The sequence below is a fragment of the Colius striatus genome, chromosome 19 (genome assembly GCF_028858725.1).
Source record: "Colius striatus isolate bColStr4 chromosome 19, bColStr4.1.hap1, whole genome shotgun sequence".
Lineage (NCBI taxonomy): Eukaryota > Metazoa > Chordata > Aves > Coliiformes > Coliidae > Colius > Colius striatus.
The window spans coordinates 393,763-537,941 of NC_084777.1; the positions used below are offsets into that span (position 1 = coordinate 393,763).

Below are 144,179 nucleotides of genomic sequence, written 5' to 3' on the forward strand. Positions count from 1 at the left end.
CTGTTCATGTAGCACTAAGGTGTAGAGAAAGATCAAGGGAATGCACCCTGAGAGCAGTTCTGAGCAGTGCTTATCAGCAGCTCCCTATCGATGTTAATCTGACAACACAGGTGTGAGGGAATGCCCCAGCTGGGATAGATGTCTGGTAATCAGATCAGGAGTAACTCATTGTGTTCTGCTGGACACCAGTTTACTTGTTACCAGTTGAATAAAGGAGCAAATTAAGCAAGCCTGATTAACAAGGGAGGTGTGGTAGAGAGAGAGCTGCATGTCTTGGCCGTCTGTGGGTGTGCAGCTAATAACCATTACACAACACCCACAGACTCAGTCCCTCGGGGGTAGAGAGCATGGTAATTATAGAATGGGTGTTTAGAAGGAAAAGGCATTTCATATCCCATGTTCCTCTTTTTAATACTACAGGTTGCTGCGTTATGAAACATTTTCCTCAGAAAAGCATTTAAATTCTGTGAGCCATGTGCTTGCTGCAGCAGCAGGTCACTGGCTGAGACACAGACTGAAGTGAGGACTATGAAATGCTTGTCATTAAAAAATGTTTTATCTGCCTATCTTCCAAAATAATTTTTCCTTCAGATAGCATCTGACTATGCATGGGTTTAATGCAACCCTCACCTTTACTGGGAATGGCTCTTGTGTTCACTAGTTGTTCATCAGTGGCTAGCTGGCACAAGTGATGGGCAGGAAGATTTCTGAGTAAGCAATAGTCATGGTAGTCCCATGCAAAGTTCCTTCTGGCCAAACCATCCCAAAGACATGCAAAACTATCAGTCCATTTCCCCTTTTAGTCTAGACAGAATGTCATGCCCTTTTCTCAACTAAAGGCAACATGATTATCAGTTAATGTAAATCCAGAGAGCAGATGAGTGAAAAGGTAAATCCAGAGGGTAGATCAGAGCAAGTAAAATGTGCATTGCTGTAATTCACATCCCATTCTACAAACTTCTCCTCCTAGTATGATTTTTCTTTCCTCCACAGTTTGGGCTGCAACTCAGGTCACATCTAGTATCATGTCTTGCTCACCGTGTGATACTCTAGATCCTGTGATCTGCAGCAGCAGTGAAGCCAAAGCCCTGGGGCTTGGCACAGTGCACTGCTGTGCTGGAAAGGACAACCCCTCACCAGTGGGAACTGCCGAGCCCAAGTGAGGAGCTGCAGGCCAAGGAGATGGATATGAGCAGATCATTTCTCAATTTAAGGTCTTCCATAGGTACAACTGACAGTGTGCTTTCACTTCATCTAAGTAATCAATATTTAGTGTTCAACGTATGAGGAAAAAACAGTTTGAGAATGCAAATGGTGGCTGTTGCTTTGATAAATACTATAAGCCAAATTCATTAGTGGGCTTTCAGAGAGAATTGTTTTGTTTTCCCATCCTAAGTAAAAAAAGAAATAGCATTCTCTATCATCTCTCTCATTTCAGAATGTACCTGCTGGTTCTAGTGCTAATTACCATGTTCCTTCTGTGATGGAAAATAGCCCCACAGCATCTTAACTGCAGAATCTGGTTTTCAGGAAAGAACAGTTTTCTGAAAATGTAAAAATATGTTTCATTCTTACTAATTTCTTTTATATTTGAATATAAATAAATGAGAAGCAAGTACACTATTTATTTAATGGCATTTAATGCACTATTTTATACAGTGGGGGTATACTCATAATGTTTCCTTTATGTTATTAAAAATATTGATAAACCACTAGACATTCATTAGTTACAACATTTCCAAGTGCACAGGAGGATGAACAAATGTGTTTTCATTATAAGAGGTAATAATAATTAAGAGTGACAGCACCTTATCCTCAGGATCTGCCTCCCAGCAGCAGTTTGGCTGATAAAAAACCAGAAGTTAAGATAAGGCAGCAATTATTAAGACAAATCTTTTGAAGGGCTGTTTGAACTCCCGTGTCCAGCAGATAATCTGATTTTACAAGGTGCTGCAAGGAGGGGGTAGACTGCATGAGAAGGAGTACCCAGGTGCAGGCCTTTAGCCCTTTGCACCGGCATTTTTACCTCTAGCCATTTCCCTGGTTGCTGCTGCTTTTGTTTGCTACAGCTGTGGCATATAAATCAGTCTTCATTCTGTCTCTCTGACAGCAAAGAGAAACACAGCACAAACAATGCAGAACACCAAGCCCCAAATGTATTAATCATCTTCCCCCCCCCATTTTTGCTGATCTCTTTCACCTGTCTTTTTTGGGAGATTCAGAAATGGCTATAGGCAACTCAGTAATTCTTCCATCATAAATATTAGATGCACACAGAGCATGAATATTTGAGTAGCTAACTCTGACTTAGGTGAAACCAATTGCTAATGGCAATTCATTTTTCCTTGGTGACATTCCACCAATAACAAGCATGAGGGGGACGGGATGATGCAATTTGGAGCTGGATAGCATAAGGCAAAGAAGGTGCTGACTAGGAACAAAGATGCTTTATTGATCGGGCCTGCAGGTCGAACTCAGGGCTATGTATCCTCCCTCCCTTACCTTGCAGAGAGTTTTAGCAGAGGCCCAGGCTCAGCAGTTCTGTGCATGTCCTTAGGAACTAAATATTGGGGAAAAAAAACCTTTTAAACACTTATGACCGATTTTTATTATGTCTTTGAGTTACTGCCTCTTGATGTTTTGTGCCTTGTGTGATGCAGCACACATGATGTGCAAACTGCAGTGGGAGAGGCCAGGTGATTCTCTGACAGCCTTCACCTGGGGAGCATCACATCCCCACTGGTGAAACGGTGGCTTATGTGAGGAAGGGCAGTTGGGGGTTCCTTCAGCCTGGCTCCAGGTCCCCAGTGCACTCCCTTTCTCTCATTGACTCTTGCAGCCCTGTGCTTATAGCACAAGTCAGATTAAGCAGCTGTTCCAGGAGAAATGCTGCCATTTTAGTCCTTAATGGACTGTTTTTTTCAAGCCAGATGAACTCACCCTGCTGCACAAGTGTGGCCAAGGGAAAAAATGGTGTGAGCAGCAGCAGGAGGTGGACATGGGGCTCGTCCTTTTGGTGATATCGTTAGCCATAAAACTGAATGCTCTAATCTTTAATCAAAAATATAAATTGGGACTTTATGCCTGAGGCATAGAACTGTGATGTCTCTGGACGTGGGGAATGGCAATGAGTAATCAGATGTGACCAGATCAAACCTCATCTGAAGTTCATGTTTACATGGCCCAGGAGACATCAGCATGTATCTATCATTTTATATTGGTCTCAATTTGCCATTACTAGATGAATACTTTATAATGCATTGATAATACTTATGCACATTTGGCTATTTTAGCATGCAGCTTCCCCCTGCACGCATTTTGCCTCAGGAAAAAAAATCCTGTTGTCTCTCCAAAATCACCACAGCCACCACATGCCATTTTGCCAGGGCTTCTGCCATGCTGGCCTGTGCTGGGGCAGTGCTGGTGGCAGTTCGGACAGAGCAGATGCTCTGAGCTCACAATGAGGCCCAGCAGCCCCTTCTACCAGCCTGTGGCCTGCAGCAGTGCCTGGCAAGCGCCTGGACTGGCCTGCTGGCCCGCAGAGCCCGTGCTTGGCCAGACACAGGCCAGCCATTGGCTCCAGCACAGGGCCCCGCTTCTCGTATGACTGTGGTTCAGACACTGGGAATACCAAGTGTAGCTTCAGCAGGATCCTGTACAGCAGCACAACGAGAGGGTCACACAAATACAACACGTGCCTCTGGACAATGTCACTGAGTCCAGGCATGCTGGCCACGCTCCTGCTGCCCATCCCAGTGAGGCCCCTGCCTGCACTGACCTGCTGGCCATGCGGGGCGCTCAGGGGCTGGCAGGGATGTGTGGTCCTTGGTCAGGGCTCTTGTGCTGGTCCCTGTGTGCTCCTTGCACATGCCACAAACACCTGGCAGCAAAGAGGACTTTGTGAGCCTGAACACCAGGATACTAGCACTCTGTTTTCCCATATGAACCGTCCATGGCAGGGGTCGGCAGAGCAGCAGAGTTCATCTGCCAAGGCAGGCTGTTTGGCTTGGCTCCTTGTCCCCAGGCACAGCCAGCCTGAGTTGCAGCAAGATGGATGGCTGGGCTTCCTCATTCCCCTGCAGCCCTGCGCCTCTCTCCTTGTGCTGCTTCTCCAAATCACAGTACTGCTGGCTTTTCACTTCAGGATAAATTGCATTGCTTAAGATAATACAATAATAACCACATGGCTACTTCTCTGTCACTTAAGCAGAGAAACAGTGGTGGTTAAAAAACCTTGGCCCAGGTTATCTGGCTGCATAGTTCTGGAGCTAGTTCACTGTCCTCATCCCTACCCCCATGGCCTGCTCCCAACCTCCAGAGGCCAAAGAACAGTGTGAGTGGAAGCCCTGCCTTTGTCCTTGCTGTGTCTCCCCTTGTAAGAAAGAAGGGCACCCACTGAGTAGCCTGAGCTGCTGTTCCATAACATTAAGAACATCACTGCAGTGCTCAGCTGTCACAGTCCCCTAGTCTTCCTGCCCAAGAGAACAGTGGTGCCATCCACAGTACACAGAGAACATGTTTTCAGTCTGCAAAAGCAAAGAAGAAAAACTGCACACTGAAAGAAAATCCTGCTTTGTTTACAGGTGGCTTTTATTTACAAATATACTGAAGTGTAATCTCTCTCTTTTTTTTCTGTGTATGTGCACGCAAGTGCATATGGGAAGGAGCATAATGTGTGAGAAACTCATGTAGCTTAGCTGCCAGGCAATGGTGGCAGGAAAAAAATTACAGTGAAATGAAATTTAAAAACACTAATAAATAATTTAACAAAGACAAGTAATTAAATTAAAAAAAATCCAATCTACATACATTATGGTGGTTTGTTACCAACACAGAGAGAAAGGAGCAGAGAATCTACGGTGAAAGGCAGCTGGTTAAGTATGAGAGAGCATAGTCATATTTTTTACAAGTTAAACAAATTGTAACAGACAGCTACAAAATACTACATTTCGATAACATAAATACAGAATATATAAATATACAAGTAATACAGCCATACACAGCTAAAAAATAGGGTGTTCACTTAAAAACAGAGTTCCCAATGCAAAGTATCTGGCAGTCCCTTCACAGTCACGGCTGAGCAGAAATCAGGTGTGCAGAACCAAGGGGACCCAGCTGCATCCTCAAGGAGGGCAAATAGTTGTCAGTTTATTCAGATAGGCCTCAAACGAGCAAGACTGTGCTTAAGTCCCACCAAACCCGAGAGACTTCAGGTGCACGCTGAGAGCTAAGCAAGCACCCAAGCAGCCCCTAACTGGAGCAAACTGAGGCCTGAAGCCCTGGCCATGCAGCTGTGGGCACAACTGGCCTGTGCCACCGCGCCGAGGAAGGTGGGCTGGAGATGGACTCGCACGCACGGGAGCAGCTGCCATTCAAAATGCATGACGGGGCATGGGATGTTGTAAAGCACTAACCTGAGCACTTGAGATTTTAGCTCCAGCTCCCAAGGCTTTGATGTGCTTCAGTAGCCTCTCTGTCCTTTCACTGTCGTGAGCAAGCTCCAGGCTTTTAAAAACCCTTCTCTTCCTTCTGGATTCTGCTGTTAGTTTTTAGTGACTTTTGGGGACAACCAGAATTATTATGACATGGTTCAAAGAGGTGCTCTCTCAAACCCCAGCTTGCAGCATCCCTAGCAGCATCACAGAGCTGGGGTCCCTGGGACACCTGAGGCGGTGGCTTGGGATACACTTCTGATCCTTAAGGAAACTGGGAGTCCTGAGCACAATAGGAAGAGGTAAGTGGGTTCACATCATCCCTGGAAGGTTTGCTGGCATAAAGGACCTTCCCCACGCAATGATGGCGCAGCGAGGTGGCTGAGTTGCTGCTGACAGAGTAGCAATGACCTCATCAAAGAACCTGGTAATAGTCATCTGACTTGTGCAGGGTAGGTCCGAAAAAATCCACTCGGCAGCCATCGTGAGACTAATGTGAGTCACATCTCAGGCACGGTTAGCAGCAACTGAGCCAAGTGATCTGGATGTTTCTGATGACAGAGTTTAAAGAAGAAACAGAGATCAAAATGCCTAGGAGAGTGTTTCAATCTTAGTGATTCCAACCACCACACTTTACTTAAATAACTGTCTTCTGTATTGTGACTGTGAAACACATTTACCACCAGCCTCTAACTGCTCACAATACAGGGTGTAATCCATAGTGCTGTGGTAAATGGGGGCTGAGAACAGCAGTGCATGGTAGGAATCATCCCCTCAACAGTCAACCATGCAATGTGCTGCTGCCTGGCCAAGAGCCCAGTAGCAGAACCAAGGACCACACTACTCAGGAACCATTTTGAGTGCAGGAAATCTCATTGTGCCACCATTACAGATCTGGTAATGGTGCAATAAAGACCCCTGAGGAAGACAGTATCTAGCATGTTCATTCTGATCTCACAACCATATTTTTAAACATTATTGAGCAAACACTGAAACCTACTCAATCATATTTTACTTAATTGCATCTTGTCACCACTTTAGCTCAACACGTATTCCTTGCTTAGCCAAAACAACAATGATTGAAACACCATGAAGAGCTCACTTGATGCATTTAGAGAGGGGTTAATTTCCTAGGGAAAATGATCACTGTAAGGTGCATGTAATAAACTGCTGTCATGACCTCTAGCCTTCTAGCTCCCATATGTGCGATCATTGTGGTTTTCACGGAAGTGCCAGATGCTAAGAATTTTTGGCAAGAGTTTATCAATTTGATTCAGTGTAAGATATTACTGTGATATGGCCCATTAAACATTTTACTTTCACCTGATTGGTGACATTCTCTTGACAATAGAAGAGCAAAGCAGAAATCAAAAAGGTCAGAGGTTGCTACATAACCTTTTACTGCAGGTCTCAGGTTAAAACCACAATGATCACACTCCAGTAGGGTAATTCATTCCATGAAAAAAAGTTACATTTATTTTGCTTTAATGAACTTTGGCCTTTGCCAGATATAATGGGTCCACTGGAAATCATCGGCTATGCATTCCTTCCTTGGACCAGCAGCAATTGACAGTGGCATCGGAAACGTGGTGCATGCCAGAGGGCTTGACTGTTGTGTGCATGGCACCAGAGATAGTAGAATATGAGGGAACAAACAGCTAAGGCATCATCATACAACACACCAAGGGAAAAGTAGATGGTATGTACAAGCAATGAGAAGAAAAAGGAAAAAAGAAAGTGGCAGTCATCCAAAAAAATCAGCAAAAGGTTTTGATTACTTCAGCTAAAAACCGGGATATCTGATTCTTTCATTGGAAATTGTGTTTTCAACATCCAGCCCAGAAGCAGAGGTAGAGTTGGGACAAGGCAGTTCTCCAAACTGTAGGCCACATTACAGTTCTCATTTAAGTCCCTGTAAACACTAAAAAATGCCATTTTGATCCTGCCAGTAATGAGGGATGAAGCAAGGCTGAGCCTATGTATAGAGTCTATAATGTTTGAGATGGTGAAGATGCTTTTCTATGACTCACAGCACAAGGGGAGGGGAGAAAATGTGATGAATCCATTGATCAGTGTTGACAAAGGTTTATAATGGACCATATGAAATCTGCTTGCCTTCTGCCCTGCAAGCAGTGAGGATCACCTGAGTTCTTTATAGATGTTTGCTATCATGCAGAAAGGAAATTGTTATCTATTTTGATACACAAGGAAAGAGAAAAATAACTCAGGGGTATGGGTAAGAAAAGAAAATTCTTCTAATTTCAAAAACATATTCAGGGGGTCACAACCTTCAACTGAAACCCCACATCCCTATCAGAAAGTGAGCGTATGGTCACCAGCAAGCTTCAGGGTGCGAGTGCCCCCTGTCCTGGGCAGGCCAGGCCTGGCCCAGCCTGGCCACGGGAGAGGAGCGGCACCCAACAGGACTCTGCACTGCACACACATGGGCTTCCCCCTGGGCTTTCCTCACCTCCATTAGAGTGAAAGCACATGCACTCATCTTGCAGATTTTTCTTTCTCAAGAAACCTCTAACACTCAGTCTATGCTTCCACGCTGAGGGGAAACATGAGCTTATTTTTTCCCTTGGACCTAACACCTGCTCCTCACCCTCCACCCCTCTGGGACGCAAGCAGGACCTCTGCACCAGGGAAGGGATGGGCAGCTCTTCACAGGGCTCCCTGAAGGATCCTTTGCCAAGGCCATGGAGGTCCCAGGCTCAGGGAGCTGCTCAGGCTGTGGGCCCCCTCCCCATGAAGGGAGACCCAGACAGGGCTGTGCTCCTGTAGAAGGTGCCCTGCCCCACAGGAGACCTGCGGCACTGACCTGGTACCAGTCAGATTAACCAGCGCTTTGGACTTGTTTTCAGCTATTATGGTCAATATATTAAAGGTATTTACTTAAGAAAGTGCCTATCCTGCCAATCTTTCCCCATGAGCTCTATTTTGAACACACCCTATAATTACTGATATTACCCTGGCAAATTTTCCCCATGAAGTTTTCTCCACTAAGAGCCATGACCATACTTGTCTGCCTCTCCACATTATAATTATCACCAGGCAATATTTATAACTATCCTATTATTATTTATGATATTTTATGCCCTATGAAAGCCTATATGACATATGCTCAAACTTCGGCAGCTGAGACATGCAGAGGTCAGCTGGGACATTCTTGCCAATTTGTATACTTGTTCTTCTACATTTGCACTAATAGATTAGTTGGGAGTATTTATTGTAAATGCAGGAGTACTCTTGGTGTGAAACCTGCAGGATGTGGGTTGGAGTCCAGCTCAACATATCTAAACCTTCTGTTGTCATCTCTTTCATACTTTTTCTTTCCCTAGTTGGTGCACACTTCAGGACTTCTGATGATTCAGGCTAGAAGTGTATCAGAGATTCTTGCTGAGGCAAGATAATTAACTAAAGGAGTGCTTAATTATTCCAGATGCACAATGGAGCGTAGCACATTTATGCCTTATGCAAAACATAAATAAACAGAACAGAATGAACAACACATGTTTGTCAATCATTGTCTAGACTCAAAATTTGGCACTGCGATACTTACAAACAAATGTAAATGTTTTATTCTCACACTTCAACAAAAAGTTAAATTAAAATCTCCTGTAAGCACCTTTAGTTTTAATTATTTAGGATCAGTACTAACCTAAATGCCTCTGTCCCTAACATGCATCTCCTTCTCCAGTGTCACACACCATTCTTACTGTGAAATCACTGACATTCTCCACAAATACTACTCTTAACCAGTTTCCTCAGCATCATATGCATAAGGGCTATAAACTAATGAGCAGATCTAGGTTATGCAGAAAAAGTGTAGAAAGGAAACAAATGTTGAACGTCACATTTACATTAACTTCTCACAGTTCAAATGGCAATTTATCCACAACATAGTATGAATCATGCAGTAAGAAAAGGGAGGGATCTCCAGTTTCTGTGATTTATTTGTCATATGGTCAACTGATGTCAGTATCAGCGGCTTAAAAAAAAAAAGTTAAAGCATCCAAAAGAAAGGAAGAGAAAAAGGAGGAAAAAGGATAGCTTTCCACAAAATCCATTTCCTTTATGATGAGTTCAAACCAAACCAAAGGCTGCTGATGAGCAGGGTCTTCTGTTCCTTCCGTGCTTGTCTTGTGGTCTGGTGCAAGCTGGGAATCAAGGGTATGGGACTGGTGGATGTGTTTTTTTAATATATATATGTATGTATGTAGGTAGGTATTAATATATATATACACATACATACACATATATGCACACAGATACAGTCTTCCTAAAAATGCTCTTTGCAGTCCAGAGGCAGCAGGAGTCACTGTGAAGGAAGAGCTGGGCAACATATGGCTGTAGAGTCTGCACTGGAAAAAGTCACTGGCTAAATATACGCCGGCTGTTTGTTTTCTTTTATTTTCATGAGGCGAAATATGAGCTCTGCATAGAGTACAGCCTGTCAATGGGGTTTCCTACTCTAGCCTGCATGGAGTTAACTTCAGAAGAGGCAAGAAAACAGTCGCTCAAGCTAGTTAAAGAGGTATCACTGTCGATATCATGAAAAATGGAGTCGTTTCCTGCAAATGAAACGTATATGTTAAGCTGGATTCTGTGGAGCTGGAGGAGGACACAGTAGACATGGCTGCCCGTGTGTGATGCACTGCAGCAAAAGGGAATGCTCCTGCTTTTGTTTTTACACATTAACGTGATTTCACTCTGAGGCTCTGACCCACAAAGAGGAAGGGTAGTGACCAATTTGCTGAGCTGAACTGGCAGCAGTGCCACCCAAATCTGCAAAGATTTAATTCATACCTGAGTCCGCAGCACAAGAGAAAGTCTTGGCTGACACGGGGCCAGACACTGGGTGTCCGTGGCAGGGAGCAGTGGCCCGAGAACCACAGCCAGCAACAGTCTTCATTTACACATAAAAGACAGATCTACGAATGTGACAGGGACCCAGGAGGAGACCCAGCTTCCCTGGCCTCAAGTGAGCTACAGCTATAAACATGCTTTCATTTCAAAACATTCCACGCTTTTGGGGCTGGTTTGGAACAGCACCTTTTATTTCCCTTAGCAACTAAGATTTCAGCTTACTTCTACCCTTAAGGTAGCAAAGAAAGCTCTGGCTCAAGTCCTGTGAGCACTAAGAAGGTGTTAGTCCAGCTCTTCTTCCTGATGCACTAATCTGAAATGTCTTTCTGCCATCTCCTGCACTTGTTTTGGAGCACAGAACCTGCCTCTCAAGGAGTTTTGTTAGAAAGCCGAGCAAATTGTTACCAACAAAATCATATGCTCATTGGCACTTAAATATCCTCAGCTCTTTACAGCATTTACCAAATTGCCTGCTGTTTACCATGGACTTGTCTCAGTGGGAAAAGCAATAACACAGACTCAAAGCACATTTCTGGTTAGCCTGTGCATGCCATGCTCATAAAAGTGGAAGTGCTGTGCAAGGAAGTGCTCCTGGTCAGCAGAAACGAGTCTGACGTAACAGCCCCTGTGGGCTACAGCAAGGCCAATAATCACAGCCTGAGAAATCCTCTTAAATTTTATTTAAATGCCATACTGCAACTGTCCAGAATAAATTATTAGGCATTTAATGCTTGTGATGCATTTGATGTGCCTGTCCACTCGACAGTGTGTGGTCAGGGAATCATGAAAGGAAACCATCATCTTGACTTTGGGCAGAGAACAAGATTATGCAGGAGAAATGTCCTGCAGTGACACAACTCTTAGTAGCTCGGGAACTGTTCATTGACAAATCCATGCTTCCAATCTGAGGGATCTTACAGGGGTGCTTATTAATTTTGGAACGAATAGATTACTTCTCTTTATTGAAAGAACTTTTTTCCCAAGGCTTCTGAGAAAAAGGAGAAACTTATTAGGGAGATGGAATTTGGTAGTTTATTTTTTCAATGTCTTGGACAGTGGTTTAAAAAAGCGGAGCTGGACAGGTGATGCTTGGTTTATCATTTTTCGGAATTATACTGTGAAATAGTTCTGAAGGGCATCCAGAGCCTGGGATGAGTTCTGTTCTACCCTCATGTGTGTACATGAAAATATACACACAAAGCTGAGTGGTACAAATTCCCTATTACAAATCCCAGCAAAGATATTATATAAGCAAGTAACTCTGCTGAACCCTGGGTGTGTAAACCAGCATAGGAACCTGCTATTTGTGATGTGTTAGAAGGATGCATGCCTTACCATAAGGGTTCATGTGGTCGCCTGGCATTTGTGGAGGAGTCAGACCCTGCTGAAACGGGTCTGTGCCATAACTGCTTTGATCCATTGCTACAATCTGCTGCTGCGGTGGTGCAAGTGGTGTGTAAGATGTCATCATCCCTTCCATTCGGTTGGACATTACTTCTGCAAAGCAAACAGGAGAGCACAGTCACTACTTAGGAAAAAAGGGACAGCAGACAGCAGCATCAGTGGCAATAGTAAACCCAAGTGCAGAGTGAAGGCAGATAGCTGTGTCCTGTCATCCACAGCAGCTTTCCAAATTTTGTCTGAGAGTACAGGCCTGAGTAGTGAGTTGAAAGACTTCTGACTTCATCATCTCTGGAGCTCCTGGGTGCTGGACAGTCTCTTCCCAAAGTCTGCCCTGTGTGTGATAAGCCCTGTTATTCTCTAACTTCTGTTGGTATCAGTTTCTTCTGGCTCTGCATAAAGAGGAGGATTTGAGGCTGCAAGGCCTTGGGATAGTTGGGGAACCTCAAGAGCATCCATGGAGCAGCAGGCCAAGCCTTGGTGCCTCTGGAGGGGCACCCTGTACTGCAGCTGTGGCCACGGTGATGCAGATGCCCAGCTGAGCATGGTGTCAGGAGAAAACAAACAAGAATGTATTTGGAGTGACCCTCCTGGAGATTTCCTCCACTTAAGCACCTCTGCACTGAACATTTCTTCTAGAAAGGAGACAACAGCTTCTGGTTTGGCCCCAGGGGTAACCTGGGGTGGGCACTCAGACACAGCACCTCTGTATGTTTCCACTGATGATGGCACACATTATCCCCAGACTTGTCTATACCCTGTATCAGCTATGCTTAGGCATTACGTGGGAATCTTATAGATTCTTTTCCCCTTGCTTTGTCTTCATCACAAATCCCCTACCTTGTCCTAGTCGCTGTGAGTTCTGTTGCTCCTGCTGCTGCTGATGCCTTCGTGCTAGTTTTTTCATCTGAATAAAAGAAGAACAGAACAATCTCATTTCTCTAAATGCAACAGTTTTGTTTCCTTACAAAACTCTCTGCAAATATTGAATCAATTAATATGGTCCAACTATATTCATGCACACATTGCTGTGGGTTCAGTTTCATCTCTAAGCTCAAGCATTACAGTTTCCAGTTCATATCTGCATGCAAAATTTACTCCCAATCTCATGCTGCTTTGAGCACACAAACTTAAAGTCTGTGTTTGAGAGCTGCCTTTCTTGTATGGATGCAGACAGTAGTGCATGCAAACCAGGTACAGTTGAGTCCCTGGGATCTCTGTGCCATGTGCTGTACTACATCTGCTGGAAGGGGAAATCTGTCCTGGAGGACAATTTGTGTTTTACCTTTGTGAACTTGACAAACAACCTACCTTTGCTCTTTGGTTTTGAAACCAGACCTGAACAACTCGCACACTAAGTCCTGTTTCAGCTGCTAGTGTTTCTCTGACCTACAGGAGGAAATGTTTAACAATGTAATTTTTACAATTTTTAAAAACCTAATAAGTTACATTAAAAGGAAAGCCTGTACTTGCAGTAAAAACTGTGCATACAGATTTCCTGTTGTAATTCCTCATATTTTGTAAAGCTTGTTGAAGTTCTGCCCTTCGTGTCACTGTCAGTTTCATAAGCACTGAATAAACAGTTTGAGCTGTGTGAAATTACACTAAATCATATCATAATTTTTATTTTAGCCATAAAAGTGCTCTGTGCAAAAAGATGCAAATCTGGCTGTGCACCATTTTCATATTGTTGAGGTACAATTTCACAGTCTAAAATGGCAAAAAGACACATTGCACTGGCCTAAAAGACATACTTCATAGATCAACAGGAGATTGTTGCTTTTGGATTCTAAAGCCTTTTTTCCAATCGAAATGAGGAAGAAGCAGTCACTTAGGCCACTTTTTGAAAAGACTTGATTTTCACCATCTTTATGGGTGAAGCAACACATAAACAGGCTAGGGTTAAGTTGCATAAAAAAGCAAGACTGGAAGGACAAGTAGTGGGGGCCAAAGCTGAGCACCCAACTCACCACACAGTGACTCCCTCTGTGGCAAAAGCCATGTGTTCACCTGGGTTCTGAGAGTTAAGGCCTTTTTCCTCTTTTATAAGTACCAAATATTGCTGTTCAGCAGGAATCAGTCATACTGCTGCTCTGCATACTGTGGGTAAATGTCCAGAAGTAACAGTGAGGTGGTTCATCCTGAGCTGTTGATCACTCTGTGCTGAGGCAGTGTTTGGGTGACCATTATCCCATGCTGGCCTGGTCTCTGTATTCACCCCAAGGCATCTGCTGCAGCAGCACTTACCTTCCTACAGGGCTTGGAAGACACTTCAAAGGATGCTTTGAATGCTCGTCTCTGCTGGGTAGTAAGTATCGTCCTTGGTCGTTTAGGTCTTCTGGGATCCTTCCCATCATCACTTCCTTTCCCTTGGGATACTTGTCCTTTGGCAGGCTTAACATCTCCATCTTCATCATCGCTTTTAACTGGTGAAAAATACGAAATTGTACACGTTCCACCAAGGTAACAGGGTGTTTGGGAACTGCTCTGCAGCTGCCAAACTAGCCTACAGGTACAACTGTTACTCCATGTTTGTTTGAATACCTAAAGCAACTGTGGGCAGGGAGTATCTCAGATTTGTGTGCACTGCCAAAATCTAATGCCACAAAAGCAGCCAAAATCAAATGCCACGAAAGCATAAAAATGTGTTTAATTTTTAATTGAGAGCATAGGACTGATTGGGGATGGATATTCAGAGCAACCAATCAGATGATTTGTATCTTCTGTAGTTAAATTCCAAATATTCGTCCACTCTGTTGATCTTGCCCGTGTTAGTACATTGCACTGGGAAACCTCAGCCCCAGTGGCAAAGGTTGAAAAAAACACAGACTGTGTTGTGAAAAACAACTTTTCAACTCAGCATATTTTTTTTCACCAGACTACTGATTTTTCTTCCAGAAAACACGCATATACTATTATAGGCACTTCAACATGAAGAAACACACTGCAATTTTTATAGACTCAAAGATTATGTTTTGGGAATTAACAAATTAGACTTTAATTCATTTTAGGTTCTAATTATTATGCACCTAGCAATCTAATCACCTTTTACTTTAATAAGCATCTTTTGCCTAATGATTAAAGAGAAGTTCAGTCACTTTAATAACCATGCCATTATTAACTTTCCAGCATGCCATTTCTAAGGAAAGGTTTGTGAGGATTAAGATTGGTCATTGGAGAGTTACTTTTGTGTCCAGTGGATAAATATTTGATTGGAGAAGGACATGTTCTCAGCCAGAGGTATGTGCAATCATTTGCTCTCACACAGGCATTTGGGAGACCTGTGTTTCCAATGTATTAGACAATGGGAGACAAAGCATCCCATTTAATTTGTCAACTTGTTTTTCAGGTTTGGGTTTGGCTAACAGAATAATGAGGGGAAAAAACCCAAACCAAACCAAAACAAAAAAGGAATCTCTGGGAGTAAGAAACTGTCCTTTGTGCCAAGGGGAAATGAAATCGAAAGCCAGGCCCTTTTGTGCCATTCTGGTAGCTCACTGCTGGTCACAAAGCAGAAAATCGGGCCCTGAAGAAGAGCCCATCCATGCCAAGAGCGTCTGTCCGGCAAACAGCAGCCACGAGTGCCCACATGGAGGGTGAGGAGGGCAGAGAGGAGAGTCCTCATGCCCACTGCTGCAGCATGGGACCGTCCTGCACACGCGGCTTTCCACAGGCGTTTTTTGGGGCAAAGACAGGCAGACAGCAGGATGCTGGAGCTGACAATGAGAATGATGTGCTGAAGGGCAAGTGGGAAACTCACGTGCCTTGGACAAATTCACAAAAAGCCCAAGCCCAGTGATGTGAGATTTACAGAGCAGAGCATTCAAAGTCCTGCAAATACAGCATGGCAATAAACAGCATGCTGCTCCAAGGAAGGAGCCAGTCCCACATGGGCTGCTGAGTCAGCAGCCACCTTTGTCTTGCAGCATTCCTGACATGAAAATATAAATTCTGGCAACGTGGATATGGCACTGAGATAATCAGTATAATTACTGTTCCTAGCTAAACTGGAATAATGCATTTGCCCATAAACCTGAGGCAAACGTTCCTGTCATTTGTACACTTAATTCAATGGTAACTGCTGACTTTCTTACACATTTTCTTAGGAAACATGCATGCAGTCATGATGGCTGGCAGTCATCTGTGTGCCTCACTTCTGTGCCTTATATACCATATGAACCATAGTGCAGCTTTCCTTGAGACAACACATAGGTGTACGTCGTAGGCTGACACCAGAATGGGGTTCAGACACAAAACAGCAGGTAGGCAACACAGATGATCAGAAACTAGAGCCTCAGCAGCTGAGAAGAGATGTACTGACAGGGAGAAGTCAGGAGTGCCAAGCATTGTAGTTGACTTGAATGCATCCAGAAACAGATTCCCCTAAGGTCCTCACTCAAGCTATTGCTTTCTGTTTTTCTTTTTGTGTGAGTCCTCTTGCCCACCTGAATGGACGTAGACATGCAGGCAGCCTCACCAAGCAGGCAGCTTGGTCTTATGGAAAAAGAAATGATGAAAACAAAAAGTTTTTGTCCTTTACCGAGCAGCAAGTTAAGGAAGAGACTCAAGTTAGGGAGAACAGACTGCAAGTAGGTTTTTTAACCAGCTAATTATCATGGGTGGCATGTCCGCATAGATAAAGTGGATGTGAAAACAGAGACATTTTTCTATAAGAAAGTTCTATAAACCCTTGTGGCTTTTCAAGTTGGAGCATGTGTGGGAAAGTCTCACCTGAGTCTGAGTCGTCTGGGCTGACTGAGCTCAACAAGTCTTTCTCTTTTTCATAGTCACTTTTGCAGAGCAACTGCCCTTCCTTAAGAACAAATTCGTCCCCTTTCCTCAGCTGTCGTTCACAAACACAGCAGCAGAAGCAGCTTAAGTGGTAAACACACTCCAGGGCTCTCATCACGAATTCTGTCGGGGCGATCTTTTCCATGCAGCCACTGCACTTAGCAGCAAACAGCCTGTAAGAAAGAGAGGCAGTAAAGTCAAAGGGAATGTCAGGTCATACACTGCATGAATTTAAATATAGTAACTACAGATCAGCTCAGCACATGTTTTTGCACACTGCAAGACTTTCATCCTTGGTCTTGAAAACATCACATATATGCACTTTATTCAAATCAATTTTTTTAGTCTAGAGATTCCCAAATCACCTTTGCTGGATAGAAAATATACTAAGATTTGTCCTTATCTCACTGTTTTGCTCCTCTTCAAAATGAGAAAAAAACTGCTGTCAGAGTTTGGATAACTGGTTCAAAACCAAATTTATTTGAATTCACCTTCTAGAGGAAGAGCCAATTCATGCTTTGCTGTACACAGCCTCTCTGGTTTCAGCATTTAAACTCTACTCTGATTAGATTTAATGACTTCCCATTTTTGGTATTCCCTGTCTCTGAGAAGGCTGACAAAATGAACAGAGAAACGAGTATGAAAACTTAGTGCTATTGCTGAGGAAAAGACGCACACATACGCAATGGCACACGTGCAATTGTTAGAGAGGAGTGAAATAACACGCCTTTTCTTTGGATGTTGTGTGTGTTAAATGGTGTGAAACATCCTTTGGCAGAAATAGGCAGTGATACAATCTGCTGAATTACCCCCGTAATCACAAGTTCTAGAATATACACTGTATTCCAGACTAGTTCTTACTAAACTCTTAGAAGCCCCCTCTTTCATCCATCATTAATTTTCTAAGATAAAGTTAGAACAATTTAGATTAATTTTATTTTGCTTTTCTAATGGCAACTGGGAATCTCCCTAAATGGGCTTCACAAAGAGGACTGCTTCAAATAAAGATGAATAGCTAAGTTACATCCCTGTATCACACAGTGAGCTTGGTGATTTGAAATTCAGTCTTTTAAGGCAATACATCAAAGTGCAAGGTGCATTAACATTAACATTTCAGCAAAGAAATTAACAAAACTCCACCCAACTGTTCACAGGGGAAAAAGGAGATTTCACCTTTTAGGATGGGATATGTCAATTTTTTTTGTTTTTTAATTTCCAAAATTAGCACCTTTTAACAGCAAAAGGCAATTATCTTCAATTTTAGAAGGAACAGGCTTGAGAGTTACTCATTCCTCCAAAGCCTCCATTTTGTCTGAGCTCAGAAGTACAGCAAAATGGCAGTCACTGTCTCCTCAGCAAAATGATGGAGTCACCATCAGGGAAAAGAAAACATAAAAACATTTTCATACAGCATTCAAAGAAAAGCTGAGTGTCCAAGAACTTGTGGGTTTCCTCTACCTGTATCTTTCAATCTACTAAGAGATCTACGCCATCAATCTTGCTGGCTCGGTCCATACCTTTGCACGACCACAGCCAGAAGGGAACAGCCGTACATCACACAAACCACGCAAGGTGGACTACGTGGCTCTTTTTTGGGTACATAATGAATCTAATCTATTAAAAGGAAACTGATGCCATACTGGGCCCACAGGCATTGCTAGTAAATAGACCACTTTGTTTCACGCAGCCTGTTGACTTGTCTACAAGGTTTTTCTTACAGTGCTTTAGCTAGTAAATTCTTGAGCAGGAAATATTTTTATCTACACACAATAACATATCTGAAAGGATTAAAACACAAGGGGGGAAAAAAAGAGCAAACAGATTTTAAGCACTTAAAAAAGTTGTTTCTATTTAACTGCTTAAACCTATTTGACTCGGCTTAATTAAGCTCGTATCTTTTGTCTGAAGACTGTTGTTATGATGGAGCACGCTTAAAGACTCTGAAGATTAGTAAATCTGCTGTGAAGGCATCCGGCTCCCTCAACTGGCATCAGTTCATTTATACCCCTGTGACAGCAAACCTGTGCACGCTCCAGTAAAATTCAATCGCCGTCTGTCAGGAGGAACCGCGCGGCCCCGATGTGCGGCCCCGGCTCTGCGGGTGCAGAGGGGACAGCCAGGGCGCGAGAGGCGGCGGCCGCTTCTGCAGCCCCGGGCCCCTCCTTGCGGCACTGCAAACCGGGGCTGCCACTCCGCCAAACCCTTAAAAACCGACCTCAGAGAGCGACCGCGATCCCGCCGCTGCCTAAAAACCGGTGCCGACGGGGCCCCGGCACGGTGCTCGCGTTCAGGCGAAGGACGCAGCCGTGTCCCGGCGCGGAGCCGGCGAGAGCCGCGCGCGGTCCCGCCGAGCCGGGGCGGACGCGCAGAGCCGCGCAGCTCCGCACCGCCGGCGCGGGATGGCGGCGGCCCCGCAGGGGGAAGCGGGGGCGAAGGCCGCCGGGTGCCGCCCGTTTTCTTCCAAGCAAACCACAAAGCAAGCGTATGTGCAGTGAAAGTGAACGCACAAACGTAACAAGATCTATAAATGGTTTTAAGCAGGAAACGCCGACCCCGCCACAACTGGGACATAAAAATGTACTTTCCTCTAAGCCTCGTGCTGTGGAGTGTCCCGTCCCCCTGAGCAGCACCCTTTGCCGCTGAGCTGCTTCGTGGAGCATTTGGGGCTTCCCCCCCCCCCCCCTTTCTTCAAAGTAAAAGATGTCTAACAGATAGACAGAAGATATTTTGTTATTTATTGGCAATTGACTATCGCCAGAAAGATGGTGCTTTCCCAGCAATGTTTCCAAACGCATTATTTTAGTTGTAACGAATCACCTTGTCATCAATGCAGTATTAACTCATTCAAACTAGAATTACATTTGCCTGATAATACTGCATGGACTTCACCTCTTCAATTTGTCCGCTGTCAACAGAATACAACTCCACACTCTGTTCTCAGGTATTCTGCATTACAACGAGCACTCACACAAACACACGCACATGCATACTGCATTGTGTCGGACTTAACTCTGAGATGATAAAATATTCATTAAATCTATCTGAAAAGGTATTTATAGGTACATTTCTTCAAGTTTCACTGAGTAACCCACGGTTACACCCTTTTTTTTTTTTTTTTACACAGGGAAATCTCACAACAGGAAACTAATCTTGACAAATGACCAGACTTTGGTATCTGTGATCTAAAACACTGCTCATTAGACTGTTCATTTTATAAACGAATGGTAATAAAGCTGTTAAGAACTGTAGGATACCAGGAATACTTTACAGATCACCCCTTTACAGATTTCAATCAAAGCCATAAATTTGAAGGGGAGCACACAGATACTCTGTGCTGAGACAAAGACTGTCCCACACCAACCACATTTAAAGTGGTATTCCTTCTGCTTTCTATACATTGTACAAATAATTTACATAACTGACTTTTTACACTCATGGCTGATTATCTCCATCTCTCTCAATGTCAAACCTCAAAATCCTTGGACTTGTTCAAGTATGTGGAGAGTTGAAATCAAATGCCTTTATTAGAAGCCCCAGGAAATCTCCAACTCCTAAGCACAACGAAAACATTCCAAAGAAAATTGTTCAAAGAGGACAAAGGAGAAAAGCAGAACAAGAAAACCTTGTTTTGAATCAACGATTGCAAGAGTTTTATAAATAAATTCTGTTGCCTGGATAATTTTGAAAGACAACTCAATAGGTTCAGGAGTTTTTAAGTGTGTTTGCCGCTATGCCTGAAACACTTAAGGGATTCAGCTGAGCTAAAGCTTGGAACAATGGCCTGTCTGTCCATCTGAGTACTTGTCATAAATGCTGTGAAGCGACTTTGCAGTGCTAAAGAGTCAAAAAAATCTTCACCAGCTAAAACTGGGTGAACTTAAATTAATTTTGCATATATATTAAGGGCAATGAAAACACCAAGACACGTGGTCCTGAATTTAAACAGTAGATGAAAATGTTCACCAGCGGAAGAGACCATAAAGATTTTATTTGTTAGGATATCCCTGTGAAGTTCAGGCTGAATCAGTAATCCTTAGAAACAACCACAGTTACATGATCCATTGTGCCTTCCTGCAATGGGCACAACCATCTGGTGTTTAATACATACTACTGATTTATTATCTCTCGTGCAGTTATCTTGCAGTAAGTTTGACCCTGCTATGCTCACGGCTTTGCTGTTTACTCTTCTGATGTCCTGACAACCCATCCTTTACCTTCCTATTGCTCACTCAGGTTCTTCATTTCCTCCTGTCTGTGGGCAAATAGATTTTAATTGCTTTATTATAACCAATTTAATCTGTGCTGAGAGATCTACAGTGCAAAATTTGCTGTTCATATTAAGTGTGGTTCAAGAGGTTTGCTGTACAGGACAGAGATATAAAAACAGACTAATTCAGTTGGGCTGTTTATTTACTGCAGTTCTGCTGTGAAGCAGTAAATAGGAAGTTATTAAGCTGTGTTTGATATATGCAAGAGGACAGATGCTGCCGTCTACCTATCAGAGACATTAAATCATTTTCTTTTCTGTGTTATTCTGACATTCTGTGTGTCAAGAAAACACAGCAGATACTTGGCTTTTCTTAATTTAATAAGTATGCAAAGATGGTGGTCACAAGCTTTTGTAAATACTGCAGGTACAGTCTCTAACTCTGATGCTTTCCTTCCTGATAACAGCCTGTATATGACATCCCTATTGTGCCTGCATCACCCACTGGGATTTCACACAGTTGGCACTCATATAGTACAAAATATGCTAGAGCTAAAGTAAAATATATTGTGCTTTTCACACAACTGTGTTTTATTAAGAGAATAAATTAAATTACTAATGAATGATATCTGCTACTTGTTCTTTGGGAGAAATTTTGGTACTTTCATCTTCTTTAGATGACATAGAACATGTAAAAGACTGTGTGTCGGGCTTTTCTTCCAGTGTAGGACATGAACATTTTTGTAGCATCTTACAGCTCATGGGTGCTTATAAAAAAGAAGAGCTGTTGCTTGGTTACACTGAATTCTGAACATTCAAAACATCTCAAATGCACTAAAGCAAAATAGAAATATTATAATTTTATTATTTGAAAGAAAAGGAAACTCTAAAAAAGAAACAATCAATTTTTAAATATTTTCCATGCAGAAAAAATAATTACATAGTATATTAAAGCCAATTTCATAGCTGAAACTTCAGTAAAAGAAAGCTAATTCCCTTTCATTGGGTAGTAATAAAATGAGCAAAAATTAAAAGTTTCTGGGAAAAAAAAGTAATATTTAGAGAGAAAGTAAAACAAAGAAACCTTTTTCTTCTTCAGGGAGAACGGAAGAAAATGTTTTTTAACCCTCTATCTACAGGTGCTGTAGTAAGAATACCAGCTCTTGGTGAAAGCTTACATTTACAACTTGCACTTCACAATGTGGGTTTGGATTTACAGATTAAAATAGGTGTTGAGTTACTTTCTCTTCTCGTGCACATTTTACCTGTATTTTCACGAGAACTGGTGTAGTGACAAAGGGATAAAATGACAGAGATCGCATTATCCCATGCTCAGTAAAAACCTTGCTCTGAAGCTGCTGGATATTTAATTGTGCCTGGTGTCAGAGCCACAAGCTCATGTAACCACTCTGTCCACCAAACACAGGCCTCAGGTGGTATCACACATGGCCATACACAGAGGATGGCTTGTATCAACCATATCCACAAAATATTACCCTTCATTTGATTTTCTTTCCACTGGAATAAGAGACAAAAGTCCCCTTTGCCTCAATAGAAGCAGGATTTGGTTAATTTCAGACTCTGCTTTGTGGCAGGGCTGGCAGCACTGCATGTACCTCTATGCCACGTGGCAGTCCTGGACAGACCACCATCACTGGTCTCTATCACCACAGAAATGATAACTGCCAAAAAGTCTCCTGCCCTGTCTTAATTTTCTCTCTTGACATAGGTTCAACAAAGGAAAAAAGTAATCAGTGCACAGCAAGCTGCCATCCCCTCTTGCACAGAGCTCAGGACCCTGCGGGATGCCCACAGATGCTCCCCACAACGAGGGCCAGCGCAGAGGGCCCTTCATGCTGACCAGCCCTTCCAGTTCCCTCCCAACACACCAAGGCACATGCTGGCTGCCACCTGCTCCGATGGGGTGGGCGTTTGGCAGGGGAATGGACTGGGACAGCCACCCCTGCAGGTGGTGACAGGTAGACTTCTCGGCACCTCCACAAGAAGTCCTCAGGCAACCGGGCACAGGACTCCCCAGCACTCACTAGCTGACCACAGCTCCTGCAGCTAAAATATTCTCACAATCTCTTCCATGGGCAGACCCAGTATTCACTGACCATGCCAAAGCTCTGTGTACGGCTGGCTCCAGGGTCAGAGCCATGACACTGAGACAAGTGGAAAAGACCCAATGAATGGATTCACTAAAATACATAAAACCACATTGAATTAAAAACTGCCATCCTCATGTAACTTGCTCAATTGAGGCTAGAATGACCTAAAAAGTTACATCTTTCTTAGTCATAAAGTACAACATAAAATGCAAAGAGCAGAGGAGTTTCTTGCTTCAAGCAGAATGTAACAATAGATTCTTCTCTTTGCTTAATTTTCATCCTCTAATTGACCACTTTTTTAAGCTGTCTTCCATCACTGCCATGCAGTTCTATTTTACAGCATTTTTTCTTACAACACATTGATGGAAAAATTTATGAAGAATCGAATTATTGCTGTTAGAAGAGAATTAAAACAATTTTTCATTTACAAAGTCACCGATATTGCTCTACTGTGTTTCACCTTTGGGAATCCAATTGCTCTTCTCTGCTACTCCCATTCCTCTTTATAGCACAGCAATTGCACTGTACAGATTATGGTTGCAATTTTCTCCTAATCTGTTCTGTAGAATAGAAACTGTTATAAAAGTTAAGGGCGCCAATTGAATTGATAAAGCCAGGGTTGCAATTAAGAAACCTAATGGATTAACAAAATATGATGTTTTTGTTAGAATTATATTCTTAGGCAATGCAAACATCTGGGAAATAATGTGGGTTTTTTTATATGAGTTTTAAGGAGGCTAAACAGGCTTCTGTTGTTGTGCTTTTAGTATTGCTTCAAATTATACTGAAGTGCTATAAAAGCAAAGGACGTTTTCAGGAGTTTGTACTTCTGCTGGGACTCTGCTGAGCCAGGTCATTACCTAAACCCAACTCTCTGTTCGTTTTTCTTCCTTTGGATTTGTATTCAGTTATTTACACATATTGAACGAAATCTATCTGTATTTCCTACCTGTACAACCCCCAGCCTCACCCATCTCCAGCTCTGCGTGGAGAGGGGTCTCATTTTGCAGCCCAGCTCTGCTCAGGGGTAGCCTGTCTCCAGCACACTGAATATCCACTGGCCTGACGAGATGTCTGATCATTCTTGTTCACTAAGTGGCACACTGAATTTACAGTTGCCTTTGAATTTACATTGCCAACAACACAGAGAAATTATTCTAATATAATTTTTATATGAAAATTCACCCTAAAGGCCCTATAAGCAGGGAAATTGTGCTGTTGGTGATTCACTGCCCTGGCCTTCACTTTTACAGAAAAAAAATAATCATGTGTCAAAGTAATTCAAATGTAATTTCTAAGTTATTTCTTGGCTGGCAAGAATGACTTAGGGAAAGAATTTACACAGGGTCTTTCCTCTCAACTAAGAACATTAAGAGGAAGAAACGTTATTTGCCAGTATAAAACAAAATAACTTCCTGTGCCTGCTGCACTGATTCTGTAGAAGAGCTTGTGCCCAAACCCATCAGCACAGCCAATTTAGCAACTGATTTGCAAGGGAAAGATACCTTAGTCCTGTGGTGTTAATGTCTTTACAGTGGGGGGTCTATTGCCAGCTTCTACAAACTCATCAACACAATCTATTATTAATACCCAGAAAGGCTTTATAGTATCTTTATAGCACAAGGCAATGAAAGCTCTGTGGTGTAATCTGTTATCTATATTGCAAAAACATGTGAAATAAAACAAAACATAGACACTTCATAAACAAAATGTTTCATCTGTTACTTCTCTCTGCCTCTCCTATACATAAAGCAGTAGGGTGCAGGAAAGGCATTTTAGAGAGATTTGCTGTTAGATGCAAGACTGGCTTATTTTTAAATTTTATTTGTAATGTGACAAACTTTAAACTGAATGAAAATTTCTGTGTCTTTCACAGAGATTAAAATCTTTGGACCTTTGCAAAATTAGGTTGCATTTGATTTGTAGAGCAAAGGAGTTTAGGAGCAAAATATAGCCTCTAAACATCCTGAAGGTAAACTCTTCATGATGTAGTGATGAGCTGATCAACACAGGCAAGGACCCAACTGTGGTGGGCTGAGGAGGGAGGCGTGGGCTCTGTGCTCCCACAGCGGCTGAGCGGTGCCCAGCCAGGGGCAGGGACAGGTACTTATGTGAGGGGCATTGCCATGGTAAGAGCTGAAGAATTTGTCTGGAGTAAACAGCAGCAAACCCAAGTGCCCACTGGTGTTTTCCTTGAGGCAGTCATTTCACTGGAAAGCATTCAAGAGCAGAACTTCAGCAAAGTTGATCTACGTGTCAATTTTTATGCAAAAGCCCAGAATTCCACTACGCTTAGTCCCAAGGAACAGACATGATTAGAAACACCATTTAATAGTCAGGGAGTAAACATCCAGTTCAAAACCCAGTAAGAATTTGGTTTGAACAGACAGGTTGTGACAAAGATAAGACTGAGAAGGGGATATTGAGGAAGTTTTTTATGTTTGGTGCATATGTGTTTGCAGTAAGAATGAGAAAAGCTCAACACAGGCCTGTGTCTTATTTCCCTGATGCCTTTCTATTTTCTTTGCCTGTTGAAAATAAATTGTTCTTTTGTAGTGTTTCTCTTTTCAGTCCAACTGTCAGCTATTATTTTTCTATTTCCTCTTTTTGTCACTTTGCATTATTTTTGGTGCTGTAATTCCCATTTGTTCCCACTCCTATCTTCCTGTGTCCCATTGTTCTATTTTTTAATCCCCAGTTTTACTCTTCTTCGGCTCTTTTTTGGCCCATTCTCAGTAGGGTTTGAGAGAATACCCAGGCGTGACTCCTGCTATAGCAACCACACCTCCCCAGGAAAGCCACAACAATCTCTTCGGGAGGAGGAAAGTCTTTCACAAGCTGGCAGCAAAAGTAAATCCTTCTTCAAGGAACAAGAAGGATTAGCAGAGAGCAGTGGGCTGCAGACTTAACCCTACCCCTCATTTCTTTAGAGCACCAGTCACTCAGAACCCTGCTGTGATGTACAATTAAACAAAACCCAAAAAAATCCTGAATGACACAAGAGCCGGATTGTGTAAAGGTTTAATTCCACTTTAATACCTTTCCAAGTTCAGAACTCAAAGATAGCAATTTAACCCAAGAATCCCCATCTGAGCATGAAAAGTTGTTGCTTGTCTTACAAAAGTCGCTGCTATATTCTGCTCTAACTCATGGTCTATTAGCATGACCTTTAATGTATGAAAATTTTCTCCCCCAGTCATCTCACACAGCTTCTCTGTCCTTTCACAAACTTTGTTCTTCTGATAAGACAGTATTACACAGACAGCACAGAGCTTTGAGAAGATCTGTAAAAAGCACCAATGAAAGAGGAAAAGCAACACTAAACCCAACAAACTAAAATTCAAAACCTCAAGCAATTGAAAGTCTGTCCTGTAACGTCTAGAAATAATAATTTATTCTTGTAATGTGGAGTCACATTTATTATCATGTCAATTACTTATTACTAATATTATGATGGAAAATAAATAACTCTCAATACAGGCTTTTTTGAAGACTCCAAACACCTGATTCATCTTTCTTACCCTAATGAACAGACATCTGAGTCATGGCTTTTAAGTTAATGAACAAACTAGCCTAGTTATTCTAGCACAGACAATTACTACAGTTGCTCTATAAACTGATTTTTTTCAATTAACACAGAACTACTACAATCTCCTAGCTTCTGTAGGGCCAACTATGGTTGATAGAGTTCTAATGACTTAGCTATCAGCATCTGTGTTTGTATTCAGGCTTTGCTAAACTAGACTCTCTAAAACCCATACAAAAAGATGTATCAATAAGCAAGGCCCTCCAGCATGCCCAGACCCTCCTTTTAGCACAGGTTTTAAGTTATTCCAGCACTTAACCATATATCACACAGGACACTTCCACATGTGTGAAAATGAAATCCCATTAGACACCAACAACATTATTAGGCATGCAAAGAGGATTATTGCCTTAAGCTCACAAGACTGAAAGGTTTGTCTAAACATTTTATTAACTTTCTCAGATTTTTTTTTTTATTAAATGAAAACTTTTAAGCAGGTCAAAGCTGGAAAATACCACTTAACTTTTGGTTATGTGTGTGTATATATATTATACACATACACACATACAGAGAGAAAAAGTAGAGATGCCTGTTAGAAAGTTACAAGATTCCCACCACATCACGTCAGTACAGCATTCCTTTCTTCTGGCAAAAACAAAATTGTATGGCTTGGAATTGTTCTATAAAAACACAGAAATATCCTGTGATTTTCATGAGGGTTCCATAAATCTTTCCAAAAATTAGGTGCTTTGTTGAATATGTCTGGAAAAAAACCCAAACCTGCTCTGTACTGTCCTTTCGGGAAAACTGACAAAGCACTTTTTTTTTTTCCTTTCTTTCTCCACAGAATGTTTGCTGAAATCAAACAAAGTTTGCTCACTGTAATTCTGGGGTTTTTAAGATCATCTGCTATGGATAAATAAAGGAGGAGAAGCTGTCTCAGCTTTTGCTTCAAGTGAAATCAATAACCCCTCTGACACCATCAGGAAGAGGATTGAGTCCTCATTCACAGGTAAGATGACTTTGAAAATGCTCCATTGAGAGTTTGGTCCTAAATCTATTTTCTACTACTCACTTACAGAACCCCCAGCTTTGACATTAAAGTGTTGTTAGCAGCGTCTCAATTTATTGTCGGAAGGAAAAAGATTCCCTTTTTTTTTGGACCTTACATCAAGACATCACAATCCACAAAGTAGCTTGCCCTGTAAGCTTTGGAACACGAGGGGCAATGCACACGTCTGTGCTACCTGCTGGTGGCAATGGAAGCGTCAGATGGGCACCAGGGGCACAGCTGATCTGCACCGTTTCTCTTGTTCTCATTTCACTGACAAGAGGCATTAAAATATTTAAAATTTGCTTCTAGCACTGCACCAAGCAGGCAGGAAATGTAGAAGCTTGGATGTAGAAGTTAATGAAATATGGGTGAGTGAACATAAGCTCTCCGTTTAGACAATAACAGTTACGGCAGTTTCTTTGTAGCCACTTTATGAAAGTCATAAACTCTCCAAAGAAGAGCAAGAGCTATTTACCCTGACGGTCTTTGACTCCCTCTCACTACCTGCTGGTGCAGTTAGAAAGTATGAACTGCCTTTGAACAGATTAGGACCAAGTTAAAGTGTGACAACATCTTAAGCTTTCTCCACATGTTGCCAATGATTTCCAACTAAAGATGTTACTCTCATCACTTCTGCCACAATGATAAGAATCTATGGTCCACTCACTTGAGGAGATAAAAGCAGTTTAGCTGGAAGTATAAAGTACTCTGACTTGCTAAGCTGAGTGACTGGCTGTCCCAACCTAGCTGAATTTTTTTCTCTACAAAGCACAAAATTCTTATCATTAGGGACTTAAGCTGCTTTTTATTCTGAGACAAAAAGAATACTGTTTATTGGCATCCAACTCAAACCAGCTGTAAACAGTTGCTTTGATGAAGCAGCAGCTACAACTTCGGTATGCCTGAAGGCACATACCCACTGAGTGTCAATCATTAAAGGAAGAATGTAAGGTGTATACAGGGTCAAAAGAAGGCCAAGAGACATTTAAGACCTCAGGGATTCTGGATAGCCCGGTTTTCCTTTAGAACCAGAAGAGGGTTTTAAGCCATTCTGCTGTATTACTTTTATCTCAAGAGGCAGCTCTTTGGCTAGGCTCAGCTCTGAGGTTACCCACAGGAACAGCGGACTTGGCAGCATCAGGCTCTTCTCCCCAGCATGACAGTGGAAGAAACATGGTGAACTCTGATTTCACAGAGCCTAAATATCTCCAGAACACTATTCCTCGTTACAAACTCAGGACCCACACAAAAGACTTTGAGAGCAAAAGTCCTGTTGGTTTCTATAGGTATTTGAATCACAGATGTGCAGGGCACTCTAAGTAATTTTAATTCTTGCATTGACCCTTTTCATAATTAATTAATTTAATCAAAAATCACTTTACTGGCTTCAACAGCTATATAAGTTACAGACATCCCACCCACCAACCATTTTGGTGTGAGAAGTATAAACTGCTGTAGAACTAAAGATGAAATGGAAGAAAGATTAAAAAAACAATAAAAAGTAATTCTAAGAACCAACAGCAATAGCTTTGTTATGAAACATGTCTCTACAACTATACATCCTCTTGTAATCAGATGCATAGAGCAAAAAGTCCAAACCTGAGGATAACTGTATCAACAGTGCCTGAGCAATTCACAGCTTCTGTTTGGAAAACAGTTGTTCTTGAATGTGGACTTGGAAGGGGTTTATAATCACCAGGAGAAAGCAAAATAGTCCTCATTTTGTCACACAGTTCATGCTCAAAGTGCCAGCTCTTTACTGTTTTCTGGAGTGGGCTAGTTCCTACTGTCCATCAGAGTTAGATTAGGTCTGAAGAAAAGAAATGCAAAAATAATGTGGATTTCTTAGATATCCTTGCTTGTTCATGTTATAGTTTAATGTCTTTATTTGTACAGTAGTACCTACTAAACACTTCCTAACCACTGAGAAAATATGCAAATCCTGGCCCCAGAAATTTAAGAGAAATGGTCGTGTTTTGAGAGGTGAAATGGGTCAGTTTGTTGTGGGGCCCTTGATTTCTGAGTTCCAAAGTTCAACACAGTGGGAAAAAGAAGCTACTTCTTACAGTTGGTGCTGTCTCCACTAACATCATTACCTGACACAGATAATTTTAAAAGGGTAATTAATGGGACAGTACCAAGGTGCTGTACAGCCTGACACCAGGGCTGGCTTCAGGTCCTCCACAGCATCCTTCATACCTGCACGTGGCAGGAGCTGTGGGGCGGAGGCTCCTGCAGAACCCACCTCACAGCTGCAGCGTGGCTGCTGCCTCTGGAGCACCCTCCATGACCACCATCCCCACAGCAGTGCCCATCCAAAGCACAGACACCTTCCTGGCCCCACGTCCAGACATCACCTCACAGCAGCAGCATTAACCCACAAATGCTGTATGAAACACACAGCAAAAGAGCAGAGACACATTTACTGCTCTGCAGGATTTGGGGAACTGGTGCTGCCAAGTGCCCAGCAGCATCTAGGGAGGGATGCAGTGCCTGCAGCCCCACCACCATCTTCAGGGTGGCCCAGGGTGAGCCTCACACTCCTCGCGGCACCATCCATGAGTCAGCTGGGTGAAGCTACAGCAACTCATCAGTACACTTCATGAGGAATTAAATATTGAGGCCAAACCTCAGATTCCTTCATGGAAAACTCCTTCTTACACTCCCAAGGGACACTTTAATAACACTTAAGTAGAAAGACATTTATCTGCTACTCCAGTCCAATGATGAAACTGTTTGTAAACTCGTGTCACATTTCAGGCTCAACCTCCTCAGCAAGGCACCATGTATGAGAAGCACATCCCTTTCCAACAGGAAATATTGGACTCAAGAAATCTGCAGGTGTAGCTGAGGAGGAGCATAAGAGAGCACCATTGGCAGCACTAACAGCTGGGGAGGGATCTACAGAGTAAAGACAGCCTGGGGGTTGGTCTGCAGGATTCCAGACCCAGGAGAACATTAGAGCATGGACAAACCCAGCACACCCAGTGCAGGCACTGTGGCATAGCTAGGACAGACAGCACTTCGGGCAGTTAGTACCTCACTTCTGCATCCATGGAACACTACTTGAGTTCCCTAATGTGGCTCCACTTGCAACTTGAAGAACTTTTTCACTGAGAGAGTTATTAGACCCTGGCATGGGCTGCCCAGGGAAGTGGTGGAGTTCCCACCCCTGGAGATACTGAAAAGCTGTGGACCTGAGAGCCATGGGTTAGTGATGGGCTTGGCAGTGCACAGTGAGTGGATGGACTCGATAATCTTAAAGGTCATTTCCAACCAAAACAATTCTATGACTTCCTGCCCACATCCTCTGAGATACCACAAACAGATACCTTTGTTTTGGGGACTCAGTTCAAAATTGCTGCCTGTGCTTGGAGGCCTCTCCTGGGCTCTTACCAATCTCCTAGCCTCATTATGGCTATGTCTGTACCCACAGCACCATCCCACTGCCCACTCACAGGGCTAAGCCAGGAGCAAGACATTCTTTCTGCTGCTCCCCTCACCCTTTCACAGACCACCACAAAAACTCCTCTGTCTCTTCCTGCACTGGCAGCTGCCTGGCATTCAGCTTCTGAATGTCCACGTGGTGCAGCCACTCCTCCCAGGTACACCTTTCACTCCTGGAATTGCAATGTACTATTTTGGGCTTGTGTGACAGGCAAAAGACAGGATAAAGTTTGTGGTACTGTTAGATTATACAACATTACATACATAGTATAAAAATATCTGTCTTTCCAAGTTATTCTGTTCAGAAATTTTCCTGCATAAAATCTCATAAAATCTTTTTAAAGAGAGACACTAGTTCATCTTTATTGCCACACTGATATTTTTATAAACTTACTCTAGTGATCTACAGGAAAAGCAAACCAGACAGCTCTGTATTTATGGGCATATTTAAAAAGCCTCTTATATTTAACAACTGCATTTAGCTGTGTTAACTGCAAGTTGCAGTAATAAAGGCTCTGTGCACTCTGATGCTAAATTAAAAAAAAAAAGTTATGCTGTTCAATAATACATAGATGCTGTTTTTTTTCATTACTCTTTAATATCATTTCCATTTAGTTTATAAATAATTGTAGCTAGCTAATGAAACGAAATAAAACCTGCCTCCAACCCATTCCCTAGAGCAAACTAAACTCTTCTTTTTAAAGCTTCTTAATCACCGCCCAGTTCTTACAAAATTAGCATAGTAATGGGCTTTAAATTGAGCCTCTTTGTTTTTTAATTAAGCTCCCAGCAGGTAAAAATAAAACAGATTATTGAAGAATATGCCAACACTAATAGCCTGAAACTCTTTTGACAATTAAAAAGATCCCATGTTAACCCTTTTGAGGAGTCCTGCATGCTAATTAGTCACTCCGAGGCCCAGATCCATCAATATTCCATCTAGACACCTTGTAAAGTTGAGATAGTGAAGCCGATCTGTGTCAGTACCCGGTACCGCTTCCCACAGAAAGGCGAAGCGCAAGCTCTGTGCGGCAGCAGGACGCGGCGGGCAGCAGCCGCGACCTCGCCGGCGCCCCTCGGGGGCTGTGCGGGACACGGGCGCCTCGCAAGGACCCGCATCCGCCCGACACGGGACACGACGGGCCGAGCCGGACCGGGCAGCGGGCGAGGGGGCGACGCGCGGGTACGGCTGGAGCCTGAGCCCGCGGTGCCCGCAGCTCCGCGCCAGCAGCACCCGGCCCGGCCCCGGGCCTCCGCCTCGAGCCCCCGGCTCTCTCACAGCTCGCTCTGGTGCTTAAAGAGTCCTTCTCTTACTCTTTAACTCCAGCACTCACTGTTTGGCGATGCCTCTATAGAGCCTCTGACACATTTTGTACAAAAAAGTTACGTGGACGCCAGAGGTAGCGGCCGCGGACGGCCCCGGGCGCATCCCAAGCCCCCGCCTCGCAGCGCCCGGGCGCATCCCAAGCCCCCGCCTCGCAGCGCCCGGGCTCATCCCAAGCCCCCGCCTCGCAGCGCCCGGGCTCATCCCAAGCCCCCGCCTCGCAGCGCCCGGGCTCATCCCAAGCCCCCGCCTCGCAGCGCCCGGGCTCATCCCAAGCCCCCGCCTCGCAGCGCCCGGGCTCATCCCAAGCCCCCGCCTCGCAGCGCCCGGGCGCATCCCAAGCCCCCGCCTCGCAGCGCCCGGGCGCATCCCAAGCCCCCGCCTCGCAGCGCCCGGGCTCATCCCAAGCCCCCGCCTCGCAGCGCCCGGGCTCATCCCAAGCCCCCGCCTCGCAGCGCCCGGGCGCATCCCAAGCCCCTGCCTAGCAGCGCCCGGGCGCATCCCAAGCCCCTGCCTAGCAGCGCCCAGCCCCAAACACGCTGCACACACAAATACTTCTTTTTTTGCTTAGCAACATCAAACTGACCTAAGAGGCAAAGGTAAATCTTAAACAGAACAAGGAGGTTAAGAAAGAGCAACGTCGGAGCCACGTCGGACAGCAGCGATTCTCTGGGAAAATTTAATAGATACTGCTGTTAGCCCATAAACAGGAACAGCACTAAGTTTCACTGGTAGTTCTCCATCAAATATTTGGAAAGCTCTTTCAAAGTCCCACACTTTTTTTTCTGTGCCTGATTCAGGCGCCAGTGTGAAGGGCCGGCTGGCCTCCGCTCACCGACTGCCAGGACTATTAATCCCTCGCTTTCGGGCGTGCTGTGTCCATACCCAGAAATGAAATCAACAACATGAAAAGCCCATTCATTTCCAAGAACGCTGATCACTCGGCATCCTTCAGAGACTCTCAATAAATGGTACCGAATGCTCTTGTGTACTGAGTAAAACCCTGTCAGGTCTTAGGCAGCTGCAGTAACTACTGTCAGTTGCTGCTTTATATTACACCTTATACCGCAAGGGTCACCATGATGGAATTAGGGGCCAGCAGAGAACGTGATTGGATTTAAGGACAGACTCAAGCCATGAATATATGCTGCCTTCTTTCACTGAAGCATTTGGGAGCCTCTGACATGTGTTCTAATGTTTCATTTTCAAAGATAAATGACATTTCTTGTGTTGCTTAACTGATAACAGATAATTTGGAGAAAGCAGGATGCACTTTGCTTATAAAGGAATATAAATTCATTAGGCTAAGACCTCCATTCACCCTCTGTGCAGGAACAAGCATTACCAACTTCACTAGGCACCTGTGGACCGTGCCCTGTCACAAATAAATATCACCAGCAGAATCATTCAAAACAATGTAAATCCATCACAAGTGAATTAGTTTCCCCTGAACTACTCTGGAGTAGATCACATATAATTTATATAAGAACCAGAGAGGTTGGACTGCAAGATGGTGAAGATGACTTTGGGTTTCTCAGATGTGATCCTCAGGCTCACAGCCCCTTTTCCTCACTGCCTCTGCTGAGCCTGACAGAGACACATCTTGTGTACAGAAATGCTAATTCCTCCTGGGACCACTTCAGTTTTGGGGACCTCTCCAGGAATATATTTTCTTTACAGCAAAAAGCCACAATGTTGAGAACAAGCTTGCAACATTTTCGGCACATCTGGTTGCAAACAGCTGGAGAGGCTGTTCAGTACACACTTTTTTATCCCTGTGCTTGAGGTTTGTCAGCTATTGGTGGGGCTCCAGGGGGCTGGAGGAGAGAGCAGCAAGTTGTGAGGGAGGCGTTTCTCAAATTCCCACAGAACTGACTGTAGAGAGTGCAGAATCCACTGCAGCAAACAATCAAACTCCAACCGTTTCATACTGAACACTTCCCAACAAACTGAGGATAACAATTCTCTATGCCTACATAATTTATACTACAGATACAAAGCTGGAAAGCACGCATAGGGACATTTTCCATTACATACCTTGTGCCATGTCACATTAAATAAGCTATCCTACGAAACTCTGCTGGCATAACCATTTTGAAGACTGGCATTCATCCCAATGCACCTCAAGAACATAGAAACACAAGAGGAGATCGGCACAATGGTGCATTTAAAAAGACTTCTGCCTTTTTTGAAAGCTTTTGCCAGAGACATTCTTTACAGCATAAATAATCCCCTTCCCATCACAGAATCAGTCAAAACGTAAGAAAGTTTTTTCCATGTCTAATCCTGATTGGTTTTCCATTGTGTCTGCAGATGGAACTTCAATGAACTACCAACTTCTGCTCTGTGTGCACTGGCTCTTATCTCCACTAGCATCTGACCTTTTGCAAATATGATCCAAGCTGACCTTTTGCTATTATTGCAGCAGTAAATGCAGTTTTTCAAGGAATTCTCACTGGAGCATGTTTTACATTAGTAGTTGGAATGCATCAGAAAAACCACCTTCTCTGCTGTGTAGGGTTTATTAACACAGCTATCTCCACAGAGATGTATGATTTTATATGAACCTTGTATGAAACTGGCATTATTATCACCAAGCCGCTATCAAGCAGCACCTTTCAATGGGCAATGCAGCTGTCCAAACAGTGCCTGTTGTACCTGTGAAGCATATAGCTACTTGTTTACTCTCTTCCACCAGAATACACAGAGGTAATTCTTCTAGATTTCATCACTGTCCCTTGTTTTATGCTTTATATTCAACCTCTCAGGAAATCAGAGCAGGTATTATTTCCTAACAAAAATATCTGTCATCTGATCATGGCTGGCAGCTTCCATCCCCCACCCCACCAAATGATTGCTTTTGTTTAACATCTCCTTGGCAGGAGTGTGTTTTATATTGGCAAAGTGTAATACAGTTTATTCTGGACAAAGAATATCCAGCTACTGCTTGTTGAAAGCTCACACCATCCTCTGCCTCATAATGAAGCTGGACTTACTGGTTGCTCACTATCAAAAAAAAAAAACAAAACCAAAACCCCATAAAACTACACATGGATTTTTTTATTGGAAAACTTGTTTAGTTTTGGTTACCAAACCCAAATAACAACAATAATATGAAAAGAACAGAGTTGGGATCTCACTGGGCTTTTAAGAGTTCATGTATTGGGAAAATCATATCTGCAAAAGACCAAGATCAGAAATCAAACAGCAGTGCCACAGAATTCAGGTTTTCACCACAACCTCCTTCCTGCACCCTCCTGGTTCACTAAAAAAATTGCACAGCCTTGTCTTTGCTAATCCACATACTCAAAAACAGGCATAGAATTTTTTGCTTCTTGATACACTTTTTTAATCACTCCAAGCCAATGTCTGAAAAGCCTTGTGGGACCCCAGAAGTCCCCCGCAGCTTCTGCTTCACTTCTGCCCTACCGGCGTCTCTGATGTGAGCTGACAGTGACAAAAGCTGTTTCACCCACCACTTGGGGACAACTGTATTTCCCAGGGGTCTGGAGGGCCTTTGAAGAACAGTTTCCAGGCATGTGCCGTCAGGTGCTGCTGCACACAGTAGAAGAGAGAGAGACCCTAAACCTTCAGCAACTCCAGCTCATGCTTCCTCACCAAGAAATAAATGAAACTTCACAGAGCATGGGAACAGATAGGTCCGGGGTGGCTTTGAGCTGGCTGCATTTGTTGCTGCTGGTCTACACCGAGAGCTCTGTGTACTGGCACTGGTTCTCTCCTCATCTGAGTGCACGGTGATAATACCTCTCCTGCTCTGGCCCATGTACAATCTATGCTTAATGGAGGAGGAAAACAAAACTCTGAGAAAGGCTCAGCAATTTCTGGTGAGGATGACACCAGCATCCTGGCTATAAGAGCCACCTCCCCACAGATGCACATCAAAAGCAGTGAAGACAGGGACCTGGGAGGAGACAGTTGGCAATATTGTGACAGACTGAGGTGGGGGCTACACAAGAAAACAGTTACTGGCAAGCTGGAGGTATCTGTGTGAGGACAAGTGAGGCTGATGATTTAAAGACCCCCTGTGCATTTACTTTGCCCCAAGAAAGGGCAGCTGCCGAAGGCATCGCTCTCCGCTTTGAACACGTTTGAGTGAACCTCCATCCAACTCCTCATCTTGAGGACATTTCCCAGTAAAATACAGGCATTTCCAAGGAATGTTTGCATTTCCTGAAAAGGTGCAATTCTTCTGGCCAGAAAGACATTGTCTCACAGCAGCACTATGAAAACTTGTGTTTGCATATGAGTAAATTGAAACAATTTTTAAAAATTGTCATTAAAATGCTAATAAACCCAATCAGCCACTCTTCCATACTCTTTGAGACACGTTTCTAAGTGAGATGGCAGACCTATTGAACCACTAGAGTCCTAATCTCATTTGGAAAATAAACGTGCATTTTTATTTCCACATTCTGTGAAAACTGGGAGAACAACTGTGCAGGTTTGGTACTTAACAGCAGGGCACAAGGTTCTGAAAAGAAGTTGAAACACTGAAAGACTGCGATAGCTAGCTGTAAGGAACTCAGGGATTGGTCAAGAAAATGTCATATCCCATTGTAAGTCCCTACCAAGGGTGATGACAGCTGACATCGAAGTGAAACAACATGGAGAGAGAGTATCTACACAGCAGTGACTTACATTCCCACATTAGAAAGAGGTAGTGACTTAGTCTAGAAATATTAAGAGAGAATAAATAGGAAAGTGAAATTTTGGTCAGTTCAGGAGGAGGAATAAGGGGCAGACCATTTTACACCAAATTTTACGGTACCTACACAGGATTCAGAGATGCACATCCACACTGTGTTTAACTGTGCACTTTTGCAGACTATGCAGATCTACAAGTTTTGAGGCATTTATGTGTGTGCACAATATCCAAAATAAAATGCACTTCTTTCTGAGTTCTGTGATGGTAAGGGTACAGAACAGCACAGAACTCCCAGGTCTGCAGCACTCTGCAGTGGTGCCCACGGGCTCACCAGCACAGACTGTACTGCATGTAAGCTAGAGACCAGGGATCATTCTGCACCTCTGTCATTAACTGCTTGCAAAAGATGTTTCTTTACTGCCCTTTATGTAAGGGTCATCTGCCACATCCCAGGCAGGCATGAGGGTAAAGCTGTAACTTTTCAAATTCTGACTATTTATCAAAAGAAATCTTTAACTCCTTATTGCCATCTCATACTTTCTCATCCCATCATTGTGTTCTCATTCTTCCTTTTCTACTTGTGCTCCACCCCACAGGGCACTGTGACTAATACAGCATATACTTCCTGTTCTCTGCACACTCTTTGCTTTTCCACGCATTCTCAAAGCTCTTTGCAATGGTGACTTTTTACTTTGTTGAGCAGTAAGGTGCTGAGCACAGCAAGCTAGATCGCTTTAGTAATAACCATGACCAGCAGCACTGATTTAACCTACATTGCTGTGGAATACTCAAGCCGAGGAAGCAGAGCTGCTGCCCCTGTGTTGCAGAGGAAGGGCTGTGCAGGAGTCTGTGCAGGAGCTGGGCTTCCCCTGGGCCACAGTTGTGCCCCGCTGGCAGTCACACAGAGAACAGGGTTAACAGCTCTAATATTTTTTCTTGCTTATTATATAAGCTGACTCCAGCCATCAGTTGCCAAATGGCATAAAGAGAACAGAGTAAATGTACATGGAGCCAAACACCAAGCCCAGAAGTGTCATTTAGTCCTGTGGTTTCTGTTGCTCCCACACATACTTCAGTATTTGACATTTCACAGAATGTATCAGTCAAAACTATCACCTAATTGCAGTAACGATCTCTTGGTTAAGAGCAAACTCTTGGCAAAGTTTCAAGCCCTAATCATTTCAATTGCAACAAAATAAATACCTTTAAAGCTGTCACTTCTTATAGCATGACTGTTACTGCCACCCCATGAAGCATACATGCCACATCCTCTAAGTCCATCCTCTATCTTATCCATATCAGCTCTCAGAATTCCAGTGCTTTTGTGATTCCCATTAAAAAGACCAATCTCGGGACAGTTTTGTGCATGTCTCCTGTGCTCAATACGTTGTCTTCAATTTTTCTCTTGTATTTGTTAAGAAACACTTTCCAATTTCTTTTTTGTCTATCTCAGATTATCTGAAAGTGAGATAAGCAACCCATGAATATTTTATTAGTCTTAGCATTATTAGAGAAGTTTGGACTTAACCATAAATTAGCTCTCAGCCCCCCAGAGGACTCCTCACATGATTTCCCAGCTACTAAACACTGACCCTCAGCACTCTTCTGCTCTGGAAGAGCTGAACACAAACCCTGACTTGACTCTGTACAGACAGAGTGAGATAGGTGAGGGCTCTAAGAGCCAGCCTGGAAAGCAGGCCTCCTCTGGCTGCTGATGGCTGCATAATTGTTTTTAAAAAAACCTTTCAATGCAAGTGACATACAGAAAAGAGGTATTAGCACTATTTATATGATTTCCACATTCTGAAACAGTGATTTTGATTGGACTTATAGCACTATAGCTCTCTGCTTCAGCAATTCTGCCCTTTCATCTCACAAACTTACAGAGAAAATCCGTAATTAAAGGCAGACTGAAATGCTGAATTCAAAGTGTCCTTACTTGCCTGTTTCTCTCCTGCAATGTATGAACACGGATTAAAAAACCTAAGTGCACTGCACTAACCATCCAGATACAAAGCAAAAGAAACAAAAACGTATTTCTTAGGGAACTCTTAAAATGATTATTACTTACAGTGGGCAGTTTATTTGCAACTACCAAACACTTCAGGCTGGATGAATCTCTAAGCTCTTCTTTTTGTTACCCACGTGAATTAGAAGTGTGATATGCTTAATTTAAGCCATATTTCTCAAATCTCTAAGTGGTTTAACAAGAGCTGAATAGCTTGTCACTCTGTAGAAAACAATTTTTGCCATTTTTTTTTCTATAAAAAATTCACAATCTCTAACAAGCAAATTGAAAAAATAAACCATGGTTGTGCTCTTCCCAACACATACATTCCTCCTTTAACACACGTTTTCTTGAGCTCATGGCAGTCTTTCTATAGAGCACATTACAGCACAGCAAGATGCATTTGGTACAGGTATGTAACTTAAAACTGTTTGTAAGAAACATCCTAAACATGTCCCTTGCTGTAAATGTGACATCTTTACAGCATATGCTTAGTAAATGAAAGCCCTGGGAAAAGGAGGAAAGTCAGGATACCTCCCATATAACTGATTGTAAATTCTTGGGCACCAGGTTTATATTCTTAATAACCTACTAGTTAAGACTTAGTGTGTCTGTTCCATCTAAGTCAATTTAAATGAGGTGTACCAGATACAGTACATAAAGTGTTTCATACTTGTGGAGATATGTTTAACTATTGTTTCTTTAGGAAAATCTAATAGCTAGCTCCATTTAATCACTGTCAGATGTTCTGCATGTTGCAAGTGGTAACTTCCTTGACACAAACTGCTTTTAATCAGAAATCTCCAACATATCTTGCATACATCTCAGACTGACTTTTGTGACACATTAAAAAGTTTTTATAGTATTTATTTTTTGTTCCTGTTACCCTGCTTTACTTTTTGCTTTACTGGGTACTTAGGAAAAACCCTCCAAAGTAACTTCTTCCTTCTCGGGAAAACGCCACGAATTCCACGGGGTTTCATAAAAATTAAAACATAAATGCAACACCCTCCACCTCCCCTTCCCACAAGCTCTCACCACACTTATTTGGAGTCTGAGTTAATACAATCAATCCTGTCAGACCAGTGCAAAGCCTGGCCTCAGACTCAGTGCAGTGTTACTGTTCTCCCCATCTCAACAACTGTTTGTAAACACATCTCGCTGAGAGCACGCGGGTGGAGCACTGATAATAAGAGCCTTCAAACTATGTTCTTTAACTTCTCTGACTCTAAAAAGGCAATCAAGGCCACCCCCCAATGTGTGATTAAATATACGCAGGGGATAATCTCGCCTCCGAAAAGCTGGAGAAAAGGTGGTGTCGAGACTGGTTTGAAGTGGCCTCCTTAATAGAAAAGGACGGTCCCTTTCTGTGTACATCATGATTTGCTTTGGGATTTCTGTTGTGCCCCGTAAGCCTACAGGATATTACAGCAGCTTTTGTGTCGCTGGTGACCCAGCTGTTCATTATTGAAAAATTCCACTGCTTGATGCTGAGGGCAGGAAGGCTGACCCCTCATCTTATGGACGTTACTATCTTTCAAAAGATACAGGATTAAAGGGCCGAGCAAAATCTGGAGGAAAGCTATGTCTGGTTTTCTGTGTTTTCGTTGTCTTTCACTATATTGGCCCAGAGAGGGATGTTTGTACAGGATTTAATTAGTTGGAATCAGGCTGAGATTATTGTTGAGACTATTTACTCAGCAAATCTCCAGTCTGAGCCGGAGCTCGAAATGAGTCTGAATAAGAAAATCTAGGGGTTCTCAGTCTTACTGCTCATATTCCTGTAACGAGCAGCGAGACACCAACGTGAAAGGTCTGATCACGTGAGGTGCTGAATGCCCTTCGTTCTCACTGGGATCAATATAGCATGGGGGGAACTATCATTATATCGCATGATTAAGCCTTAATCAGCTATAAATAGCAAGTGAGAAGACCACAAAAGCCCCTGAGGTTGAAGAACTTTCACTGCATTCTCTCGGGGAAGGTGCTATAACACTAGTGTATGAGCCAGCACAAAAAGCAGTAACAGGCATGCTCTTATCACTACTAGAGGTGTGGGGAACCAGTCATTCCAAATAGATCAACTTCAATATTTCATATATACATATATATTCATTTCTTAAATCAAAGCATCAAGATTCTGACATGAGACACTGTATCCATCAGCTTCAGTGTGAAGAATGTGTTGCATCTTCAAGACACAAGTAAGGAAGCTAGAAGTGGAAGCTGAAGGGGCAATCGGTGTGAGAGAAAACAAAGGATACACTTCTGCAGTGGGACATGAGAATCTCTGAGAACACAGCACACTCAGTGTTGGGCCTCCCCTGCTTCAGGGAAGGAAGAGACACTGGTAGGAGATTCACATCTTAAACTCCTCAAGAATTCAAGGCTCTGAGCTCTCTGCATTTCAAGGGGAGGGTATTACAAAAGGTTTGTAAAGGTCAATCAGCTGCTGCTCTTTGTACAGTACCACAGGTGCTTCAGGCACCATGTGCAAACACAGAGACACTGATGTACTCTGAGGCTCTGGAGGGAGCAGAAACAGTCCCTCCATCCACCCTTTCAACAGCGTTCCTCTGTGCAAGCACTCGGAAAGCCACAGCAACACACAGCTATTGGAATACATTTCCTCATAGGAGGACCTCTATCAAAATTATGAATAGCTGCTTGCAGACATGAGTGGTTGTTCTTCAGCGCATTGGAGAAGACATTAAGATTGCTAGAGAGGAGAAAAACATGTTGTGCTAGCTCCTCTTAGCCAGGATCAATCTTCATCAAGAGCTTACTCCCTGTGATTTATTAGGCTCGAAAACTTGATGATGACCTAGAGCTAGCTGCCAGGACCTCAACGTCTTGAACACTAAACAAGCCCAACAGTATTACTGCAGCAACATCCCATCATTAGATGAGAGTGCACAGAAACCAAAAGATTTCTGCCATGTAGAAGGATGTTTTAAGGTGAGGCGGCCGTTGCTTTGGTTGCACTGGTTACTATGGCATGGACCTGGCCCTGCCTGCAAGGGGACTGGAAGCTTTGCAGGCACGTTGGTCTGCAGATGTTACCATTCATGAAGCTGCTCTCTGTGGCAAGGAAAAGCCCTTTCTGGACGCACAAGGCCCCTTGTTGCCTGGCTGCACTATTTCAGTCCAAATAATATTGTTTTAAAGTCACACTTGTCAGACTGAAGAGTCTGCTACAGAGAAAGCAAACACACAAACTCCAGCAGATCCTCACCAATTCAGACACGAGTGACTGCCTGTTTCAAAAGACAAAGCACACTCTGACCCACGCCTCTAAGCAAAAGGCAGCAGGCATACTGATCATCTCCTCAGATACTGGAAAATTTAAGTAAGGCGAGGAAGTAGAGGTAAATTCAGTGCTGCTTTCAGATCCCAACTCTGACTTTTTACCAGTTTTGAGTGAACTCTTGGCATTGGCTTAAAAGGTTTTTTGTAAGCAAACATGTTGTCAGCATTTTTCCTTTAAAGACATATAACCTAAAATAAAAGAATAAAGCCAGACTGAGATTTGTGCTGCAACTTTCTTTCACTCCCCCTCACCCCCCCATTTTGGAAAATTACTGAAGTTGCTGTATTAGTCAGCTCTGCAAGCTGTGGGCATATGACTTCAAAGACAGAGGTCTACCCTGCCAGGAACGACGATAGGATGGACCTCTCCAGTGCCCAGGGTGTGGATCCCACAGCTGAGCAAGGCAGAAAGGCATCTTGTTTGTAGCTGCTGTGTAGCACTGGGAACTTCCCCAGGCCTTTGCCAACTGTTCTCAACATGCCTGATGGATCACAGGGACTAAAGAAATTATTGCCATGTTTATATTACATGGTTATACTATCTGCTTGCAGAAACCATAGCCCCCTTGTGCACTCAGACTCTTCTCCCTAAAGAAAGGAGAATTTGAATAGAAAAGAGACTGAATAGCAGCAAGATGCAGCAGATAATAAACAGAAAAACTTCTTTCAAATATTTTGCTAGTAATCCTGTATGAACAGACAAGTAGGCATACCTCCCTGAAATGCAGTCTGAGCTTTCATAAAGATTTTTCTGCAATTTAAGATTTTATAAAAGTCAGAGTGTAGAGGCAGAGCTGCACAGTTCATCTGACTGAGAGATCTCCATGCACTGCACAGCTTGCTCCTGGGGTGCTGGACCCAGCTCTGCAGCGCAGCTCTGGCTTCGGAGAGAGGCAGCTTCACTGAATGGCTGCCTGAGCTACTCAGTAAGCACCGACCATGTAACATGTCTTGTAAAAGTAGGTAAACCCTTTACCTCTTCCAAGAGGAAAATTGTATCTATTCATTGAACTGTAAGTTAAGAAATTAACCACGAAGACTCCTTATTTAAGTAGTGGAAAGAGCTAAACAGCATAAAGCTGTGTGAGGACCAGCTCATTTAAAATAACCATGCCACAGAGGTTTACCTATGTCAAAGCTGCAGTGAAACCCAAACCCTTCTGTCTCAAACCTTTGAAGCACAAAGGAGCACTGCAGTAACACAGCACAGGCTGTGAGCACGTCAGCAGCTGATGCTAGGCTGCCAGCACAAGCACTCATGGACACAGAACTCTGGAAAACCAACTGAGAGAGGGTTTGGTGCTGGAATACATGTGGGACATGGGGTTTCACATGTGGGACACAGACAGATCACGGACACACAGTAGTACTCCAAGGGTAAACCATTCAAATCCTTTACTACCAGTGTAAACAAAGATACCACAGAGTACCAGCATCAGGACCCTTGGCAGTTCTGGGCCCTCCTGTCTCACTGGACAGGTTCCCCATGCCCACTCCAGTGCCCATGAGAGGTGGGAAGGATGGGCAGTATAGGCAGATGTCTCACACACCAGCACCCAGAGGGCAGAAGTGCCCTGTGTGGTACCAATGTCCATGCTTGGCACAGCATCCACTGAGGACCGAGGTGCTACGCAGCAGGGACGCAGCAGTCTTGGCTACAGAGGAAAGCACAGGCTGCACATCCAGCATGGTGGCTGCATGGCTACTCCTCAGATAACAATAAAAGCACTGCAGCAAATGCTCATTTGTTTGGCTTTGTGGCCACACTTGCTCTTTTGTTGAGCACGGGAACAGGGTGTAAAATGAGAGCCAAAGGGCCCGGGCTGCCAGCACTGCACTCTGCCTCCTTCACGCCTGCACCACCAGGCAGCCACCAGCCTGTTGCTCACTGGGGGCTAAGGAAAGCCCTCAGCCCTCTTTTTTCCCTCTTTCACTCCTTTCTCTTCCTTTTCACAAATAGTGAATGGATAGTTAAAAAGCCCTGATCTGATAGCTTCGTCTGCTGTTGCACCTTGAGAGAATGAACATCCAAGCTGCTGACAGTGTGATTTCCCTATTGGCTCATCCTCCCATGGAGAGAGACCAGGGCCAACATTTTCCGTGATTTATAAAGAAAACTGTTTTCACAGACAGAACATGAAAGACACAAGCTCTAGATTACCACTAAGATTAGCATGCAAAAATGTATTTGAATTTCTGATCAGCAGGAGGCTTCAAAGGGACCAAGTGCAGATTAGCAGGTGTTACGTGAAAAAAGAGAGAGAGCTTTTGTGCTACAAAGTTGCGCGAGCAAAACAAATATGTCTTTCACTTTGAAGAACTGGGGAGGAATTTGTGGCCATTGCCATGGAAACTCAACAGGCCTTATGCTGCAAAGCCAGATTTTGGAGATAGAACTGCTATTATGTCTGTATGCTGCTGAATACGACACATCTTTATCAGAAGACTGGTGGGGAAAGTTAAATGACAACATGATACTATTGTGACACCTTTGTTTGTTTCATCTGAATTTCCATTATCTGAAAAAGAAAAGAGCACAGCAGGCACTTGCTTTCAGTAACAGACTCCCCCGAAATTACATTAATTTGAAGAAAAATTTAAAGGTTCCAGAGGACCTGGATTATCCCTAGCACCTACCAAATTTTCTGGGCCAACGGGGTCCCACTCAGAAATTGTGTCGGGTCAGTCTTTGGCTATATGTTTTCAATTTTTACGCTTCTTTTTTCAGTCATTCAGTCTCTGCATCAGAACTGAACGGCGCTCATGTGAATCCCTGCGCCGATCAGTCAGCAAGAACCTTCAACCAAACCAAAGCAGCCCGTTGGAGAGCACGCTGCTGCTGTCCCCAGTGCCCTCAGCAGCCATACTCGAGCTGTCGCACCCCGGCCCTCGGAAGGGGGCTTTGCCATGGTGCTGGCAGCAGGCTGGTGGCTGGCACAGCCTCTCAGAGTATCCACACGTGCCCATCCCCAGTGCTCCAAGCAGCTGAAAGGGCCCCAGAAGAGAGAGGAGGTGAGTCGTGCTCTGGGGTAGGAAGCAACAGGAGGCAGGGCAGCAAAGGCAAGAAGTGATGAGAAAGGCCCTCTCTGAGGGGCAGTGACAGGACAATGGGCTCTGGTTCCAGAGCTTCTCCTGCCTAGGCATGTCTGTCTTTGCCTGCCCAGCATACCCAGCCCTGGTTACAGGTATTGTTTTATAAACAGAACACATTGTCAATTAACCAGTTAGTCCACCACCAACTCATCACCATCAGCGTACTTAAAATACACAATTAATTAACTGATGCCAAGATATTACGCTTAAAGGTCACAGTATCATACAGCTTCCTCTACATCGTTCAGCCTTTGCTTACCAAGCAGCCTAGCAGGACTGATGGCAGGTTTTATGACTTGGGAACCTGCTTGCGTTTGACTCCTGTGGTGGGCAACCCAAATTCTAAAGCCGCAGATCTGCAAGGCCACGGTTCTGCCCGTGAAGAGCCACCCCAGAAAGCCTGTGGCTAGGCCAGGTCTCCTGCTCGCTCCAGCCCAGGCGTGGCAGGACACTGCTTCCCCTGAGGACCACGCTGGCTACGGGACATTCCGGGCCCCTCTCTGTCGAGGGCTACGGGCAGCCAGTGCTGCCACACAGGGGCCCATGCTGGCAGCAGGAGGGATGCATGGGCTGATAGTGAGCGCCTGGGAGAAAGGTGCCGTCACTTGTCCGCCACCCCCAGTCCCAGCAAGGGCATTGTGCCAAGGACACCAGCACTCTGCAGATTATGAAGAAAAGACTCTTTTCCCTGTGAAAATATATCCCCCCAGTGTGGCTGAGGTTTGTGGCAAAGCCACAGAGCCTCCTTTCCCAGAAGACATGCAGCAAAGGCCCTGCAACCACTGAAGAAATCATGTCATGCACGTTGGAAAATAGGGAGGGAGAGGCTGTTGATTTTCCACGGGTTTGGATCCTTCCACAGTGAAAGTCTGGCTCTGATACTGATACCTATGACTGCCCTCACAGCTGGAGAGAAGTGAGTGCTCAGGGTACCCAGGAGCGCCTCACATGGGCTGAAAGATATAAAGGTAACAAAAACTACAGATGACTCGAAAAGGAAGGATTCAGAAACCCTCCAGGGTCAGTGGTCCAACACAGTGCTCTGTCTGATATGCTTGTGTTTCCAGAGGCAGAGGATCCTGCCTGCAGATATCTCTCTGAAGTATGTTCAAGATCTTGTGCAATGCTCCTGAAGGATGTTTTACCTCACAGTTTCCTTGGGGACTTTCTGGTTTTAAGAGGCTTGTGGGCGTGAGTTGAGAGCAACAATTACTAGTTTTGCTCTACTTACAACTGGCCTTCCTGGAAAACCCTGGACAGAGGTAAACTGGCACCACCAGACACAAGGCCAGTTCAGAGCACCCTGGTAACACTGAGCAAAGCTGGCTTTCTAGCTCTCAGGAGTGTCAGAAGATACTTCTTAGACACACAGTTTCTTCCTGTTAAAAATCTGAATTGCTATTTTTAAAAAAATAATCTACCAGTGCTTGTGTGAGAGCCTCATAACACCTTAAAATGCCCTACTTCATTAAATTAGGAACATATTCTGTATGAGGTAGAAGCAGATGCACTGTCCAGTCACTAAATACCAACTACCTGTGAAAAGAAAGGAGCATAACAATAGTCATTGGGAGTGCTTGAAACCCAGTACACTTGCTAGAACATGTATTCTCTGCCTTAGATCTCATTTTTGACTTCCACAACGACTTGTATAAGAATACCAACTTCCTTTCCAGCCTGACTTTACCTTAGCCTGCTTCATTCATATTTGCAAGTATGCATTTTGCCCCAAGAAATCTGGCAGAAAACGAAAGTGCTGTCCTCTTCTACTTGTTGGCTACTTATGAAAAGACTTACAGTATAAAAAGCTAAAGAACTGGTTCCACAGAATTCCACAGAGATAAAGCATACAATTTGCTACAGATACCGACCGAATTTCAGTATCATTTGCATTCAGCTAAGAGGGAGCAAAGACTTTTGTTGTTAATCGCTAACTAGTCATATGGCTTTATACACAAAGAGGCAAATAACACTTGCATGTGAAAAAAGATGTATGCTGTAAAATAATAATCCTCGAAGCATATTTCGCACGGGCCCAGCACTTCTAAATTAATTAGTTACACACAGATATTTTTTGAAAGCTAGGAAGGAAATATTTAGATTTTTCTCCATGCCATAAGTTTCTGAAAAACTACTTCTTCAAGTGTAAGCATACAGGAAATATGCAAACATATCGTTCATCTAAGTGAAATAAAAATGTAGTCCTTACATTCACAGCCTGTTTACATTTCTAGTTAAAAATATTCAAATTCCTATTCAATTCTAAGACATACGACATAACAAAGACAGTCAAGTCCAAACAAATGATTATCACTTCAAAGTAGGGGATAGAAATGCCTGAAGATTATACCAAACAAACGGAGAAAGAAATTTTATGGTATAGATCTAGAAGTGGAGGGAATAACTTACAGTCAAATGCCAAGGTTTTACACTGTCAGTTACGTAAAACAGCATAAGACAACGCAGCTGAATTTGTAACTCACAAAACCCTGACAAGTGTGGTCAACCTCCTGAAAGCAATAATTTATTATCAGAAATGTCACGCCTACACAATAGCCTTATTGTTGATTCATTAGGTAATTTCCCTTGAAGACCAGCTGTTTCTAGTGTGGTAGGATGAATAATGAGGAAGATATTCAATGTTCAGGGTACAAATGACAGACATAAGGAGGTTCTAACACCACCAGCGTCCCACCGCCTACGGCACCAGCTCTGTGCTAGAGGGTAAAGGTCCTACACCTCCCACTTACACAGAAAACCGCCCAGGTGTCAGATTTGCTCAGAGGGCAGGTTGCTGTGCAATACCTTCAATAGAATCAGGAGACCCATGTGATATGGCCAAGCAGGCCTTGGGCTCATTGTCACCTTCTATTTCCATTGACATGTCCTGAGGGTAGATACTTTCTCCTCCCAGCAGACTCAATTTATTCCCAGGTGCTGTAGCGAATGTCTCGCCACCAGTACAGCTTGCAGAAGGCAGTCCCGATGGCTGTGCTTCAGGCAAGCTTTTATCCTATTTTCCAGAAGTGCCTCTTTTTTAACCTTAAGCCAAGTACTATCTAGATAATTATTAAACTATAATTTACTACAGCTAGTAGTACTGTCTGCTAGTTGTTTGGTTGTTTGATTTTTTTTTAATTTTGCACAAATACATTATTTGTCCCTCAAACGATCCCTCTGAGGGCTACATCTCCATCACGTTAAGTAACACTGCAATTAAAGTGAGTTAAATTCACCAATAAGCAGACAAGCACCATGTGCTGTATGGTTGGTGTTCATTACACTCAGTACATTAATGCTAACAGTTTGTCAAGTCTTCCCCTGCTACAGCCACCTAAACTGCATTAACCAGGAAAAAAAGGAAAACTTGTCTAAAGCCTGCCATCTGATCAGCCCTTTAAAATGAACCTGGGATGCAAAAATCAGGTGAAACTATTTCTTTGCTATTCAGAATATATCACTTTGGAAACACAAATGCACACTGAGCAGTGCTACACACAGAGGCACGAATACAACGCAGAGCAGGAGCCCATTAGGATCACCACTGCTTTTGTTGTGTTCCTAAAGGCTGCAGCAGGACAGAAGGCTGGACATTGACAATCACATCTATGGCAGAGCCAGTGAACCTAACCACTGTGCTGGTACTCACAGGCTGACAGAAAGCACAACATTTTCATTGACTTTTACTTTTAAGGACAGGATCCCTTCTCTATCTTGCCTAATGATGGCTTAAGCTTTGAGATAATGGAAAAATAATTTGAATTCTAAAGGCCTGTCATTTGCAAGCATCCCTATTTCTGCTACATTTTGCTTTAGGTTGCAATGATATCAACACTTTCAATGTCAGGACTTTATGAAAACCAAGAGGAATCCCAGATACTAAATACTCCTCCAGTATATTTTCTGTGTTAATATGCACCCACACGGTTCTCTGCTACGTGTCATTGTACAGGAACCACGTAATTGTTTTTCAGTGAAAGTGCTCTATAAGATAAATTATTTAATAAATATCTTTGTCTGAAATCTTACTTGTGCTGCAGCTGAGATCAAAACCAAGCTATTGTCCTTACCTACCTACAGGGAGTGGGGGGAAAGGAGTGTAATAAAAGCTCGGATTTACAGTTAATCAGATCTACTGACTTAGTGACTTCTGTATGCATTTTAGAACTGCACCACAGTTGAGGAACTCTGCAACCTTAGACATAAAATAAGTGTTTTCCCTCACCACAACCACAATGTAGTAATTCTGTTGTTTTTAAAGCTTTACCCTTTTATGCTTCAGTTGAATACAAACCAGAATATCTTTAATATCAGAAGAAAAGGTATGCAAAGGTTATTTTTTTCCCCCCAGTAAAGGTAGCACTAGTCCTTAATGCAAGTTCCCCACTCTGGAGCTCTCCACCTCATATCACAGAGAGATGGCCCAACACTTTGGGTATTCTGGACTTACTCGGCAAGACTGAAGAAACATTCCCTCCACATTTGAAGTTTCCAAATTTTAAGAGTGGTTTCTAATTACCATAAAAATATTTGCATAATTCATGGCCTGATCCTGTTCTCCACAGCAGGATTTCAAAGTTTAAATCTCTCCTTGTCTAAATGTAAGTAGAGATGGGAGAGTTGTTTGGAACTTATAAAACCTCACCCTGATACTCCCTTCAGTTAGTTCCTTTAAAACATGACTTTAAATCCTGGTTTACTGAAGTCATAGGGAAAAGGCACAGGTACTCAGGACAGGGTGGCACTGCAGGTCTCTGTGTGCCCCCTGGGCTTGCATACTCACCACCTCTGCTCCAGAGAGGAGAACTTGGTCCTCCAGAAAGGCATTGCAGTGAGGGCCGTGGACATAGGTCACTCTCAGACGCTGCTGTCACAATAAAACCTCACTGCACTTATGATTTAATGATGTGCTTCTTTCTATCAGAGAAAGCACAGCACTGACATCTGTGATTACCAAAAGTCCAGCATTAGGAACCTGTCTGCACTTCCAAGAAGCCTCCCATATACAGAACATCTCTTCTATCTTGTTGCCAGACTCCTTTCCATGAATTATATACTGCATTAAGATCAGTACACTTTAAGAACAACAAAGAGTTGAACTCCCTGGCCACTTGGCTCAGCAGTTCTACTGGGACACAAGCAGTGCTGCAGACTGCTGTCTGACTTCACTGTGTTTCAGAACAAGAGGATCCCCCTTTCCTATATATTTGCCTATTAGACTCTCAAGTCCAAACGTGGGGATATGCTCAGTACAATTCCTCCACAAGGAAATTTATAAACTGTGCCCTACTCCAGAGAGTTCTGTCAGCAGAAGGGGTTTTGCAATTAACAAAATCTTGTCCATAGTTCAGTTTTAGAATCTGATTATTGTTCTACATTTATCTTAAGCAAAGTGGCTGACAAATAACTGCAAAATAATGTGATAAAAGCCATTTATAATGCCAGCTTATTCCAAGTCTTTCTCCCTAACTAGTTATGACAAGGTAATAATGCTGGTTATGCATTTGTCTGACTTTAAATTGGTTACTTATAGCCATGATGGATGAGGGGAAAGATCGCCTTATTCTGAAAAGCAGCTCCTGATTTCTGATCTCATTTTTGCAGGTAATGAATTATATCTAATTAGTAGTTTCCAAATCTAATCAAGAGGTTGAGATGTTGACCCAGAGACAGCAAAAGAGGGTAAAGAGGCCTCCTTTTATGTTTTTGCTTATCTTAAATAAAGAATGCTTCATAAATTACAGTCTTCAGGAGAGCACTGACTACACTGTCTAAAGATGGAATCGATTTTAAAAGTCACTGTTTCAGTTAACGGTTTAATGAAACTCATCTCCACAAATGCATTCTTTCCACTGGGAATGTAAACTCTTTATTCACCATTATGGTCTATTTATTTTATTATTTAGGAAAAGTATGAGAAATTGTTGTTGTAAGCAAATCAGGCTCTGAGTGAAATAAATTATTCTTGATGAAATGAAAAAAATCAGTGAGTTCAAAAATATTTACATCAGAATTCTTGAAAAGCAAACAATTATTTAAAAAAACCAAGGAGCTGGAGTAGAAAAAAATAGCACAAGGGATGGATAAAAATTGGTTTTCAATTTTACCTCATAGTAGCTGCAAAACAAAGAAACAAAGCAACATTTCTAAACACATTCTGCTCTTAAGTGCAATTTTCCCCATTGGAGCCAGAAAGGTGAATATATGAGTACAAAATTTACCCCCAAAATCAGTCCACTAGCTAGTCGTATTTGTTATTCTTTGGCTTTCACGCTAGATCCAAACCTGTTGTTTTACACCCAAAAAGTACCTTTGCAGGGTTAATACCTGTGCCACAGTTGACCATCTCCCTGTAATCTACAATCCTGCATCTCCCAGTGATAAGGCTGCAGGTTTGATGATCGCTATACTAAGCCCTGAAACACCAATGTACTAGCGTGTGGAATAACCTTTTTTCACAGCTTCTTACTTTCCCTTTTTGATTATTTTTAAAATCTATATGAAGACCTTTTAAGGAGTGTTAGTTATAAAGATAAAATGGGTATTTAAAAAAAATATCTTCAGAATTAATAATGAGGACCTGTGCCACACAGTTTATGTTCATGAAAAAGCAATATATTACCACAAGCTCTTGAGATGCTGTAGCTAAAGCTAGCACAAGTCCCTTTTTAAACTGAAGTCATAAATATACCTCAAATTTTCCCAAGTATTCCTAAAACACTGATCCAGTCTGCCTACCTGAAACTTACACAACTCCTAAATGTAGCGAAGTATTAGTCTGAAAAGGACAAAATCCTAATCCCTATTAATAATTTCTGGATCTATCCCTATGCATGGAAAGCTCTAGCTGAACATAACTACAGAGCACCAAGCCCTGCAAACAAGAATCCTGCCCTGAGCAGCCCAGCAGCACATGGGCAAAGGCACATTTGGCAATGGACTCTGCAAGGGGGAAAGCTAACAAAACCAGAAGGGAGGGTCATTTCCAGAAAGTACAATGGCATCAGGAAAGCCTCACTGAGTGTTCATCTGAGCCTGATGCTTTAACGTGAGCTGGTGCATCAGCACCCATAGGCCATGCAGGTTGCCTGTTCTGCAGGCATGGTGCTTCCATGTGCCCCAAGCCACCCATGCAGTTGCTCACCCCAGCTCTGCTCTTCAGGCTGGTCCATCCTTCACCCTGCTCCAAGAGCATGCCTGTATCCACTCCTCCTGCCAGGCATGGAGCAGAAGCTGTGTACATATGGACAGCTTTGGGTGTTCCACTTGGATTCACAGCTGCTGCTGTGCATCCCAGAGAAGGCTTGACTTCAGTCACTCAAGTCTTTCTTGCTTCTCCAAGGGTCTTTTGTTGTGTCCCCCAGAGAAGGATTTTGAGGGCAACAGCCACACTTCTCCAAGCCTGAGGCAAGAGGAGAGAGATAAAAGGGCTAAACACAAATTGCAGCAAAAACAAACGACCAGGGCTGCACTGTACCCACAGTGAATGATTTGGGGTAATAAGACATCAGCTTTCAAAGCTTGCAGGGATCAGAGGATGTGAGACTGGAAAGCTGAGGCAATATCCTTCTGATTCACTACAGTAAAACTTTTCCACAGCAGAGCAGAAATCTTGAGAAATACAGCAAGAGGGCCACAACAAGCTCTGTTTCAGTCTCAAAGCTTCTGTAGGTAGGCAGATTTCATCTCTGCATGGTCCAAGCAGCTGGTTTCCCCAGTGCCCAGAGGTGTCCTGCACAGGCTGTGCTGTGCACACTCACCCACCTACCCAACAGTCTCCCAGTCCTTAGATTTTGTGGCCTGAAGTCAGTTCTAAGCTGGAGCAAGTACATAAGCAAAGGATGGATAATTTTAGAGGATGCAGCGCTGTTTCTGGAGTTGCTACCCTGAAGGTACAGTACTCCCCTGGACTCCTGACCAGCAACGCTTCTGGCCTTCAATCCAGACACTGCTGCTTCAAAGAAATCTGCTCCTCTCTAAGCACGTCCACTTAAAGTGAAAAATCTGCTCTACCTACCTCTGTGATCACCAAGGACAGGCTTGTAAACCATATAGGTGAGAGGAATGGAGTCTTTACATAGGGACAAGGAGGACTCTGAACTTCTTGATATTAGGTGGATAAACAAGTATGTGTAAAAGGCATTGAGCACTGTCACTATGAAGGGTTTTAAAAGAATTTAAATGAAGAAGCATCAGGACAAATTAATTCCAATCACATTGTTGGGAACACTCAAGGGGTTTTGTTTTAAATGAAAAGAGCCAAGTTTTAAACCTCGGACAAGCTGTTTATTTTCTGGAAATACTTATAAGACTTCCCAACATTTACTTCCCAGAACCCAACCACCATGGAAGGGCTGGCCCTGTGCCCTCAGGTGTTCAGTTTGCACAGCTCACCTTGTTACAGGGCACTGCAAACATATATTGTGCAATACCTGTTTAGGAAGAGTAGCGTTTGCTTGCCAGGCAGACTAGTAAAATGAAGAATTCAGAGAACTGTCTTTCATCTAATGAGGTTAAGTGACCAGTTCCAACTGTGCTTGTTTCTCTGGCAATACCAGTTTTAAGAGCTCATTTTTTAAAGCCAGACAAGTCTATTTTGTGTATTTATCTATTTATTTATGCATTTCCAAAGATCACCACAATATTTACTCTGTTATTAACCTCCATGTGTCAGGCACTAATGGCCTGTAATTATCTTTGAAACTGGATTTGATGTTGCAAAGTTACATGGTGTAGACAAGTGTCTTAATGATGAATGTCAATGTCAGGGCTGCTGTTAAGGTTTCATCATGAGAAGCACCATTCTGCTTCTGCAATTTACTTAGAAAACATATCTGCCATGCAGAGCACATGAAAACAGATCAACAACAAGCCTTACTTAAAAACTAAGCCAAACCAAATCCCAAATATCCTAAACCTGTATGTCAATTAATTTCAAAATACCCTGGAAGAATAACACAGCAAAGGTACAGTCACCAATGCTCATGTTTTGCAGCCCTATGTGGAGATACTACTACTGTTTTTTCTACTCAGTGCAATAGTTCACAACACAATGCCAAAAAATAGCGTAAAATCAAATGTTTGAGACTGGTATTTCCTTTGTTCCCCTTGAGTTTGGCTAAAGCAGCATGTTCTATGTCATTCTTTTTGTGAACAAACAGCTGAGAGCTATAGTTGCCAATTCCCCATTATGTCCCTTTGCCCTCACTCATTCTGTCTTCATAGAGAATAGAAACCCCCCAGCAGCAGGAACACACTGCCATTAATTCAGTTACCCAGGGAATTTCACACCTTTGCCAGGCCCTTTACGGTTCTCATTTCAGTGCAACCTAATCTCAAATAGATGCAGAAAGCTGTGAAGAAGGGCAGCTCAAGCTGAAGGCAGCAATTAAATGATAATTAGGGCTTTACTTCATCTTGTGATGGATAGAGGCTTCCTGGGCCCAAACTGCATCTTGTCATCTACTAATAGGCTAGGCAAGATACTTCACTGGCATCTGAAGGATTTTGTCTTATCTCAAGAGAGATAATCTACTCAACAAGTAATCTCCTGCCTGTGGTAAAGTGCCACTGTATATTTACTAGGACAGTATTCTTCACCATTCAGCTCTGAAGAAGCCCTAGGACTTCCTTGGGAGCAGGGAAGCTGGGGCCTTTTTTCCCATTTGCAGGTTTTTGGGTGTCTCTCCTAGTCAAACTGCCAAAAGGGAAATCATTTGCTTTTTCTACATAGTTCCTCACAGCACAGACCCTCACAAGAGCCACCATCTTGGAATCTCAGCAAAAGAAAACTTTTTAACTGCTTTTAATCTTTACTACTCCTGAGAAAGTCAACTATGTTAGGAACATCAGCCCCAGCATCAGCGGCAAGCCAAACAATGTGAGCAGATGCACAGCAGTTGGGAAGCAGGAGCTCATGCACGTGATCTGGGGCTGTAGCTCCTCTGCCTCTAAGCTTGTGTACTCGTCTGTGTCATTTGGGCCTTTGTAGACCCAATTACTTATTATAAACAATTCAGTTTATCTTTATCAGAATCATTATCTAAATTGGCTACATGACACATACTGTTTTCCTAACTGCACTCCTGGGAAAATCTGCTATAAAATCTGTGATTTTGTACTTTGTAATTATCCCTCTATGGGCTATAAAACATTACACTTGTGTTTAAAATAGGTATAGCTAGCATTTTCCACTGCTCAATATGGAACATTTATTCTACCTTAGAAAATAAAATGCAGCAAAATACTTGATGCCATCAACACAGAGAGTTTTTGCAGCAGCCATGTTGTGGCTGCTGATCCGATTCCAAATTCAAAGGAGTTTCTTGTGATGCACTCCATTTTTATAACAGAGTTTTGATCTCTTGCTTGATGTTTCCTTTTCTCTGGGCAAGGCAAAAACGACCTGAGTTAGTGTCAAGTGAAACATGGCCTTAGCTGGCATTTTAGTCTGGAAATGATGAGGTGTCAACAATAACAGCTAACAGGATCATACTCCCAGCGCCATTAATTTTCTCTTTTCAGTATCCTCCACATTTCCTGTTGTAAAAATGCTGGCCAGTTCTTCCCTCTTGCTGACTTTTGTTTTCTTTACTGTTTTGAGAAATTCCTCCTTCCTCAGGATTTCTAAATCTATTTCACACAGTGCCAAGCCAGCAGCTCTCCCCATGATTAAAACAAAACACTTTAGTTCTAAAGAGCAAAGACCTAACCTCCCATCTTGCACAACATGAGGTGTCCCTGGCCTCCCTTTTTAGCTGATTCTGCTTGCTTGACGTACTTTCAGAAGTTCAGTAACTAGCAGTGGAGGGGTCATGTTTGCCCTCAAGTTGCTGCTTTTCATGCTTGACATGTTTTTCTACTGTCCGGTCCCTTAGCTGCAGCAGGGTCATGAGGATGGAGAAAAGGGTGGGGGTTACAGAAAGGGTATTGTATTGCACAAACCCCAAAAGGTTTCGGTTACAGAATGTATATTGTCCATGCCTATTGGGCTTGTGGAGAAGTATCAAGTTCACCACATTCTCATTTGGGGACTTTGATCCTTTCAGTTTAAAAGAAGCTGCTTAGAATTACTCTGCAGAGCAAAGAAATGAATCAGTTGTACTCACTCACCCAGCACTGAGGAATGCCAATATTTCTGTTAGCCAAACCAATCCTAGGGAGATTTACCCAGCTGCAGAGAGGCTGGAAGGGGCTTAAGTCTATCAACACAACCACAGGCTCCCCCTCCCCTTTCAGAACAGCCCATACACCTTTTATGTTGCCTGACTTTCAGTGATGTGGAGACCCTTCACACTGCTCTAGAAGCACGTGCTACACTGGGTTTGAGTATTTTCATCCTCCTTTCAAACTTGAGTATTTTTATGCTACTTCTGTAGCTAAAGCAGCAATAGGAACTACAACCATGTACCTTATCTCCTCTTCCTCGTCTCTATTTCTCTAGGTTGTCCACGATCAGTCAAGTATTGCTACTTAAATAGTTAACCCGGAAGATAAAAATATATCTGGAATCACTGTAACAGTTGATTCTCCTGCTCTAACTTTCCTGTCCCCCCGAGAAAGGCTGGTATGTCTCAATAAACTTTTATTCTCACACAGGAACTGCACTGCACCTGGTTGAGCCTCTTCATTGAGGATGTGGAGGAGAATTTGGGACTATTTGCAGCTTGAAGGGAGATGAGCAATACTGCATTGCTATTGAGGTCTTCATTCTTTAAGCTCTTGCCTTATAGAATCAGGTAGCATTCCTAATGGTAACAACAGTAATAATTTTTATTGCTGCTTGATTTCCACTATTGGATTCAGGTTGGAATCAGTGTCTTTGGCAACGATGAATTCCGTAAAACGTTCAGCAATCTCTCCATTTTACTTACAACTATAATCCTAAAATCACAGACAGCTCACATTGGGAAAGTAAAGGGCAAAGTGCTGTAAAGATAGCTTGGAAAAAAAAAAGAGAGCACTCATCTATTACAGAGAGTTCTGTCTCACTTAAAATTTCATGAATATTAGAAATTACCATCATATATTTGTCACCAGAATATTTCCCAGCTACTACAATAAACTTCATAAATCAAACTACGTGCAGTTTTTCAAAATGAATCCCCAAAATAAAGCCCAACCAAGGTGCTCAGCACACTTTGCACATGCTCCTGAGGAATCTGCCCTGTGCCCTCTGTGGTAGCTGAACTCAGACTGACTTCAGCTACTGCCCAGTAATCGCAGGATATGCCCCTTTGGGTTTACTGTGAGAGAAGGAGCTCTTGCTGCACACAGGATGGTCAGAGACAACATGGCTGTTCTCTGTGCGGTGACTTCATGACCCCTCACAAGCATGCCGACACTGCTGGGGTCTCGAGGATCCCACCCTGCCTGACACCCATGCTGAGATGCTCCTTATCACAAAAGAATCTCTAATTCTGTGAGTAACATAGACTCTGATGCTACTCCTGCCACCAATGGGGAGTCATGAAACAGGAATGACCTGGAGGTCTGGATCCACTTCCAAGACTCTTCACAGAGTCCGTGCCAGCCATTCACCATCTCCTCCCTGAGCCATGCCTCCCTGCTCATGTGGAACAACATTTTTGGGAGAAGGTCAAAGTTTAGGTCTGACAGCTCAGACACAGAGGTTGAGATACAGCCTGGTCACTCCAGATAGGACACCACCAATACTGCCCATGCAGAGAGAGTGCAGCAGTGCTTTGCACCAGGGAAACGCTCCTGCACTTGTTGAGGGCTCCTCCTCCACATGACCCCACAAAGTCTGCATGGGAGCAACCAAGCACAGAAACTGGCCTAGTACCATCAAGGAAGTGAGGGTATGTTTTGGTCAGGACTGAGCTGTATGAACACCTCTAGTTCAGAGTGTTTTATGCTGAAGCATGGAGTTAATCCCCTAGGTGCACTTCCTCTAGCTTCAGAATCCATCCTGCAAGCCTCTATTATAATGCTGAGGAAGCCAAGGTCCCTTACACAGCCGATTGTCTTCTCACAGCAAACTGCTGTGCATTCAATTGCATCTGCTAATATCCTCTGTAATCCAAACTATGTGGGTGAAAGAAATCAGGAAGGCTCAGATTAACCAGCAACAAAGCTTGGTGTTGTTTGTGGGCTGTCCTGTCCTAGATATTTACTCAATACTGCACATTTATAATCTTGGTTTTGATCTCAGTTTCTCCCTAAGAGATAGAACTCCTCTGCACCTAAAGACTGAAAATCCTCTCTATCTTGTCACCTTCTAGAAAACAGCTTAACTACATGGAATTAACCAAAAGTCAGGCTTCCAGTGCAGAGAACCAGAAGGCTGCTTTTTTTTGCTAACACACGGCAATCCCTCACTGAAGGGGCATTTTTAACAGGCAGCCTACCTTTCTCATCAAGATGAGGTTTGAATGAAAGAACACATTAGAAGGAATATAAAAGTAGGTGTATGAATGAAGAAACGATCACTGGGAACATCCACAGATAAAGTAACCCTGAAAATGTCATCATGCACTGTTTGTAGATACAGCTGTACCCATATCTCTAAATTACAAATGATAATGAGGTGTAAAGATTTTATCAGGTACCTAGCCTGCTTGAAAGGCCTTTGTGTGTTGACTGGTGTAGTCTCATATTAGGTGGTAGGAATTTTGTTTTCTTTTCTAAGTGGAACATCAGATTACACAGGTCTTATTTCACTGCTGATTGCAGTCAGCCACTTAACATCTTGACAGATATTCAAGAATGGAGTAAGGCTGGTGGCACTGAGTGAGGTGTACATTCATCCATCATCTGCTAACAGATCACTTGGAGGGCCAGGCCTCACGTCATTAGTCTGTCGCACTCCACAACTTTGTGGCTTGTTTTTTTTCAGATTCCTGCTAACTACGTTTCTCAACAATTTTGTGACAGCCTGTTAGCTTTCATTCCTACAAACAGAAACGTCAACTGAAAACCCCGTGGGCCAGAGCCTGAATAACAGAATACATTTTTTACATTTGCTGTAGGTAACAGCTGTGTGATGTTTTGGCCCACTTCCCATGAGCACTGCCACAGCATAGTCTGGATATTGCCAAGTATGCTTTAAATGCTATATTTTTTCACAGCAGTGGGCCTGCGATGGCCCACTGTACCACCGCCTGTGCTTCCATCCCCTCTGCTGTCCGACGGTCAGGCTGGCAGAACATTAAGTAAGACAGGTCACTTTGGCATTGGCAACGGGCATTGGCTCAGCCATAGGAAGAGTTAACCAGAACCCAGCAGAGCCTCAGGCACTGCATCACAAGGTGCTTGCAGCAGAGCAAGCCCTGGGCAGCACTGTATGCTCAGCAGCATCTATCCCCAACACACCACACAAGGCCCTCTGACTGCTCTCGCCTGTGCTGCAGCTCAGCCAAAGATGCCCAAAGAATAATTGACGTCTGTGATCCAACCCCATTTGATCCCTGACTGGTCTTCCTAAAAAGCAGTTTTCCAGAAGGTCTGGCAGAGGTTTTCCCTGGCTCTGGGTGACCACCATATCACCTCTGCTGGCACAGGCAGCCTGAGTACCCAGCCTTGCTGTGGCCTAACCATGCAGTGCTCTGGTACAGGACAAAACAAGGCCCCCGAAAAGACTTCGGTCCCGAGAAAGGAAACGTGACATTTAACAGTTTCTCCTCTACATGACTGCTACCCCTCTTGCCGTCTAATAAAAAAAAAATCTTCTTTTTCTAAGGAAAATTTATTTGGGAGAAAGAATTGAGATGAGTTACAAATGTAATTGATGTTTGCTGCTGTTGCCAGGTACGGTGCAAAGCATCAGGAGCATCCAAAGCACCACGCTGTGGAGAGGCACCGAGAATCTGTGGGTCAGTATGAATCTCTCCGAGAAAGAAAACTGATCCATTAGTCCAACAGGACTGATGAAATGTTTTGTGAAACACAAGGCTGATTGTTCTATATCCATTCATTAGTACTTTTGGCACCTCATTCAGCCGCCTTTGTGACTTCTTACTTTTGTCGGCTTTTCTACTTGGTTACATTAAAAGAGGAACTCTCTTGAACCTCTTTAATGTTCTTTAACTCATAAACCACAAAGTATGTTCTATTTCTGGCAGCCTGTAAGATTTGTTACACTAACTGGCCTTGTGTTCACACCTCTGCTGAAAGACAGAAACAAACTCTTCAGCATTCAAGAAAGAATTGTTGCTTGTCAACATGCCACTGCATAGTTTGACTTCACTGGACATATGAGGAGAGTAAGGTTTCTCTCTAACACTGTTGCCTGTGAAATAGTCCTTAACAAGAAGTAATGATCACAGAAACTTGAAGCTACCTGTATATGTGAAACAGTTATCTTCCTGCCTGCTTTCATGTAACACTCAGTGGAAAAAAATCACATTTTCTTCTATTTGGGAAACGCTCAGTAAAATCATTAAAAGCCATGGATGAAACCATACAAAATAGATCTGTGTGTCCTTGTTCCAGTATACTTGACATAACAAAGGGCATCTACTTCCTAATGTAAATAGATCACACTTGCACAACACTTTTCTAAATAAATCTGGGGCTAATGTAGTTTATGAGATACACTGAGGAGGTTAAATTGTTTCTGACTAGGTGGTTAATTAAAGGATTTATTTTGCAATTGCAGAGGACCCATAACTCATGAGTTACTGCACAATAAAAGTGTTGTAGATGTGTAAAATAACACCACAATTAACTCCCCCAAGCCACCTAGCCCTACACAGTTCTGCGCACCCCTTCTTTGTGCCAACAGCTCCTATCGAAAATGCAAGAGCTTCTACCAAACTGTTGCTTGGGATTGGGGTTTTTGTTGTTGTTCTTGGGGGTTTTTTTTGGTTTGAGGTTTTTGTGAGATAAGATGCATCCAATGAAGTAAGTGGTTGACTCAGGGATTCTGTCAGCCAGAGGAAAAAATAAAACAGAGGATTAATTACTAAGCAAAAGTGGTCTGGAAAAGGAGAAAGTAACAGACTGATAAGGTTTTTTAATAGATGGTTCTTATTCTGTTTCTCTCTCAAAAGACTCTTGAGGATCTTTGAGCTCTACAATGAGGCCTCCACCAGAAAACACATTGCATTTGTACTTTGTATGGCAAGATCTAGCATTTGTTTTACTATTTCCTCCAAGTAATCTTAATATTTAATGAAGAGTGACAAAGAGGAAGCATAGAAAAAAAATTTAACATGTTTTTCCTTACAGTTAGAAGAGATTGTTTCGGTCCATATTCTAAAAAAATGACTTTCCTATATATTTAGTCCTCTAAAATCCACGCCGCTTGGCTACCAGCATTAATGATGTTAGGGTGAATTATAAAGAGAAATCAAATTTTCCATAGCATTTGAACGCCATTAAAATGCCAAACAATAAACTACCAGACTGCAAATTAGATCAGTGGAAATATCAAACACATTGCGGTATAAAATCCATAATTGCATTTAGCGCTTTGGCTCCCAGGGGACAGGCTGCTAAAGATCATCACCGTGCCACATATGAGAAGCTATTGACAGAACGATAAAAATCGACAGGCTAACCAAATAAACACTGCAGGCTTCATTAAATATTCAGCAACTGAAATTTGACTATCATGCGCCTTTTTTTCCCACTAGATGAGTCCTGCTGCAGCGCTCGGGGTTTCATGGTGACAGCAATACGGGCGCCATGCCCGCGGGATGTGGTCAGCACCGGCAGGTACCCGTGCCATCAATAAACACGCCACAGCCCAGACAGGGTTATTATTCTTCTGAATGCATTATTAGCCTTGGCCCCAGGAATATCTGCCTCCAAAGACTTTAATTAGAGGAAGTGTAACATCTATAGAAGTTTAACACTTCTTCTGTGAGGACAGGGACATCTTGTCCCTAACAAGGCGCTTCCTTCCAGGAAGGAAAGGCACTAAATTGGCTCCTCTCTTCCTCCTTCTGCTGGGTGGCAGGAGGCGGCAACTGCATGGTCATGAACACTGAGAGGGTCAAGTTGTTCCAGGCTAGTCAATGCTCACCTCTGCACATCTTCTGACCACGGGGAAGGGTAGTTTGCTTTACATAGCTCTGGCTGTAAAAATGACACAAAGGGAACGAGTCTCCGTGGCAGAAGACAGGATAGTGCTAATTCTAAATTTTATTAACCAGCACCCCTACTCAACACAGAGAGATAAACTGAGCTACAGAAAAGTCTGGTAGAGGCAGAATGCACAGAGCCATGCCACGTACACGTGGAAGAAAAAGAAACCTAAGAAAAGTCAGCATGTCCGGAGGAGTTCTGTAAGCAGAACAACACTTGCTGCTTGTTGACCTGGCCTGTCCAAAAGGGTGAGAGGCTGAGACTGAAGTGCGAGCTGAGGCACCAAACTGTTCAAAATATTTAAATATACTGGCATATTTATTAAAATTACATTGAATGCTTCAAGTCCTGGAAATGGTTCCCAATATCCTGTCAAGATACATTTTAGCCTGCTTGCATGATCATGCGTGCAGAGTGGCACACTTACTGCTGCAACAGAAAAAACAACAACAAAAAGACTGCACGTTTCCTCCCTCTGTTCCTACAGGCCTTGAGGCTGAAATTAGAACAAATAAAATGTATAATGCATGCTCTGGAAGCACCCAATAGGGTTATAAGCAGCCATTCCCTCTTCATGGAGAAAAAGTTTATGTAAATGACTGATGACAGTGTTATTGTGTGAGGAATATCAATGGAGTAATTACAGTTACATAGCTTGCTGCTGCACTGCTGCTCTAAGCCTGTGTTAATTTTTCACACCACTCCCTTGGGAAAGATCGCAGTGTGCTCCTAAGAGCAGAGCTAATAATCGGAGCTCTGAGCCACTGCCGCTGAAACTAGCCCCAAGGTCTTTCTGAGCAGACTGCTAAACACTGACTGTCTCCCCAGAGAGAAGAGAACAGAGATAAAATGATTAAAAACTGCCAAATTGGACTGGCAATCACTTGGCTATACTGTCAGCTCAAGACAAGACAAATCTCAGTTATTTTTTCTTTTGTGAGCTGGAGAACTAGGATAGCACAAAGCAGCATGGTCACAAACCAAGCAGCGGACTACTCACATTTCAGGTCTTCACAAGTACTGTGTAAACATCTGCAGACACAAATGATGTGTCAGTGATTGTATTTAACACCAACACAAATCAAGAATCTGAGAAAACCAATTTCTATTTCTACTGGGACCCTTATTATTATGAGTCAATTCCACTTGTTTGATCCCAGGAATAATTTCAGGACTGAGCAGATCACAGACTCAATAACTACATCTTACTCTATATGAGCAGTTCCCTGAGGTTAGATACTGTTGATATTGTTTGTCCTAAATTTTAGACAAATGACATAGTCCAATCAGCTCTGTACAATGAAAGGCAGTTCAAGGATTAAGTGACAGAACACATCTTAAACTTTGTGCAGTAAATGTGCTTTTAAAAAGTCAGCTGAGGTATCTCAGCACTTCACCTCTGTCAACACTCTGAGAGAATCCCAAGCCACATCTGATGATCAGTAAAACAAGGTACCACTTCCCACTAAGCTTGAAGAAATACTCTGTATCAAAAGAGTGCCACAATTAGCCTGCCAGCTAGAAAACAACATGCCACAGCAAGCGAGCACACAGTACTGCCATAAACCACTTCAGAAAGGTGTATCAACTCTTTCTGGTGAGGGGATGCAGGATAGCAGCCTCAAATGGCTGCAGACAGTAGCACTGGTCTAAAACATCGCTGGTTTGCAGCCCCTGTGAGAGCTGCATCTCCTGTTCATGTCCTGACAAAAATCAGTCAACACAGCTCCATCTCTGTAAAGGCACAAAAGTGTAACAGCCATAGACCTCTTCCACCTTTCAATCACAGTATTTTTAGCTTGAGGTAATTGTATGAAATAAGTGCAGGTGTCAATAACCTCATTTCCAGGTCCTTTATTGGAGTCTAATTATCAATTGGCTTGTGCATAATAATGGAAAGAAGTTATCCCAGTCCAAAACTGGTGTCATCTCTCCTCTGCCTGCAGAGAGAGTGACACAGAGGCTCTCTGCCCTGGCCCTGTAAGTTTCTCAAACATTTGTTTGTGATTAAAAATACTCCTAGCCCATTCCCTTTTGAAACAGGAGGAAGAAATCTGGCAAGACTGAACACTGGCAGCTGGCTGGGATAAAGCTGGGCCACAGAGAGAAACTTGCTTTGAGAAATCCTCCGGTGTTTCCAGTTTTTGCAAAAAATTCCATTGCCATGTCTACTCCCCAAATATCTAATTTACAGGACAACTACTGGAAGCTTGTGATAAAGTTTCACAGGGACTGAGATAGTGTCTCAGTTCTGACTTTTTCTTTACAGGACTGTACCAGTCCTTCCCTGCACAGGGCTGTCTGGGCACCGCTGCCTGCCTGGGTACTGCAGTCTCCTGGCACCTATGCAGTGTCCACTTCTCCTGCAGTAACAGAGCATATCCTGTACCTGGTAATCTGCCAGCCCTGCAGACCCTGCCCAGAACCACGCACAAAAACAGCTTCTTGTATGAGTAATGGGCAAGAGAGAACAGGTTTGGTCCTTCTGACCCCAAGGAAGATCGGGATAATGGAAACAGGATGATTTGAAAACTTGCACAAGGAGAAGGCAGGAAAGCAAAGCACTCTCAACACGGAAACAAAGTTAAATAAATTCTGTCTCAAAAGAGCCCTATTTTAATGTTTCTGCCCTGTTCTGCATCACGCATGGGGTGACTAGAAGGGAGATTCACAACAGCCAAGCAACTTGCAAGAAGGTCTGTGGCAAGTCTTCCTCTCTCCATCCCAGAGAAGGAAACAGAAACCAGTCCTAGGAGAGCTGTGCCCTGAGGTCTGCCCCAAGGTGAGGGGGGCACACAGGGACATTGAGGGCCTTTGGCTGAACCATGTCCCCTCAAGACATCAGCAAGTGCTGCGGAACTCCCCAATGAAGGCAGTCACTCTACAGGAAAGCTGTGTGCTGGGGCTGGATACTGGATTTCTGAACTAAAACCACATCTAACACAGAGTACACTGCAGTTATCAAATAAGTTATTTCATTGATAGGTTATTTTTAGCTGATTCTTTTTGATCTCAGTGCCTTGTCTGATGTCCTGCAGGTCTACTCCAGTTCGCTCTGGCTGGGTTAGAAAGCACAGTACTGTCCCTCCCTTTTAAGCCATATGGCTTTTGCTTTTCATCAGAAAAAGACAAGCAGAATCCTTTCCACCAAAACTGATCTCACACAAAGAAACATCAGAAACATGACAGAGAGCTCTACAAAGTCCAAATTTATTACCTCCCAGTTATCCATCAGTTAAAGCTAATGTTTCCTGTCTGTAAAAGAAGCCATTAGGCTGAATCTCTAAAATAAATTCTGGAAAGACATAGCCATATCTACAACCCCTTTCCACTCTGCTACACGCACTGATAGATCCACACACAAGCTACTCAATTAAGAGTGTCTGAACAAGCATATATATTTGCAGCCCAGGAAAGCTGAAGTTACTGGAGCCTTCTCTGTAGGGCATTTGTGGAGTAGAAACGTCTCAGGCTGCTGCAGCTCAGATTCAACAAATCTGGTCTGTGTGGATGTGACAGCCCTGCTGCTGGACAGTCCTCATCTCCTGTCTTCAACATAACACAGTCATCTCACCAGCTGACAGTCCTCTTACAGCAGAAACAACATGGGTTTGCTTACTGTGCGTTTTCACATTTCCAACACTAAAAAATCCACTGGAATCTTAATTTTCACACACAAGAATATACCTTTTCCACATACTAAATATATAGCCTATGCACACAAGACACACACTTACCATGTACTTAAAGAACACTATTGTGAGCAGAGGGTCATATTGTAAACAGAAAAATAACTTTCTACTTCAGCTGCTATAGATCCAGATGCTTTCTCTGTTCTGCAACACTCCAGACACATATGATTAAAAAGAACATACCAGGTATTACAACTATTAAACTGTTAGATACAATTTACAATGGCAATAACCCACTTGTCGTTGGTCTTTGCTAAAGTTAACCAGAAGTTTGTCAGATATTTAACAGCCCATGGAGTGAACTGAGTTTGTGACTTGTTTCACAGAAGTTTGTTCAGTTATTTCTCACAGTCACTAGCTTTTGTTTTAACTCAGTTTGCTCAAGAAAAATGTGAGGCTAACTGGTACTGGGCTTTTTGGTTTTGGTCTGTTTATACAAAGTGTTCCACTTCATTTTTATTCAAAGCAGCTCAACTCCTGCTCTGTTCTTGTGGAGGGCTAGGGAATGAACAACTCCCAGGGCAGGCTGGTAAAATCACACTGGAACAGCACCAGAACCTGACAAACACCTCCAGGATTTGTCTCTGTACAAAACCACCCCAAAGCTTTAAGGGCAGTTGCTTCCAACACGTCTGGGCACTGAGGTGCTTGCGGATGGGCCACCAAGTCTCATGTCCCATCCTGTGAATACAGGTGGGGAAGGTCAGCCTCAACAGTCCTCTTAAGAGCTGCTTTAGAAGTGTCCTATGGGATCAGTTCAGAGCCAGAAGCATAGCTCGTAGACCTGTTTCTGGAGCAAAAGTAGGAGAAGGTATCAGGTTGGCCTATCTGGTGCACTTCCCTGGCCCTCCATCAGTGCTGAGAGGTGCACCACACCAGCTCTGGCATGGACAAAGGTAGGCAAGGGTGGTAGGACTGGCCAAAAGGCAGGAGGGAATCAAACATCCAGCAGTGACCATATTTTATGGGAAACTTTATTAATTTTTTTAGAGTTGTATGAACCAGGAAAGCTGCTGGTGCTCATTCAGAGCAGTGTACAAAAAGTCTGAACTTTCTAAATTTGTTTCTGGAGAGCTGATAATTTAGGGCTTGACACCACGTGAAAGTCTTGCCTGAGCAGGAACCCTGCATGGTGTAATCGTTTCCTGCTGTGGGGGCACAGTGTCTGGATCAAGGCTCACAGCCGACACACTTCTGCCTGACATCAGGCTGGCTCAGCTGCTTCTCTGTGCCATCAGCACAATCCCTCAACCATTCCTCATCAGCCAACTTTCTCTTTCAGTGGCACAAGTGTTGTCAGTGTAAGAGATGCTTCTTTTTCTTTTGCTTCAGCTCTCAGGGGAATGAAGTGGGAGGTGCAGATTTTATTATGCTAATGACATAAGAACACAACAGTCCTCTGAAGCATGCAAGCCAGAGTCCAGAGGCAGCACTAAAAACTTCTCCCACAGGAAAAACAGATACAAGGCTGGCTTTGAAAGTGGGCGTCTTCTACACTAACCACCACATTGTCAGAACACCACAGCTGTCCACCACATGAGCAAACTCAAATGCAATTGTGCTGGGGTGTGCAGACAGTACAGTGCCCACAACACTGCGCACACAGGCTGCTCCCCGGCAATGATGGGCAGCTCCTCTGGCTTCTTGTTGCTCTGTGCCCATGGCCTCATAGACCAGCGCCACTGAGAAGAAATAAGGGGGCACAGCACATACCTGGCACAAAGTCAAACTGTACCAGAGAGAGCTTTCATGTTTGTCTTCCTAAAGGTTAGGTGCAAAAGGGCCTCCCTCAACTTTTCTAACACAGGAACCTATACACACATTTCTTTGAGTGTTCTTTAAGTTACAGTTTTTGCTGGTGCATATCTTGCAGCACAGCATCAATGTTAGCCTGCCACAGAAATCTTCATCAGAGAACCCATGCAACGCTGGATGCTGGTCCTGCTGCATGTCTGATCATTTGAGATGCTGTACATAACCCCTCTCTAGGTCAGCAGATTGCCCTGTTATTCTCTTACAGTATATGCAGAACTTGGATCTTCCAGAAGAAGTAAAAAACAACAGACCATTATTAAAATTAGTTTAGTAAACAATAATCATAGGAATAGTTAATAAGCACAGCCTTTCTGTGTTAAGCAGGAAATTAGATCCACTGCCCCATTACTATTTTGAGTGAGAAAGCAATGATGCCTTTAATTATGCATAGTCTGTTTTATTTGAACTGTGTTGGCTGTTGTAAGGGAAATAATCAATGTAAACGCCTCCTGAGGTCGCTCCTGAGGCAGACATGAAATGAACTAAGTGAGCAGAGCAGTGCATATAATCATATCAAGCAAATCCCCAGGTACTAGCCAGAGAATCACACATACATATGATTTATACACTCTCAACAACTCAACACTGACACCCCGAGCCATTTGAACAGCAGAGCTTGCATACTGCTTTGAATCCTTATCTACAGACAAGTCAGATTTTTGAAGCCGGAATTAATTCTGTGCATTTTAAAATTAATATATCCCACACTGAATTCAATGGAAATCCAGCATGATTACAGACCATGGAACTCAACTCCTTCTTAAAATCAGTTCACGTTTCAGGGTTTTTAAGTAGAACTCCCCAAAGAAGTTCTTCAGACTAAAGATTTCTCTGGTAGAAGTTCAACATGAAAAAAGTTTAGAACCAACCCATACTATAGGAAAGGATGCAAGAGTCATTCTGCAGGTATTATCTTTTAGTTTTTCTATTGCTACAGTACTTATCCAATAACAAACTTTCATGTGAATTTGTTTTCAAAGCTCCACAGCTTCTTTTGGTTATTTTTTAAATTTCTGAGCTCAAGCAAATACTTTGAAGAAGAGTGTCTACTGGCAGTGTGAGTAAGCAGAATGTGTGTTAAAAATATGAAGGAGAGAATACATCACCTGAAACAAGGCTTTCTGGGTCAGATTCTTCTAGCAATCATCTTTTATAACCAACATTGTGGCAATGCCATGGCTCACCTTCATGTGCATGTTCCACTGCTGCAGGAAGCCTTACTCAAGCAGCTTACTTGAAAAAAGGAATTGTGTTGTGAGTTAAAGAATCTATTTGGCTGCTACTGCAAGTAGGAAAAACCACAAAATCCAGCCTTGGAATGACCAACGATGTTCTGTCCAGCTCTGCTGGGAAGGAATTTGCTCCAGAACTCAAAATCCAACACGCCTGTGCAGCAGCTCCATCGCTGACACGGTGCAGGGCTTCCCACAGGCCACAGCATCAGGCTCAGGGCCAGCACCAGCAGGGTCTCCAGTCACTCCCCCTGCCACAGCCAGGCCAACAGCCACCGAGCCCCTGGCCCTGCAGCTCCAGCACAGCCTCCAGTACAAATTCACTCACCAACAACTGCAATCACTGAGGGAAGTCAGCAATGGATCAGAAAAGGGCAAATCCTGGCTGATTTACATTCATGTGAACCTAATTGCTTCAGTTTGCACCCCATAAATCATACCTGCCAGTGAAATAATCCTGCCACTCCCTTGTATACAGCCCAAGTCTGTGATGGATTTGGCAACAAGACTCAGGTATCACAAGTCCCAGGTCAACACATCCATCATTTATTGGGGATGGCACAGAAGTACTACACTAAAACATTTTTTACAGCTGCTTGCTACAAGAACTCTTTTCAGTTAACTCTGATGAGTTGTCTTCTCCCAATACACCTGCTGTAGCCATGAAAACATGATGTTGCACCTGTACTATCACCTTCATTGCCATGGTGACAAGCATGTCCTCAGGTATGCAGGAGGCCTTACTGAAATGCAAACGCCTGTAAAGCAGAACACACCCAGAAGGCTGCTCTGTACACAGAGGTTGGATGGGTCTGCCTGGGACCTGGGTCCCACGGGCCCGGACAAGTTCTCCTCAACAGGAAAAGGCCATTTTAGATAAAGTTGGGCCAGTCCAACCTGCTGCAGGGTGCAGGATGGCAGCACAGCCAGTAAGTCAGCACCAACCAGGCTCTCAGCACACACTGTCAGCAGGTATTGCAAGCTGCAGGTGTCTCGGGGAAGACTATGCCCAGTTGTCTGGCAGCAGCGCAAAGCGAGATGTTTTCTGCCCAGTTAAATGTTTTCCTTCTGTGACAACTGCATCCTCACACAGTTCAGAGACTGTGCTGGACTGCGAAGTGTGTAATTTCCCCACTCTCATTCCAGAATAAAGTGTCTGAGCTGTCTCATGCAAGGTCTCCATTCCACAAAGCAGTGGCAAGATTTTTTTTCCCTGCAGGTGAACTACCACAGCACTGGCTCAGCACAGTTTTCTGAAATCTCATCACTACTGGTGAGGGAACCACATCATAAAGAAGTTTCTCAGCATACGTTTGCATGTTTGCGTATGGACATCTGCTCTCCACTCCAAATGCCAAGATTTCTGCAGGTCCTTTATCCATGTGTTAAAGGGAGTTTGATCTTTCACAGAGACATGCATCGGCATGAACTTCACCCTAAGGAGTTAAATCAGCTTTTGCTATGGAAACTCTCCTGATAAAAATAGATCCTCCTGCTCTAAAGGATTTGTACTGTGCATGATTTAAGGAGGCTTATTGAACTATCCTGTGCGGTTTGTTTTGTTGCAGTTATTTGTCAAAAAATTCTTTCTTTCACCAAGATTCATTTGAACAGGCTCTGCTACAGTGGCCATATTATGGGAAAACACTAGTACCTACATTTCAAATGGAAAAGGCAAGTTTATGGTTCTTCACATTTTGGCTAGAAATAAAAGTTTTACAGAGTAAGAGCATACGGTGGTCCATAATTATAATAGGTAATCCTCCAAACTATTCCTAAGCATGTTACCACTATTCAGACTGACTTACTGTTACAGATGGTATCCAGGAATTTAGCAAAGTGGTATTCCTTGTGACTTCAGATTTTTCAAATCTACAAGCAGAACAGCAATCTCCAAAACATGCTGAAAAAAGCCAACAAGAGACCACAGGCTATTATTCGTACTCTTTGCTGCATTTGACTATTCAATGCTTTTAAAATCAAGGTGCTGCAACGGTGATTTTAGAAAAATATAACCAGCCCCTTGTCTTCTGAAAGCTTTCAGGAGCTTATTTTAAGACTGACTGCAGAACTACTGTTGATTTTAGTTTTTGAGAGGGCCATTCCCAGCACCTGAAAATAAATTGCATGTGCAAAGGCACATCAAGTCATCATAGGGTTGTCAGGCCTAGAAAAAAAGTGAGTTCAGAGTGAGGCTCAAGACAATGATCAGACAAACTATCACCTTTCTACCTGCCTAGGTAGGCACCACGTGCTGAGGATATGATCTTTCTGAGTAAGAAGTATAGTATTTCTAATCCTAGCTTCTCACTTTACCTCTGTAACACACACAAGACACAAAAGTATTTTCTCAGCAGTTTATGAACTGTGAGCACCAGTGAAGAGATGCGTCTCGGCACTGCAATGCCTCAGCGTCTGCCAGAAGAGCTGTAACAATGGGCTTTGTCAGCGCGCACAACCACAAAACGCAGAGATGCTCCAGGAGCATTGAATAGGCTCCTATGCCACACACACAGCTGGAATGACCTGAAATTCCTGTCCTTCTCTTGAAATAATACGGGCAGAAGTAAGCAAGGTTTCCAGAACAGGGTACAACCAGGAGGGCAGCCCATCTGTGGGAGGGGGTGTTGCAGGCAGCACCAGCACTCCTCCACCTGTGGGGCTGTACTGCCCCACAGCAGAACATTCCCCGGGGCTTATCCCTCAGGCAGAACTTGGGGGGATCACACAGCCATATACACATGTGCACACAAACACATCTGCACACACTCACATTTTCCAGCCCCTTAAAGAAAATAAATTGTACAAACGTCATGCATATTTTAAGCCAATACCCGGGGGGATTTTCAGACCAAAAATGCCTTAACCAGAAAACTTTGTATTTTTCTTTTTCTCAAAAACTCAGAAGAATTCATATACAAACGATGACAAATACTTCATTCAAGGAGACAGTTACTCCCAGAGCAGAGGGAATAGGGCCAGTTCAAGTAGTTAGAATGGCTGCATGCAGCTAGCCCCTTTGCTTCGAGACCACAGGAATTGTTTATCACTGAGACTCTCCCAGGCTAATTGAAACCAGCCCTGACTTTTGAACCTGCCAGCACTAAAGAAACTATAAGTGTTTTCTCCTACTGAGATTTGGCCTATGGGGACTGCTCATTGCTCACCTCTCAGTCATTTTCAGTTCATTTTATTTCCACCTTGAATGAATCCTTAGTCTAAAAGATGCTTACGCAATTTGCTGGTAAAACACTTCATTTTTAGGACAATGAAGTTTTGAGACCATGTTGCATCCTTCTAAAGGTACTGACACTAAATTCGAACCCACACGTTAAGGATCCCTACTATAAGGCAGTTTCAACAGTATCTTCGTGGTTTATATTTTACAAAGGTAACTTGCTGACAGTTGCAGTGCACAACACGCTCTCACTTAGGACTTTCACAAGCTCATGGAAGCAGAAATTTGTGCAGGGTATTGGAGAGTCCAGACAACCTGAAGCTGGTTTAACATTTCCTAAAACCAACCTGAAAAACATTACCCTCTAAAGGCAGACTTCCCTACCAGTATGTGCTGTAGCAGACAGGTATGCTGGCCTGTCCTACACACAAATGAGGAATGAATTTTTTTTTTCCAGTACTTATGTTCATTTGGATGCCACGATAAGAAGGACACCAACATATAATGCCTTCCTACAAAAAGAGACATGTTGGAAAACATTGGAACCATGATGCTCTACTGCTAACGTGTAATCCACAGCCTTATCATTGATGGAGAAGTCGATACAGGTCACAGCACCAGGTCTTGGCATCCCAAACTCTCTTCCAGCTCTCCTAATCCCCCCAGGACACCGCTCAGTGCAACACAGATTAAGTCAGGACAAGCAGGCAGGCAGCAGCACATTTATCTTCTCTGCAAACATCAGTTCCAAGTGAGATTCCACAGATAAGACAAGTTCATTCAAATTCATTCATCTGAGAATAGAAACCTGAGCCAAAACTAACATGCATTTTATGCTTATTTACAGACCACCAGAGACTAAAGGATTCATCAAGAAATTCACAGGTACCTTCTCTGTAACTGTAATGAAAAGCCACACAGTTGTTCTCCTGGGAGGTTTCACTGCACACCAGCCTGAAGTTCATCTCCTTCCCAAGGCTCTTCTTTGCTTCCACTTGCATCCTCAGTCAGGTTATGAAACAGACCTTTGCCCATGCAACAGTAAGAAGGGCCCTCTATGCCTGTTACTGTCTGGACAGATGACCCACGTTGTTACCACAGGAGCCAACCAACCACAAGCCCTAAGAAATGCTTGCAACTTCATCACAGAAGTAACTATCCTGCACTGAACTGAGCTTATTCACCTGGTTAGAAGCTTGGGGCATCCTGAAGAGCAGCCCCACTCTTGTGCCTACAGACACTCTGGCCCTGCAGCCCCACATATCAATGAGGAACCACCCCAGGGGCAAGTTTTCAAACTTCTGGAGAGCTAAGCAGCACGTGAAGCTAATAACAAGCTATAGACCTCACCTGTGCCTCTCAGGAGAAAAAGAGAAGAGAGGCTCAGGGAAGAGTAATCATTGCTTTAGCTCATTGTCTCCAGATGCTGTGATGATACATTGCTGGATCCCTTGGGTAAAGTCCATACAAAGATCTGCCCCTTCTCTGTATATGATACATGCAGCTAATATTAGTTGTCTCTGTGTATGGAATAGAATTGATGGCTTGAAAAAAAAAGAGAGCAGTCAAAAACTGTGCATGTTGTGTCCAGAGGAACCCAGTGCTCAGACATTGTCAGTTCATAGAGAATCAGTAGCCAAGCTGTGCATAGGTGAATAAGATAGTAGTGATGTTAATGAGCAAGGAAGAAGGAAGTAGGATCAACTTTTATCAGTCAACCAACATCATGAGATAGAAGGACTAATCCAACTCATTATACACCTTGTCCCAATCCTGCCTCTTTCCAATGGTAGCAGTAGTCCAAGAACCTCATCAACAAAGGACACAAACCAGCCATAGCTCTCCTTGTGGGAAAAAGAGGGGAGAGTAAACAGCATGTCACAGATGTTAGTCATAGTGCTTACATATAGCTACATGATGTCTGGGTCTGGAGACTCTAAAGGCTGAGACATTTAACTACAAGAATCAGGAGAGTAAGAGGACTACAGGCCTTAGAGCTCCATGTGCCCTGAACCTCAGCTACTGCAGCACTGAGTGCTGGAGCAGTAGCTGGAGAGACAAAAACGTCCATGAATGTAACGGGACTCCACTGAAAAGGGATACACCAGCTGTACTGCCTGGCTGCACAGAGAGGGCTGAACTGTTACAACACCCATGTGCACAGCCAGGGTCCTGCTCACTGCCCTCACGGACACCAGCACACACCTACAAACAATGAGGCCAAGGGCTGTCCTCTGGTCACATCAGCAGGACCTCTCCTAACAGCGCTAGTGATGCTGGCGTGCACCAGTGGGAGTAACAACTGCCAGGAGCTCTGCAGGCCGTGGCACCAGTATTATCCACACATGCCAATACTTTCAAACTGTAGGTACTCCTTCTTGACTGGATACAGGAATGCTTGGGGGCTTTGGATTAGCTCCTGGAGCTGGAACAGCCGTGTCAGCACGGCACTGTGCCCAGGCTGAGAAAAGTGGGGGCGTAAGACTCAAGTTCACCTGGAAGTGGGACAGGGGGAAAAACAGCTTGGGAAATGCTGACAAAGGCTGGTTGACACTCAACCTGTCTCGAGGAAGCCTCAGGAATGCCTTCGTTCTCAGTATCATGCAGGGATCAGCCTGGCAGGCTCACATGTGCACACCAGTTGTTTCCCTTGGGACTGAAGCAGCAGCAGCAAACATCCAGTCCCCTACAAGTGTGGGAGCAGTCCCAATGCATGTGTTGATGCAAAGCAGAGAGTCACCTCCATCTTGCACAAGGCCAGCCTGGCCTTCACAGCCTCACGTCCTCAGCCTTCATGAAGCTGCTTCTCCACTCTGGGCATCCATGCCCAAGAGTGTCAGAGTGTGCATATGCCATTCCACAATATGTAGCAAAATAACACTTTCCCTACCAAGATGATGTTGCCTTTGTACCAAGCACCGACAGTTCCACCACAGACCTGAGAAGAGAACCATGAAAATGATTGCTCTTGCTCTCATATTGCCACAGACAGCTGAGGTGACCAGAATAAATCACAGAGAGTAGCTTTAGTAGTGGAGTGTGAAGATGTCCTTGCAGGTGCTGAGGCCGTGCAGGATATTGCTGCATCCTTTGTGGGACACACGTTAACATACACTGTTCTACGACAATGCAAAAAGTAATTAGGGCTCAACTGGACAGGACTACGGAGAGGCCTTCACCCACAGGCCGCTAAAACAAGACTGTGGGCTGCAAGTTTGTGCGTTAAGGAAGAAAGAGATGTCAGTTCAACTCTCTCCTCCCCTTGAGGGGGTTCACATGTTTCATGCCCTGGAGAACATCCTCACCTGCAAGCTACAAGGTGTCTGGGGCAGGTGCCATCTCCACCGTCCCGCAGATGGCTCCATCATGCAGAGTAGTCGTCACTGGGTGGGCATCCAGGGATGCTGGTGTGATCTGGGCAGAGAAGTAGAGAAGGCACTCGCCTGGCCAAGGCCATCAGGTGCCAGTCCCCACCCAGGACAGGATGCTGTGAAAGGAGCCAGCTCAGGCTCCTCTGAGCACTGCAGGCTGTTGCAGGAGGCGAGAGAGAGAGAAGCACCACCAGCTCCTTCTCTGGCAGTGCTTTAAGAGAAGGTTTTGGCTGCTGCTGCATTTTGTGCGAAACCCGATCTCGTCAGCATGCGCGGTGTCGCTCTCAGCACGCCTACCGCGGCGAGCCCGCAGGCCCGGGCGGCAGCAGGAGCCTCCTCACCCCAGCGCCAGGGCTGGGTGGGAGCCAGAGCCTTCAAGAGGACAGGCAGCCCCTGCCCCAGCCCCAGGCTCAGCCCCCAGCCCCAGTGTCTGTGCTGCGCCAGGGGAAGGCAGCCCCTCACCTCACACACCACAGAACACATCACTTCCAATACCCTACTTTACACCTTTGTCTTGGTGCTGAGTTGAGCCAAACCACTTGCCTCCAGGAAAGGCTGCACTGGAGTATCTCTGCTGGGTGCTGCCCGGCCATCACAGGGGACTGGACAGGCCCAACGCCCCAATCTCTCCACAGGACCTGGAATGAGCGGCACGAGGTGTCTGTGGCCACAGGTCTGGCCAGGGATGGTCAGTGCGGTGTCATGGGCTGCCCAGCAGCACTGCCACCACCAAAACCACCCCGGCCCCTCAGCCCTGTGCTACAGCAACAACATTTCACCAGGAACGTTATATCAGCAATAGATTTACCCCGAGTACTGCCTGCATATCACAAGGATGAGATGGAAAAAGGAATTTCAATCCAGTGTTTCACATAAATACTTAGATATTGAAACTGTACAGCCCAAAGCTTCTAAAGACTCGCTCCTTCGTGCTCTCCAAGGCTGGGAGAGGTCATGGGCAGCATCCCCCCAAGCATCCTGCCTCACCCTCTTCTTCTGAGCACCTGCCCTGTTCTGACCCTCACAACCCACTCACACTTTTTATGTTCTTCAAGTGAATCAAGTACAACCCCTGCCTCTAAAATGGAAACACAAAACCAGTTTCTATGCATTTAAAACAACCACATACTTTAATTATAGCTATTAAAAGCTACTCTGTATTTATATTTAATAACAGCATCTTTATTGGGGGCTTTAGAGTTCACACTCATCTCATAGCCCTTTTCTGTAAGGTCTGGGCTAGATAAAGTTCCATAAACTTCACACAGGCTTTGCCCTACTTCTGTGAAAGTGCTGTAGATTTAGACTGCTGTGCGACAAAAATCTGGCCGTAAAAATGTGAAATTACAAATCTAACCTCTACAAAATCCCAGCATAACACAAACTGAATTCAAATACCAGGCACAAAATATTTTCTTTTAAAAAATCTTGTGTTTTTAAGCTCGAATTCATTCCAGCCCATGTGACTCTAGCTGGCAGCCAGCTTAGCACTGCTCCCTACTGTCAGTACTACAAACAGGAGAGTACAGCCTTCCCTGCACACACAACCGACACACAGGAAATTACCAAAACCAAGTTGCGTATCTGTTGATTACACCCTTTCTGCAGGTCAGAGGGTTCTCTCTTCATAATGGAAAAGTAGAGTAAACATCCCTCTTTGTAACCTCTCTTCCTTACCAGAATTACTCTGTACCTTCTTTCTGCACATTTTCCGTATTCTAACCCCAGCACAGCACCCTTGCATCCGTGCATTCCTCTAGGTAATCTCTGTTCCCAAACATCATGTCATTATTAAATGCACATTGTGAGATTCATTTTGAAGAATAAACATGAGTTTATTTGTTTTGCTTTCCACAAACACACATACAAGCAAAGCTTAATGGCCAGGTCAGTTCAGAAAGAATATGCAAAAGCATATTGAAAGCAACAGCTTGAAAATAAAAGCCAAGAAAAATGTTTCTCACCGTTCCCTGCTCACGAGAAACACAGTGAGTACTGCCCTAACATCCCTCTGGGAAGGAGCGAGGATAATGTCCCTGCCTTTGGTCACAAGTCTTTCACTTGTCTGGAAGAATGAAGATGATGAGGGAGACGAGAGAGAAAACTGCAGTGATGCAGAATGGCCAAAGAAGTGTGCTCACATCGGCCTGCTGAGCCTCAGTAATACAGAGGATGCACACAGATCCACTCTGGGAGGAAGATTCAAGTATTTCCCACTTCTTGGCACAGCAATGGGCTAAATGTGGCAGTGTCCTGTACCTGTATAACTTCTGCAGGTCAGCTCATGTCAATTATGCACTCTTTAGGCAGGAAACATAGAATCAAGACTTTCTTCCTTTTTCTCATTTTTTTCTTTTCTGCCAAACCACCACAATTCAGGGGTTTTAGCAACATCCCAGCCCCCATTCCCCTACGCAGCCGTCTTGGCAGGAATGCTAGAGCAGCTGAAGCACAGGGCAGCACTGATCCTGAGCTGTAGCTGACCCCTACTCTACAGACCTCTTTTTTTCATGAGGTATCATTAAATAAAAGATTCCACGGATCCACCTAAAGCTCCTTCCTCTCTGAATCTCCTCATGATGCAATCCATTGAAGTTTCAGGATGGACTTTATTACAGCATATGCTGAGGCTTCAAATGTAGAGCAACATTTTGAAAAGTCATCTGTCTCTGCAGGCAGAAAAAAACTTTTGTTGCCATATTGAACTGTTACACATAGCAAGAGATGCAGTTCCAGCAGTAAACTCTTGATCTTCACTCGAAAGTCTCTACTTTCACTTATCAGCCTGACATTTCACAGTGGGGCCACCTGACCAGACTATGGGGCTGGCTCCAGGGCTTGCAGACTGGAACCAGACCCAGGAGGGAAGAGGGGCAGCCGGCAGTGGCCAGCTCCCTGGGACTCTCCAGCACAGTTCAAAGTGACATGTTTCAAACAGTCCTTCCCTTCGTACCCCATTGCCTTCAAAGCACAAACAGCTTTATAGCCTAGAGCATGTAAAGTATTCATTCAGGGATGCACGGCAGTTGCTCCTAGGAGAGGAAAGAGCGTAGCTCCGTAGAGACCTTCTCATCCTACACGCTTCTAGGACTTTTCCTAAAGGAGTTTAAAGCTGATTCCATTCTTTGATTTCAACCATCCCAGTTCTCCCAGATCCTGCCCGTTCTCTGTCAGAGCTCATACACAAAGAATTTCAAGCAGAAATACAGTAACCTCAAAAAACATAAAAAAAAGAAATAAAAGCTCCCCAGCAACTGGACTCTGAAGTTCAAGACAAAACTTCTCTGAAGTAGAAAATGAGTTAACACATAATTAGGGGTTTTCCCAAAGAGACTGAATAATTTATGGAAAGTTACTGACATGTTCCTGACATGTTTAGTCCAGTTACACCTTTGTACAATATTAAGCTGTGACATCACAGTACTAAAAGACAATGTTTTCAAAAGAAAAATCGGTTATTGCAAAGCCAACAGAGTAGAAGCTCCAGAAACAGCTAAACTTAGACCATTTTCCTAAATCACTGTTTTATAAAAGGAAAAGGAAAACATTCCTGGCTGTGTGCAATGTGTGCTGAAGTCACAGGATCCCACTTGTAACAACTTTCCTTCCCCCTGTCACAGCTTAAATTAACTGCGCTCGTGAGGCAAATGAACAGAACCAGAGTGCCCGAAGTTGTTCAGCAATTTGTTACCAAAAATCGGTCCAGCAGCAAGGACACCCTCACCACTGGCCAAAAAGAGTCACTCTAAATCTGAACAGACAAGTTTTCGACATTGATAAATGGATTAATGCAGTGCATATTTTGCAGAGAGCTGCAGGAAAATAACTATCCTTAAACAAAGGGAGAGTGCTTCTTTCTATGTGACGATACAGACACTGTTTATCTAATGGCTGGAAAGTTTACAAGAAAACAGCAAACTTCGTGCTGTGGTTGTAGAACTGAAGTAGTACTTTACTAGAACCAGGTTTTTTCAGTAATTTTGCGGTTGTAACAACTATTTTCTTTACATACTGCTATAGAAAAGGGACTCTTTTTAACTTAATTGAAGACACTATCAAAAGTAAATATACTGGGGCTTTTAATAAAAACAGTATGAGGAGAACATTCAAAGCTAAATAATCAGAAGCAATTTGTGTTCATGAGCAGAATGATGTGTCATTTTTTTTCCCCTGCAATGCTCTGTACTGGATCAGTTTTGAGACTGTGGCAAACTTTAAACCTATCTTAAAATAATGAACAGCAGTGAGGGTTGAAGATAGTTTGAAAAATACACTGGAAAGAGAAAACATATGCCACAGAGTGTGGTGCAAAAGTCGTATTTCATGCATGACTTTAGAGAATGTTAATAAGGATTAGAACCATACTTCAGCAGAATAACAATCAGTCAAAGAAGTGTAATTAATTTTTCTTTAGATCTCTGTTAGACAAAAATACAGGAGAGATAGGGTTGTTGCCTACAGACTCTGCTCCAGTTAATACAGCCCTTAAATACACATCGTAATTGTACACTATAACTGGAGTGTAGTACATGACTCATTTGCTTTATAGTTGTTGGTTTTATAATATTATGAATCCAAAAATATTTTAAACTTCCATTTTTTTTTTGCTTTGGCCAATAAATATGATTAAGATAATACATCCAAAAACATATGTAAGATGTGTATGTGGGACATATGGAAAGCAGATGTGTTCTTAATTTACATATGACCTAAAAAAATCAGCTGATTACCAGAGATGGTACTTTGTAAAACTGTTTTGCACTCAGAAGCATTGTTGCTAGCTCAGCACCATTTTAAAGTAGGCAATTTGCTTCTCTTGTATCTGAAACCCCAAACTCAGTGCTGCAGAAAGACTGTATCCCTGGAACAGCAATCATTTGGCTTCACACAAAATAGCCTAGAATTGGAAAACCAAGATCATTTGTTTCTAAATACAATTGTTATTCAAAAAGTCTCTTTAAGATTTTAAGTGTATGTTCCAGCGTATGCTTACAAAACATCAGTTGTGCCCTTAATAATCCTCTTTCAACTGCAATGTTAATAAAGGCCCTGCTCAGTTCCTATTATAAGCCCAACTCGGAATGCCAAAACCAAAAAGGCAAAGCTGTGTCTGTCTCACTGGTGAGAAATCATGCCGAGGTGAGAGTCTCTTTATTTCAAAATCACAACTGATCAAGGAAGCAGTCTCTTAATTATAACCCCTCGTGACAGAGGTTCCCTGGGGACCATATTCTGGTTTTCATTTTTTTAGCTATATCCATTAATAAAACAGTAACTTACCATCAGAGAGACAAGGCAAAGAAAAGCTTCATTCTGAGGCTCTCTTGGTAGCATATACAGCCAAGAAGGAAAGTTCCTGTGTCAGTATCAGAAGTCAAAACTGGGCTGCAAAGCAGGGCACCAGAAATACGCGGTTCCTAAATCTTTTTAAAGCAAAACAGTTTCTAGACTTTTTCAGAGATGAGGAGGTTCAAATTGCAGGGGAGACTGTCAGAGGGATGAGAGCTTTTCCAAAACATAGGCTAATTGAATGCACCACTGGTAAATAAAGACACATTTTTTCAGGCATGCAGTTGTCACAGTTAGGAAATTCTCACTCTTCTGCCAGGCTCCAGCTTGGCAGCAGCCACGGGAATCACTCCAGAGTCCCCATCACTGAGGTGCCAAGATGCAAACCCACAGCCATGCCTGGAGCCGCGGTGGGGGGGTGAGGAGGTGGGCAGCACCAGGAGTCCTGTCTGGTGCTGAGAGCAGCAGCTCTGGCAGCCTCCGCTGCAGCCCCTTCTTCACCCCCTCCTGCAGCCATCCTCCTCCCAGCGAGAGAGATGCTGGGAAGGCTTTGCCTGGCCTCTGCACTCCCTCAAGCCAACAGATAATATTCATATTTTTAAGCCAACAGTATTTTTAAATTCTTCTCCTCTCTCCTTTCTGCTGACATGTAACTCAGGATCTGCTGATGCAGACCTGGTGAAGCAAGCCCACACCTGGCCCCATTGCTCACCCTGCCCTGGTGGTGCTGCAGGAAATACCGCCTGAGGCTGGGGCCATGGTGCTGGGACCACGGCAGGGAGCCATCCTCCAGCCTCACACAGCCCCCGGGATCAGAGCCCAGCACTAAGACCCGAGTACAGGCAAGGTCTCTGTCTGGCAGAGGCCCCAGAGCACACCAAAGCACAGCAGGACTGCTGCCTGATCTCATGTATTAAACTTTAAACCAGGTACAACTGCGGGTTATTTCACCAACTTGGGCTCTGCAGCCAATGCCATTCTCCTGTTGCTCTTATATTTGTCATGTACATAACGCTGGTACGCTTTTTCATAGCAGAGCTGAGGTAAAATTCATATGACACTCTGGTCCGCCGCTGTGGCGCTGAGAGATGCTTTGCCCCAGCTGCAACACGGGTTCAAACCCTGCCCCAGGAGTGGGCACCAGTCCCAGTCACTGTTCCCACCCGCAGGTTCGGTGCTGCCCTGCAGTTTCTCTCCACTCCTTCCAAGTGCAGAGATGCCGAGATCAACGAGCAGGCACCAGACAGAGTGAGCCAGTGTGACGAGCAGTCAATGCCATGGGCACTCAGCAGACCTATTGCTGAATTAGGATCCTGAATGATTTCTCCTCCCTCTTCCCTCTGCCAGTAATTTTCATTTCTTTTCCTAGAATCTGTCGTCCTTCCAGGAAATTTCTGTTTATATCAGACAAAGCAATGGGATATGCAGTTATTGTTGGACTCTTGTCCAAAACTATTGCTCCTCTGGCTCTGCTGATCTGCAGACAACCCTCCTCTACAGGCTACTGCCAGAGCTTGCAGCACAGCCCAGCCACACCACTGCTGGTCTGGGTGCCCCTTGCCACCACCAACACTCACTGGGCAGAGCTTGTAACAAACTCCCCAGGGAGACATTAAAATCCCACTCTACTTGTCAGTGTTATCTAATACAATAAACACAGAGATCCTTCCATGTTAGATCCTAAAAACTTAATCCTGTGAGATGCAGCATCACTACAGCAGGGAAAACAAAAAAGGGCTGAAGAGAAGAATCCAGCTCATTGGCTGCTGGGAGCATTTTCTCATGATTATCAGAGACCTCATGATCTGAAACATCTGCATTGTCTTACGCTGGTCATCGAGACCCACTGTCCCTCTGAACTCCAAACATTTCCCTTCTCTGCTGTTCTATGCCTCCCTGGGTCACAGGCCCTCGCACACAAATCATTTCAGCCTTAGGAGGGGGCTGAGAGGAAAGCAGGGAAGCTCTGAAATTCAATCCCCAAAGGTTTTGGGGGTTTTTTTTGGTCCAAACAAAAGTTATTTTTGTTTCAGTAAGAATGCTTTAGCATCAAGTGCTGCTAACACAGGAACAGAACCACAGACTCCCAGTGGCTGGATGGCTGTTTCTCCCGTTTACTGACCCTCATGTTCAGAGAAGGGCAGATGTGTCCAGAGGAGCTGGGGAACTGCTGTGCAAAGCTTCAGAGCACACTGTGAGGACAGAGTTTGGTTCCCTCTGGCAGATGCAGAATGCGCTGCACTGCCTCGTCCTTCTGAAACAGATCTGCCCGTTGTTTCTGCAGGATGCCCTACACAGGCACCATGGCCGACAGAGCTTCTGCCTCGACTGCACCCACTGGAGCGCTGAAGAGCCCCAAAGTTTAATCCCACGAGATTAATGGGATCCCAGACTGCTTTCTGAAGCCACCTTTTCTGAACATACAGCCTCGCACCACATCCCTTTGGTTTGCATTTAATATTTCCAATGTGTTAAAACACTCCTGCTCTTGCATTTCAGCCAGGCTTGCTTTGAAAGTCTGACGCTTCAACAACCATTTAGAGTTGTACTGAACCTTGTCCCCAAGTACACTGACATCACACTGTCCACTGCAATTCACCTCTTAGTTAACAGACCTTAAAAGCTTACAGACATTTTACAGACTCCTTCACCAGCCTCACTGATTAGCTGGGCATTCAACTCTGCTTTCAGCTCACTGCCTCCATCCCCATCCCTGCTGCAGAGCCTGCTGCCAAAATGACACCTGATAACGGATGCTGAGATTCAGGCAGAGCTATGTGTTTAAAGCAACACATTCCTCCACTTGCCTGTCTCTTCCTAAAACAAGGTAGTGTGTAGGCTCCCTGCTTGCACTGTGTGACAGCAACCGCTGGTGCTTAAGGTGGAAGAACAAACCCAGGTGAAGCAGCAACAAGCTGCTCTGCACACCCCAGACATGAGAACTTTCCCATCCTGACTCCTGGTGCAGCCCAGTCCTCATAAGACATGGGAAGAGGGAATGGTGTGTCCCAGATTGAGTATGCCCAGGACAAGCCCCAGCCTGCAGCAACCTAGGGCAGGTCGCTCTGCACAGGACTTTGATATCTGCTGGAGGAAGGTGCCACAAGAGATGCACCTCCTGGAGACAGGACGTTGCTCCAAGTAGGGAGCACGAGGTCGCCAGGAGACTGGGTGGGGGGACAGGGAGGAGAAAGGGGAATTCCTGAGAAATAATTTCTGAAAACATTTAATTAGCACTGACTTTTAACGTCTGAAATTACTCCTAAAATGTGCATAGAGATGAAAAATAGCGAGGAGCTGGACACGCCTTCTAAAACTAGTACTGGTGAGCTCACTGAACCAGCTTGTAGCAGACTAGCTGAAGGAAGTTTTCCACAGTATCTCTACCAGTAGTGCCAGGATGGATGAAAGGAAAACAAAGTTTTCCCATTCCCTTGGTTCCGATTGCAGCTTGAAAAAACACTGAACACAAGGAAAAAAACGACGAGTCTCCCCCAGAATGTAGCATTCTTTTAAAATTTCTCAGACTTCTGTTTCAAAAATTAGAGCAACTAGCATAAACTTTGCAAACCCACCAAGGAGGCAACTCTTCAAATACCTGTGGTTTCCCACATTTTCCAAAGAAAACAAAAAGATTTATAGTTTCTCATGTTAAATCTGAGAGGCTAAACTTTGAGAGACATACTTGCCCACCTGCTGTATGTGTATTAGTTCTAGCTGAAAAGAAGTCAATAAAAACGGAGAAAGAAGAATTTGCAGAGCTGGTTAAAGTAATAAGATTTGTTTCAGAGCATCTGATCTTTAGACTAACAGACTTCCAAACAGTTGGACAAGTAAATAAAGCACCACAGGGAACCACTGGTTGAAATAGGTTACCGCAGGGATACGCACAAAGGAATTCCTACAACTAAGAAAGGGCCAGAGCTATGAAACTTATAATACCAGCCACTGGGATGAATTGCTGACTTCTACAACACTTAGGAGCAAATTCTACAGGTACCCACGCTTTGAGGAGGACATAAAACTCTGTTCTGAGCTTCGGGAAGTATTAGACCCAGTAACAATTACCACTAAGCAACAGCAATATTTTGCACCTCACATTGGTCCTGTGCTTATGAAAAGACAGGGGCTCTAATTCCACTCACTCTTTTTTCTGGATGGAAAGTTTGAAGAAGCTTAGTGATACATTTCACTACATGCTCTTATATACACAGTACAAAAGGAAATGTTTCCTTTAAAGGCCTCACTTTCTTTAGAGAAGTAAAAAGAAAAGCCAAACAAAACAAAGTTAGCCTGTGAATCCTCCTACCAGCCCCCTGGGACTTTCTGCACCACATGCACAGCTACCCCTGGGTAGCTGCAGGACAGCAGAGGCACAGCACACAGGGAGGTTCCATCAGGATCCACGAAATCCGTGGAACAGCCCCAGGCCTGGGGAGTGGGGCCGTGCGAGGCCACAGCCAGCAGCTCTGCTCTGACTGAGCGATGTGCAGACAGTGAACAAAGCGGGAGATGTCCCACGTCCATCCAGCGCCGAGGGGGTGGAGGTGACACTGTTGTAACGTTCCATCTGATCAGTACTTCTTTTCTGTCCCTGACATGAATAAGGGGATTAGGATGGCAAGTTTCCGTGAGCTCACTCTATCGGACAAAAGGCCATGAGGTTTAGTGTCACACTGCCTGATAAAAGTACAGGAGGCTGTCAATCAAGGGTTCCTAGGTACTTGTGTCGGTGACATAATCTTATTAGAAGATAAACCAGTGAAATCCTTTTCATGATGAAAGTTACATTTAATTGCTCCTTTGCTTTTCTTCTCTTTCTCTTGCTCATTTGTCCATTTAACTTTCTTAATGTTAGCTATTACAAGAATATAATGGCACAAAGATGCCAGCCATCCACACTATAGCCACGCTCACAACAAATGAACAGCAAAAGATCCTGAGGTTGGCAGCAGAAAGAGCACCAGTTGTGATCTTCTAAATGCAAGGTGAAAAGTTACCGAATTAATTAGCAGGAGTGCTCATGGAAAGGATGAAGTGAAATGTTATGTCAGTTTCTTTAATACCAAAGCAAGCTGGCAAAAAGACTGAAAAATAGTGAGCTCAGTGTCTGTGTTACAAATGAAGGGAGACTTTTAATATCCTCTTACAGAAGCAAATCCATATTAGCCTTAGTAAAGTGACTGTTCTACTCGCAGCCAATTTTTGGTTGTTTCTTCTCAGTTTCACAAATAGGCAGCTGATGCTGATGGCGTGAATCACCACACCCCACCGGGAATGCATCAGGAAAAACTGCACCAGACCCTGGAAGGGCAAGTCAGGGAGAGTCAGTGTCTGCTTCCCCCCCCATACCCAATGTGCCTCCCAGGACCTGCTGCACTGAGGGCTCAGCGGGACCAGCTCAGGACCCAGTCCATCAGGGTGACCAGAGCAGCTCCGGCAACACCCAAGCTCCCTCGTGCCCAAGAGGAAGGCTTGAGAGGGCAGATGTGAGGTCTGTGCAGCACTCGCTTCTGGGGAGAGAGAATGACAGGTCTTCTGCCTGATCAGAAGACCCCGAACCCTGGTGCGAAGGTGGCTCTGACGCTGCTGCCCACCACCAGCACAGCTGTGCCACTGCAGCATGCACAGCCCACATGTGTGCATCTGCCCAGGACACACCGAGCACAACCTCTGGGCCTCATGTCCTCACCTGCAGCCCTACAACCTTCCCAAGACACCCCAGCCATTGCTCTGACCCAAAGAAGACCACTGCGCTCACAGCTGGGGATGGACTCAGGAGGGGCAAGTGGCCCTGCCGCAGTGGGGAGAGGGTTTCGGCTGTGGCCACTCTGTTTGGTCTGGCTTGAACAGCAAAAGAGAGGAAAGCCATGCAAAGTTTTAAAGCTATTTTCCAAATAACTTCAGTTAGGGAAAAAGTACTTGGGTGCAACTTTCCTTTAATGGGACTAATCCAACACAGGCAAGACTGGATCCCGAGAAGCCTGTCCTGCAAAAATCAAAATGAACACAAGGACAAGCCAAGCCTTTGCTGGTGCAGGAGAGTTGCTCAGGTTACAGTGGCCCAGGTTGCCCAAAAAATGCCTCTGGGAAGTAAATGAGTATTTGCCTCACAGTTTAGTCACCCTAAGGCCCCCAGTTCTTCCAGAAGCTGAGTGTGTAACTCTACCTTGTAAATCACTACTGAAGAGACTGAGACTCTAGCCCAAGCTAGAAGCTACGTCTCTCAAAATACATATTTTTAAAGCATCATCTAATTGTCACAATTAATAAAGTATAAACACATTCTGAGTAAACAACTAGTGTCACTTACTGTCACCAAGTCCCACTAAAATAAGTTTTAGGCAAAGCACCTGCGTGTACATATTATCTAAATGATAATTTAGCTCCACAAACCTGAAATGTTTAAAGAAAAATTGAATTCCATTCATTTTACACATACTCTTCCTTATTTTATCCAAGTGCCAGGTGACTGACAACAAACTAGCACTTCAAGCTGAAGTACTTTGAGAAATCGTAAGTGTAATTCTCTCCCATAATTCAGACGATCCTAAAGAAAACAAGTCCTCCAGAGTTCTTCAAGAAAACCACGTTTTCAGCTAAGGACTAACAAAAAAAACCTGACAAACATCTTAACTCTTTGCTTTTTTTGTAAAAGTACACATGAAAAATCATGGGAGAAGTAGCTGATGGCAGGACAAAAGCAGCTGAAAAATGCGATTTAGCATTGGTTAAATCAGTGGTAGCTGGCAATTTAGTGAAAAGACAATTGTTACATTTCTGGGCTGCTGATCACATGTCACTGGCATTCCACAAACGCTTTGCCAGCGGAAATCCAACTCCAGCTTTTGGGAAGGCAATTTCAAAACAGTGCAACATTATAAATCAATTACCTGGCTTACTCTTCTCTCTCAAAACAACAGTTTCTATATTATGCATATCCTGTACTGTGTTTTCAAATATTTAATCACACTCATTTCATACCTGCCAGTTTCATGTTGGACTCTAGAGATGCCGCTTACTAAACTGAGAGAGTCTGCCAAGAGCATTTGCACGTAGCTTCTCTGTTCTGCTCCTCAGTGCCTTGTATGTGTTTTCTGAAATCAACAGGAGCAGGAGATGCTGAAGATCAGCCTCGGCTCAGTGCTGTGGGGCAGCCATCCTGCTCATCCCCGTTGGCAGGGCACAGGCTGATCCATCAAGCCCAGCACCTACAAACGAGTGTTTAGAAGCTTTCGAAGCAGCAATGAGGAAAGAACAATGGGTGAGCCAAGCGAACACATCTATTTTTGCTGATCGAACTTAAGCAAATCCAAGGAACCATTAGGAAATGCTGTCAGCTAAAGCTCGAAATCTAAGAAAGTAGCCATTCAAGGCACAGTGAGCCCTTATAAACAGTTAATCCACACAGCTGCAGTAGTTAAAGCAAACACACTACCCTTCACTGCGCCATCAATTACACCTTCCCAGAAAAAATTACACAAACTTCGTAGGATTTTTCAGAGAGAAGATGGATTCTTTTGGAGACTTGAGGTCAAGACTGGGCTGTTTAAAGTATATTATTAACAAATAAACATTTATTGCAAAAAAAACCCTATAGGCCTTTGGGGAGGAAAATTGTGTTATTTTTGGCATCAAATGACACAAGCCATTTATGACATGAATGGCTATCACCAACAGATTGATGAAATGGCAAATGTCTCCCACTTAACTTCCCCTGGCTTCCTGAATAAACTTTTTCAAACACTTTTTTCCTTCTGAAATGGCAATAAACTCCATGTAATTTTGGTTTTCTCTCTGTTCTAGCTATTTCAAGATCCGTAGCTGGAAAGGGTTGAAGGTACTTCCAGATGGAAGCTGAACACTCCCCAAAGACTGGTAAGGCGATGAAAATCACATTGTTAGGATCCGGGGGTTATATGCTGCCCTTGTTTGTGTGTATTCTTGCTTGAGTGACAACTCGCAATTGGCTTTCAGATGGCTCAGTGAAAAAGCTGAGGTTTAATTGTGGCATCCAACAAATTGAATATTATAGCTCTTGTCATTGAATGTATCCGCTGCGCACTCAGACAAACCCCTGCCAAAATACGAGCTGAATTTTTAAGTAAGAAAAAAGCCACAAATGGAACAGGCTTCAACTATGCTAGACAACCGATATGGATGGGACATGTACGAAATGTACAGTTTAATGGCCTTGGGCTTGATTTCCAACCTTTCCCTAAGACACCAGCAGGCACAGTGACCTCCGGCACTGCCCGGTGCTCAGATCTGTCGTCCTGGGCCAGCCATGTCACACAGGCTCTCCCCAGGCCTGGGCCACACTGCACTGGGCTGTGCCGCAGGGATGCCACGGCCAGGGGAGCAGGTATGGCTGGAGCACTGGTGCTGCCCCACTGAGGCCTCCCATCTCGTCTGTGGCCAGCAGCCGCGGGACAGGGAAGATGCCACACTGTGCGAGGCTGTCTCCCTGTAATTGCCCTGGAAGCTCTGGGGATTCTCCCACATTAAATTAATGCAGGCGCCATGGAGGCTAATTTATTCCACACCCACAAAATCATGCTGGGGAACTGGCCCAGGCATGGGTAATGCCGAGGCAGCACGACTCTAAGGACCAGGCTGGCAGGAGCTGCGCACCCCCAGTGCACTGCCTGTGTCCTCCAGCTCACAGGCATAAGGCTACAACACTGTTACTGTCACCCATTCATGGCTTTCAGGGAAAACGTGCAGACAGCTTCCTTGCAGCTTGGGAAAACGATGGTAAATTAAGTAATTTCTCATACGTTTATATAAATAAATAAAATGAGAAAGTATCCAGATATTGCAAAGTTCAGCACGCTCAGCTGTCAAGAAAGGGAATCCTTGGAAGATCAGCATTGCCCCTAGGGCAAAGTGATGCCCAGGACAGGCAAAAACTTCAGCAAGCAGCTCCACTGAGCTCTCTCTAAGACACTTGCTGTCAGGTGAGAAAACTGACCTGGCGAAACACTGCAAGCCACGACACGCTGGGCATTTGGCTTCAATGGCACTGCTGGTGGGAGCCCCAGGAGTGGGGATGTACCCCAAGCCCTGCCAAGGCCTTTGAACCAGCAGTGTCAGCCCCTCACAGCGAGCGTTCCCGGCCCCGGGGACATGCTGCTCATCCCCCTGTGCACTCGCAGCCCACTGCACACACCAGTGATCTGAAGGTAGCTCTCTAAAATTGTAACAAATAGGCACTACCTCAAGCCTGCACGTACTTACAGACCTTCAAAGAGTGGATATTCAGTCTGCAAAGCACAATTATTAATAGTGGGGCAGGGGACAGAGGAGGGAGGATCAGCTCTTTCTGTCCCAAAAAGTGAGAAATGCCAACCTCCTGATGCCCAGGTAGACCCAGCTGAATGAGTAACCTGTGTGACCCCACCCCACACACACACAGGCTCATCCCCCACATGCCAGTTCCCACTCACTCACAGAAGAGTCAGCCCATGGCTTTTGACCCATGTGAGCTCAGGAGCAGCACCAGCACAGCTCCAACATCCAGAACACATCGTTTGACTGGTGGGGAGGATGGAACAGGTAACCTGCATGTTCCCTGCAGGTGCTGCAAGAACTAACAAGTTCCCAGCCACTGCAAGAAGTAACTGAGATGGAAATAGGGCTGTGTGTCCAGCCAGCTCCAGTTTGTGCAGCCACAGTGGCACAAACCTTCATTGCCCCCTGATCACCCACCACCTTCCCACAGCTCCCTGCAGCATCTGGTCCCTCTGTGACTTCTGCCTACCTGAAAAGCTCGTGACAATGCTCAGGACCTGGGCACGTTGACCTGCTCCTCCAAGATCTACCACAGAACCGAGGGCACAGCACCACTACAGTAAAAAGCTGAGGTGCTGCGGCACTAGAGGTGGTTCAGCAGAGACCATCAGCCACAAAGACATACCTGCAGGGAGTGGTATTTGTGAGTAGTGCTGGGCCAGACTGTCATGTACAGTTGGACCTTATTGTACCAAAGTTTCCCCCTAACTGAAGGCAGCACTCCTTTTCTGCAGTTCATTTCAGTGCTTTGTTTGGCATTTCTTTGCCTCAGTTTCATGATTACCTCCAGTGCTTTACTGTGATTTGCTAACAAATCTCCTTGTATGACACTTAACTAAATAGTTGTCTCATCCCACACATGCTATCAAAACAAAAACTCAAGGCATCCCTGTACCCTTCCACTCCCCCAAAACCGGACCCAAGTTGTGACATAAGAGAAAAAGTAGAAACCAGAGAAGCTGCTTCCATTGGGCTGTGTCAGGAACAGCTCTTATCAGGTGGCAGAAAAAGTACATTATGGGCAAGCTGCCTACGTCAAAGGAAAGGCTCCCACAGGTTGAAAACAACTGTTCTGTGGAGTGGATGTTAATGAGAGCTGTAACCGTTCTCACTAATGAGTTCTGGCAATCTCACACTGCAGCCCGAGGGTCCCGTCCCGCAGAGCTCCCCATGACCCCCGGCAGCGGAGCCCGCACTCTGCCGAGCCCCCACAGCAGATGCTGCTCCCACTCACACCCATGCTGCAGCAAATTTCCTTCCTCACCCACACACGAGGTGAGCGCTGGTGCTCAATCTGTAAGGAGGTACTACCCTAAGAAGTAACAACGTTTGTACCAGTTTAAGACAACTCAAGTAACCACTCTCTCTAATCAGAAATGCTTTAAACAGTGTTAATTTCTTCTGCAAATTCAAATTTGCTTGCTTCCTATTATAATGATAACCCATGATAAAAGTAACAACTGGGGAAAAAAAAGGGGGGATGTAAACTTTTGTTTTGGCTTGTACTCCATCATTGAACGGTGATTCAGGTTACATAAAGGAACAAACACATGAAAGTAAACTTCCCAACAGCTACCAGGAGGATTTAGTCCTCAGCATGTGCACATAAATTCTACCAGCTCTTACTAGGAGAGTGCACGTGCACTCTTGTACATTATAAATAATACACTGATTGCAGTAAAATCAAGAGCCAAATCCTATCCTTTGATGAGTGAGGATGGCTCCTCATTGAAGTCAATAGGAATTGCATGTTCACAAGTTCACGTCAACATTTGCAAAAGAAAATTTTGTGCATATTAAAAAAATTATCATGTTTTGGAAGCAAAGCAAATGGCCTCCATGAAGAGTGTTTCTGTAAAAGCATTGGCTTGTCACAGGAGCCTCAGTATCTATGTCCTGATAAAGTTCCCAAGAAATACATTACTCCTCGTTTACACCGATATGAAGCGCATTTGATCGATTTGTGCTGGAGCGGCTCTGCCGTATCTATAAAGACAATCACTATGAAATATCAAACCCAACAAAATAACAAACTGGAATTAATCACATTAATGATTCCTTCACTGTCATACAATCTCACAAATGTCTGCTTGTTCAGTTGCCATCTCGATCGCCAAAGCTGGTGTAGCAGAGCCTGGGCTCCTCTGTTAATACTGACCTGAACGCTTCATCTTCTCCAGACAGTGGATACTTAATGTTGCATACAAGATACTTCATTTTAAGGGGTTTCCTTCTATATAATCTGCATTAAAATTGCATTATATGCCACACATGGAGTTTTCCACTTATAAGGTATATTTAGTATCCAATAAAAGGCAAAGGCGACACATACATTGTGTGTATGAGTTGGTCTTATAAAGAGAACGTATTCTTTGCCATTAATTTGCCTGGAAATCATCGGAGCCACTTTTGCAAAATGGCTGTTTTGAGAACAGCCTGTTCAGGTGCAGGGAACACAATCCCCCTCACGAACCCTCACATCCCTCTCCCAGCAGTAACGTGCCTTTTCCCCGCGCCCACTGCTGCCCGGGGCTGGCTCTGCTCTCCCGAACTGCCTCACTCCCAGCAACTGGACAAGTTTGTCAAGATACACTGAAAGCAATTGCACGCATACCAAAAAGTAAAACAAAAGTGAGACACTGTTTCATTTGAGAAATATCAGTCCAGACAAAGCAAGTCCAGGAACCTAAAGTAAAGGCAAGGATAGCACTAAAAACAAAAAAAATTCAAAGATGTGCCTCAGTTTCATCTTGAATTTAAAGAGGCATCTAGAAAGAGTGAATAATTTGCAAGATTTAGATCCATATTAGCATGCATGTTATAAACATCGAAGAGCATTACACTTAAAACCAGAAGTCAGCTCATTTTACCCTGCAAGTATTGTCATTTTTTTTTCTCTCTTATAGTCTTTGTGCTCAAACTCAGAAGTCTAGCTTTACATTTAACATTTACTTTAATTATATATGAAGTTGTTCACATGTTTTATTTTCCCTAGTTACTAATGGAGAAAAGTGGTATCTTCTTCCCTAAATGTTACCAGTGCTGTTAAATCTCCTACCACTGCAGCAAAACAATCTTATCTCCCTGATAAATTTTAAAAAATATCTTAACTCAGAAAACACTTCTGCTTTCCAAAAAAAGCCCAAACAAAAAACCCCTAAGTTACACTTTTTTATCACAAAAAAATCAGTTCTAATTCATAGCTTTAGATATAGCATAAGCCAATTACACAGTCCTCAAGGTGTATATTTGATAATCATTCCCTGCCTACTTGATATATTTATTCCAATTCACTTAAAGAAAGAAAATTTCTGTTCTTAATTGCACCCACCTAAATCCACAGTAACTCCTCTGATTTCCTTATTTAGCTGTCAGAGTTTCAGCAGTCAAGGTTCACATCACACTGTTACTTACAACTAACCTTATTCTTTGTTTCAGAACAAATGTGGAGTTTTTATATTTTGTAATGAACAAGAAACTGTCATTTCATTATGAGCCAATCGTTGCCTCGTGTGTAATGCCATCATCCCCAAATCATGCCAAAAAACCCTTTCTACCACACTAAACCGTCCAAGAACAATACCTGGGTTGTTTACCTTTACTGGAGATTACTGTATAATTCAGTTTTATTTATTTACTTGCTTTCTTACCTCACTTGGGCAATAACTTGACATATTATCCAGGCGAAAAAAAAAGCATAGGCAAAAGGAAGCATTTATCCCTGTTTTTTCTGCAAGTATGTTGTCTGACCTAGTACACGCTTTATAGAGGACATTGTAATGGTATTTTTCCATCTCAATGAGGTTTGAAATTCAGCCTTTTTGTGAATCTGCATTTTATGCAACTCATGACATGGCACAAACAGCCCAAGCAGTAGAAAATCCCTTTTTAATATTATCACAAAATACTGCTGTTATATTTACATTCTGCATTCTCCCAAAACTGCCACAAGAAGTGAACAGTGCAAAGAGTACTTAAGTGAACCACACACAAACTGCACTTGCCTGCTCTCAGCCTAGCAGTGATAAGAAAAAAACAAGCATTTTACTAATCCTTCTCATTCTGCACTGAGCACATCAGCAGACGGCCTTGGGCTTCCCTGTGTCCGTGTGCCTGGGGTGGGAAGCGCATCCGTGTGCCTGTGCCCCAAAGGCACCCTCCTTGCCCCAAGAGCAGTCCCCCTTGCCCCCCTGCCTGGCTCAGGACGGTAACACCGTGGCTCTCAGCACATATTTCATAGACACTCAGGGAAGGCCCCGTCCACTTTCTTGCGCACTGAAACCTCTCGCTGCCTTGCACACCCAGCGTGCAGGGAACTTAGGGTCTCTAATAATTTACTGTATCTGCTGTACTCTTGGTTCCAGGAGAAGGAGATATTAAATACAATGAATTAAATTCCTGTTACTACAAGGAGTAGCAGATTTAGTATAAACTTGAATTTTGTCTGGAATGAAAAGTAAAAATCATAGCTGCACCATGAAAAGCAAACTCCTTTTTGTCCTGAGTGTTTTTTCCCAGCTGACTAAATTAAGCAGCCTCTATTTGTTATTAAATATGCACCTACCTTTCAAGCTCACCAGAATCGTAGGCATTTTGAGATGTGCCATAGTTTACAGGCTGTCCCATGAGGGATGCAAGAGAGGTGTTACAACAGAAATACACTAATAACATAATTAGTCTAAGAAGAGGCATTATAACCCAGCTATTTTATCGTGGTATATTATTGATAGCTGAAAAGGTATGATGTATGCCTTTGAAGTACATCAAAAGTTTAGGCTAAAAAATAATATACACTGTTTTTAAACACAAGACAATGTGGGTAAGTTACACATTTCGATGCAGACATTTTTGCAGTGTTTCATATTTCCGATATTTTTTCTGGTTAATAGTAAAGCATTATAAATTATCCTCTTATTAATCTAATTGCACATTGCCTACCTCGCAAGAATATCTTCCCTATCATTTTCTACCACGGATTAGTGCAAATTGGATATTACCATTGCAATTATTTTGTCCAATAAGGTTACCACACTGAAAAACCAAAATGTCTCCCCCAATTCTCAAGACACGTTCCATTCCAGATCCCCACCAGCATTTACTCAGCCTGAGTAGCTGACCAGTCCTGGGCTGGTGGCTGCAGCCCAGCGCTCGTGCCCACGCTGCTCTGCCCTGCAGCCCACCGCAGAGGCCAATACCTCCGGGCACAGAGAGGCCCGCAGGGGCTCTGCCGGACCGCGACCACTCTGATGACGTCATCAGCAGAAATAACAGCAACATTTCCTCAACACTCCCTTGATGCTTTTGGAAGTGTGTCGCGGTGCTCCGGGCGCCCGATTGCACAGGGAGTTTCTGATGGGGAGAGGTGTCTGACAGAGCTGGGCTGGCCAGATTTTCATCAAAAACGCCAGAGCATTTCAGCGACTTTTAAAAGCATTTTTAGTGGATGACATAACTTTAATCATTACTCCATGTCCTGGGCATGTGCTTAGGCTACTCCTCATCACTAAGTTTCAATCAGGTTTTATGTTATTTCCTAAAGACGTGCACACAGAACAACAAGCACCAGCCCAACATGAGAAGCGAACAAAACGGAGGGGGACAACACTGCTCTGCACAATTTTGCCAAGTTCACATGATGAACAATTGCACTGATGACTGTAATGACAGTCTGGAGCTCCTCAGTCAAAAAGAAAACCCAAAAGGCTGAATACAAACATCATCTTCCTGCAAACGGCTGTTACCCACTCTGCACACAGCAGAATCTGGGAGCTCAAGTCACCTCTTGCACCATGGATCCTGCCTACATTCCACAGCCTGCGCTCACAGCAGACAGGCGCTCGCTCACTCCAGAAGAAAAACAACATTCACAAAAATGGGAAGCTTTTGTCTTATTTTTAATAAGAAATGCAACTGAACTGAGAAATATCAGTCTCAGTATTACACTCATGTGAAAGAATTTCTCCACTCTGGAGAGACACATCCCTACAGCAACGAGGCTTTGCAGCATTTTCTTTCTTTCCTGCGAGGTACATGCTGCTCCATGTTGCTCGTACGTAGAAAAAAAGCCCAGGCACCGACAAGAAAGGACTCAAAAGATAGAGAACAGTACAAAGACACACCAGAAACACAGGGTAAATATTTCTCAATAGCATCCAGTAAGGATGCTGAAACAAAGTCTGATGTACTTTGAGGAATCTGACAAAAATCTAAATATTTCTTTTTTGAAGCAAAACTTAAAATGCATTAATGGAAATATCTGAAATAGCAACTGCAGTTGTTTGCTACCCTGTCCCTTGAATACATAGCCTCTTTCACAGCCTTTATTTCCAAAGCTAGATCAGGAATGTGGCTCTTTCTAGAAAATGTATGCATTTCTTACAGATGAAATATATAACCTGAAACATTTTTTCATAACATATCTTTTTGTTTTAATCAGCAATAACTGCGGCAAATTGTTATGTAACACTGAGAAGACAAAAACAAACCAGAAAAGCACAATCACAAAAAAAATATACAAATGGGTAAGAAATGTAGTATTTATAATTACCAATGTTTCAAATCAGGAAGCACTGTTATGAGTGGCGCAATAAATAAATTCATTTAAGCAAAGAACCGGAACATAACTACCGCAAAACTCCTATTTTTGATAAACATACACTCTGAAGGTTTCCGTTTGTTGGAAAGAAAACTTCTTTCAAAGGAAAAGAAGTGTAAATGTGGGGTTCCAAACACACAACAATCCTGCAACTGGGCAAAACTCTCATTAAAATCAGAGATCCTGTTTGACTTGGGTTTGGGAGAGACAGCCTCCCTGCTGCCACTGTACTGCTCAATTTTTTTTCCCCTTAAAAACCTTCCGATCAAATGTACCTGCAAACCTAAACCCCTGAAATTTTAGCAAAATAAGCACTTTGAATTAAATCAAACAATCAGGATGTACTCATGCAAAAATTTGTTGAACCATTTGTATAAAAAGAGTCCGAAATACAGGAACGAAGAGCAGCCTAGATGCTGGTCCTACTGGTGTACCAATATTTTTGTGATAAATTACACTTATCATGCACCTCTGACTACTTCAAACTGTTCTTAGACCACTAATCCATCTCCCCCAGGATTTATTCGAGCATTCCAAGCATACGGTTAGCTTCAAACAGCCAACATCTTTATGAAAAAAAAAAAGAAGGAAGAAAAATGTTTTCACTCTTCCCCCTAATGTGAAATACCCTCACCCCGGGATGGGCAGCAATCAGTCCTGACCCAGCGAAAGGTTTAAGGTCTGATATCTGACCCATCAGAAGCTTGCTTTCATTAGAAAGACGAGACATGAGTTTTCCAAAGATACACACACACACCACTTGATTACAGTCCTGGGAGTTCTGGAGAAATCTGACCTTTCAATTACATTACTACGTACAAAAAAATCTATTTAAAGCAAATTTCAGTAACTAAGATATTTAAGTAATCTTTATTCTCCCTCTTTTTTTTTTCCACAGGTATCTGTAAACAGGACTCAGGATAACAAAAAGCAGCTGATTTTACAGATAGCCCTGTTCCTCGGCACCAACCCTGCTCCCTCTCACACTGCAGCACACGCTGGCTCAGTGCACAGGCTCGCACTCCGGGACGACGGCTGCCCCAGGATGCTGCAGGGGACTTGCACGACTTGCTCATGGCTCCACTTCTCCCTTCACACCCTCACTGATAGTGACGATCATCTGCATCGCACAGCCCATGAGAACTGCTTGCATGTCAGAATAGCTATTTTTATCCTCTAGCTATCATAAAAGAATATTTGTGTCTTTCAGCCTGAAAGGCTGCGGGCAGGGAAGGCACACACACCATGTCAGCGTACTTTCACATGTTTGCTCTTTGGGGCTAATAAAATTTCAGAGAAAACAAATTTTGATTTACCGTATCTCCCCTCCCCTTTCCATGAGCTGCTGCCTCTGTCAGTCCTTGGGGCATGCACAGCAGGTTACCATGTCATGTCACACTAGGTGCTGGGATCCAACAAAGGCAAACATGTTGATATCTTTTTATTGCTCGTCAGCCTGATCACCCCATTTCCCCCCTATACAATTGGATGCCTTTGATAATATGGGAAGCTCTAAAGCGGTGACATTTCTATTTTCAGTCAGAAAAGTATTTTTGGTTTTACAAAGCAATAGTCTATGATCTTGCTTTTTAAGCTGCGAAGCATAAGCCTTTATTTTACAGAAACTAAAGATAGGACTCAGAGGGTACATTTGTTTGGAAAGAATGTAAACATTTACGCTACCAAGCATAGCTTTTTTAGGTCGCCTAAAGAGTGTTCTCAACCACGTCTGAATGAACAAAAATACGTAAGGTGGTACTACCCACAGAGGGCAAAGTTTCACTGATCTACCGCAGCTACCATGGGGTGTTAGTATAAAAGAGCAAGTCTGTGGATATGCTCCCTACACAGGGGGACGAGAAAACAGAGATAATAGTGAATCCCTAGCCCTGCGAGGCCAGGATCCGGTGGCCCTGTCGCGGCAAGCGCCGGGTTATTTTCCCGTGAGCGCCTGGGCCCCATGGAAGACTCTCTGGTGGCATACTGGTGAGGGTTGCAGCATGAAATAACACGTTTTGTTGTAACTCCTAAACAGGGGAACATTTATCTGGACCATTTATACAAGAGTTATAACCCTAACAATATTTATACTCAGCATGTCATGTTAGCATTTACTACCAGTTTCCATGGAGATGGATTTTCATGCTGTAGCTATGAAATGCACATTGTTGCCACTAAGCCACTTCAGGCCTTGCTGGAAGCCTGCTGAATGCCTGACAAAAGTTGATGCAAACCAATAGTTGTTGTTCTTTGTTTGTTGCCAGACTTCTAGCAGAGCCATATTATGTCCTGGTGATTGAAGTGCCCATGTTCGCCCCCCTCCCGGCACAAAAAGGATTCTCAATTTCGGTGACAAGCATGAAGTGGGAGGGAGGCATGAAGCTTGCAGGGGAGGACAAACGCGAAGCGGGGCCGGGGCTCTGTCTCCGCGCTGGGGCGCGGCGCAGCGGGGGGCCGCTCCCGACAAAGCCCGACGCTCGGGGCGAACGCCGGAGTAAGACCGAGCGCGGGTAGCGCCCGGGCCGGGCCAGCGCCCGGCTGCTCCTGCCGCGGACGGCCGCCGGGGCACGGCTGGCGCCAGTCCCTGCTGCCGCGCCCCGCGGGCGCCGCCGCAGCCGCCCGCGCACCCTGCGCGCCCGACGGCTGCTCGGCGGGATGGCGGCGGCCCCGCGCCCGCGCTCGCTCCACCGGGCTGGCCCGCGGCAGCTCGCCGACGGCCCCGCCGAGCACCGCTCGGCCGCCCCGGCCCCTCCGCTCCGCAGGCGGGTCAGCGCCCAGGCGCGGCCGGGGGCTGGCGGCAGGACGAGGCCCGGCCCGGGCAGGAGGACCCAGTGAGGCGGCTCCGAGCGCGGCGCTGCCCGGGCGGCGACAGCCGCTGGCGGGCCAGGCCGAGCTGAAACGAGCCGCCTCGCCGCCGCCGCCCCCCTCCGACGCCGCCGCCGCAAGGTCCCGCACCGAGGCGACCGCAAACGCTGCGGGACCCTGAGGCGGAGGGCAGCTCCCTGCTTGGGACGGGCTCTGTAGCTCAAAGTTTCTCCAGTCCCGCCGGCTGCCGCCCGGCGCCGGAGTCGCCACCCGCAGCACCGCATCCCCCTGGTCCGGCGGGCTCTGCGTGGCGGCGGCCCGCTCGGAAACGCCCCCCAAGCCCAGAGCGGGCCCTGCCGGGCTGGGCCTGTCTCCGGCCGGTGGCGGCACCGCGCCGGGCCCCGCCGAGCCCCTTCGCGCTCTTACTGTTGGTAGTCCTGCTTGCAGTAGAGCTTTCGGTCCCGGAAGTAGCAGCTGGTGGTGAGGGCTTGCTGACACGCCGCGCACTGCAGGCACTCCTCGTGCCAGGAGGACTCGTTCACCCGCATCAGAAACCGGTCCGAGATGGGCCGCTGGCAGCCCTCGCAGACGGCCTGGTGCTGGCAGTCCGACCCTGCGAACGGCAGACAGCGGCGTGAAGCGCCTGCCCCGGCCCCGCTCCCGGCCCCGCTGGCCCCACCCGACCCCGGCCCCGCTCTCCCGGCCCCCGGGTAGCCGACGGGCAGTGCAGCCCAGCCCCGGCCCCGTAGCTCAGCGCCGTTCAGCCCGACGGCCGCCGCCGAAAACGTCGGGGAGAAAGTTCCGCGCCCGCTGGCAGCCCGAGGGGAGGCGGACGAAGCCCGAGGCTGCCCGGCCGGGCCCCGCCAGAGCGCAGCCCCGGGCACCGAGGTGGCTTTTGGCGCAGCCGAGAAGCGAGCGGCAACTCACCCAGCAGCACTCCTAACGTGGCCGGACCCGAGCGCAGAGGGTGGTCTTCCATTTTAATACCGTCCAACATCTTTGAGCAGTCCGACTGGCCCCGCGTAAAGCACCGTTCCAAGGACTCGGGACCTGTTGCGATGTCCATGGGGCGGGCGGCGGCGCTGCCCGGCGCTCCGCGGCGGCGGGGGAGAAGCGCTGCCGGGCGGCGGGGCAAGCTCAGCCCCGCGTCTGGCCGAGCTCGGGGACACTCTGCGGCCGGGAGGAGGGAGTCGCTTTTATTTTTATCTGGGAGACATGAGGAGCGTTTCCTGCCTGCACTTCCAGAGACGGGGGGCAGAGGAAAGAACCGGCGCCGCAGCCCATGGGAGCAGCCCGTGCTACACGGGCGCGCACATGCCGCGCACACGGCGCAGGGCAGCCCGCGGTGTCACCTGCTCGCCGGCGGCGCGGAGCCCCACGCCCTCCGCAGAAGGCCCTCCCGGGGCTGGGCCGGGCCGGGCGGAGCGGCGCGGCGGGGCCGGGCGGGGCGGCGGGGCTTCCCCGGCGCTCCGCAGCCCATGTGCCATGCGGCGTCCCGAGGAGCCGCGCCGTTTAGAGCAGGGGCCACGGCGGAGGAACACACCCCCCGGCGTCTCACCCCTCCTCAAACTTGCTGACATTTGAACTCCATTGGTGCGCGCCGTATCGCTGCGCCGCGGTGATCCGTCTCCTCGACGTCAAATAGTGCCCTGGCCCCGCCGGGCCCCCGCGGCCCCCGAAGCGCGGCGGTGCCCGAGGCGCGGGGCGGGCGGGCTCCGCGCACCCCGAGGCGGCCAAGCGGCAAAGCGGGTGCCGGCAGCGCGGGCCTAGGGCGCGCCCCCGCGGGTCGGGGTCGAGGGGGGGCGGAAAGAGAGCGAGCGCGGCCGCCGAGGATCGTGGGGAAGCGGCGGCCCAGCCGCTCCGCTCCCGGCCCGACGGCAGATCCCGGCTCCCGCCCTGCCCGGGGTAGGTAGCAGCGCGCGTCCCCCGCCAGGCCACGGGCAGGTGGCGGCGGGACCGTCCCTCGGGGCGGCGGCACCGGCGAGGGCGCGGGACGGGGCGCGGGGTTCGCAACCGCGGCCGCGCTTCCTGCCGGGCGGCTGCGCGCCGTCGCGATGCGGCGGCCCGAGAGAGGACCCGGCGGCCCGAGAGAGGACCCGGCGGCGGGCGCGGACCCGGGACAGTGTCCTGCAGCCTGGCGCCCTCCCGCCTGGGCCGAGCAGCGGCGATCGGCGGCGGCCCCGCGTCCGCTGCCGCTCCTTCGGCGTTTAGCGGGAGCGCCGGCGGGGCTGAGCTTTGCGCGTTTAATCGCTAAATCATTTGATCGCGTAGAGGCTCCGTTTGCGTGCGCGGTGCGGCCGTCTTCAAACGCGTCTGGTTGCGGACTCAGCCGCAGTACAGGACCCCGGGCTCGGTCCGCGATGGGGAACCAAAGAGAGAAGCGGAGCGATCCCACTTCGCGCTTCTCTTTCGGTTTTGTTTTTTTGCCGATACCGTTAAAAAATATAAACCCAAGGAAATAAAAATCCGGAAAGGATTCCGTGCAGAGTTTCTTAATGTGACCCCTGATATGCTGTGACCCCGACGAAGGAAGAGAGTTAATTTTGTAATACTCCCAAAATATTGATACTTAATAAGCAGAACAAGTGTTAACTTGAATTACTTCATGCTTTCTTTTTTTTCCTGGGTCTTAAGATAAAGCCTTCTTTTTATGCCATTTTCGTATAGAGCCATCGCTGAATGAAATTCGTGATTATCTTTTAGTTAAATATTTTTGAAAGGGTTTTCGGTAATCGAGCTTATTTGGGTTTTGTTCTGGACAGTACAAATCTGGAAACCTTTGTAGCTAATGCTAAAAAAATAATATATGATTATTTAATTCTGAGATCAAGATAAAAGCTGCTTAGATTTCAAAGTTCAATCAGTGCTGAAAAAGCTTCTCGTTGACATTAATTTTTTATGTTCCCTTCCTATTTTCGTGTCAGTTTCCAGTGTTCTCCATCAAATTCTCTTCTACAATTGCAAGGAATTTGAGAGCTTCTCTTCCCATAGCAGTTTTCATAACTTCTTATTTAAAAGGAAAATGGGGGAGGGAGAAAAAAGACATGAAAGAAAGAAAAAAGAGGAAACAAAAAGGCAACATGGTACGGTGGGACCCCTCCCGAACTCTCTCCCGCAGTGATAATTCAGTCTCTGTTCGTGGGCTTTTAGTCACAAATATCGCACCAAAGATTTCTTGCCTGTTGCCGGGTGTGTGTACGAACACAGCTACGGATAATCGCTATCCGTGCTCCAACCCGAGAACCATTCCATGAGGTGTTATGTTCGGTTTATATAATGCTTTTAACGAAAAACGAAATACAATTAACACACCCACTCGCAAAACCATCACAGAAACAAAACCAAACCAAGACTAACGCGTCCACACCTCCCCGCGGCTTGGGTCTGATTCTCTATTTATTTGCAAGGCAAATCTGTTTGGTTTTAGGTGTTTTGTTTTTATTGTGAGAATCGAGCGAGAAATGCAGCCAGTTATAATTCTGCGTTTCCCAGACAAAGCAGGGGGGAACGAAGCACCGGAATAACCATGAGACGGCCGAGCCCGCCCGCGGAGCCTCTGCGGCCGCCGCCGTCGAACAGAGCGCTTGCACGGCCCCTCCGCTGCGGGCGGCCCTGCGGCGGGACGGCAGCCCCGGTCCCTTTTCCTCGTCTGTCGGTCCTGCGCGGCGCAGACGCGCGCGAGCGCCAGGCGCTGCGGGGGCTTGGCTGAGGGTGCGCTGCGAGACCCTCTCCGCCGTGGGTCTGCAGGCGTGTCCGCGACAGAACCGCCGTGCTCTGCGTTCTCCCGCGTGCCTGCTCGGCACAGCGAGGGGCCCCGCGCTCCTCGGCATCCAGAACAGAGGAACTCCCCACTTTCCGTGCTTAAGGATGCCCTGCCGGGCGGGGCTGCGTGGGTGCCTGCGCGTCCCGCCTGCCTGCACGCGTGTGCAGCCCCGTCTCTGCCCGCGCGTTTGCGTTACCGGCTGCCTGCACGCGGGCAGTCCCGCCGTGCGCAGCGCGGGCTGCCCGCGGTACCATCGAGCATCTCCCGCTCCCCGTTTACGGCGGGCGCGTCCCCGGGGCTGCTGCCCCAGTCGTCGTGCCCGCGCCCCACGGGGTGTCGGGGCACGCCGCTGGCTGCGGGCTTCGCTGCGCTGGTGCGGTGTGCGCGGTCCCGCTGTGCTGCGCGCGCAGCCCGCGGTGCACGCGGCCGGAGCCACGGGTGCGGGAGTGCACGTGGTGGGGAGGGCACAGGGGCTGCGCCACGGCACGGCCTGGCGCGATGCGGTGCGGTGCGGGGCGGCTCCGCGGCGCGGCTGCCCGGTGCGGCGGGGCCTCGGGCGCAGCCTGCCCCCTGCCGGCGCGCGGCGGTACGGACAGGGCTTCCGCGGGCGCGGGGAGCGGGGCCGGGCGCGGGCCGCGGTTAGCCGGGGCGAGCAGCGCTCGAGGGGCGGGCGGCTCGGCCCGAGTGCTGCCCTGTGGCAGCCGGCGGTGCTGCTCGGCCCTGGACAGGGCGGACCGGCCTTCCCCCTCGCCGTATGCAGCCGCCAGTCCTCAGATCCATCTGCGGCGCCACGGCGGCAGGGCGCGGGGAAGCCCCACTAGGCAGCCCCGGGGACACCGGCTCACTGTCATTGTTTTTTTTCTACCCACAGTTCTATTCTGCATCTTGCTGCCCTGCGGAGCCTCGGTCTTCCTCGCCCGCCAGAGGCCGACGTCAAAGCAACGCAGCCCGGGAACCTGCCCGCGGTGGACGGCTCTCGAGGAGCAGGGGGATACCGGCCCGACTGCACGGCGGACGGGGGCCGAGCTTGTAGCGGGTCGGAGACCGTCGGACACCCCTCGAGCAGCCTCGCTGCCGGCGACGCACGGAGCTCCCCGGGCATACCGGCTGCTCTTCAGAACAGCTCCGCAGCCCACGGCCTCGACCAAGCCCCCGGCGGCAGCGCCTGCCGCGCGGTGCCTCCTCGCTCTGCCCCGGGCCACTGCTGCACACTCCCGCGAGGCAGCCGAACCGCCCGGCAGCCTCGGTGGAGCACCCGTCCACCCAGGAGGAGCCGCTGCCGGGTGCGCTCGGCTGTGAGTGATTCAGGCCACTCTCCCTCCCTCAGAAGGATAAATGTAAGCGAGCTGCAAAGTGTAGTTACTAATAACAATAACAATAAATTATCGGACTGCTGCTCACTAGCACAAACAAACGCTTGCCGTGAGCCACGCGGAGCCTCCCAGTGCCTCGTAGCCTCGCCCCTGGGGACCGGACCGGCCACACGCTGGTCCAGTGGCTCATCCCCTTTCGCCAGCAGCCTCATAAACCGGTCCCTGGGCCACGCCGGGGTCGGATCAGTGTCAGGGACCAGGGCCGACCGAGATGCCCGGCAGGGCACAGCCGGTGGGTGGGTGGGCTGGAGCCGGCGGGGTCTGCGCTCCGGGACCTTCAAAGGGGCCGGACCCCGCCCGGGAACCAGGAAACCCCCGCGCCGTCCCTCGGGGAGCCGGGCCGGCAGTCCGTGGTCGGAGCCCGCGCCGCGTACCAGGCGGCGAACCCCGAGCCGGTATTTTAATTAAACAGCGTCTCTTTGATATAGGCAGCCTGATGCTATCTGTGTGCGCTGTTCCCTTCACGGCAGGTTTTGGGTAGGAAAATTGCTGAGAAAGCTGGATCCCGCGGAGCGCCGGGGCCGCGCCGAGAAGCGCCAGGACGCCCCGGGGAAGGCGGCGGGAGCGTGTGTGAGTGCACAGCGCGCTGGGAGTTCCAGCTCTGCTGCGGTGCGCGTTGTGTGCATTTTCGGGGGGCCTGGGGGAACTAGAGTCAATTTACCATGATTAAAGGCACAAGCAAGGAGGCGCCACACATTTGCATGCGCCTTCATCTTTCTTAAGTGGATTTTTGAGGGCAGCGCGGCAGACAGACATGGGCTTCGCGTCCTCCTCTGCCGGCGGAGCCCCTCGCCGTGCGGCCTCGGACCACCTTCGGCTGCCCGAGGGAGCCGCGGGACGGGACGCAGCGCCAAGGCCGCTTCGGGGGCACGCTGCCCTGAAGCAGTACCGCTCGGCCCGCGGTCCGTCCTGCGGCGACAGGCGCGGCTCTGCGCTCTCCCCTCTCTTGCCGCAGGCCCGCGGCCCGGCCGGCGCCGGGAACGACGCGCAAGGGCCGCGCCGGTGGAGCGCACTAGTCGCGCTGACTCCTGTTGTCCAGTGGCCCGGTGCAGCCTCCCCGGTCTGACCTTATCGTGCCCTGCCCAGCATAGCCGGGCGGACAGCTGCGGCCTCGGGGCAGCCGAAACGGACTCCGGGGTCGCGTCTCCTGAATACACCTACAGTTCCGACCAAATCAAAGCGCTCTCGGCCGGCTCGCCTCCCCCACCAGCCTGGCCCACCTTCTCGGGGCTTCCAGCGCTCCCCGCGCGGCAGGGCCCGACGGGGCGGCCGGGGCCGGCCGAGCCCCGGTGGCAGCGGCCTGGCGCGCACATGTGTCCCCGCGGCGGCGGTGCCAGGTGCAGGGCTGGGGGCAGAGTTTACCGCCAGGCTCTGACGGCTCTGCGGGTTTCCCAGCCCGGGGGGCTGGGGGGGGTCTTTTCCCAGTTCAGGACAAATACCTTCGTTTCACTGGAAATTTAACCTCTCCTTGGAGCTGGATCCATTATACGGGTTTAATATCCGCTCTTTTACAGCTCAGCGTTGTAAAGGCAGCAGCCAGGTCTGTGAACTCTGACATGTGCACCCGAGGCGGGGGGGAACCTGCCGCGCGGGGCGCGCCTGCGGGCGCAGCCTTTCATCTGCGGGGCCCCCGCACCGACCCGCCGTCCGGCAGCGGGAGGGGGCGGCGGCGCTCACCGCCCGCGCTCCCACCGCAGCCCGAGGTTCCCCCCCTCCGGGTGCTAGCGGAGCCCCACCGTTCCGCCGGTCCGGAGCGCCCGGCGCGGCGGGAGCCGTGCCCGCACACGGCAGGTGCCCTGTGAGGTGGGGGCGCAGGCCGGGAGCCCAGCTAGGCGGGCCGGGGTTGCCGGCACTGTTTGTCCCGAGGGCTGGCCATACAGCAGGACGCGATCCCTCGGAGCCCCGCTCCAGAGAGTCGCCTCTCCCGCACAGGCGTGAACGGGGCTGTGCGTCGGAGGAATCGGAAGGAACGAGGCGATCCCGAACCTTCCGCTGTTTCTCCCGGGAATCGGCAGGTGCGTGGGGCGGCCCGGGTGAGAGCACCAGCCCAGCGCTGACCGCGGGAACTGGCCAGGCCCTCGCCCGGCGCTAGCCGGCCAAGAAGGACGGTAGGGCTGCGGATCCACGGGCACGGCCAGCCTTTAGCGCCGGCAGTGCTCGGGACGGCGCCGGGAGCCCGCTCCGCCGGTGCGGACGGCCGCACCAGCCTGGCCGGCAGGCTGCCGGTACCCGCGGGTGCAGCCGCCTGCTCCTAGTGCGCCGGGGCCGCGGCCCGGGCGAGGAGCGGGTTCCTGCTCTCCTCAAAGGAGAGCGAGCTGGCCGCTCCTTTACTTTTCCGACGCGCTGTGTGATCATTTCTATGTGTTAAATCGAGGAATCTAATTAAAACTCGATATTCAAGGGGGGAAAAAAAAAAAGTCCAAATTCCAACAACGAAAAATCGTTTCCTCTTGGGGCTGGGCAGCATTGCCGTTACAACTAACGTTTCCCATCGCCATGCCGACACAAATGCGGGCCACAGCCGCCCCAAGCCGTTTTGCTGTTTGCCCCGCAGCGCCGGGGACGGCGGAGCGCGAGCAAGACTGTGCCGGACCTGATCGCAACTGGTTCCATCGTTTGCCCGCCGTTCCGCGCATCCCGCTCTCCCCGCGCGGCGCAGGGCCCCTGTCCCCGCTTCGCCAACCCTTTGGGGCATCCCCTCCCACGTCCTGTCCTGGCAGGCGGCCGAGGCGCAACAGGGGCGAGGGCCCGTTCCAGATGGCAAGGGAACCCAGCTCGGAGCCACGCACCCCGGACGGGGCTGCCCTGCAGCCCCCAGAGCCCCGAGCCCAGCGGGCCGCCAGTGACTCAGGTCCGTGCCAGGATGGACTGAGCCTCACTCTCCCCAAGCGCAGCCTTCTGCTTCTTAACGGGAGAAACGACAAGCAAGAGGACAGGGCTTTGCCTGCAAGACAGTATCTCTTTTTTTTTCTTTTTTGGTAATGATGATAATAGCAGAAAACGCATTCGGCAGGTAATTGTGGTACACTGCACTTTTCTGCCGAAGCTCCCCTGAACTGACTTTATGAATAGAAGCCGATCACGTAAAATGGGGAAATAAATAGTGTTGCTACCTCGCCAGTCTGAGCACCACCTTCGAGAGCGGAGCAGCGCGCTTCTTTCTGGCTTGTATTAGTGATTATTGCACTGCCATTAAGGAGTGCGGGGTGGAAATATTTGCTTCGGGATTCTAAGCACACGCGGTAAGAAAGGGAAGCAATGTGCCCAAGCGTGCGTTCCGCTGAAATAACGCTCAGCAAACGCTGAGAACCCCAGAAGGCTGCGGGAGACCCGCCCGGTGGGGCCGCCCCCGCAGAGCTCACGCCTCGCAGCGCGTCATGCGGAGCGGGTGCGTGATGCAATGACCCTCATTACATTCTCACCTGATACCAACGATGCGCAGAGAGCTGTGGGCTCTTCGGCAGTCAGCTCTTGGCGTCTCTCCTCTCGCATCCCACACGCCGGGTGCTGGCCAGGCGCGACCCCAGCAAGCCCTGGGGGGCTCCGGCGGCCCGGCCCCGGCCTCGCTGCCCGCCCTGCCTCACTCCGGGGCACCAACGGACACGGCCGATTTTCCTCCCATTATCAATAAGCACAAAGCATGCTATTTCTAGTTATCTCGGAACGCACAATAGCATCGGATTGAAGAGGAGTCCCTTCTAAAGGCGTTTTTTCCTAAAAGAGACCCTGGGGCTCAAAGGTTATCAACGGCAATAAACGTTTTAACACTCAGTCGCATTTGGGCAAGGATAGATGAGTCAATTGGACACTCCATCCCACACGATAGACTTGCTCCTCTAATTATTTCATCAGTTTTATTTTTGGCCAGAATCAGGGATGCGCATCCTTTTCCTCGGGGTTGCGGTGCTCGGTTTTGCCTCTATCGCACGTTTTGGTGTCGCGTGTGGAAACCGGGGAATAGTCGGAGGGCAATGAAGCCGAGTTGCCCGCTCCTGGCCCTTGCCTCGGCTCTGCATTTCATGTGAGATTCCCTGCGTATTTCTTAAGTTCAGTTATTTGCGCAACACACGGGGAAAGGTGCTCCCCAGGAGCAGTCAGGTTACCCATAAATGTGTACCGAAACGGTCACATTTTCCACAGGTTTGGAGCGCCTTTTCAACCTGTGCAAAAAGGGTCTGTAAACCAGATCAACACATTACTGGAGCAGTGGGTGGAGAACTTCAAAGTCTGATTTTCAGTGGGATCCCCGCAGAAGCGAATGCATTCGATTGCAGCCTCGGTCACCTGAGAGCTTAGGCGATAGCATGCCACCCCCACCCCGATGATCTCAGGCTTCTGAAGTGGCGAGTTTCACAGCATAAATTCTGATTTGTTCCGTCACTTGTCCGCACAGAGCGAGTTAAAATCTTACTCAACTGCAGCAGTTTTTTAACCTCGATTTAAAAACCAAAACAACTCCCCCCACACACACAACCCCAAGAAGCCCGTCACACAAACTAACAGAAAAATGCCTGCACATTTCTGATTTTGGCCGCAAGAGTAGGATCGGAGCAGCCGGATGAGTGCGGGCGCTCCGCTCCAGGGTCGCGGGCGGGCACCGCACGCTCGCCGGCCGCCCCCCGCGCAGCCCCTCGCCGGCCGCCCCCCGCCCCCGCGCAGCCCCTCGCCGGCCGCCCCCGCGCAGCCCCTCGCCGGCCGCCCCCGCGCAGCCCCTCGCCGGCCGCGGCGCACGGCTCCGCCGGGACAGACACCCGCGGTCGGATTCTTAAAGACCGACAGCTCACGAGTGCCCGGGTCTTAATTTTTACTGGTGTCGAGGAATAAGCCCATTGCTCATAAAAGTGGGGGAAGACCGAGCACGCTGATGTGTTGTTACACCGCTTTTTATACGACAGGTTATAAGATTACTCAAGAGGCCAATGCCGCACGTTAAGGGGCTCTCATGTCCTGTTCTCTTCAGCTGTGAAGGCTGGTGAAGCGATAGGATTAGGGGTCACACGCGTTTAGACTCCCTGTATCCCATGAAGGCATTTCACAGCAGAGCACAAGGAGAGCGGGAACCCTCCGTCAGCTGTTCCCAGGCGATTGTGCAGCACCCGCCACATGAGAGGCTTTTACAATTTTGTTTCTGACACCTTTTATGCTACAGATTCCTTTTCCTGCCTTTGTGTGGGGAGCAGGAGTTGCAATCAAAGATGTTAAGAAAAAGTGTGGCTGATTAGTGAGATTAATACAATTGTAAGTATATAATATATATAATATAATAGTATATTATATATAATATATAATAGTAAGTATAATATAATTACTACGTATTAATACAATAATATTAATCTAAGTCATTGCTAAGATATTAAACTACTGCTGGTAAGTGGGACAAGACAGTTGTGACACTTGTGACTGAATTTTCAAGCTCAGTTTGCTAAAGACGACAGAGAAATGCTGCACAGTGTTAAGGGTTTGTTTGTTTGTTAAGCATCTCTGTTGCTCGAGCAGCCTCTGCTCAGGGAAGCAACTGCTCTTAGTTTCAGCCGTGGCTGGCTCCAGCCTCTGAGGGCAGATGTGATGAACTCGGGCTCCCATCGCCCATAGAAGGAAAGATGTCTCAGTCACAGGAACGAGTGGGACAGCCCGGTGGGGACTGGGCTCCAGACGGAAAGGAGGGCAGACAAAGATGGGCTGAAACTGCCCGAATTTAAACCCTGAAAAGGCTGTGATGAGGCAGGTGATAGGATGTACAAAGGGCAGAACATGGGAAAGATGAAGAGGAATTTTCAAGGTAACATTCTGGTTTCTTTTGGCAAGTGAAGGACAGACAAGGCAGCCAAAATGAGCTTTCAGTGCCCTGAGATACATGTCTGAAAACTATGTATGTCCACCAGCAAGAATGTATGCTTCTAAAATATAATTACCTTGGAAAAAAATAGCATTTTAATTTCAATTACAATTGTTCTATGAGAGACAGATGTGAACTGCTAAAATGTTTATAACATGGCTTAACAGTAAAAAGCCAAATATTAATGAAATGTGTTTCACTGATGAGATTTGATTGGCATGCTGTATTAATTACAGGCCTTTCACCTCTGAAACTGCTATTCTAATCCTGTCAGTGCCCAGGGAAAACAGAGCTTGTTTATATATTCAAAAATGATATAGAATCATATAGGCATCTCTTAAAAAAAAATTTTAAAAGGCTGAATTTCAGCCTTGGTTTCACTACAGTGAAATACTTAAAAAGGAGCATCTGCCAGCATATACATTCAGGTCACCATCCACAACCCCAGTACACTTGGAATGTTTATGGACACTACTATCTGCAAATAATACGTCTCTAATCCATAATTTGGAGGGAAAACGTATTACTGGAACTTCTCTAGCATGGCACAGCTGGGGGTCTCCAGCAGGTGGGGACAGGGACATCCCCATCCTCCACTTGAATAACAAAACGACCCACAGAAGGGCACCTGATTTCAGTATCCCTCAGCCAAAGTATTAAAAATCCATTGTTTAAGTCATAAGAGCAGTTTAAGACCGTGGGATCTTAAACTATCCTCTATTTTTACTGCCAGTGGCTAAAGTAGGAGTACCTCTTGGTCATATTTGTAAGATTTTCTTTGCAGAGAAGAAAGAATGTTCTTACCCTCAGAAGTGAAGTATTACCTGGGGTATTCCTGTACCTAGGGAAAGCCAAACTTCTCCCCACTGAGCATCCTGTGTGGATTCCACACAGAGCAAGAGAAGCCAGACTCACTGTGAATGCTCGCACCCACGGGGCAGCCACAGCACAGCTAACCAGCAATGCTAACCAACCAGTAATGCTAACCAGAAACAGTAACACACAGGGATGAAAGGCAGCACAAGCACCCTAAATCCTGCAGTAATCCACTCTTCAAAACCTCAGCCCTCTCCCTGCTTGTACTGGGGACAGCGTCCTGAGTAACAGAGACCCTCATAAGTGACATCGAGAGAGCAAATAGTCAATCAGCTGGTGCTGAGAAATCCCGGGTGGGACCTCAAAGGGTCAGCATAACTTGTGGGTTGATATAAAACTAAGATAGTTTCCAAATAATAAGGATGTGTTTTTCTCTGTAGAGGAAACAACATTTAAAGCACCATAATGTAGTAAACAATTTAGTGCCTGCATCAAAATGGAAGTGGGAAGGAAAAAAACCTGTAATAGGATAATATTTTGAACTATTTCAATTTTGTTTAGAACCATTTTAGTCTATTCTACATGCTCTATGGCAGGGCATTTTATGTGATTTGGATACAACTCCGCTAGCACATTAAAGTTTATTGTCCTTGAAAAAATAGATGCATTGCCGGTGATAGAAGACAAGACTGGGTGTTACACTGTTGATGCATATTTCATGTGATCTCTGTCTTAAATAAAACTCAAACCTTTGGACTCCGTATAGAGTTGGAGTTAGCCTTTTTCCTGTAATTATTTGGTGTCTTGTTAACATTTTATGAGCGTGTCTGCTTAAATAAACTCATTTGATGTGCATTTGTTTTGGCTGTAGCCTGCTGTATAGGATGGATGTGCCTTTCTCTTTGCCTTTTAAAAGAAATAAAAATAAAACTGAACAATTGAACTGCAAGGGGAATAAATTTAAATATAATGATTGTTTTGTTTAACAACAACGCAATACAGTCAAAATCAAATAGAACTGACAATATTATTTATGAGGATTTAATATTTATATGCTAAGTGTAGAGCATTTGGATAATTACAACTGTAAAGCATTGGTTTGTTTGCAGTGACTGATTTATATTTGAGCACTACTGGCACAATTTGTTTGCAGTAATGGACTGTAAAAAAGGCTGGAGTTTGAGAGGGCTTTTTAAAATCATCCTTCTACTCTTTATTTGCCTTCTGAATACTTTCAGAGAAATAGAATATCCTCAGAATTTTTACCTTTTTGCATGGAAATAACACACTTATTAAATTCTGTCTCTGCAATGATCTCAGAGTGCAGTGAAGAGGTGCCCAGTGAGAAGAGCAAGGCACAGACAGTCCCTCTGGGCCACCTGCACAGCAGCTCCTCCTCACCTCAACGCCTGCACTGAAGAGCCTGGCGTATCCACCCAAATGCTGCTTTCATTAGTCACTAAGCAATGCAGACTTTCCTGACCTCCTGAAATCACCCAATTCTTCTTTTAGGAGATGTGTTGGTCACATACTAAAGGTGTAGAAGTGCGTTGTGTGAGAACTGAGACATGCCTGCCAGCCTCTGACCTCAACCTTCCAACCCGCAGAGTGACCTTGGCCTCATCACACCCAACGCAGCCTCAGAAGGGAGGGAGGCAGGGGACAGCAGAGGAAGTTTGGAAGCAGTTTTTTCTTTCTCTATTCTTTACACACAAAGTATTCCTGGCAAGTTTTTAAGCACTGGATGCTGAAAATAAAACAAATGCAGAAACAGAAAGAACCATGCTAAATTCCATCTTGCCTTTCTTTAACACCTTTCCCCATGTGACACTCAAGAGAACTTGTAAGCAAGCGGAAATGTGTTTGCTGACCACTAGAATGCAGCAACTTCCAAAAGAAACAGCATCTGCGTAGATTCAGCAAGAGCTAAAAACCATTAAGGACTTTAAACAAAGATATATTCTCAGCTTATATAAACTGTAGGGAAGGCTCAGTATTATCTCCTTTACTATTTCAGTTCCAATGACAATACCTTAAACAAACTGCTGTGAGTTGCTCACAGGCAGGGAGGGGCTGGTGGTGTGGTCCCCTCCTCTCCTCTCTTTGCTGACTCGTGTGGTCCACAGTCAGATAATGTTGCATTGCCCTTCATCAACCTCAGTTTGTTCAAACCAGAGGTCCCCTTAGCAAGCTTATGCAAGCCCACTGCAGAGGATAAATTTCACCTTTCATGTACCTCCTGCTATTGCTGTTGAGAAGACAGCTTCTCCAGGAAGAAGCTCTGTGATGGTGGATGATGGCACTGGTGTTGCACTCACTCTCTAAATCTGCTTTCCAGGCTTGTCGCATCAAGAGTGCATCCTCTGAGACACTGAGGATAATCAGTGCCCAGCCAAGTAACTTTCCAGGGCTTGCTAAAGAGGAATGAGTATTTCAGTGCCCAAAACCCTGTTGCTACCCTCACAGGTCACTCCTCTCATCTCTCATGTCCCAGAAAAATAACACAACTATCCTCTTTCTCTTCCACTGTAAACTCAGTCCCTCAGGCTAAACTGCTGCCAAGTCTTTACTTTTCCAAAAGTCACCGTTTTCCACTGGGTATTGTACTGGCAGAGCTGCATGTAACTTCTCCCTGTATTACTTTCAAAGCATCAGGAACTAAATGAGATTTTTATTTTCCTAATCAGGTCAAATCAAGAGCTAAAGCTGTACCGTGGGACAAACAGCAAACACTCGAATCTTTCTTTTCTCACTTAGCTCCATCTACTGACATTACAGCAGATTGCACAGAGCTGCAGAGCTGTGCTACACATACCAGACATGCTCTGTGTTCCATCAGTAATCATTTTAAGGTTATTTCTTCAAGAGATTAGAAAAAAAAAACCCAACCCTGCTATCAAGCGAAAAAGTGCTTGTGTATGTTTACCCTGTGGGGTTTTTGCATCAGAAGTGTGAAGTGAATTACAGGATACGATAACCCACTGGAAAGTTACCTGCTGCTTGGTGAAAAGTGTTCTGGAGCCAGTTCAACAACCCGCCATGGGACCACACATCAGAATTGTATGTATTTAGGGAGCTAATTGAAATGCAGCCTGTAAGGAGGAGCCAACATCTGAGGCAAGATATAGTTAAGATCTGAGAAAAGGTGGTGCTTGTGGGCAGAAACAGCGAGGAGTTTATGTGAGGCCAAATCTGGTAGCCCTCACCCAGGCACAGTTCCCACTGAATGGGATGGGTTGAAGCCACGAGGTGGTTTGCCAGGGAAAGGCTTGTTAACTCAGGCCTCCGGGTGATTTTCCCAGGATGAGATGCAGGTCTGCCTTCACAAGTGCTGGCATTCTCTCTGCCTCTTGGCTCTGCTCAGTACCCTCTCCCTTTTCTGAGAAACTAACCCCCGAGCCACGCACGTCCCCCGCCAGTGAGCCACTCGCACAGGTGACAGCATTCCACATTGTTTGATTATCACTATTTTACTGGTGTGTGCTGCAGGAGGTTCTAAACTTGTTTTTACCAAAGGGGAAAAAAAAGAATGTCAGATTGGAAAAGCCTGTCATTATTTAAACCTGAACAAGCACTTTGGGGCAGACTGCTGAAATCCTTACTCAGAAAAAACCTTCAAAATCAGGCTTAAAATCATTAAGACCAATAAACACGGGTTGAGCTTGCCTCCTGCTCTTGGAGTACCATGAGTTGCACTGTCAGCTCTTGGCTGTGGGCAAGAGCACTAGAATCTCACATTTTAAAGTAAGTGCTGGGACTCCCTTACAGCCTGAGGGCTCCTGGGACGGGGGGCTATAAAGGCAATATTGAATCCCATAACACCTATGATAAAACCCTAAGACTGTATGCAGATAGAGCAGAGACACTCTTTTAAGAAAAGGATGAATAAAAGAGCGAAGGGATCACAAAAAGCTGCATTTTGCCTTCTACTTTCACTTCAGCACTTTGAGGGCTCATACTTTGCAGAATTTGTTTGGAAAACCCACAGTTACTGCAACAAACAGTTTCAAGAAGCAGCAGCCATTGTCAGTCATTTCCCTCCACTGTGGCTCCCTCTTCCCAGCAATGGGCATCTGCCCCAAGGTAAAACTTACACTATCAGCTTAACATAAGTAGAGCAAGTAGCAAAGTCTTTTCCCTTTTGGTTTAAATGAATCCTTGCCACTTAAGTTCATGTTTATTTTTATAATACGGACTCTCTGTCGTTTATTGCTCCCAAAGGGACTCCAAATACCATGATTGTTATGAGTGAACCTGGGAATATACTTCTGAATTGCTTGTGATTTATCCTATTTCTGATGCACCTAATAACACAGCTCTTCCAAAGCCTGTTCAAGGCTTTTAATTATTAATTTCTGTACTTTGTGTGGCACCATGTGACAGTTATTGCTGCTGTGTGTGGGAATTACTGCATCTGTGTTTTCTGGTAACAGCATTGTCACTGGGAATTTTGTATTTCAGGCTAACTGCTGACTGACTTTGGAACAGCTTGAACCTGTCTGCAGCAGTAGAATGAATGTCACTTAAAACAAGGCCCTTTGCAGCACCAGGACACTGAGGACAAGGGAGGTCAAGTGGAAAGATGAGACCCACAGGAAATGTGAAGACACACGGTGGGAGCAGAAGGGCCCCTTGCTCTGTGACCTTGCAGCACAGGATCTGAGTTGCCCCAGACTTCACTGTGCCTCTTACTGAAGATAATACAGGAATAGGATGATTTTACATCCAGTTTCTATTCCTCAGTGCCGGCTGCCAGGAGCTCTAACTCCACGTAATTCTGTCAAAGCCAACACATTCAAACAGGTTGGGCAGGCTGACTGCTTCAGCGTGTCCCCCTGCTCTGAGCAAGTCTCCTGGGCTGTTCAAGGACATTTTGCAGCACTGAAAGAAAGAGCACTGCATGAGCCCATACTGGGAAGCACTCACTCTCCTGAGCCAGAGGACACTGTCTGTCGCAGAGTCTGTGTTGCCCTGCGCAGTTAAACGCCTTTGCCCCGCTCCATGCTGCCCTCCCTGCCTCGTGCACCCACCCAGCTCTTCTCAGGAGAGATGGGGATCTTGCCATCCCAGCCACGCACCGTGCCGGTGCTGCACGTGGGGCTGGGCCTTATACAGCGGGTACCACAGAACCGGGTCTGTGCCCAGGACCTTCGTCAGCAACCAGAGCACAAGCCCTCCCTCCCCCCTTCCTCCTCAGTTACTAAATCTGTTTAAACTAGGGGAGAGGGGTGAGGAAGTGAGACCTTTTGGAGAAGCCACATAGATGTTTGTTTTCCTTGGGAGTTTATATCAACATTGGTCTTGACATTTTGCCTCTTATTATGTGTGGCTCTTTAAAGGGTGAAATAATATTTTCTTTTGCTTGAGAAAAGGACAAAGTTCAGACAAAGCGCTCAACTCAGAATCATTTTCTCCTTTCCCAACAGTTTACACATTGTCTACACTATAGCTCTGTGCAAAGCAGCACTCAGCAAACAGCAGCAGATGGGCAGGGAGCGAGATGCTACTCCCTGGCCCCCAGTGCCCTGGAGCCGGTGCCCTGTCTGCTCTGCAGGTAGAGGACACGCCATCACCTCCCTGGGTACACTTCACAGAGACTCCAGGTTTCATAATTGGCAAAATGTGCTTTGATGTTTGAAGATACAGTTTTTCTCTCTGCCAGTCCAATCTCCCTTCATCTGGCAAAGGTCTATTTCCAGCACAGGCTGTTTATTTGTGCACCCTTGCTGTTGATGAAGTCCCCACTCAAAGCATTTAGTAGCACCCAAGGTAGCATCTTTTTGCACACTGCTCAAAAAGAGATTTCTCTGCCTTTTCCAGCTATGGCCTCAAGCTACACAGGTCTGGAGGGGTTCAGCAGCAGTGACAGGGAAGGGTCAGGCAGGGAGTCTACCTCAGCCCATACTGATGTTTAACTGGGATCAATCTGACTCACTTGGCTCTTCATCTGTATCCCAAAAGACGTAAAAGCAAAAGCTCAGTTAAAATACAGGATTTAAAAAGATTTCTATGGTGCTCCTCACCAAAAAAAAAAAAAGTCACCTGAGCAGGAAACCTCAGCAAAGGACCTTAGTGGCTGCAGAGGCTTAGATATGATTGAGAAGCAAACCAAGTAACATGGGAAATATGTACATATATAAGGAAAACAAAGATGTGAGAAAGTCACTGGCTTCAGGGAGCTGCCAGAGTTTTTGGATAACTTCTCCTGGTGGTTTGAAGTGAAGAGTTGCTATCACATCCTGCCACAGTCCCACAGCCTGCCCTGACCCCAGCCCTGGAGCCAGTCCCTCTCTGCTGGAACAGGGGCTGACAGGGCAGGCTGGCAAGTGGCGCAGACGAGGGGGTAGTCCCTCTGCACTGTGTCAGTGTGGAGGGAAGGAAATAGGGGATCAGAATTAATTTGGTGGGTGAATTCATAAGACAAAGATGCAGAGAGCCCAAGCTAGAGGAAAGCAGGTTTGGGAAGAAGGATGCTGCAGGGCTTAGTGCTATGGGTCATGGTAGGGACATAAAGACCTGTTTCCTTTGCTAACTCATAAACGGAAACACCAGCTCTGTAAGTTGCTGGACCCTTTCTCCTCCCTGCTCTGCTGAAGGTGCTGTAGCAAGGCAAAGGGCTCCTGAAACCATCAGGAATGAGGGTGAATTATTTTCCCAGGTGGCAGTGGAAGGTGGAAGCTGAGGCCAAGCAGCTGCACCACAGTGCACGAGAACCATCTCGGTACAGCTCCAGCTGGAGATCGGGAGCCAAATGGTTCCTGGAAAAGGACCTCAGGGATCACCACGGGTCAGTGGGACTGGGCAGAGCAAGAGGTGCGGGAGAGACATGGGGAGGAGACTGGGCTGGGGTGAAATGGTCTGTGATTGACGATACAGATGGGAAATCAAAGACAAAAGCCTATCCTTGCCACAACAGCCCCTGAACATGGATCACCCTGCAGCACATGTGTCGGGGCATGCTGCCTCACATATGCCCAAAGCCTAAACAAGGCCCCTCTACTACACACCATCAGGCTTTTAGTGTTGTTGCATCTTCCCATATGATCTCAAGTTCAGAAGTATTAACACTTGGGTAAATAAAATTGCCCTTTGTAGACAGATTTGGTTTAGTGAAAGATGCTGGAGTTTGTTTGGTTACATTCAGTAGAAAGCTAAACATAATACTTCCATTGCAACATACTAATTGCTGTAGATTTGGAGCACTGTGTGGTAAATGCAGTACATCACTCATCTGCAAAATTGTTTTGCCTCAATATTTAAATGTAACCTAACAAATCTGCAACATGTGAAATCAGGTGAAAACAGACCCAAACGATAACCCGCAAACCTCTGGCAGCAAATGTGGTTTTTCTGCAACTCAGGCAATCCTATTTCAGATATATTTTTCTTCAACGTTCTCTTTAGGAATGTATTTCAGACAGTCCATCTTCGAGCCATAAAATGTGTATCAACAAAAAGTTAGCAAATACTTTATAGAGTCACATAACTAGTTGTGGTAAGAAACAAGCAGGCAGTGCTGTGCTCCCTAACTGGGATGGACGGGCTGGCCCTGGTAAGTTCACTCACTGTGATGTAACCGACCCAAGTGACTCCAAAGGATGCGACACATTACCATTACCTCAAAACAGCTGTTCAAATGCTGTAGGACATGCAGCAGACCCCCTGACCCACAGGTGAAAAGGGAATGAATGCAAATCATAATTCCCCAATTATTTGGGAGTGAAATGTGACACTGGAGTTAGTGCTCACCAATCAGGTTAACAAGTTAGCTGAAACTTTATCTTTCTGTACTTAAATTACTGGGAAATCATCTTGCTGCCCTGATCGAAGAGATATGGATTACTCCTTGTTTAGAGAAGGGCTGCAAGGGTCGGATGCTGTCTCAACTGCCCCACAGGGCCGCTCCACGCCCGGTGGTTCTAGATGGCATGTGGGAGCTGGAGTGAACATGGCAGCAGCACACCTTGGGTCTCAAGGACTTCTAAGTGATCCTTTTTATTAGGCATTTATCTACAGATGACAAGAGTAGCATGCTGCAAAACAAGATGCTGATGAGAAGCTCTGGAGCTTCCCATATCTCCAACATCTCCATGCCATTGGCACAAGGTCAGCAGCAGGTGGGACAGGAATCCTGCTCCTGAGTGCTCAGACACAGCCCCAGGCCAAGCCCAACTGAATCCCATTGACCCCTTAGGATCATTGTCCCCCAGCCCCATGCACACAAGACCCCTGGGTGCACCTAGCACCCCCAGAACAAACGCCTCCTCCCTTTGATAACTGCACAGTAATTTAAGGGCTCTGTTACAGTTGTAATGGTATTCTGGGTGAAGGCTGAGGCTTCTTTAACAGCTCATGGTAAATATGGTATATGTTGTCAGAGTAAGATTTATCCTTCCCTTTCATTCTACCCGCCATCAAATGTGTTTGATTTTTCTCAAGCTTTGGGTGTAGCAGGAATTTAGCCAATAAATACAACTGATGATGATTTTCACTTTGGTTTCAAGCATCTGCCATTCATAACAAAGCCTGATTAAAAATGCAAGAAGATTATTTTTAGTTTTAGAATGTGGCAGAGCCTCGCTGCAAAACATAGTGTGAGGCATGAATAATTAACTTAAAAACAACCTCAAGGTAAATCAAGCTCCATAAAGCAAATGAGTGAATCCTCCTCAGAGCACTGCCTCGGCTGTGACATATCCTGTGTGCAGAGCTCAGCACAGCAGGAGTGCCTGCTGTGCCACAGCCAGCTCTTCAGCTCATTGAAATATCTGTGCTTTCCGCATTGTCCTGGCAGCAAGTCGCAAGTCAGTGACACCCCGCACTGTGAACGTCTTCCGTGTGGGTTTGAAGCCTGTGAATCCTCTAGAGAGTGATAGGGGAAACACAAGAGCAGCATTCCAGGTAGTGGCAGGAGCCAGCAGACAGGGCTGCTGAAGTTCAGTTTTTATGCTCTCTGTATGGCTCAGTGTTTGCATGGAGAGACTCCCCTTCCTGCTGAGCTGGGCCTGCAGAAATGTGGCTTTTGAACGGCATAAATCCCTACTAGCAGCAGCATGCACACACATCCAGTGGGAACCTGGCCCCAAGCCCTGCCGGCATCTCCCCGCTGTGGTTCTGGGACCTGCGGATAAGCCTCCACCTCACTGCTGCTGAACACTCTCTGCCTTTCTCCATTCTCACAGGGTGGATGTTAGAAAGAGCTTTTCCTAGAAACTGTGCAGCAAGTAGGAAGCTGTGGTGCAGAACGGGGACTCACTGTCACTCCACATCTGCACCGGGAGCCCGTGGGCAATCCCACGGCAGCACACAGATGATGGAAGAAGAGGAGGGAAGGTGATACAGCTGCAGGCCCCGACTCTGGCAGTGGTCGCTCTCATGCCTGTCATCCTAAACATTCAGGAGTTCACTGTACATGAAGATGTAAATAATGAGGAGTGGTTGTTTTAGGGATTCACTTACTCTTATGTTACAAACCCACCTCTAGTCTCTTGGAAGGAATTGACATTGACAGGACTGAATTGTCTGACAATAAATTTATCAAGATGTTAATGATCATCAGCTTCTCTGTGTACTACTTGGCAAAATCACTGCAGGTCTTCCTATTAGCTGGAACTGCTACCCATTTAGGGTTTGCTTTGAAATTTTATCTTTCCATCTTGTTTTCTGTTTCCTCCTTTTTTTTCCCCCTTTTTTTCAGAGACCTCATCTGTTTGCCAGCATTCTCTGATCAGCATCTCTCATGTGTTTCCTATTAAGGCTATGATGTGTCTAGCCATTTTACTTCTCCTGCCCTTTTAAGTGGTGTCAGTCTTTTTGCTTTGCTACTAGTTGCCTTTTATCTCTGCAGTCTCAAATTCTCAGCGCACATCATTACCTAACTCTTGAACTATCTTTTTCTTACTCAGTGTGACAAGTCTCAGAGGCCTGTGGCAAGCCCTTGCCAGGATATAGCTAATGATGCCTGACTGACCATCAGCAGAGGTGGCTTTCCGTGAAAAGCCAGAATCTCCCTGCTTTCACGATCTCAGCTGGGGATGTGTGTGTCTGCCAGGCATCTCTGGTGTTGGGCATCATTTCAGCACAAGACACTCTGCCAAACTGGAGCAGAATTCTATTGGGACCATAGCACAGGACCCCAAGTTCCTTCTGCCAAGTGAGGCTCCGTGGGCACTGCACCCAGCCAGAGGCTGTGCCTGATGTGGGCACCTGGCCCGGCCCTTGGCCCCTCGAGCTGGGTGGGATCTGCATTCAGCACCGTGTGGCAGCGCTCATGGCTGTGGGGGAGCCCCAGATGCACCTGAAGGCTCGTGCTGGAGCCTCCACAGAAAGCCTTGCTCAAAAAGGGAAACTCATCAAGTGTTACCCAGTGTTGATCAGAGTGCTCCATATGGCCCTGGGAGCTCTCCGAGTATGAGAATTTGCTTGTGAGAATTGGAGGTGTCTGTTTTGGCTAGTCTCTGTGCTTTCACCGTTATTGTTTTTCCTTCAGGATTACTCTTTCTAGCTGTTTTCCTGCATAGTACACAGGCAACACCACAGAACCTCAATCTGTAACTAACTCTGGATTACGTTATCCTACACTGCTACTAAGAATAGCTTCCAAATATATAACCAAGGCCCAGACACCAGGCTCTCCCTCATCTCAAGTGACAGGTAATCTTCCCCATCCCAGCTGTCACAGCCCTTCTAGTGTCGTTCTGACACTGTGGGGACTGTCCCTGTGCTCACCAAGGCTGCTCCAGCGCTACCCGATACTCTCTGCTGTAAGGACAAAGCTATTACAGGGTTCATGTGCAGACAGTGGACACATATTATACCCAGCTGCCATCTCTGTAAGTTATGGGACGGACTTGCCAGAAAATTCAGACAGGACCTTTCCACAGGTCGGAGCTGCCCGGAGTGACTGCTGCCTTCCTGCTCGGCCCCAACCGTGCAGCCACGTGCCGCCGCCTCGTGTGCTCCGGTGACGCTGCTGCTGCTGCAGGGAGGCCACAGGTGAACCCCAAGGATTGAAAGGCTTGTGTTGCTCTGGGCTGTTTATTTGCACAAGTCCTTCTAAAAGCAAGGACTTTCCCTGCTGTCTGTAGCTGTACAGGAGCTCTCCCCCCGTAAACCAGTCACCACTGAGGCTGTCACCACTTGCGCAGCAGCAGCTCCAGGCCATGCTGCACCTGGGGGAGTCGTTGCAGCAGTGTTAGCAACTTGTAGCTCTCAGCAATACCTGGCTGCCCTGGGAAGCGCTGCTCCCAGGGCTTCCCTCCCGCACACAGGGACACCTGAGAGGACCAGCCTGCAAAGCCTCATCACTCAGGGCCGACAGGTCTGTCTCGTTCAGCGGAGAGCTTGGAGAAACTGCAGGCTTTGCCAGGACCTGCACTGCCAGCCCTGCAGCCATGGGGGAGCCTGGCCGGACACCCCAGCCCCAGCATGCCTGCCCACCCAGCTCCCTGCACACCCTGCAGCAGGAGGCTGGAAGAGTCCGTACTTCTGCCTCACAAGCGTTTCGTGCTGGCACCACCATTCAGGAGCCCCAAAAACTGCCTCTGGAAAGCACAGAGCGCCACAACAACGTGCCACCTCACCTGGTGCCCTGTGCCGCTGGCACCTTCCTGGGAACTCGCCAAACCTGTGCTTTAAGGATTCACGGGTACTAAAGCAGTAATTGGAGCAAATGCACAGAGCTGCTTTTGCCCTAGATAGAAGAAAACCTACTTGTTTCTCCATGAAAAAATCCAAAAGCTTTTTATTTTTGTAAGAATAAGAGTAAGTGACGCAGAAGGCAGTGAACAGTCTCCTTGCACAGCTCTGTCTTCAGTGGACAAGTGCTCTTGGTTTTGCCATGCACCTGGGCATGAAAAGCCTCTGGCATTTCTCACAAAATGCCACAGGAGGGGCTGCACAGTGACACCAACAATGCTGAGAAATCACAAGACAGTCCTCATTTTTCCAAGTGCAAAGTGAGCGATAACTGTTTAAGAATTCAGTCCTGTATGTTGAACCAGAAAGGTGTTCCAGCTCAGTTTTCCAGGGGTATGAAAAGGATTTCCTGCAGTGTTGTTCATTCAACTCACTTTTCATAAGCTAGTTTTCAACAACATCATCCAAAAGCCATTAGTTTCATTGTATGTATCACACAGCGTTATTTAGTAGGTCAGAAGGAAAATTTAAATGGACAGGTGCTTTAAATTACAAGATGGTGGAGGTGGTTATTAAAAAAATACTAGAAAACATTGGTAACCTTATTTTGGGCTTGAAGTGGGTTCTGTAACTGATGGGCAAATGGCTTGGAGAAACACTGAGATCTGTCAGAAGTGGTAGGTTCAAAATGCCTTCAGGAAATCAAGCTGCTCCCTGGAGATCAGAGCACAGTGCAGGCTTCCCAGACATTATGCACCTTTAAAACTATTTATTTCCTCTTGGATATTTGCACCATGGGGACAATTAATTACATAACACAAATGTCCTAGATGTGTGACACAGAAAAACCTCAAAACACTTCTATGTCTTGTCATGACCTGAAAAGTGTGAGAACCACGATGGGCTGCCTCCAGGTACACTGCAGCTGACCTGGGGAGAGACCAAACCCACCTCCGCACAGACATGAGGAGAGAGCAGGAGACTGAGGCTCAGATCACTTCAGCTGTAACCTGTAACCCACCTCCAGCCTGCTTGGAGTATCCAGCCTTGTACCAAGACTGTCTAATGGGTCCCACCATCTAACAAGAACTGAGCAAGGGGCTTCTTGCAGCTGAGCATCTGTGGTGTGCACTGGTCACCAGCACTATCTCAAACCTAGCAAATGAGCTCAGCAACATCTTTACAACCTTCTTGCCACAGCTTCACAGGCTGATGCAGCACACAGACACAACACATGAAGTACAAACACAGCACCCCTGGGGTCTTTCAGCAGCCAGGGACCACAGGAGTCACAGCTCATACAACCTCCTCTTGGCCCCTTGCCCGAGTTTGCTGTCACTTACACAGAGACAGAGCAGGGCCGTGACACAGGGACATGGAGAAGACAGTCACACATGGACAGCCAGTCCTACCACATGTGCATGAGGGACTGGAATCACTCAAGAAAGCCTATCCATGTCAGCAAGACAGCTCAGGAAGAGAGGTACTAGCACAAAGGAAAATAACACAGGAAGGATTTAACAGGGAGATGAAGAGGATTTAATTATTTTATACATTGGAGGCTGCTTACAGAGATGTCTACTGAAAGATCAGTGCTTGTAATGCATTTGTGTATCAGCACACAAGAGGGGTGAGTCTGGTTTGTATAACTATTCCCCATCACTACATCTTATCTGATTCCTTTGGCTCGGATCAGGCTGGAAACCTAACGGGAGTCAACTGCTTTCCAAGATGCTTGATATTTCCTAATTATTCCAGGTTGGACACATGTCAGCAGCTAGAACAGAGATGCTTTAGTAACTATTAATTCCTGGCTAAATTCAGACTGTTCCTCTGTTCTTGAAACTCAGGGCACAGGAAGAAAGATGAAGGTAATTAAGTTGTAGGGAAAAGCTACTTGACACAGTGGGCAGTAAGAGGGGACGGGCAAGTCACTGAGGGCATGACTGGCAGCTGAGACAGCAAAAGCTTTGGGCTGCTTCCCACCTGCCTGGGGCAGCTCAGGGCCACAGGGTCCCTCCTGCCATGCACACACCTGCTGAGTGTTCTTGGTCTCCAAATGTGATTCCCTTTCAGGGCTTGAAAGAAAGTTTGTCTTTGTCTTGTCGTGCCAGGCTGCAGAGAGGTTAGCATCTTTAACTAGTTTGATACTGCCCCAATCCGACTGAGCTGTGCCCTTTAGCCACGCCAGACCTTGTCAGGTACTAACTGTACAAGCCTATGTGAGATCCTCAGAGGTCACTCCCCTTACATCAGTAATTCAGTGCCTCTGAACACTGAAAACGTTAAGCTATGCGCCTATAAAGAAGGGGGCAGTACACTATCACTTAAATGCTATTTTACAGTGTCAGGTGTAATCTGAAGGGCCAGTTCCTTTCCATGAGGTCCCCCACACCTGATTTGAACATGAGGATAGCTTCACACTCTGTCTCACTTTGTCACCCAGCAAGGGCTGTGCAGTGGTGCAGGCTGTGTGTGTCCTGCATGTCTCCCGGCCTCGGGGAGCCCCTTGTTCTGGGATGGGAGCCCCAGGAACCCAGAGGCAGCAGCACCAAGGACTCAGCTGCTGCCTTGATGACCTCAAGAGGTGCAGGGGCCTTAACCCTTTCCCCTCCTCAGTTCTACTCAATCACACTAAATGGCCCTCTGATCAAAAAGCTTGAGCTGCTCTCATGATAGCAGTAAACAAGGCACCACAAATGCAGCCAATTATCAGAGAACTGGCAATGCTGTTTGGGAAAACTCCAGCACCTCAGCTGGGCTTGGCTGGCCTATGCCTGTCTTCAGTGCTGATGAACAAGCAAAAGCAGAGTGAAACAACAGCCAGGACACCCACAGGGCTGCCCCAGGCTGTGAGGCCAATACAGTGCAGAGGGGAAAACGCTGTCCTGAGGACAGACCCAGCGCTGGCATTTACAGCCAGGCATCATCCCTCACCCGGTCACAGCATGCCAGAAGCAGCTGAGCCCTTCCCAGCAGCCTCTCTGCACCTGAGGAACCCCAACACCATGAGGATGGCAGGGACTGCCCCGCCTAGGGCCAACAGCAGCAAGAGGCCATGCTCCAGGAGGAGAAACCCAGGGGTGCATCTGCCTGGCCTCAGACTTCAGGAGGGTTTCATTAGTGTGCAGGTATAAAACTGGAGAAGATTACACAGTCCCAGATTCTGTCCTGAGCAGCATCCTGACAGGTTCCAAACTGAGCCTAAACTAACACAGGATCATACATGTGTTTCGAATGTTTTTTGGCATTTCTTTAGCGTGCTTTCAGTGCTTGTACTGCTAAACCACAGCTTCCTTCTTTGGGAAAATAAGAGAGGTCAGAGGAATATCTAATAAACACCAGCACAAAAAGAGGCAAGATGCATTTCACATACTACTGGTATGTAACTGAAACGCTTAAGCTACCAGGAGAATGCAGGTTTGAATACTTGCTCTAGAAGCTGCACAGGAGCCCTTATATGAGGCCAGACATCCTGATCCTGCTCTGCCACTGTCACCATCTGCTGCTGCAACTGCCCAGTTCCAGATGAACATGACCTTTCCTGCAGCCTGAGCAAGGCAGCAGGGCAGCTTCTGCAAGCTGAGAAACCAGGAACGTGAGGAACTGCCCTGTCTGATATAAAAGTGGATTTCTGGAAGCTATTTCATATGGGGTTCAAACATGATCAAGGAAGCTAGGTCTATCACATTTCATATGATATGACACAGGAATTTTTAGTGCCCAGAAAAGAAAGTGTAGAGGCTGATAATTTTTCCTTCAGTTTTATTGTCAGAAGAGCCAACTGGGACAATCTAGCTCGAGTTCTCACTGTTGCCAGTTTCTGCACTGATGTGGATAAGTAACGCTTGCATTAAGGCAAACCTGCACCTCATCCAGACTTAAAACCACCTCAGAGGGCTGCATTTGACTTATCTTTTATTTGCAGAAAAGCTTAATTACTCTTGTAAATAAAAAATTAACACTTTATTCCAGTTTTGTCTTATTTCAGTGTTTAGTGTATTGGGTCTCCTTGCTCAGTGTGCCAGGTAGAAGTTAGTGAAACTCAGGTTAACTAGTTTCATTTTTTTCCCCCTTTGTGGTTAAAACATGTGAGTGTTACATTTAAGTTACAGAAAGAAAACTTTCTGATTTTAGCAAAACATTACTGTGAAATAAATAAGTAGCATTGCTTAAAATGCTGCACTTGTTTATGTTTTGCATTTTCATGCATCCAGTCTCACTTTTACAGTTCTCCCTTTCCACTCTAGTGAAATAGTCTTAAATAAAATAGATGCAAGAGTAGCTGCTATTTCCCTAACTTTTAAAAGCAAGTAAACATCAGAAAAATTATTCCACCTCAGTTTTCCTCAGAGAAAAAGGAATTGAGAAAGTCCTCCTTCCACTTCCTTTTTCCAAGATTCTCCTCCCACTCTAAGAATTCCAAAAGAAGAAAATAAGTAAAAAATACAGTGCAAAAACGTTTTTCTACTGATTTTGAGATGAGAGCTTTACACAAGTTTTATAGTACTAAAGCCCTATGACAAAACTTGTATTTCACACATAAATTGCCTGAATGTAACATGATGCCTTTAAAGAATCAACAACTTTACTACAGTAAATGGTTAGTTGGGAGGTTTTTGGCTGAACAATCAACTTAAGTGGTTTTACTCTAAGCAAAGAGCATCCTCTGCTATTGAGCATCCCCTCTTGTCTGGGTGCCTGCAGATCGAGTGCTGCTGCTGGAGCAGCCACCTGCCCTGTGTGGGGCTTGGGAGCCATCCGCCCCCAAAGCCTCCTTCGTTGCACACCATCCTGCTCCAGCAGCAAGGCCATCTCCTCCACACCCCTGACACCCTGCAGCTCTCTGTGGGTCCTGCTGCTTGTGGCGCTGGGGAAGGGACCCTTCCAGACAGGACGGGGAAGGGGCAGCTTGCTGCCTGGCCAGCCCAGGCAAGGAGAGCTGACACGTCTCCTGCAGAGACAGCGCTCCACAGGCAACTTTATTGCACAAGAAAGCAGCTTTTGTACAAGATACCTTGTCTCTTATTCTAGTACTACTGCAACACTAAAATCACACCTATGAAATTTTATATTAGGTGGATTAAGAGGAATTCACATCAGTAAAACTTCAGGAGAGCAAATCTTGCAGTTTTATGGTGTTCAGTGTGAGTTTGCTGTTCTCTTGATTACCTTTTTCCTGTCCACAGCCAAAGCACAAGCCTGCACTGAGCTGGCACATGACAGTGAAGAAAAACATCACCAGTTTGCTGTGACAGCGCAGGAGCCAACCTTGGGGCACCTCAAGCCAGCAAAGAACATCACAGGTCCTCCAGGGAGAAACACCTCAGTCATCAAATGACCACTTTTCAGTCTGCCTCATTCAAAAAGGCCCCTAAACAGGGAAATCTGGAGCCCTCAGATTTGGTTTTGCATATCAAGCTACAAATAAACCCTCAAATTAAAAAGAAGGATCAAGTGAAATCAGTGAATTTTGCCTGGTTTCCTTCCCGAACCTCAAAGCCACTCGAGGTCATACCAAAACTCACACAGGTTCACCAAGATCTCACCTAGTTTCCAGTTTCATTGCCAAAGTTCTACATAGCTTTATAGGAATCCCAATCAAATCCAGAGCAAATGCCTTGTGAAGCCATAGCTATAGTACTTCTATATTCTGCCTTTTTTTTTAAGTCTATACCCAAACAGCTGCCAACTCAAAAGCATCTATAAGTATTGGAAACACTTCAATTATTTAAGAGTACATGCACAGTGGAGAGTCAGCTAAAATCCCTGATGTGCTTTTTTTTGGTATTGTAAGTGTTTCCATTTGGAAGCAATTCAACTCGAATTCTAGCAAAGCTCTTTGGAGCATATTGAACTGATTTAAGGAGTTTGCATCCAAAAAATTTGAAATTTAAACAATGAAAAAAAGAGGTTAAAAGGCGCATTAGTGGTTGTTTATAAATCATGCCCTCAAATGTTAAGAAAACACACTGCCTTCCTTGTTGGCAGCAGGAGGAAAAGAGAACATACAGTAGATGCACAGATGTGGGCAGGGGATTAGGTGAGGGTTCCCCAGTGCTATGGCAAAATAGACCAGGGCAAAGGCTGCCGGGGCAGGAGGGTGTTGAAGGGCCATGGCCACGCTGGGCAACCCGCAGCCACACGGCCCCTGCGCCATCGCTGCCATCACCGTGCCCCGTCGGGTGGCCTTGCTGAGCCATCACGTGTTTGAAACCAAAATGCTTCTGCTGTTGTCTAACATCTCATTTTTAGACAAGCTGAGAGCCAGCTCCACACAGAGCCCGAACCCCAGGGGACAATGTTACCACACCTGAGCAGTGCTTTCCTTTTTCCTTGCATGCACTTACAAAAAATGAAAGGGATCTGCTTTCATCTGTCTGAAAACAACAATTTCCTATGAAAGATCTTCAGCCCCGAGGGTGCTGTGGGTGTCTGCCCCTCCCCATTCTTTTGCCTGCACAAATGGAAAAAATTGGGGCAGCCCCAAGGCTACTAATACTTCTGCAAAGGTTTCTCTCAAAATAAACCAAAAAAGCAAAAGCATCCCCCCTGCCTCCAGTGACAGAGAATCCAGAGATGTCCCAGAACTGCTCCAAATTCAAAATCCTCTGGGGAAACAGGCCTTGTTTCATAACTAGCTCAGGAGCAGTGACTCCAAAAGGGGTGGAAGCACACCCACAAAGAGATAGAGGAAAAGATGTAGTGCTGAGGGAATTTACCCTCAGGCTGCCAAGGAGAGGGTGAACAGCAGGGAGAGGGCAGGATCACTCACCTGCTCTAGAGCAGATGGTGACTGATACGTGCATGCATCTTCACTCATTCCTCATACCCATAGCCTATGCCCTCCATAGGCACCTTCCTGGAGCCCCCAGGCTTGACCAGCACGTGGCCAGGGGGGCTGGCATGGGGTCAGCACCTACCCTGAGAGCTGGAAACTCACTGCTGCAGGACAGAGGTAGATGGGAGCTGCCCGTGCTCTTAGGAAACAGCAAACACTCTGGTCCATCAGCTGTCTTGGTGCTCTTGCACAAGTGCTGTGGTGCTGCTCAGGTAATTGGGAATTAGGGTCCAAGAACAACTGTGGAATCCCAAAACACTACTTGCCAAAATTAGAGGCAGATGGAAAATGTGCCTGCAGTGAAATAAGTAACTCCCCTGGCAAGCATGGCAAAGCCCCCATCTCCTACCTGTGCCCCTCATGCACACAGTTTGCTTACACACAGCTAGGCTGCTGCTGGGTGCTGACACGTTTGGCTTTGTCCTGCAGAGCTGCATAATTACCTTCCAACAGAAACTTGAAGCAAACTCAATGAGTGTACTGTGGGTTCAGTTCTCTCCCTGTTTGTACAACTACATCTCATTGCACATGAAGACGGGTGCACGGGCAGTCACATCTGCACTGGGTAAAGGAGCCCTGTGTGCCCAGCTGCGCCCCCAGCCCTGCAGCAGGCAGGTGACTGCCTGGGTGCCAATGGCTCCAGTGTGGATTTAGATGGGTCTTCCCAGGCAGAGCAGTTCCCTGCAGCGTTCCCTGTGGTTTCAGTACTTAAAGTTTACTTTTGCAGGTCAATTTAACAATCCAGGGGCCAGGCCCTTAGTAACAGCTCTGTTTACAAAGCAGTTGTGCCATACTCAGGATCAACAAACCAATGGAAACTCTGCCAGGGAGCTCCCTTTGTGGTGAATTTCCAGGGATCCAGTCTCTGACCATCAGATTCCTATAGCGAGTCCTGAAGCCCTCTGTGATTTGGTGTGACAAATGGGGATGGCCACGGAGCTCACATCATCCTCCAGTGCTAGGTGATGCTGCTGTGTGTGCACAGCCCTGCCCAGATGCAGGGGCATCTTGCTGTGCAAGAGCAGCGAGCAAACACTGTGGCTTTGCCTCATCTAGCGCAGCACAGACCTCAGCACTCGGCTCTTTAATCTGTTCCCCTCCTCCTTGCTGTTATTTATAACTGTTTAAAGCACCTATTGAGCCCTGTCTGTAAAAGGCTGGATGCTTTTTGATCGTGCCATGAATCTTTCCCTTGCAGACTTCTCCTGGACCTACACAGTTTTCCTGAAGAGCTGCACACTCTTCTGTTCTCTTCAGAGGAGTCCCAAGCGAGGATTACAGAGCTATAAAAGCGGAAGCAGACTGCTTGGCAGAGCATTCCTTGAGATTTGCCAGCCTAAGCACACAGATGTTTCTCAGATGGGTGAATTTGGAAATGAAGATCTACGTGGCATCTGTCAAAGGGCTAGTGTTTCTGATCTGTGACAAACACTGCACAGGATCCTGTCCGTCCTGCCAGGCTAACGCTGCACACAGCAGATCTACCCATCACTGAGGCTAATCCCAAGTAATTTATTAATCTTCTTGTGCACACTCGTTTGTACCTCATAACTCTCTTGTCCATAATGAAAAATTATCTCTTGCTGCGGTTGTCCTTCCAGAGCTACAGAGGCTGCAGCAAAGGCACCCAAGTGCTTTTTGGATGATGGACCACCCCTTAACTACGTTTGCCACAGTAGTCTTCAAGTGTCCCTGCAGATCCCCTTGGAGGGAGGTGTTTCTGAACCATAACTGCAGGAATATTCTTGCCAATAATCTTGAAGATGATTGGAGCTGACCAAAGCAGAAGAGAGAGCTGGTTGACAGACAATAGCACAGGGCAGAACACTGTCAGCACACTCCAGTGCAGGCTGCTGCAGGAGAGGGAGCTTTTTGGTCTCCAGACACTCCCAAAATTCATTTCACTCAGTGGCCTGTACCTTAGTGAGAATAGGACTCCCCTCAAAGAATGCAAGCGCTGGCTACATTCAAGGCTCACTTCCTTCCATCACTGCTCAGGGCTGATCTGGTGTTCAGGGTCCAGGGCAAGGGCAGTGGGTACAACTGTAAAAACCCCTGTGCTGGACCCATTGTAGTGTTTCCCCATCATCCCAGCACTGCAAATGGATCTGCAAGCTTGCCTGTATGGAGGGCAGCACCTCCCACTGCAGAAGGGCCTGCAGCGCTGCACCTCTCACAAGCACCAGGGCAAAGCAGCTTTGGCAGTGCTGTCCCCTGCAGACAGCAGGAGGGGGCTGCTCCAAACTGGGGCAGCAATGGACGAGGCACAGAAGATGAAAAGGATGTACAAACACCAGAACACATTTGCTCATTGTGAATCCTGAATCATAACCCTTCACTTTGGAGAATGCAATAAAAATCCAACTGCAAAGTGCTTACAGTTGTTGTAATATTCTGTAAATCACGAAAGAAAGAGAAAAGAATTAGGCTACAGGTTTCTGAGGAGTTATGAGTAATGGATTGTCAGGCTCGGTTCAGACCTGTGCTAAAAATCTTTTTAACTAATGCATTAACTCTTTCATTGCTACTGCAGATGAAAGCACTAGGGTCACAAGATGTTAGAGTTTCAACATCCTGCTCCAATTGATCCAGATATATTGTAGGTGCCTGTTGGACCCAACTTCCCTCTCTGCAGGAGTGAGACTGCTGAGAGTGTTAATTAATCATTAGAGTATTGCAGAAAACATAGGGAACTCATGTGCCTACATGAAGTCTGACAAAAGTCATCAGATGAAGAAGCCATGAAAAAGGGAAAGGGATTACTGGTAATCCCTCATGATGACACAAGAAAGAGAATGGTACTGGTGTTCTCCACCCCATCCTGTGTGCTGCCCACCCCATGTGATGGAGCTGCACCAGCAATGGACACAAATCTCTCCTTTCTGGTCCAGAGCTGGAGCAGATCTTGCCCCAAGTGCATAGTTCTATGCTCCTGGCTGGGTGGCACTTTATTTATTGCCTTAATATTGTTCCTCTGCTCTGCTGCTCGAATTCACTTCACAGGGGCTTCCATGATTTCACCTCTACCCTTCAGAGTGTAAAGTTCCTCACTGCTTTGCAGTGAGGGCAGAGGTGTCTGGCACAAAAAGGGACATGGTCTGCTGCTCTGCACAGCTGCATGGGAATGCAGTTAGTTGAGGCACAAGGTTAATAACACAGAGGCTCTGCAAAGGAGGCAAAGTGACACAAAATGCATCACATCCATTCAGCTGCCTTGCACTTTGCTTTGGGATTGCTGCTCCCTTGTTGTCTCCTACTCCACCTTGCTACCACTGACCTCTGCCATTAGGACAACTCAAAGCCCTTTTCTTGACTTGGAGAGAGAGGAACCTGGCTGTAAGCAGGAGGCTCAGCAAACAGGCAACTTCCAGAAGGGGAGCAGATGAGTGCTTTCTAAGGTGCCCTTGCCTGGCTACTTGTTTCTCACTGCTTGAAACCTTCTCAGGCTCTTAGAGTCACTGGAGAACTTGCCTGTTCCCTCTTGGAAGCCAACAGGCACTAGAGCAGCCATTTGAGTAAGAGGAGCAGGCAGGCTGGCTGCCAGGCAGCATACCAGACAGCACGTCTGACTTCAGGAATATTGATTAATATGAGGACATGAATGTCTGCAGAATGTCTAGCAAGGTGCAGCACCAATTTTCATTCATATTCAGTTTTTTTAAAAGACACAGATCCACCTGTGAGCCCACCAAGCCTCAAGCTGCTTTCGTTCCCTCCCCTTCTGCAGCAGTGTGCCTGAGCAACTGGCAGCAGAGAGCTGCTGTCCCCTAGCAGTGACTTTCCTCCAACCACTGAGCACTCCAGCAAGGCCAGCTCTCCAGAAAGTGTATTTACTGACGCCACTGAATACACAAAGTATGAAAATAGTACAATGGCAACAGTAAACAACAATGTTTTGACCTCATACACTGGAGAAAACTATTTCTGAAGAGAATTTAGTGAGGACAGACCCGCCAACGCCAACTGCCTCTGCTCTAGATCACACTGCTTCACAGCTGAAACAACCAAAAACTGTCAGTGTATTCATTTTCTATCTGTGACCCGCTGGAGTTCATTCTGCAGGCGTTATGACGGACCACAGTTAAACTGCGCAGGACACACGTGGCCGATGCTCACAGCCGAGGGCAATGGAAGGCAGAGCACTTGGAGAGGCCACCTCAGCTTGTGGGTCACACAGGACATTCCTCTGCGCTCCCCAGGGAGAGCTGCATGACGAAGCAACGATTCAGGCTGAACGTCTGTCTCTGCTGCTAGTTACAAAATCATTTCTGATTTTAAAGAGTACTTGCGCTGCGATGAAGGCAGCTTTAGAAGCAACTGCTCTGGCTGTCACTAAGGGCTTGACCGCTGCAGCTTGGTAACTTCACACCTCCCACCTGGATCCTCTAACTGACAGCATCCTCTGTCCCAGCACAAGACGCAGCAGAAAGGGGTCGAAGTTACACAGTCTTTCTTATTGCTAGGAACAGGGACCGCGGCGCGTGGATAAAGCCGTCACCGGGCAGGGCCACACACACGGCTCGGGCCGCGGCCGGGCGGTTCGCACCGCAGCAGCACTGCCGGCGCGGCCGTCCCGAGGCAGCTCCCGGCACCGGGCCGCGGGACGCGCAGCGGCGGCGGAGCGGCGGCGCCGGGGCCCATCGGCGGCTCTCCCGGCGGCTCTCCCCGCCGCCCGGCCCCGCCGTCGCCCCCTAGCGGCCGGCGCGAGGCGGCACACGGCCGGCGCTGAGCCGCCCCCGCGCGGCCCGGCCCGGAACGCACCGCACAGCGCGCGCGAAACCGCAGCCCCGCAGCTCCCGCGCCGAGGCGAGGGAAAGGCTCCGGTTCCCTGCTCTCAGCTGCAGGGCAAGCACGGATGTTGTCACCCCCTCAAGCACAGATGTCGGCGTCTTCCCATGCCTGTCGGTCCTACGCAGCACCTTGCACGTGTCCCAGTGCTGTCTGTGCGCTGGGCCAGTTTGGAGCCCCAGTCCAGTTCACACTTGGTCCTTTTGGACGCTGCCATTCTTTGAAGCCCTGCCTGAGCTGAGGCAGCCCAGCTCTGAGCCCAGAGAAGCATCACCAGGGTGTGTGAAGCTGTCCCTTCCTCTGGGGAGACTTTTGCATAGCCAATGAGCATTTCTGCTTTGGGAAGGAGCCGTGTTGCCTGTGGTCACAGAAGGCCAGATGAACTTCAAGCAAGCTTAACATCTCTTGGGCAGTGGGCTAACATGATGTCTTTCAGCCAGAGTTCACCTCCAGCCCGTCCCAGCCTACATGGCCCCACTGGCAGGTGCCAGGCTGTGCCCACCACGTGCAGCAGCCACTGCCCAGCAGCAGCACTCGGGACCAGGTACTGCAGAAAGCGATCCAAGGGGCCACAGATATCATTATTATTATTTGTAGAGTGTCAGAAGCACACATACCACTTCACAGATTAATAAAAGGAAATGTCTTACTAATGTAGTTCACGCGGGTAGAGATTCTCCAGTGGGAATCAGTAGAAATTACTCACACAGTTGATACAGGAGAAAGTAGAAATATGTGTTACACCTGCAGCATAGCATAGTCCCACTAAAGTTACATACTTATCTCTAGGTACAGGTACAGAAGTGTTCCAAGACATTATTCCCTGCAAATGCATCTGCTAGTAAGCATTACAGGGCCACTGTAATTCCCCCCAGACAGGACCAGGACTGGTCCGGTGTCCCCATAGTGGTCAAGACGACTCTCCCTGTTTGTACAAGGTGGAGGTGGCATTTCAAGCTGGAAACTGGCAGCAAGCACAGAACTCCCAGGAACACCAGACATGCAAACCCAAACCAATAAAATATTCCAAAATCAACCTTGCAAACATCAGCAGCTGAAGGTGCAGGGTCTAATCCAGGCTGGCTGTTAATATCAGAGTGAGGCATTGGTCCTCCTTATTCCTTGTGATGTTCATTAGTACCTGGGGAATTCATGACTAAACACATACAGGCTATCCCCATTGTAGCTACTGGAAGAAACAGGCACTTCTGTCCTCAGTTACATATTTTACAACTGTAGTGACATCAGTAAAAGGCATTTTTGGATTGGATTTAAAACTGAAAAAGTCAAGGCAAAGCTTAGATGCCACAGGAACTGCCCCAAATACCTTCGGCAGAGCTGGATATTAAAACCTGTGAGCTTGTTTGGTCAGAGCAAAGCAATAAACCACTATGTTCAATCACATTGGAATGCAAGGGCTGCAGTGAGCATGGGGATGCCTCCGTGCTGCCATGCCCTTTCCAACAGCTGCCTCCTGCAAACTTTTCAGCAAAAAAATATGAAGGAAAAGTAAATTTTGATGCAGAGACTACACAAAAGAATATTGCAAGGAGCAACCAAAAACTAATCATCATGACACTTCGGCATGTATGACCGAAGAACAAGAGACCTGTTGCTGAGAGGCAAAGGGCAGCTGGGCTAAATTAGCTGAGCAAGTTTGAGTCTGGATAGTGTCATTAGGAGAAAAGCAGAACTATGCCATAAACTCTAATGAATGCATTAATGGATGGCTTGTGCCTCTCAAAAGGGGAAAAAACGGTTTAAATAAAGTTATAACACAGCCCACCTGTGTTTGGCTCTTGGACTATGTTGTTTAAATAGCCCATTAACTCTTGGAGTAACTAATCTTGAAAGTGAATATAGCCTTTCTGAAGTAGACATTTAACTGCATTCATATAATTCAATTAGATTGAGCATTCTTACTCCAAAGCCAGTATTCTGTGCTTTCATCTCTAATAATGGCACACAGCAAACTTGGTTAATACGGTGTTAAAAAAAGAATTTGCATTTGTAATGGTAACCAAAAATAAATTGGACTGAACACTACAGTACAACATGCAATCTAAGAGGTATGAGTGAGCATTATTATAACAACACAGAGTTAACTACAACCTCAGCATTCTAAGATCAGCATTACAAAATGAGCAGCGGTTTGCTCTGCCTCAAAGGAAAAGGAAAAGTAATGATTTTTTAAAAAACAGATCTTGATATAAAGTTTCTGTTCTGGGTACCAGAGCACACAGTTAGCAAACAATGCTCTGGACTGCTTCTGCTTGGGGTTTGTGGGGGACAGGGGGTGGCAAGGAAGAAGACGAGAGGGTGAGGAAGAAAAACAAATCGTGGCCTGAACAAGTTCATTCAGTTAATAAATAGTTAAAGCAAATTCATTAGGAAACAGGAATTTTATAGATTTAGTTAAGGGTTTCTTCCTATTTGTGTCACTGAGAAATGATAAAATTCCTTTTATCACTCTACAACTTGTTAATGTTTTACCCCAGGACCACTTCATCTGTAATAAACATCTTAACAAAATATGCATCCCTAGGGAGGAACCGTTAATTTCCTTAAGGCCTCACACATGTAATAGGTTTTTATTGCATGCAGGTGCTTTGTGAAATTGCATTGACTTGTAATAAACGTCCAGTAAAGAGCAGGTAGCACCTAGAAGGGGGAAGTGTTTGTGCACCTGTCTGAAGGGAGACTTAACTCACCCTAATCCTCCGCAGGCTTCTTCGGCTGCACCGAGGCACATCACCAAGCCTCCCCTTCCAGGGCGCCTGCTGCCTCCAATCACCGCAAGGTAAATGCTTCCATTTTACAGTTGTTTAACCAGCTTGACAAAGAAATGCTAGGGGAATTTAATATAGATTCAAATATATTTCTTGCTCCTTCGGCTAAAACTGAAGCATAAATTACAACTGATTAAACACTCTAAAGGGTCAGGAAAATAACGCAGGGCAGGTTTGCTTTCCATGCCTTTTTCTTTTTTTCACAGATAACTTCCTGTGTTATCTGTGTCAGGCTTCATGGAATTAATGCATCTTGTTATTCTGTTTAGAATTCAGTATAAAGAAAGTTTAACATAATTCTTAGCAGCAATAACACACCCTAGGAGTTTCAGTGAGGATAGCCTCGCCTCACACTTCTCATTTCAAGAGATTATTTCTGAAAGACCACGTGAACAAAGATGTATCCCTGATCCTCCACGGATGCTCATGGCAGAGGGCTATTTTGCTTCTTGCTAATTAAAAGGAACAAAAAGTGTTTCAAGACAACGCCCATCGGTCAGCAGCAGCAGGTACGTGTCTTGACTCTCCTCATTGTTCAAGTGATTGCTTTGCCAGAGCTGTGGGTTCTGACAAATGCTTGCGGTGCCCAAGCGCTAAGGATCGCTCCCTCCTGTCCTGGGGAGGGCGGGGGGTGGTCTGGAGGACAGCACACATGGAACACCCTGAGTTAATGTTCTGTGTTGCCACTTGAGGTGATACAACAGATTATAGCTTTCAGGAATTCCTAAATGTAGTTAAAGCCCAGAACTTAGCCAAGTTCTTCAGTAAAGCCTCTGCATGCTTCCTGTGCCCCCTCCTCTTTAATCTTTCTTTCTAAAGACAATTTCCCAGTGGTAGGAAGGCAACACAAAACTGCAGCTACAAACCAAATAAACAGCTCTGGAGATAGAGTGGCTCAGATTAGAAATCTTTGAGATGAGATGGGATGAAATGCCTGTGTCTGAAGCTTTTTAAGCTTCACGTGCTCCAGGGAGCCTACAGCCACTTGAAGGGCAATGACACAGTCACTCAACGTGCCCCTTGATGAAATAGAGGACAAACTTTTTAAGTCTCTTGTAACGCTTAAAAATCCAAGTTTAGTTAAAATTTTTACCCAGGCAGGTAGGAGAGCTTTTTGACCTTTGACAGGACTATTGCTAACATATCGAAGATGCTTTTTAATTTCAAATTGGTGCATTTTTAAAAGCCACAACCATACGCAAGATTAAGAACTCAAATCTTTTCCCTAGCCCAGACAGAAAGACGTAAACTTCATAGTCCAAAGCATCCCCTGAAATACTTACATCTGAAGCATTTAAGCTCAGAAGTCTGTAAGACTCTGAAAAGTATTTTAGGTGTGTGTTTAATTAAAAGAAATATTTATTTTTCACCAACACCTTCCCATGACCTCAGTACCTAATGTAAAAACTCCACTGTGATGTTAGTGAAGTCAAGAATAACCACAAATGAATATACTAAAAATGAATCCTGACTTCTGGGGGACACAGGGGAAGGTAAGTGTACTCATTACTGAGTTATAAGAAAACTATTCCTATCAAAGTGTCAGAAAGAGATAAATTCAGAGTCCTCTCTGAATAAATAGTAGAAAAATAACTGAACAACAACAACAAAATAATCTTAAGAGCAAAGACCAAAATTGTGAATTCTGAAGAAAATCTCCCCGAATTTAAAAGGGAGAGAAAAAAAGAAACAATACGTAGCCTCACACCTGAGCTAAGATGGCAAAGAAATAAATGGCACTGCAAAAATCAGGAAAGCATTTAAACACATCAGTCACTTGTACAAGTCCCATTAAGTGCAAAGGGGCTGTGTACAGAGGGCTCTGCCAGAGCCCCGTGCACAGCTCTGACCCCTGTGAAACACCACATGCCCAGGAAGGCTGATGAATTGCATGCACAGCATTGGTGAGGGCTCATTAGAAAATATTGCACCAGGCTGCAAAGGCAGGAGGCGGCTCCAGCACTCAGGGGGTGTCGGCAGGGAGCAGACAGGACATCACGGGAATGCGAGAGGCTTCCGAGTCTCCTGCAGCGGGTGACGGGCACAGGAAGGAGCACGAGGTGCTCCAAGGACCTTCCCTCTGCACCTCAACAGTGCTTGGCACTGCTCCCCAGGCCACTGCTGCCCCAACACTACAACTCTGCATGGCCCAGAGGGAACAGCCAACGGAAGCAGCCTTTTGGGATTTTTAGCCAGGAACATCCAGTGTTGATGATGGGGCTGGGTAAGGGCAGCAGAGATGAACATCCCTGTGCTTGCAGTCCCAGCCTGTCCTGTGACACAAGTGGTGTGGGCGGTATGGTGGGGCAGCAGGTTGTCCCCAGCTTGGAATGATTCCCAGGATTACAGCCGTGATCAGTGGCCACTCAGTCTGAGTACAAGAGATAGCAAGAGGCACTCCTGTGCCTCTCAGGCAGGAACTGGAGGAGAGGACAGTGAACAGAGCTCAGTATCCTCCTTCTCCGAGGGAGCTGCAGTCAGCTTGAACCATACTCTGTGCTGAAGCCCAGCACAGTGTCTTTAACCACAAAGAAACCAGTAGGACTTAATGAGAAAAGGAACACACCCTTACATTTGTCAGGAGGCAGATTCGAGCTTTCTTTTTCCCTACCAAAATGTCTATACAAGTATTTAATTCCACTCAAGCAGCTCCTGGAGGCATCCCCAGGCTGTGCCATGCCAGGGCTTTGCTGCTCACAGGCGCAGGGCATCACTAGCAGGCACCACAGCCCTCTCCTGCACAGAGCCATCTCCCGCCGGCACATGAAGCTCTCCGCAGAGCACCACCAGTCCTTCCAGAAGACCCTGGCCAAGGGGCGAGTTTGTGGGTGGAAAAGATGAGCTGCCACCACAATGAGCAGTTTTCTGTGATTTCTGGTGAGAAAGACTCCCATTCCTGCCAACTTCTCGGATTAAACCCACCTCCTCCCCTGCCCCCAGTTTCGTACAGAACAGCCGTAGGGGACGGGGTCAGAGCGGAGTGATGTTGTGGCTGCGCCCAGCTCTGCGCAGAGGCCTCAGGGATGGGGCGAGAGCGGCAACGCGCGTTTCCTGCGGCCCCGACCGAGCTGCATGTTAGGGAGTTCACAGAGTAGGAACAATCATCTTCAAAGAGAGAGGATTTACAGATGCTGCCAGGCTCTGCCGGCCGGAGCTGTAAGCAGCCAGGCACACGCTTCCTTCGCCTGTTCGCTCAGCCCTGCGCCTCGCCAGGCTGCCCCAAGAGCTGCGACTGCCCAGGGTCAAATATTCCCTCAGAAGCTTCACAGAGCATCTTGAATTTTCAAAGAAAAAAAACCAAACCAAAACAAAACCGAAACCAGGAGAAGGAGCTATCCCCCTCAGTACCAAGGAAAAAAGTAGAGACAGGATACGCAGAGGCAAACATAATTAGGAAACATATGAGAAGATTCAAAAAAGTTCAAAAGAATATGAGAGGAGAAATGTATAAAAGTAAATAAAACACATTGTTTAAAAATGTTTCATATTAGACTTCCCCTATAAACATTTTACTTTTTATTTTATAGATTTCATGCTATTCTAATCAACTTTATTTTTGTAACTTCACAACTGAAACTGCAAACCTTACAGCCTGTTTTCACATTTCTGGTGTGTCCTGTCAGTCTTTTATATCTCTCTAGATGGGGGAAAATAAAGTCGACGAAGTGAGCCAAAAAATTCTAATTTCAAAGCTTTTATAGAAATTTCTCCTGAAGAAACTCAGGCACCACATCATGGAAAGATCATAAAGGTTTGGTGAAAACAGTTCCAACTCCCAGACAAATCAAAGACTAAATAGTTTACTATTGCTTATGAAGAGTATGTAAACTTGTAAAGGATATTAATGAAGGTGTAAACTCTTACTGAGGAAAAACAAGTCTTTACTGTAGAGGACTAGGGTATTAAAATAAAGCAACCACAACACTTCATCTGCCATGCCTTAAACCACACCAGAACACTGGAATTAGAGAGGCCAGGTAATCTAAAAAACAATTTAGAGATGCAAGGCTTTGCTGGCCTGCAGTCATCTGGATGAAGGTCCCATCTCATCTTTACAATCAAAGAGTTAACTCTAATGTCCCAGCACACGAATAAGTAAATGTGGGATAATTAGGAAACAAATTCTGCAAACATCTTGAAAGGGGCTGGAGACCTTTGATCTTTATAGAAAAGAAAACATTACAATACAGTCTTGCTTTTGGGGTCTGCACACATTTTATACCAAGGCAGAGGATGGTATCTTTCTTAAAAATCAAGTAACACCTAATTCCATCATACCCTAATTATCTTAACTGATTTCATATGTCCAAAGGTATTTCACCAAAAGATTAGAGTAGAAAGAGGGACTGACAAAATAATTAAATATGCAATTTGCCAAGCTTGGGCAATATGGCTTTGAAATCACCTTTTCAGGAAGTTTTACAGCTTGTTCATTGACATATATATTGCAGCCTTCAGATTCTTATTTAAGCTCTTTTGATTACTTTAATGGATTAATACCCGAGTACCATCAATGCAAAGTCTAATACTCAAGACTGTTTCTAATTTGCCAAAAGTTGCACTAGTTTCCTTTTGGTGTTAGGATGAGAAAAAAATAATCTGAATCTTTATACTTTAAAAAAAAGCCAACAACATAAAACTCCGTCTTCCAAAATAGCTCTGAATACCAAAACAGGCCTTTATCTAGGGTCCTTTTTCAAGTGCTCTTGGGTTTTCTAAGGTTTTGGTGACTTAACCAACACACACAGAGCCATAAACAACATGTGGGGCGGGGTGTTTTACCAGAAGAGTGCAGAAGTGCTACTTCAACCCTTTCACGTTTATTTTGGGGAAAAAAAAGGTGTAATGAATTCATGTCTGGGGCCTTGGCCATAGTACCATTTTAAGGAGCACAGGCTGGGGCCAGTGTGGCAACATCTGCCCCACTGCCTTCTGTGGAGGCGTTCAGCTCTGTCAGGATCACACATAGTGGTAGGGGTTGGAAGGGACATCTGGAGGTCACCCAGCTCCATGCCCCCTCCCTCCTCATTGCATGTTTCTGGAGCAAACACCCAAGGCAGAGCAGTGCAGCCTGTGGGTGCTTTCTGACACTCCACAGCCCAGCAGTTTTGAGACACAGGTGGTTTTGGTGTCTAACAGCCCTCCACAAACTTCTTCCCCGCAACTTTCACTGCCTGTTTTAACACGTTTCCCAGAATCATGACATGCTGTGGGAAGAACCACCCTCCTCAGCTTGTTTTGCCCAGCACAGCAGAAGGGGCTAACGTGGGCTACGCATCACCACCCTGCTTGGTATTTACAGAGTCAGGGCAAGGCTTTCACCCACGAGACACGGGAGGAACACTGCTGACGTTGAAAGACATTTTCAAAAATAAAATGAAAATACACATCTGAAGTATTAAGCAATTTGCTCATGGACACCCACAAATGCCACCGCTCCACTGCAGTCCAAGCGTGGACCAAACAAGTAATTGCGTAGCAACAGCCAGCTTCGCAGACATGTTAAGCAGTACAATTCACTTTACTGTACATAATTCACCTATTGAAGTTTCTTGTTCTGCCGTACACAGACACAAGCAACCACTCAAAGCTTCATGGGAAGCAAGCCTTCTCCTTCTAACACTTGTTCCATAAGCCTGGGTTCCTCCCTCACTGGCCACACACACTGTAAGGGCTTGTACAGCCCAGAGCCTGACAACCAGGTCCAACCAGCCTTCTGCTCCCACAGCACACACCACCTCTCCAGATTAGGTTTTGTGGAGTCAAAAGAGAAAACAAGCTTTAAATATTTAAATGTAAAAAAAAAAAATCAAGTTTAGAAACACACGAGACTCCAGAAAGGGGAATGGCCTTCAGCCATTTCACCAGAAGCCAACACACACATTCCTTAACAAAGAACAGTTTTTCTTGAGATTTTAACAAAACAATCTAACCCAAAGCAGCACAGCCTTCGCCTCTTCCTGAGGAATTCCAGCCTAATTATAAACTTCCCTTGAAAGATGAAAAAAATAGAGCTGATACTCACAGTTTGGAAGATGCAGCCAGCAGCAGTTCTAACACAGCCATTTTGCAAACATCTCCTAATTGGCTCCACACCTGAAAGACCTCTCCAGGTTGCTGTGGAGGAGAGTGCTGGGTCAAGTCCCTCCTTTTATGGTTGGTCAGAGCCTGGCTTTGCAGACTTGCACCTGTGCAACTTTGTGTGAGGTCACACAGGCTTCAGGGGGACTCCTGGGTGTCTGGTGTGTCAGGGCCCTTCCTCCTCCATAAACAGTCCCAGCTCTAGATTGTTGGGGTTGTTTTCCTACTGACTTTTTTCAGGCTTATTATTTATCTGTTACACATTATCACTTGAAGCCATCAGAAGTGACCCAGGATAGAGGAAGGGCACTTGCTGACCACAACCATGTGTGCAGTGCTCTTGCTTAGAAAGGGTCTCTGTGGGTTACGTGAAGGTCTCAGAGCAGGAGACAGAGAAACTCTGGTCAACTCTGGTCTTTGCTGCCCACAGGACGCTACTCCCCTTCCAGGGCAGAGCAGTGGAGCTGCTGGCGTTGTGGTGCCCGAGTGCTTCTGCCAGGGCTGTACCTCCCACTGAAGTGCCTGTGGCCGAGACTGGGCTGTCCAGGGCTGCAGCCTGGAGCGCTGCTGGCATGGGGGCTCTGGGGCCATCTGCCAGCACCTCTAAGGCCATGTCCCCATCACGGGGTAGCTGGAGTCCGAGGATGCAGGAGCAGCACTGCTGCCTTGAAGCTGCCCACTGCGACTGCCA

At 46.0% G+C, this 144,179-nt stretch overlaps 1 protein-coding gene across 2 annotated transcripts; it reads right to left on the reverse strand.

The window, feature by feature from the left end:
* Positions 1 to 9,851: 9,851 nt before the first annotated feature.
* LMX1B (LIM homeobox transcription factor 1 beta) lies at positions 9,852 to 100,630 on the reverse strand. 2 transcript variants are annotated; one of them, XM_062011705.1, is made up of 8 exons: positions 100,492 to 100,630; positions 99,991 to 100,177; positions 16,437 to 16,669; positions 13,953 to 14,131; positions 13,017 to 13,094; positions 12,546 to 12,612; positions 11,661 to 11,801; positions 9,852 to 10,009 (listed from the first exon to the last, which is right to left on the reverse strand). In XM_062011705.1, the coding sequence occupies exons 1-8, from the start codon at positions 100,628 to 100,630 to the stop codon at positions 9,852 to 9,854; spliced, it is 1,182 nt and encodes a 393-aa protein (XP_061867689.1). The 2 variants fall into 2 exon arrangements, with proteins under 2 accessions (XP_061867689.1, XP_061867688.1); XM_062011704.1 differs by having other exon boundaries at positions 11,640 to 11,801.
* Between the last annotated feature and the right edge of the window lie 43,549 nt (positions 100,631 to 144,179).

Coding starts and splice junctions, on each gene's coding strand:
- LMX1B (XM_062011704.1), bottom strand. CDS start 100,630: ATGGACATCGCAACAGGTCCCGAGTCCTTGGAACGGTGCTTTACGCGG. Junction 100,178..100,491: donor CACGTTAGGAGTGCTGCTGG/GTGAGTTGCCGC, acceptor TGCCGTTCGCAG/GGTCGGACTGCCAGCACCAG. Junction 13,095..13,952: donor CTTCCAAGCCCTGTAGGAAG/GTAAGTGCTGCT, acceptor TTCCTCCTGTAG/GTCAGAGAAACACTAGCAGC.